The 139,812-nt window shown below is 32.5% G+C and overlaps 11 protein-coding genes and 2 non-coding genes across 20 annotated transcripts; 7 read left to right on the forward strand and 6 right to left on the reverse strand.

Annotated features, from left to right (window-relative positions):
- Nucleotides 1-10,888: 10,888 nt before the first annotated feature.
- On the reverse strand, nt 10,889-13,648 carry LOC113866059 (probable disease resistance protein RXW24L). Its single transcript, XM_027500949.1, has 2 exons — nt 13,068-13,648; nt 10,889-12,689 (listed from the first exon to the last, which is right to left on the reverse strand). The coding sequence occupies exons 1-2, from the start codon at nt 13,646-13,648 to the stop codon at nt 10,889-10,891; spliced, it is 2,382 nt and encodes a 793-aa protein (XP_027356750.1).
- Nucleotides 13,649-16,340: 2,692 nt separating this feature from the next.
- LOC113865702 (growth-regulating factor 4-like) lies at nt 16,341-20,849 on the reverse strand. Its single transcript, XM_027500425.1, has 4 exons — nt 20,476-20,849; nt 19,479-19,833; nt 16,558-16,964; nt 16,341-16,477 (listed from the first exon to the last, which is right to left on the reverse strand). The coding sequence occupies exons 1-4, from the start codon at nt 20,681-20,683 to the stop codon at nt 16,470-16,472; spliced, it is 978 nt and encodes a 325-aa protein (XP_027356226.1). The 5' UTR covers nt 20,684-20,849; the 3' UTR covers nt 16,341-16,469.
- A 9,691-nt stretch (nt 20,850-30,540) lies between these two features.
- LOC113866420 lies at nt 30,541-30,632 on the reverse strand. The gene has a single exon (XR_003505059.1). It is a non-coding gene; the product is annotated as a small nucleolar RNA snoR117 (small nucleolar RNA).
- Nucleotides 30,633-32,302: 1,670 nt separating this feature from the next.
- LOC113864568 (pentatricopeptide repeat-containing protein At1g30610, chloroplastic) lies at nt 32,303-38,883 on the forward strand. Of its 2 annotated transcripts, none has more exons than XM_027498427.1 (9): nt 32,303-33,681; nt 33,970-34,161; nt 34,548-34,629; nt 34,736-34,927; nt 35,634-35,747; nt 36,281-36,371; nt 36,441-36,598; nt 37,280-37,711; nt 38,307-38,883. In XM_027498427.1, the coding sequence occupies exons 1-9, from the start codon at nt 32,558-32,560 to the stop codon at nt 38,712-38,714; spliced, it is 2,793 nt and encodes a 930-aa protein (XP_027354228.1). In that variant the 5' UTR covers nt 32,303-32,557; the 3' UTR covers nt 38,715-38,883. The 2 variants fall into 2 exon arrangements, with proteins under 2 accessions (XP_027354228.1, XP_027354230.1); XM_027498429.1 differs by having other exon boundaries at nt 34,736-34,912; nt 38,307-38,785.
- Nucleotides 38,884-40,886: 2,003 nt separating this feature from the next.
- Nucleotides 40,887-50,956, forward strand: LOC113866060 (origin of replication complex subunit 3). Its single transcript, XM_027500950.1, is given in 19 exon segments — nt 40,887-40,972; nt 41,738-41,956; nt 42,094-42,268; nt 42,442-42,615; nt 42,722-42,848; nt 43,155-43,428; nt 43,555-43,629; nt 44,203-44,270; nt 44,351-44,444; nt 45,237-45,375; nt 45,455-45,716; nt 46,241-46,310; nt 46,515-46,641; nt 46,976-46,979; nt 47,175-47,264; nt 47,962-48,037; nt 48,848-48,975; nt 49,688-49,864; nt 50,851-50,956. Coding segments are annotated over 19 exon segments (2,463 nt in total). The 5' UTR covers nt 40,887-40,894.
- Nucleotides 50,957-52,265: 1,309 nt separating this feature from the next.
- LOC113865002 (protein PARTING DANCERS) lies at nt 52,266-55,211 on the reverse strand. Its single transcript, XM_027499300.1, has 7 exons — nt 55,174-55,211; nt 54,992-55,068; nt 53,747-53,842; nt 53,562-53,656; nt 53,451-53,491; nt 53,268-53,351; nt 52,266-52,942 (listed from the first exon to the last, which is right to left on the reverse strand). Exons 4-7 carry the CDS (start codon nt 53,647-53,649, stop codon nt 52,793-52,795), a joined length of 363 nt encoding a protein of 120 aa, XP_027355101.1. The 5' UTR covers nt 53,650-53,656; nt 53,747-53,842; nt 54,992-55,068; nt 55,174-55,211; the 3' UTR covers nt 52,266-52,792.
- A 4,113-nt stretch (nt 55,212-59,324) lies between these two features.
- Nucleotides 59,325-60,664, forward strand: LOC113865404 (protein CDI-like). Of its 3 annotated transcripts, none has more exons than XM_027499912.1 (2): nt 59,325-59,595; nt 59,765-60,664. In XM_027499912.1, the coding sequence occupies exon 2, from the start codon at nt 59,791-59,793 to the stop codon at nt 60,505-60,507; it is 717 nt and encodes a 238-aa protein (XP_027355713.1). In that variant the 5' UTR covers nt 59,325-59,595; nt 59,765-59,790; the 3' UTR covers nt 60,508-60,664. The 3 variants fall into 3 exon arrangements, with proteins under 3 accessions (XP_027355713.1, XP_027355715.1, XP_027355716.1); XM_027499914.1 differs by having other exon boundaries at nt 59,325-59,573; XM_027499915.1 differs by having other exon boundaries at nt 59,325-59,541.
- A 3,377-nt stretch (nt 60,665-64,041) lies between these two features.
- LOC113866061 (leucine-rich repeat extensin-like protein 3) lies at nt 64,042-64,530 on the reverse strand. Its single transcript, XM_027500951.1, has one exon. It carries the CDS (start codon nt 64,528-64,530, stop codon nt 64,042-64,044), a length of 489 nt encoding a protein of 162 aa, XP_027356752.1.
- A 35,890-nt stretch (nt 64,531-100,420) lies between these two features.
- Nucleotides 100,421-100,525, forward strand: LOC113866414. The gene has a single exon (XR_003505053.1). It is a non-coding gene; the product is annotated as a small nucleolar RNA R71 (small nucleolar RNA).
- Nucleotides 100,526-108,401: 7,876 nt separating this feature from the next.
- Nucleotides 108,402-111,492, forward strand: LOC113864367 (probable tocopherol O-methyltransferase, chloroplastic). 3 transcript variants are annotated; one of them, XM_027497987.1, is made up of 6 exons: nt 108,402-108,946; nt 109,440-109,609; nt 109,787-109,891; nt 110,087-110,290; nt 110,454-110,556; nt 111,022-111,492. In XM_027497987.1, the coding sequence occupies exons 1-6, from the start codon at nt 108,574-108,576 to the stop codon at nt 111,123-111,125; spliced, it is 1,059 nt and encodes a 352-aa protein (XP_027353788.1). In that variant the 5' UTR covers nt 108,402-108,573; the 3' UTR covers nt 111,126-111,492. The 3 variants fall into 3 exon arrangements, with proteins under 3 accessions (XP_027353788.1, XP_027353789.1, XP_027353790.1); XM_027497988.1 differs by having other exon boundaries at nt 108,436-108,946; nt 109,799-109,891; nt 111,022-111,462; XM_027497989.1 differs by lacking the exon at nt 109,440-109,609 and having other exon boundaries at nt 108,436-108,946; nt 109,782-109,891; nt 111,022-111,462.
- A 7,606-nt stretch (nt 111,493-119,098) lies between these two features.
- On the forward strand, nt 119,099-123,253 carry LOC113864369 (probable tocopherol O-methyltransferase, chloroplastic). The gene is made up of 6 exons (XM_027497993.1): nt 119,099-119,309; nt 119,386-119,555; nt 121,275-121,379; nt 121,575-121,778; nt 121,942-122,044; nt 123,150-123,253. The coding sequence occupies exons 1-6, from the start codon at nt 119,099-119,101 to the stop codon at nt 123,251-123,253; spliced, it is 897 nt and encodes a 298-aa protein (XP_027353794.1).
- A 4,056-nt stretch (nt 123,254-127,309) lies between these two features.
- On the forward strand, nt 127,310-130,816 carry LOC113864368. Of its 2 annotated transcripts, none has more exons than XM_027497991.1 (4): nt 127,310-127,498; nt 128,106-128,340; nt 128,525-128,629; nt 129,630-130,816. In XM_027497991.1, the coding sequence occupies exons 2-4, from the start codon at nt 128,157-128,159 to the stop codon at nt 130,367-130,369; spliced, it is 1,029 nt and encodes a 342-aa protein (XP_027353792.1). In that variant the 5' UTR covers nt 127,310-127,498; nt 128,106-128,156; the 3' UTR covers nt 130,370-130,816. The 2 variants fall into 2 exon arrangements, with proteins under 2 accessions (XP_027353792.1, XP_027353793.1); XM_027497992.1 differs by lacking the exon at nt 127,310-127,498 and adding an exon at nt 127,935-127,955.
- A 1,663-nt stretch (nt 130,817-132,479) lies between these two features.
- LOC113865326 (probable basic-leucine zipper transcription factor R) lies at nt 132,480-137,554 on the reverse strand. Of its 2 annotated transcripts, XM_027499792.1 has the most exons (3): nt 137,173-137,484; nt 136,764-137,133; nt 132,708-133,509 (listed from the first exon to the last, which is right to left on the reverse strand). In XM_027499792.1, the coding sequence occupies exons 1-3, from the start codon at nt 137,258-137,260 to the stop codon at nt 132,867-132,869; spliced, it is 1,101 nt and encodes a 366-aa protein (XP_027355593.1). In that variant the 5' UTR covers nt 137,261-137,484; the 3' UTR covers nt 132,708-132,866. The 2 variants fall into 2 exon arrangements, with proteins under 2 accessions (XP_027355592.1, XP_027355593.1); XM_027499791.1 differs by having other exon boundaries at nt 132,480-133,509; nt 136,764-137,554.
- Nucleotides 137,555-139,812: the final 2,258 nt, after the last annotated feature.

Raw genomic sequence — 139,812 nt, forward strand, 5'->3', positions numbered from 1 at the left:
TTGAGACTTTTTCAACTCAAAATTAGCTGCAAAGCCAATTATTCTCTGAACAAATAGCTGCACTCACCTAACAAATCAGTAACTTACAAGCTGCACCAACACAGAACACTCCACTTGTGTGTGACTTTTGTGGAGGAAATCATGTAAACGGAGCTTGTGATAGGAATAATTCTGAATCTTAAGAGCAAGTCAACTATATAGGGAATTTTCAGAGACAACAATCTTCATTTCCCTTGGTTTTCAGTTCTCTAACAATAGAAACCAGCAGCAACATAGTTGGAATAACCAAAATTCCAATTGGAAAAATTTTCACTCTGCTATTTCATTTTCAAATGCAAGTCTAGCAGCACAACAACCTTATTTGCAAGGGAATCCAGCCAACCAACTTCAAAAAAATTCAGAGGTTTTCTAAACCACTGAATGAAAGGCTGAATGAAATGGAAGAAACCATGTTGTAATTCATGAAAGTAACACAAACAAGCTTCAAGAATCAAGAATCTTCCATGAAGAAGCTGGAAACACAGATTGGACAGCTAGCTGAGCAACTGTCCAACAGAGAAGATGGGAGATTCCCTAGCAACACAGTTATAATTCATGAAGTAGTCTTAGTTTTGCAATCTTTTGGTTTTAATTCGTAATGCAATATTGAACTGAATTTGGCCTAAGGAATTAGGGAGATTTGGTTGAATATTAGGACCAATGAGTTGAGGAATCAAGCTTTGGTTATTGTAAAGAGAAATCAGTTGTCAATCAATCAAATGCTTGAATGTTCAGAGGCAGAACTGAATTGATATTGATATTCTAGTGAAATAAATTCCTAACTTTCCTCCATTCGTGATTCATTCTAATAGTACAAGTTAACATTCAGTTTTTAACAATTTCTCATTTCCTTAATTTTGAATTTTACTTTCTTGCATATTGAAATCTGTTCAATGAATTGTTTGGTGCAAATGGTTATTATCTTGAGAATTGGTGATTAAAAATAAGATCCTAGAGGACAATACTTGAGACTCAATCTGATTTCCACATTTTATAACTTGCTACAACTACCTAGTACATTTGCTAGTAGTGAAATTACACCATTTAAGTGCTGTAATAAAAAGCGTGTAACAGCGCCTCCCCCTTCCCCTTCCTCATTTTTTCATAACTCTCTCTCTCTCTCTAGGAGCTCAGTGTTTTGGCCTTTGTGAGTGATTAGGGCATTCATTTAAAAGATTTTTTACATCATTGTATTTCTGGTACGATACTTTAACTTTTAATCGGTTTAGTTTTTTAATTTTTTATGTTTTTTAGAGACTTAAAATTTCTAAGATAGAGTTGTAGGATTGAAGATTGTATGACTGAGGGGAAGGGCATAGAGGTCCTTCTCTGAACCTGATTATTGTGTATTGTGGGATTGTTTGTGTTTGTGGAGTTTGTAGAATATGCATGTTGTGGAGTTACAAGGGGATGTGCTCTAGAACGGTTTAGGATTGTGATGTGTTTATGTTTGATGTATCGATTAATATATTGTTATATAATATATTAGTTATGTGATGAAATTTTGATTTTTGTAAAAAAGTTGTAAACAAATGTAAGGAAATTGACATGTATTAGGGGAGATTCTGCCAAAATTTATATTAAAATTCAGTGAAACCTATAATAGAAGGTTGGTACCACATTGTATATTTGTATTAGGTTTATATAGTTCTTGAGGAAGATGTTTCTCAGAAATCGTCAGTGGATATATGATAGGTTGCACCCAAGTCGGGGGGAATAAAAGCTGAATTCTTTGAGGGTGTAGAGGAATTCATACGTATCTGTTGTAATTCGCAGCAATTCATCACCAACCAAAAAGTTAGGTGTCCATGTTCTAAGTACAAGTGTAGAAAGTTTTTGGATATTGATTCAATTAGATATGATTTGTATAAGTTTGGATTTAAACATGATTATTGGATATGGACTGAGCATGGGGATTCAAATATATTGCAATCAGGTGAGGATGTAGGTAATATAAGTTGGAAAGAAAGCAACAGTCGTTATCAAGAAATAGTTTATGATGTTGTTGGTCCTTAATTTGGAATTTTTCGTGATTTTGAAGCTAAACAAGAACCTAATGGAGAGGCTGCAAAGTTTTATAATGTTTTAGAAGCAGCAAACAAGCCTTTATGGGATGGGTGTGTGCATTCAGAGTTATCTTCAGTAGTAAGAATGTTAAGCATAAAGTCAGAAGGCAATCAAAGTCAGAGTTCATTTGATCAATGGGCTACATTAATTAGTGAGCTTAGTCCCTAACCTGACTCTATCCCAAAGGACTTTTACCAAGCAAAAAAAATAGTTTCCAAACTTGGATTAAAAGAAGTCAAAATTTATTGTTGTTTGAAAGGCTACATGTTGTATTACAAAGATGATGCTGTTTTGACCAATTACAAATTCTGTGGAGAGCCTAGGTTTAAACTAAGAAGAGGTGGTAGAAGTGGTAAACATAAAGATGTACCGCAAACTAGAATGCATTATTTGCCTTTGATTCCTAGGCTAAAAAGGTTGTATGCATCTATGAGTTCAACTTCTTACATGACGTGGCATGCTGAAAATAAAAGGAGTGATGGGATAATGACTCATCCATCTCATGGTGAGGCTTGGCAACATTTTGATCAAGTGTATCCTGAGTTTGCATCTGATCCTAGAAATGTAAAGTTAGGGTTATGTGCTGATGGGTTCGCTCCAAACAATCAATTTAATAAACCATATTCCTGTTGGCCTATTGTGGCTACACCTTTTAATCTTCTTCTAGAAATGAACATGAAAAATCCATATTTATTCTTGACTTGTATAATTTCTGGTCCAGAAAATTCAAAGGCTAAAATTGATGTATACATTCAACCTTTGATTGATGAGTTGAAAGAGTTATGGTGTGAGGGTGTAGTAATTTATGACCTATCAAAGAAGCAAAATTTTATCAATGAAGGCAGTATTGATGTAGACGATAAATGATTTTCCTGCTTATGGAATGTTGTCTGGATGGATGACTCAAGGGAAGTTAGCATGTCCAATTTGTATGGAGGATACAAAGGCATTTACTTTAAAACATGGAGGAAAAAATTCATGGTTTGATTGCCATAGGAGATTTTTAGATATGGAACATTCTTATAGGCGTCAAGTCTACAAATTTAGGAAAGCAACTGTTGAGAATAAGGACCCTCCTGTCCATTTAAGTGGTCATCAAGTATGGGATAGAGTTAGACACTTGCCAAAAACAACAAAAGTAGGAAAATCCATTAGGTTTCCTGGTTATAAGATGACACATAATTGGACCAAACAAAGTATATTCTAGGAGCTCTCATATTGGAAGGATAACTTAGTTCATCATTGTTTAAATGTGATGCATGTGAGAAAAATGTATTTGACAATATCATGAATATTGTAATAGACATTGATCGAACTAAAGATAATGTAAAGGCAAGGCAAGATTTAGAAGAATATTGTAGGCGTCCAGAATTGAAGTTAGAATAACTTGCAGATGGTCAATGGTCAAAGCCAAAGGGAAGTTACACTCTGACTTTACCACAAAGGCAAGATGCGTGTAAGTGGGTGAAGGACATAAAAATGCCTGACAGTTACGCTTCAAACCTCGGTCGTTGTGTGAATGTTGAACAAGAAAGATTTTTTGGGATGAAAAGTCATGATTGCCACATATTAATGAAGTGTCTTCTACCTGCTGCATTTAGGGAAATACCAGACCATGTTTGGAAGCCATTGACTGAGTTAAGTGAGTACTTTAGGGACCTGTGTTCACCTACTCTTAGGGTTGAAGATCTATTAGTTATGGAGAAAAATATTCCTATGATTTTGTGCAAATTAGAGAGAATATTTCCCCCTGGTTTCTTTGACTCCATGGAGCACTTGCCTATAGACTTAGCGTATGAAGCACATGTATGTGGACCAGTACAATACAGGTGGATGTATCCGTTTGAACGAGAAATTGGAGGGTTCAAAAGAACTGTGAAAAATAGAGCTCAAGTGGAAGGATTTATATGTCAGGCATATATATCAAAGGAGACATCAAATTTTTTTCACATACTATTTTGAACCTCATGTTCAATCTAGGAGAACTCGAGTTGGTCAAAATGATGATGTGGGAGAAAGTAGTAATGAGCCAATTCTATCTATATTCAACCAAGCAGGTCGTGTATCTGGGAAATGTGAAGAACGATAGATCTTAGGTGATGAATCAGAGGCTGTACACTTGCACATCTTATTAAATTGTGATGAAGTTCAACCATTCAGAACGTAAGTGACTTATGATTGCTTTAATGACTTTTTTCAATCATGATGATTCAAATCTAATAATTGATGTTGCAATGTTTACAGATATTTTGAACAATTATATGGTCACGAATCCCCTAATCAATTTTCATCACGGTTCAAAAGTTATGTACGTCATGAAATTTTCCTAACATTTTAGTTTATCGAATTTTGAATATTATTCTGTATTCAATCAATTGACATATTTAATGGTATGTGTAGGTGCGTGATCCTAGTAATGGTATCACAGATCTTGACCTATATAACTTATCCCGAGGTCCAAAAAATAAAGCATATTGTTGGCCAATTTACTTTGTTCATGGGTATAAATTCCATACCATTAAATCATGTAAAGGGAGAAAAACAGATAATAGTGGAGTTAGTGTGAGAGGGAATTCAAGTGATGGTGACTGTGATTGATATGGAAAACTTTATGAAATAGTTGAGCTTGAATATGCTGGTGAAACCATAAAAAGGATTGTTTTATTTAAGTGCGAATGATTTTATCCAACATGCCCAACAGAGACACGTAAACATAACCATTACAATATAATTTAGATTAACCATACCAAAAGATATAGAAGCTTTGACCCCTTCATCATTGCACAAAATGCAAGACAAGTATATTTCTTATCTTACCCTGGAAAATATAATAAAAGTTGGAGGATTGTAATAAAACTAAACCAAGGGGTCAAATTGAAAATGATGAACTACATGATGAAGATACATATCAAATTGATGACTCAATCCCTTCACGTGTAGTGATAAACACTGTTGTCCCTCCAAATTTATCTTCTCCTTTGAATGAAATTGAAATAATTGACCCTCCTACCCAAGTTTTGAGAAATAATGAATTGGATGACATAACTGAAGATAAGGAGGAAAGATTTATGGTTGAACTTTCATCGACTGATGATGAAGGTAGTCTTGAACTATCAGAGTAAATGAGGTAAATTAAGTAAGTTTGTCAATTTAATATGTTTCCATGATTATTTATTGTGTTATCACAAATATTAATTATATTTTATAGCGATTATAGTATTTGTCACTAAACATATATTGTATTTGATTCAGATATGACAGGTAAAGGTAAAAAGGGTGTTACTCAGCGTCCTGATCGTGGCAACACTTCTTCACCCAGGACTCCCACTTCGACCTCCACACTAGCTATAGTGCAGACTTCCCAAGTTAGGGGGTAGGAGGAAATTATCATGGTGCCCAATCCAAGGTATATTGCTCCTCCCTCTCCAGTATAGCGAGCTTCACACTCTGCACTGTCTACTACACAGGCTATACAGTCACTTACTACATAGGGCACAAGAGAGGGATCCACTACTGTCCCAGCTGTAAGTGGGCAGCAGTCATCACAGACCCAGGCATCATGGAGATCGCTACAAACTTTGAGATGGGATGGGTCCACTTGGTAAGTTTCCTTCAAAATATGCCAAACATTGAGTATTTTATGTGAATGTTAGTCCTGATGTTTTATTTTATTGTGTTATCAGTTGGATACCACCACAGAAAGGTCTCCACCAGGTCACAGATACGATTAAGAAGATGTTTGATGCGCCTTACACAAGTTTTGCAAAGGTGCCGAAAGATACAAAGATGAAATGGTTCAAAGATTGGAAGGTAATAATAGTGTATTAATTTTAACTAAGTGTAATTACATATGACTGTTTGTACCTTCTCTAATGGAATTGTGTTTTTGTAGAGCAACTTCTCTATTCTCCCCAAGATGAAAAGATGATTTTCAAATCCTGGAAGAGTCGCACTACAAAGCGACTAAGATAGATGTACACTGAGGCTCGTCAAGACCCTTCTATTGGGGTACGGATGAGTTCAAAAGTCTCTCCGTAAAGAACAAGACAAACAGGGAATCTAATAAGGAGGTCACTGTATATTGGTGGGTCTACGACTTTGGCTGGCACTAAGGCGAACTTAGTATGTGATTTTAAAATTCAATTACTCTATCTATAATTTCATATTTGAGATTGTGATTTATTTCGAATTGAAGGAGAAGTCGTTGAAAAGGCCACCTACAATTGGAGAGTTGTTTAAGGAGACACACACTCGCAGGCAAGACAAAAATCTGTGGGTTGATACACGATCTCAGGCCACATATGTAAGTCATTAATATATTGATACTATATGTTATTATTAGTGATTTATTAAATAGTTCTCCAAACTAATATCTAATTATCTGAACTGAACTATAGGATGATTATGTTCAAAGGCTTGAGGAGACATTTTCTCAGAATCCAGAGTCACTAGATGGGGATGCTATGTGGTCACAGATAGTGGGTAGCCTTTATAAAGGTCACATTTATGGCATGGGGGGCCGCTTTGCAGACTCCATGTCCCCTGCATCTGTCACTGGAGATACCCCTTCTCTTGCACCTGAGGAAGTGGAGGACATGGTCCGCACTCAGGTCCATGCCCTCAATGAAGAACTCCAGAAGCAGGATGAGGAGATGTGGAAGAGCAAGGAAAGTACATAGAAGAAGAAGTGGGCAAAGAAAATGGAGAAGAAGATAGAAAAGAAGGTGGCATCGAGAATGCAAAGGGAGGTTCAGCAGCAGATGAAGCAACAGCATATGCAGATGCAGCAAATGCATGCTTATTTTGAGTTCATGAGAGCAAGCATCTCCACACCTCTTCCTCCTCCTCTACCAGCTCCAGCATCACCAGTTTTCACCTCCATGCATCATTCCTCTTCCGACTCCTCATCTACTGATGATGATGCTCCTTCGGTTGATGATCATATAGATTATTCATGATGAATACTTGTATTTTATTTTTAAATGTATTTATTTGGATGCTTTTGTCTTCCTTTGTAATAACATTTAAATTTTATATTTTATAAATCATTTTTAAATGTTTATATGCCTAATTTATAGTTGTTATTATGTTTATAAATTGTGATAATCAAGAACAATCAGAAATAACTATCTATATAAATAAAAAATACTAATAATAGTAAAATATATTACAGACGGATTTTTTCGTCTGTAACTCATAAACGGATTTTTCCGTCTGTAGATTTTTTTGTCTGTAAGTTACAGACAGCTGTTTCCGTCTGTAATTTATAGATGAATTTTGAAATCCGTCTGTAATTCTTTACCGACAACGATATCACAAACGGTTTATGTCCGTCTCTAAATCCTTCTATAATTTCAAAAATCATCTGTAATGATTTAAAAATCTGTCTGTATATACAGACTTTTTAGTAGTGGTACTCGTACCCTAGTTTTTGAAAAAGTAGCATATCCCCGTACCTGTATCGTACCCATATCCATCCAACGTAGTCCCTCTTATTATTCAACCCTTGATATGGGACATATATCACAGTTTCTCCACTTAGTCAACAAATTAGCAAGAAAAGGACAAAATCCCCTTCTTCCGACTCAAAAAAACTATAAATATTTTTTAGTGACAAATTAACTAAGAAATTTAGATTCATTCTAGAATAGAAAAAAGATTAGATTCGAATAGAATAAATAGAGAGATAGGATATAAGTGGGTAGCGGGAATCTAACCCGCATCGTTAGCTTGGAAGGCTAGGGGTTATAGTCGACGTTGATTCATCGTTATGATTTAACGTCTCTAATTCAAAGTCGAACGTGAAACATTTGTTTCATTCGGCTCCTTTATGGAAGAAATTAAGAGATGGAAGACATGAAAAAAAAAATTGACCCATAACATCTATGTCAACCTTTTTGTTTTGTAGAAATACATGTGAAACACCTTGCTTTTTAGATGATCCCTATAGAATAGGAGTATTATAACAATCTGTGTGTGTGTTTTTTTTTTTTTCTAGTTATTTTGTTCTCTATTTCTATTTGAGAGAATCTTTAGGAAAAGAATAAAATTTCCGTAGAGCTAAAAAAATATGTTGATGTCTCTAGTAAACTAAAAAAATCGTTTAACAGCTATTTTGTTTCAATCTCTACAATACAAAAAAAATGAAAGATTTAGTTACGATTAGAAATAAGTTTTCTATATCTTTCTCCATGGATCCTTTACGCATACTCAAAAAATTCAGATTATTGATCCAATTCCAAAAACGTTCTATGGTTCCTTCCTCAGTCCCTCCCACATTCTGTGGTGTGAAGTGGCAAATTGAGCGAAATGTCGCACCAATTCCAATGTCCCCAACAATATCTCAAGCGCTCACCGTTCCATTATTTCTGTTATTCTTCATCCTCCCCAAATACAACATGCGTCTACTTCGTATATTCATATCCCGTTAGCCATCTTTCTATTCAAAATATCAACCTTTTTGCCATTCTTTAAATGCAATGACTTGCAATTAATGCAGTTGTCTCAAATGTAAGAAATTTTTGGTAGAGGATGTGTGAAGTTAAGAATCCCTACATATGGCTATTGCAATTTATAGGCCTCTTGGCCCTTATTGTTATGTGCCTATGGATGTCCTTACAACCCAAGAGCCCCTCCTACACTGATGTGCTCCTCTCCATAGAACGGTCCTCTAACTCGAATTTAGGGTACAATGAGATTTACTTCAAGGGTATGGTAAAGCACCTGAAGTCGGGAGTGAGTAGGCCTCTGTTGAAGGATGGTGTGCATGAGGATTATGTGTACTAAAAGTTGGGGTGAAAGACGGAAAAGTTGTAATCAAGAGCGAAGGATTTGAGGGATGAGTCAATGCTTTTCCTTTTCTTCTTTGTTAGATTTGAGTGAATTGTTGTATCCTCCTCCATTGATGGGTTTCTTTCTACTGGGAAGTTAGTTTTCATATTAACTTAGTGTTTTATTTAAATCCCTAGATGGAGGTAGTGATGAGGCGTGGGGAGGAAAAAAGGGTTGGGATTAGGGTGGAGCGGTTACGGAAAGTGAAGAGGGAGAGAAGGGGTAAGAAAATAAAAAAGAGAAAAGAGAATGAGATTTATTTGCAAATATAAAAAATATAATTAAGAATTTATTTGTAAATATTAATTTTAAATAATAATAAAATTTAAAAAATTAACATGGCATACCATATGGATAATGATTGAAGCTCAACATTTAACAGAAGAAGGGTTAATGTCAGGAATCAATTCCTAAATTACCAACTTTAGGCTAACAAAGATATCTGCAAGGACTAATAACAAAATAACTCATATTTATAGGGATCAAAAACATAATTAAGTCATAAAATTAAATATGCATAAAAATATTGAATTAAGACTTAAAACTCATATTTTTAATAATTTTTAATTAATAAATAAAAGTATGTTAAAAAAATACGTTAAAGAGTGCCTAATTAAGATTTCTTTAATCATAAATTGTCATAATTATTTTAAAAAACATATTTACAGCTATTTAAAAAGGTTTTAATTAAAAGATACGGATAGTATAAAAATGTTTTACATTACTATTTAAGTATTGTTATTGTTATATTATTAATAATTATTAACTTTTAATAATTAGTTTAAAATTATATTTATTGTATATTCTAATTACTTGAAACGATTACAGTAGTAATATATTGAAATTAAAATATTTTTAATTAATTGATAATATAAAAAAATATTAATAATATATCAAAATTAAATTTAAACAATCACTTTTTTTCATGAAATATATCTCCTCCTTGTCAAAGAATAGAGAATAACACAAATTAAAATTTTATAAATTCATAATATATATTCGTAGTATAATTTAAGATTAAACTTATTTTTTATATTATTCTTTTATCGTAATCTTTTTTTATTATATTTAGTATCAACTAATGAGAATGTGGTACTTTAACGAGAATGTTTTAAATTTTCGTGTTTTCAATCTCAAACTGTTATTTATTTTTTGTATTTTTAATAGAATTTTAATATTTATTATAATTAATATATTTTTTAAATTATTAATCACATTAACAGTTTTTTTTTTCACTCACATCACATATTATTTTTTCTGTGCTAGCGGTTATTAAATGAATGGTATTTCCTTTCGTACTCCTAAGTTTGAGGAGGAAAGTAATATTATTATTTTAATTAATTTATAATTTATTTTATTGAAAGAAATTTTTTAATATTTATTTATTATAGAAAGGTTCTTAAAAAAATAAATTTTAAATTAAAAGATCATTTAATAACAATGCATAAATACATTTAAAATAAGTAAATATATTTTTTAAAATATTTTAAATATAAAATTAATTCATAATTTTAGGGAGAACATTAAATTACTTCTTAACAGTCAATGTACCGTAAGTTTTACCTAAATTATTAGTGAGATAATGTGAGAAATATAAAATAAAGTGTGACTATTTAATTATGCAAATTTTAATTATTTTTTTACTCATTTTATGAACATATTGAATATTATTCTAACTTCGTTACTATTTACCTAGAAAGAAAAGAGTTTTAAAAAAAATACTGTAAGAATTAATTGTTAAATTTATTATTTTACTCTATATACTGATAAAAAAAATAACGATGTTGTTTTAAATTTTCAAATAAACAGATAAATAAGAACAACTATTTTTCTAAATTAACAAAATAAGAGCTAAAATAATATCTTACGAGGTAAATCATTCTATAATAAAATAACGTTCATAACTAAAATAATATCTTACAAGTTATTACAAGTTATTAAACTAGTTAGCTTAGTGAATCACAATCTCCGTTCCATTGTTGTGTTCCAAATTTCGAAGTAGACGAGTCATTGCTTCTGAAGGTCGAGTAACCTTCACTTTTCTTAAGGCAGTTAAAGAACAGAGTTCAATGGGAAGATCATACAAACTATCACACTCATCGATGACTAGGCTTTGGAGGCATGGCATTGCATCATTGGATAATCTCCAATTTCGGACTTCCAACTTTCTCATTTGAAACAATTGTAGTTGTGGAAACATGCCAGCATCGCAATTAAGGTCAAAGGAATCCCAAAATCCAAATACTCCTCCAGATAGTTTCAAAATTCGGAGCTTGGTGAGATTTCCCAAAACATGCATCCCGTCATCGTTCATGTAAGTAATACCTATTAATGTTAATTTGGTGATGTTTGGAGGAAATGCAACTGCACACGTAGGAAGATCAAAGACATTGGAAATTTTTAATGTTGTCAATTGACTCAACAACTTTAGGCTTTGTAACAGTTCCTGCGGCTTAAAACCGGTATCCCGTTCCATGCTACCATGTTGTGAAGGATCTGAACTTGTCAAATCCTTCGCTTGAAGGCTAATCTTAAGCTTACTCAGATGTCCTAACTGTTGTAAGCTTTGCAATAGTTTGGACAATTTAACCTTGTGGTTTGAGGAGATTTGTAACCCCAAATTTTTAAGATTGGGGAGCCTTCCTTTCTCTATCAAAGACGCTGCTTTTTGGTTGAGTCTAATAGCAGAGATGGTTTGGAGATTCCACATAACTTCATCTGATCCTGAACAACGCCCACTTAAGATGATGGGCCCATTTGTATACAAATGCCTTAAATGCTTAAGCTTCCACATTTCACAAGGGAAAGAAATCGGGATACGTAATATCCAATTTCCCAAGTCTAAAGTTTGCAGATTCCGAAGGTTAAGTATAGAAGCTGGAATGATTCTAACAAACTTTGAGTCTATTCTCAAGTACCTTAAGTGGATTAAGTCCCCTAAGTTGGAAGGGATACTTCTGCAGCAGTTCATTCCAAGATCGAATACTCGAACCAATGTGAAGCCTTTGAAAAGCCATTTTCTTTCCCTAGGTGTAAAATAATGGAATGAGCCAAAGCAGACCAAAGAACGGACACACGAATGGTCGTTGTTGCTTGAAGAAATGTAGTGATCCATGCTACAGTGGATGGACAGTCTACGAGGTTTTGTTGAAATTAGAATGTTATTATCCGTGCAAACTTCAAAACCCTTGTCTTCTTTGCTCTCAGATATGCAAAGATCCCGTAGAAGGTCGTGGATGCGACATGTTTTGACACCTCCACTAGTCTTCACTCGTGCTACTTGGATCAAACTACGATCAATGAGCTCATACAAGTAGTCTTCCGCAACATCATCAAGATCTCTACTTCCAGTTTCTTGTATAAATCCTTCAGCCACCCACCTTTCCAGCAGTGGCCTAACAGGGATTTCAAAGTCTTCAGGGAATATCGAAAGATACAAGAAGCATGGCTTTAATCTTCTTGGCAAGTTGTCGTAGCTGAGTTTGAGAACTATGTCTTTGACTTGGGTCTCGTCCTGTGTAAGATACCAGTTGACATGGCCAACCACTTTGGACCATTCTCTGTATGACTTTTCCTTGTTGGCTAGTAGCCCTGCCAATACAACAATTGAGAGTGGCAAACCACGACAACTTTGAACTATCTGTTTGCCTAGAGGCTCTAGTTCAAAAGGGTACTCTTCTCCCTTAAAAACTTTCTTGCAGAAGAGCTCCCAACTTTCTTCTTCACTAAGAAATCGGAGGCAATAAGGAGGATCATGGCCAGTGTGTGAGGCCACCTCTTTCAAACGACTAGTGATCAATATTCTGCTGCCTCGATTTTCATCAGGAAAAGCCTCTTGTATCTCATCCCAATCTTGCTTTTTCCACAAGTCATCGAGGACAAGCAAATACTTTTTCCTCTTCAAGCATTCTCTCACCATTTCCTTTAGCTCATCCTCACTCAAACTAGAAATGTCTCGAGGGTGTCTCTTACCCTTCTTGTTGCTTTTATACTCATTTTCAGGCATGAAATGCTTTATAAGGCCAAGCAAAAGCTCCCTAGCTCTACACTCATTTGAGACATAAACCCACGCGCGACAACTAAAGAATCGTTTTACCTCGTTGCTGTTATAGACCTTTCGAGCAAGAGTGGTCTTGCCCAACCCTCCCATGCCAATGATGGAGACAACGTTACGTCGCGAACCACCTTGCACAAGGCGCTTGATGATTACCTTAGAGTCGTGAACAAAACCCACTACATCTTCCTCTTCCACTTTTCTTCTTCGCTTGTGCAATGAAAGTGCCCTTTCCTTCTCTTCTTCTCTTATGGTTTGATCACTCTCTTGGAAGTCGTTGTATTTGGTCTTGTTCTCGCATATCTGGTTGATGGTGTTTTTTATCTTGTCTACTTTCTGGGCTACATTGCGGAGCAACCTTGAGTGGTCAACGCCGTGGAGCATCCTCCCCACCATGCTTCTCCTTTGGTGCATGGCGACTTTGGAAACAAATGTGTCGATGACATCCTCAGCTACGTGGGCAACATCTCTGATTTGGTTGACCACTTTTTGTTCCATCTCCGTCTTGCTATTTGAGGTTTTGAGAAACGCGTTGATCATTTCGAGCTCGATGTGGAGGGACTTGATTCTGTCCTCTACGCCACACAGCAAACTTGCTTCTTGTGCCACCAGCTGGGACAAGTGTTCTAAAACAAAGGAAACCACGCTATCAGCCATTGCTGCAGGGATGTGTGTGTGTGTGTGAATGGATTTGTGCTTAGAAACTGGCGTTTAGGGTTGGTGATAGTGAGGAGGGATCATTGGTAAAGCCATGAGAGTTTTTTTTTTACCTTAAAATGTAATGCATTAAAAACTATATAATAATATAAATATTATATTTTATTAATAAAATGTTATTATTTATTAATTTTTGGATTGGAGCCGGCAATCACATAGGATGGAATCGAAAATAGCAAGGAAGCTTCAAAGAAATAATCACACTAAAACATCATAAATGTTATTTTAACACCACTTTGGATGTCTACATCATACGGCCAGTATTTTTGGGTGTTAAAATATTTTATTTTTATTTTATGTTATTTTTTACTATATTATTATTACTTAAATTCTTTTATACATAAAATAATTTTTAAAAAATATTTTAAAACAAAAAAAATACTGATATAAGATGGGAATACTGATATAAACCCCCATCTTAGACGTAATTTAGCACTGCTGCTAAAACACTCACCCACACATTCCTTGCACCTTCCGCTAGTGTGGGCAGGTCTTCTGTATACCCTTTTTTGCATTGACTCTGCGTCAACCATAAAGCTCAGTTGCACCTTCTGCTAGTTTGCCTTATCTATACCTTTTTTTTTTTTTTTTGTCTTCGAAGTTTCCTAAATTCTTTGATTAAAAAATATGGTTTCTTAGGAAATTCTCAAGTAACGCTATAGGATTTATTGTTGACTTTTTTTATGTATTTTTGAACTTTAACTACTTAAGTTTAAAACGAATAAATTTTAAGAAAAAATTGGTTTGAACTAAAAAGTTTAGTCTCTTAATTTATTAAGGGAGCTGGTTGATGCAAAATTTATATATTTAGTGAAATTTATGACACAACTTGATTGATTATATTAAGAGAAAAAAAATAATTAATACAAAAATGCTAGCAACATATTTTTTTACAGTTGGCTAAAATTTATTAAAAATTTAAAAAGTATGAAAAAGAAATATTAATTTAAAAGTGAGACTAATATAATTTTTATAATTAAATTTTATTCAATGATAAAAGTGTATTATAAAAAGTATATTACTAACGTTATTTTAATTGATATAGATAAAATGTCACACACTTATCACAAATGTACTATATAAAAAAAATGATGATTTGAATTTTTGTCATTGATATTATAAAAAAAAGTGTATTAAACTGGGAGTGTATTGCTAACATTTCTCAAATAATTAATATACTTAAAAAGTTACGCAAATTAATTCAAGGTCGATCCAACAATTGAAGCCAAATGGTGAAATCTAATCCCACCATAGATAACCGATTGCGGTCACGAAATTTAGTGCACCCTCTCAACATTGGACAGGCACCGTAGTGCCAAAATCACCTCGATCACAATACTCCAACACGAACAAATACCCCAGCTATCAGTGCCACATTAGGCACGGATACTCCAACGAGGCCAAAGACCTACATGATTAGACCATGCAGGTAAGCAAATATTTACAAGGTTTGTCTTAGCCGTCAGCATAAATCATGCGTCAAACCATCAATTATCAGAGTTTAGCCACAAAAATCTCGTGAAAAATGTCCTATCCTATCAAGAAAATTTCTGACACACAGTATTAGTCCAAGGACTAAATGCAGTGTCATGATGGGGGGACCAAAACTCAAGAAAATCAACGCCTATTCAAGGAAGAGAGCACAAGTGCACAACGACGCAGTGTAGTTTGGACTAAAAAATTTAGTATCTTAATTTATTGGAGAAGTCTGCTACAAAAATTGAGTATATATTTAGGGAGAATTTTACTTTTGGAGGAGAGTCATAGCTTCTCCGTATTATTAAAGTGCTATGTCCTTGGCAATGCCATTGAGCATCCTTCTCCTTTGGTGCATGGTGACTTTGGCAACCAATGTCTCAATGACATCCTCGTGGCCTGGGCGACATCTCTGATTTGTTTAACCACTTTTTGTTCCATCTCCTTCTTGCTCTTTTAGGTTTTAGGAACCAGCTTGGACAAGTGTTCTAAAACAAAAGAAACCACGGTATCGATGATTATTACAGGGATATGCTTAGAAACTGACTTTTTGAGTTGGTATTTCGTTGCACCTTCCGCTAGTGTAGTCCAGTTCGTTTATTTTATTTTTATTTCTATTTTTGCATTGACTCTGCGACAACCATATAATTCAGTTGCAGTTGCATCTTCCACTTCTGGATTACCCATATCTTTTTGTTTGCGTCTTCGAAGTTTCCTAAATTTCTTGATTGAAATAAAAGGCCTCTTAGGAAATTCTCACACAACCTTTATGGGAAGGGAATCCCTTTATGTATAAAGGAATTTATAGTTCCGCAACTGCAAGTAACGTCTTCCAAACCTTTGCCCTTCCTCCAAAATGATATTTTTGCTTACAATTGTATCCAGGATGAAATATCGTCCGTCACGTTTGTTCCTATCCTTGTGTTCTTTCTGATACATTGTGTCCCTATAATGCAGTGTGTAAAAAAAAGGAGTTTCCGCGTTTCACCTATACCCACCCAAATCAACGAAAAAGCCTAAGGGGTGCAATAATTCATGAACAAAACCAGTAACTTTATTCAGCACAAATGAAATCAGGACAAAGTATTTATGTTCATTCATTAGATACAAAACCAAGAATGTTCCGAGGTTCTACAAATACCCACCCCACCAGATAAGTAGATTGTTCTGTAAAGTTGTACACAGCTCAGCTTGAATGAAAATACACAAACATTCCACCACAAATATCCTGCTAGACTTGTTTGGTCCTCCATAAAATTCCACTGAAAATCCTGAAGGACTGCTCTTAGTTATCTGCAAAAAGTATAATTACAGGATTCAGCTAATTGATGTTTACAAGCTGAAACTTTACCTGAATTGAATCTCATTCTCACCATGTGGAGATTGAGAGTTTGTTGCAGAGAAGTCAGAAGATGACATAGGAATGGATATCGAGAGTTGAGTTGTGGAGAAGGCTGTTTGGTTGGATCTCTCATCTTCCAGACCAGACCATGACTCTCTGCTATTAGGCCATTCGTTAAAGAAAGGTCGAAGAGACTGGCCCTCCTGCTTCACATGTTCTCCTGACCCATATTCACTGGATAAAAATGAATGCTGGGGATAATCACTCTGCAACATGGAATTACTACTTGATTTTGATGTAGAGAAAGAGGCAATACTTGTTGACATCAAGGGCCATGTGCTTTCCAGCTGTGACTCCATTTGGAGAACCTTGTTGCTTCCTGAAGCTTCAGAAAAGATGCTATGTTCACCACCCTCAGATTTAAGTCCTTGAAGATACCTGTTAAATTCAAGTAAAATTACCCACAGTTCAAGGGTAAGGAATAACGACATTGCTAACATTCTAGAGTCATATTTAATGAACTTTGTCACTAAAATGGAACAAAGTGCCTTATTGGCAAGATTCATAGTACAAATCAAACAATCACGATGATGATTATATGACATCAACAATAAAAAAAATTGAAGTAGGCAAGAAGCAGTAAACTAAACAAGGTCAACAATGCTATCCTAGCTACAAATGTACTGTTATTGAATGAAATTAAAGCTTTTGAGGTTTCATTATTTAGAATAAACTCGCCACATTGGAATATATGTGGTGAAAGCAATGATGCATTAAAGTTCAAACTTCTCAAGAGTGCTATGACATCTCTGATGTCAATCAGTGACTGGAGTATCCCAAACAATTTTGGATAGACCGCTATAGTCAAAAGTTAGAATAAATTCTAAGGCTTTTCTTTTGTCCCGTTTCCCCCACAAACCTGTCAGCAGAGCTTTATCAATTTGATATTTAACTGTAATGTCATATAAATATTCTGAGGAATATAATTTTTTTGTCTTATAATTATAATCTGCAGCTCATCATAAAAGAACAAAGTAATATGGTGGGTTTTTTTGCCAAAATAAAGCAAATTTAGGAACAATTTACCAAAATAGGATATCTAAGAAACATATTCTCTATCTAGTGTTTCTTTTTGCCACATCACTCTAAGTATCGCACTTGTAGGATGCGATACTGAATTTTTTATATCTAAGAAACATATTCTCTATCTAGTGTTTCTTTTTGCCACATCACTCTAAGTATCGCACTTGTAGAATGCGATACTGAATTTTTTAATAAAAAAAATAAGTATCACCTCCTGCTAAGGCAATACTAACTTTGCGTATGCGCCAAAAATAATAGCTTATAAACCCCTTAGTCCACGGTTCACTTTCTAAAATTATGATACACCTTTTTGAAAACCAGACACCAATCATCAAATAAAGTCTCAAACTTTTCTCTCTCCTCCCTCTTCCCACGCCTACTACAACTGCTGCTCAATTTTGTGGCGCACGCTAAGCCTTCATCTTCTCATCATGCCAACAGCTAGCTTTCTCTGTCCCACTGTTTGAACTTTCTTGGGCACTCTTCGACTCCTCCTCTATCCCTTCCATTTATATCATTTTCTTCCCCTTGTTTACAACCATACCCATCAAACAATTCATGTAAAGTTTCCAATTCTTTTACCTTCTTCCCCTTCTCCACCTTCATGGGTCTTTCTCCAATTTCCCTCACAAAGCTTTGTATGAGTTTTCACTATTTTGGGTCATTCTAGGTTCCCCAAAGGCCTCACCTTTAGGGCTATAAAAGCTTCATTTTGAATATATGGTTACATATTTTGACTTGTTTTGTGAGAGATTTCTTAAAAAATAAGCTATTATTTTTTGTTTTTGATGCACCTGTGTAGAGTTAGTATAGCCTCCTGCAGACGCAATACTTTTTTTTTATTATTAAAATTAAGTATTGCACCTGCATACTTGTTTTTCTCTTTTTATAAGTGCCATACTTAGAGTGACATGACAAACAACCTGAGACAAGAAATATGTTTCTTAGATATCCTATTTTGGTAAATTGTTTCAAAATTTGGCCTATTTTGGCAAAAAATAGCCAAATATGGCATTATGGCACAGAACAAAATTCACAGCTATATTTAACAGTGCATGAAGAAAAAGTGCCAGATACCCAAACAAGTATTGAAGGAAATGCAACCTTTCTATCCAAAGGAAAATTAGAAGCCATAAAGTCAGTGTGCACCTTTCTCATCATCCCCATGTGACAGATATTGGAGATGGATGGCAGAGCACATTATTAGCATGCTAAAATGTTTCTCAACATTTCACTAAAAAAAAAGCTTCACGGTGCAATTCACATTTCAGGAATAAATCAACACAAAAAAACGAAAAACAGAATGCAATTAAAGGATCATCTCTTTTCTCACATCTTGTCAAAGTACCCAACAAGCTGTAATTTGGAGACGATTATGATTCATTAAGGTCACCTAGTTCTAGTTCCTATCTCACATATCAGAGCATCACCCAACACTAGAAACAAGAACGTAAAACAGCAACCAGACATAAACAAAACAAGAGTTTGGGATTTAATGAAGGACTAGAATTCCCCACCCCTTCAACATTGAAAAAATACAGAGGCCGAAGCAAAGCAAGGTAGCCAACAGCTCTATTCTTTCTTTTTACAACATAAAAAAAGATGTAGATACTTCTGCGTTGCATAGCATTCTCACTATCCACATAACAGAAATTTATCCTCACAGTAATTAAGGGGAAAATTTTGCAGCAAATTCAGATGAAAATATTAAAACTCAAGAACATCAAGAAGTAAATGCAATTCCATTAAATATGCCAAGCAATGTAACTTCATTCTTATTTAAAGATAGATTTTCTGTTCTATTTTTAGAAGCAGAAGTATTTTCCAAATTCCAAGCAAACAACTGGTGCAAAATAAGGATTTTTATACCTGTATTCTTTATTTGGAATCCCATAGGGAATGGAATCTAGGTGATAATTGGAATGGTCAGTTCCAGAATCAGTACCCTGGAGATTACCAAAGGCATTTGTGGGAAGATTCTGGAAGCTTCCCGTTCCACTGCTGGCACCAGTGACAGTCAGTGATGTCACAGTTGAAGATGACTGTGTCATAGTTTGTGATTCCACAGGCTTTCTTGAACGGTTGCGGCCACGGTGCATGTGGCGCTCGCAGTACTTGGAGTCTGGGTAGGCTTCCTTGGAGCACCTCCACTTTTTCCCATCAGTCCTCCTGCATCGTCCTGGCTCTGGGTCCACCTTCTTCCCATAAAAGGAACAATAACTCACTGAAAATTACATGCAAAGTTAGTTAAGCACCACAGCTACTTTACCACTAACATTCCAAACACACCTCAGGCCTTAACGAATACGAGAAGAGACATACATTCATTAGGCCACAATAAAGGCAAAAGAAAAGTATACATAGCCAATGGATTAAAAAGTTCAGAACTGAACAGCAATACTATTAAGCATAGAAAGCTAGAGAAAAGGAAAAATTACAAATCTATGTCTCTCTCAATAATCTCAACCACAAAGGCAAAACCAAATCTGCATGAAAATATGCAGAAAATGATTGCAAATCCATTTAGATAGTGTTTTTAATTGCAGAAAATTAAAAGAAAACCCTCAAAAAATGGAGAGATAAATTCTCTTGACAATACATCCAACAAGCTTCACATATCCCTACCATAGGCTCATTGGTTCTTTCAGTGACAAAGGATTTTATCAATAAGCACTCTTTAGGGTTGAAAGAAAAGCATTGCTGTTACTTTACCAAAAATGTCATCTTTACTAGCGGCTACAGGGGGGAGCAAAAAATACTTAATATTTAGGAAATAGGTAAACATTACTAAAACTAGTTCCTATTTCCTAATACACAGAAATAGAAAGGCAGAAAGAAAAGAAATCGAGGGGATTTGAGAACTCACAAGTGGGATGGTGAAAAAATCCCGGTGAAATAGAGTCGAAGCTCTTCTGAATGGGAAGCACAAGATCAGGAGGCACAGGAAGACCCGCAACCATGTACTTGAAGATCAAAGCTTGGTGCTCCAGTTCCTGCCACTGAGACACTGTGAAAGGTGACCTGCTATAACTATTACTGAAACCCATCATCATCCCTCCACCACTGCTATTCATGTTTTCCACTACTTGTACTACTCTTAGTCCTACCAATCATACAACACTCTTCTTCACCATCAAAATCAAACATAGTCAGACCCAAGACATAAGATCACACTCAGATCGAACTTTGTCGGAACATTTCGGTTTCCTCTGTTTCTTTCTTTGTGACACAATGCCGTCTGGATTGTGTCTGGATGGCGATGCTCAAGTTAAAGTAAACCGGCATTCAATGTTCAACACATCCCTAAGTATTCACTGCTTCTAATTTCATCTCTTAGGAGTATTTATTTATTTAGTTAGTTACGACTTTATATGACTTCTTCATGTTTGTGTGTTTGACTATCTTTTTATAAATATTTAATAAATAGTATTTTTTTTTAAATTCATTAATATTTGAAAAATAAATAGATAATAGCATTAAATGAATTAAATTGAAACAATGTTTCTATATGGTAAAATAAATTGCACAAACTTTATATGAATTGGTGAAATTAATTTTAAAAAATAAAAAATTGTAAATTTATAGAAAGTAATGAAATAATGATATTTTGCACAGCATCTGTCACATTTCCTGTGATTTAGTATTTTATTAATTAAAATATAAAATTAAAGTGAATAATTAAATCACTATCTTTTATAAAGTATATTTTCTTTATTTTATATTATTTATTTTTAAGGAATATATTCTTTTAAAAAATATTAATTACACATATTATTATAATAAAATAATTCTCTTTGAATTAGCAAAAAAATTAATTCTCTAGGGTAAATTTATTTGTATTAAAAGATTTAAAATATGATTATGAAACTATTTAAATATTTAAACAAGATATTAAGAAAAAATATTGTTGGAAAAATTCCTAAATCCTAAATTTTTAAAATAATAAATATTCTCAAACAAAAATAAAATATTAAAAAAGAGGAAGAGAGTAATATTTTCCTCATTTTTTAAGGCTTGCTTTCATTTACTCGGATGCTCTACTTTATTATGCTACCCTTTAACGGACAGCAACAACACGTGATGGGCTGGAGTAACGCTGGGCCCAGTGGCCCAAAGCACCAAGTGACAGAGATATTTTTGAATTGGCCACCGCTGAAGGAAACCATCCACTAGTTGCCGGAATGCAGGTAACATTCGATGTGGGGCTCATAGTTATTGAGATTGGCAAAAACAAAATCGTAAATGACCAAAATGTGGTCCACAACAACGCAAATGCGTGCAATTCCAGTTTTAGGCTTCTCGGTTTTGTATCATTGCCTATGTACCCTGTAACTGTAGCTGCAGGCACTGTATTATCGTGGATGAATGAGTGAACCAACGGACGAACTCAACTAACTTTCCATAACTCATGGTCAAGGATGGTTTAATTATTCAAATTTCATTGGTTGGTAACCCATACTTCATCATTCATGGACCACACCTGTAGACCCTCTATTGAATTGAACTTAGCCCCTTTATCGTTCTTTGTGTTTGTGTGTTTGGCTTCAGTTGTCTTGGAAGGGACATGCTTTACAAACAGATCCTACAACATCCACTGATACCATTCATCAAGAAATGTACATTGCCTTTACATGTATTTGCCAAAGAGGCGACAGGGGATGAAAATAAGTCATCTAATATGACTAGTTTCTGCCTTTTGTGGTCTCCCTAATGTTACAAAACACAATACAGAACATGAAGGTAAAATGCGAACATGTTCAAGCCATGTTGCACCATAGCTTCCTCGCATATGAAAACAAAAATCTCAAGTTTATGCAGGTTTGAAGGGGGTTTTGCAAGGCTGCCTAAACTTATAAATACACAATGATTTAGTTTATCGTTCAAATATTAATTTATACACTTTTTAATTAAAAAATATATGGTTGAAATATATTTTATCCTAACATTTATATTAAATTTTACTTAAATTTAAATCAAAACACTCGAAGTCAATAGACAATACAATTTACAGAATATATTTTTGCCCCAACTTTAATCATTTTGACTTTTTGAGTGTTGATTTTAAGTTTCTTGTGCTTATCTTGGATCTATTCCACGTGTAGGTTCTTGCTGGTATTTTTTTTACTATTTGTTCTAATAAATATTAAGAGGTGCATAATAAAATTTAAATACAACAAAATAATAAAAAGAAACACATAATAATGGTTTGCGCCATTTCATCTCTAACTTTTTAATCATTGTCTGTTACTAAAGAATTTCTATTCACCAACAACAGAGAATAAACAAGGAAACACCTCCATCAATCTTGTCTTAGACCACTTTTCTATTCAAAATCGAGTTGCATTTCCTATATCAATTTGTCTAACAGTACACGCATCAAACCATCCACCTACTTGTTGCATACCTAAAACAAATCCTTCCACCACCAAGAGGCTTGTACATCCACAAAATCAGACTTTAGAATATTAATAAATGGTTCATACCTCACACATAAAATAGTAGCCCACATAAAGTCGAGATTTGATAGGCCCTACTACACTCATTTATCCCACAAATTGCAATTAAATATTCTCAAATCCTTCATCCCGCAAATCTCCCTCCTTCTTTAGTTTGTAAATTAATGACCATTTGACCCATTAAATTTTGTATTTATCCTTAACTCCACTCCACAAAAAATTCTATTGTGTGCTTATAAACTCCTTAAGTACAACATTTGAAAATTTTCAAAATGATAGATAGTGCAAAGGTATACTATTAAGCACCTCATTTATCAAAGTAACCTGGCCACCAAAGAGATAAACTTATATTTTCAAGATGCAAGTTTACCTCTAAGAATTTTGAGTATCCTAGTTCAAGCCCCATGTCTCCTTGGATTATCTCCCATCTTCAAGCGAGTTGTTCCTCGCTCAAGCGAGAGCGCGCAGGGCTGACGGGTATTTAAAAGATTTTCAGTATGGAAATTTCATTTCATTTCAAAACTCACATTCTTCTATCATTTTATCTGAACTCTCTCTTTCCTATTATAGAAAAAAAGTTTTAAAAACTTTGAAACTACATCAGAGCTTGAACTTCTCGTTTTTACTTCTATCTTCTCTGTTTCATCTTTACTCAAAGAATACTCTTTTCTGTAAGGTGTAGAACTATCTTAGTCCGTGAACTATCCTTTTCTCATTTTCTTCACCAAATTTGTCTTTTAAGGTAAGGAGAGCTCTATCTTGTTACTAAGAAAGTGGTGTATTTGTGTTCATGAAAATGTTGTGATGAAATATTTGATTTTTAAGTATATGTAGGATGAGAACATGTTTTTGTTATGTGTGAAGCATGTGTGTGGTGTTTGATGATGTGTATAGTTCTTATTTTGTGTGTATATGCACGTATGTTATGGACTGAGTCTGAGAGTGACCTACTCTCGACAATAATTAATTGATGTATGAAGTACTAATGAACTAGAATAAAATAGAGAAATGAGATAGGAAATATGAAAAAAGAAATGAAATGAGAAAGGAATACGATAAGGATGAGTATGGATAGTTCAGAGGTACATTGGGTAGTGGATGCTCTTCTTGAGTTGCACAAAACATATGAGAGTAGAAACACCACAAGCCTCACACTCATTTTCTTACTGATACTCCTAACCATGCTTTTGTTAAAAAGGGTCAGGTTGACATACGTATCCGTGTAGCTGCGACTATCCAGGAACTATCTATGCTAAGGAAGACCTCGAGGGATTCCAGGGACAGTGAAAGTGTGAGATGAAAGTTTTAAGTATTAATAGACATAAAATAGAACAAGTTAAATAATTGATAATCTTGTTATATGATGATTTGTAGTATTTTCTTATTTGTATCATTGATTTAATTGTGTATGCATGCTTGATAATAAAAATAGAGACTCATCATTACACAAAGTATGACAATACACCCTATGGAATACTTGAATTATGATAAAACTCTGACAGTATTTGCATTACCTTCTCTTTAAGCAAACCCCAAAAATTTTTAAAGAAAGTAAACTTAAATTCATTCGAACTTAGGCTTTTATTCTCATCACAACCCATGATCATATTACTCACTTCACCTATGGAAAATAGCGCTTCCAAAACTTGACTCTTACCCTCCCTAATAATTGACATATTAATATTCCAAGGTAAGTCTCTTCCACTCTTGCTTGCAAAATGATCTTTAAAATAAGAATAATTTATGTTACATCCTTTAACCACCCACCCTCTATATATAGTGATAGAATTTGATTTCAATTCCACCTACCTTTAATACAAGCATGAAAATAACTTGTATTAAAATCTCTTTCCACCCCTTACTTCTTTCTTGTCTTTTGTGCCAAGAAGCGTTGTTTTTGCCTTCTTTCCTTCCACATCTTCGCCACTAGTTCCTCTTGACACCTTACTTCCTCTTGCTCAAGACCCTGACTCTCACTTTCCGTATCTAAGTCAAGTAAGTCACTTGTAAGCCTTCTTGTATTATTATCAAGATCACCATAAATATTTTTATTTCATTTTTTCAATGCAACTTTGCCACTAATTCCTTCTGACACCTTACTTCCTCTTACTCAAGACCCTAATTCTCACTTTTCATATCTAAGTCATGTAAGTCACTTATAAGCTTTCTTATATTATTATTAAGATCACATGTAAGTCACTTTTCTTATACTCAAGACCTATGCCCCAACCAACAATTATTGGATTTAAATGGTTTAGGGCCCTACTCCACCATCCCGTGTTTCAGAATAATCGGACTATGATCTGACACATCTCTTAGTATCACTTGTACAAGTTCCTCACCCTACATTTGTCACTAGTCTTCATGGGTAAGAACTTTATCTAATCTGCTCATAACACTACCATCACTTCTAATCCACGTGGACCTCCCCCCTCTACCAGAGGCAAATCAATGAGTTCCATCTACTATAAAATTTTTAAACTCCTCCATCTCCTTTGTCTCTGCCTATGAAACTCCACTCTTTTGCTCTTCCTTACTACGTGTAGATAACATTAAAATCACCAACAACACATCATAACTTTCTACCAAATCCTCGTTTTGATAAGCAAATCATCCCACAACTTATGCTTCTCAATTAAACAATGGGGAAAATAGACATTGATAATTTTATATTTCACCCACTGCACACTCCATTCCAAACATACTCTAGCAAATCCTTGCCCACAAAAAGGAGTAAAGTAACATACCTTTTGCATAATTTCATAAAGAAAGAACTTCACCACTTCTATCCACAGCTGGCCATGACACTCAATCAAATTTCGGATCCCCCTATAACTATTGACACAGGCTTCTATCACAAATTTCTATTTTGGTCTCCTAAATCGCAACAAAATCTAGCCCCTCCTGTTGGACCAACTCGACAACTCTCTTCTTTTTAATAGGTCCACCTAGACCCTAATATTGAAAGATCTTGTCTTTATTGTACAACCCTCGTTCTCCTCTAAAATATCGATTACTTCCACATCATATAACCTCAGGCACTTCAAGTTTATTGTCATACATGACCAACCCCAAATTCTTTTTCCAGACTTCATAACCGTTTCTCCAATCCCATTTCCATAGCTTCTACCCCCCACTGAACCCCCAAACCCGAACTGTCTGATTCTAACTTTTTAGTGTCACCATCTTTCTGCATGGAGCTTTGCTGTGATGCTAGTTAGGAAGCTTCACAAACAAAGTCCCAAAAATTTTGACAATTAGAGGTTTCACTATGCAAAAAATGTGAAATGTTCTTACCCCTCGAAATAGACTCATTGACTCCTTTCTTCTTCGAGTTTCCAAAGCAATCTTCACATTAGTCTTTTCCTTGTAATTATAATGTGTCATATTTGAATACTTACATCATACAATAATTTTACCTAACATGTTTGATCAATGAATATAACATTTAAATTATTTTATATTATCTTTATGATTATATATATTAACTTCCACATATTTTAAACATTGTCAGTTTGTTATCCAAAAATTAATATTATATTTTAAAAATATATTATATATTCAAATAAAATAATATGATAAAGTAATCATTTGTTTTATTTTTATATAAATTTTATAAAAATAATATATTTGTTAAAAACTTTTAACATAATAGTTATATTGATTAATTTAACAATTAGTAAAAAGTTATCAAGTTATACAAGTGTTTAAGTTTGATATTTTATGTCAACGAAGTTAATAAATATTTATTAACATCAAGTGTTAAATTTAAATATTAATATTGCTTAATAATTTTATACAATATAAGTGTGACTAATCTAAACAATGAACTTTTATATTTTTTTATAATTATTTATATTAAATTTTACATAATTTAGATATTTATAAATATATTATTTAAAATTTAATATTTATTTATATTTTAAAAACATATGATCCATTAAAATAAAATAATACAAGTACTTTTTTTTATAAAATTTTATAATATTAATTTAATTAATAAGAATTTTCAAACTAATAATTGTATTAATTAATTTTATACTTTATAAAAATATTAAATTGTGTAAATATTTAAGATTAACATATGCAACTATAAAGATATTTTTTCATTTAGGTAGATTAATTAAACAAATTGATTTAAGGATAAATTTTAGAGTTTTTTGTGAGAGTAAGAAAAAACTTTCACTTTTACCACTACTTATTCAAAGAGACTACTTTCAAGTATTTAACATGATTCATTAGTATTCTCAATATTTAATGTAATATTAGCATTTTGTTAGTATCTAATTAAAAAATAAAATGTCCAAAAAATCAAAGACTAAAGTGCAATTTCAAATAATTCAAAATTTATAATGCTTAATCCTATCTATCTTAGGAACTAAAACAAGATCAAAAACTAAAATAAAAATTTATATATTTTTAGTTTGTAAAAAAATAATTTATTAAAAAATGTAAATAAACAAATTATTAATTTTTCCTTTTAAATAACTATTATGAACTCACATTTAATAGTCAACAATGAGTATGATTTATTTTTATTTTTTTACTAACTTTTATTCAACAAGGTTCAAGTCAATCGAAATTGAGTGTATTTTTTTATTCTCTAAATAACTATAATGGGAGGGTTTTTTTTTCTCTAAATAACTATCTTCAACCTAAGAATAGGGATGACAATGGGTAGGGTACTACAGTACCCATTCCCATAACCGCGTTTTAAAAAAATATTCGTACTCGGCCCCATACCCGCGTGGGTATGAACATTGATTCTCGTACCCGTACCCTCTGTGTACTCGCATACCTGTCTTGTACTCATTACCCGCACTTGTTTGAGAAAAAAATATTTATAAAGAAAAATATGTTTATATAACTTCACATAAGTAGCATAATAATGCAAAAATTCAATATATAGTTGCCGACAAAGGTACAAACATAGATAACAAACAAATATTCAAAGATCATAAATATTAAATGTATCTTAATACAATAATTTTCTAAACTAAAATTCTTAGAAACAATAAGCAAAACTAAACACACAAGTTATTTGTCAGTGATAATCCTATCTTGTGTGAGATTTGATTGATTGGTAATGTCAGAGCGACAACGAAATAGATCTGTACAATGGTTGTTCCTTCGTGTAGTATCACTTAATAACTTTTTGTGACGGCATTGACAACTAATTCTAATGAATAACGTTTCATAATTGTTAAGTTTTAGTGAGATAGACATTGAGAATGAGAATAGAGTTAGAGTAAATAAGTTCAATACTAACAACAGAAAGTGGATACATAAAATATTTTTTTTAACTTTTGAATTTGAAATTGTAAGAAAAATAATAGATTTAATTAAAATAATATAATATATATATATATATATATATATATTAATACTAGTATTTTTTAACTCATATACTATACAAAAGTATTTTATCAAAAATATAAATTTTTGAAAAATTATTTTAGTGAATTAAATATTTATAATGTATATAAATTTTAAAAGAAAGAATTTGAATAAAAGATAAATAATTACAATAAAATTTATAATAAAGAAATATACGTGTATATTAAAAAATTATACTTTTTTATCTGAAAAAAATTAACAAATAAAAATTAACATTAATTTTTTATATTTATATCTTTTCAAAAACTTATTTGAATGTGAATAAATAGTAAAAATAATATTATTTAGATTCAATATATTATAGTTGTACTTGTAATACATATGTTGCATAGAAAAATATTATTTTCAATTAAAATATAAAAAATAAAATTTAAACATTATTAATAAATAATAAGTTTACAGTAATAGTAGATGATTGTAAAATTTATAAAATATTGATAATATATTTATTATTTATCATTCACTTTATAATTTAAACATCAATATGATTTTATTAACAAAAATATTTATATAAAAAATATTTTATGTGTATCATATATAAATAATATTTTAAAAAAAGTCAATCTCATATTAATTATGTAATAATTAAATGATATAAAATAGTAAATAATTTTTTTATTAAAAATATAAATCAAAATAAATTTTTTGATTTACTTTATTATTAAATATATTTTTATATTAATCTTATATAACTTCACATAAATAATATAATAATACAAAATTTAATAGATAATTATAAAATAAAGTTCAAGTATATATATATATATATATACGAGTATGGAGCGAAGTAAGTACTTAAATATCCATATCCTCACACATCATCATTAAAATTTGTGAGTTTTTATCCATACTCATACTCATATAATGAATAAATACTCTATTTATTATGGATAAATTTACCTTATTTATCATGAATAAATTTTACAGGTATCGATACTTTACTCTAACATTTATTCAACATTTTTCACCATTGAAAATAAAAAAAATTGTAAAATAAAATAAAATTGACATTGACAAGTGCGAAGGTTAACTTATCCAATTAAATAAATTTTAAAAATTTTCACATCTAATTTTAACAAGTATAAAAAATTAAATATTAATAAAATTAATTATTTATTTTAGTTAAAATTTAATATTATATATATATATATATATTATTTTCCATTTAAATTATATTATTTTGATTTTTTAATTAGGCCAATCACTTGTCCATACGGTTGCTGCTAAACTCTGGGTCTTATGGCACAGTTTAAGTCATTAAAATTACGTCTTCGATAAGCTATCATCTATAAATGGATCAAAACACCATAAAGATACTGTTCATGTTTTTACTAAGTTTGCAATTACAAATTAATATTCTATAACGTAAGCTTTTGTGTTTTATTTTATCTATTTTTCTTATAAATTTATAAAGTAGAATAAGAATATTGAAATAGAATCCTTAGATAATCTTATCAACTGTATTTGAGATATAATAAACTTATTTCTAGCATAATTTTCAAATGAAAAAGCTTTATTTAATAGTTATTAATCGCAGTTATAAAAACTGTTAACAGCAATTTTTAAATAATAAAAAACTTGGTACGATATGTTAAATATTTCTTAAGGACTTGATAATTATATAATATATATATATATATATATATATATAGAAAATTTAAAGCTGATAACAATTCAATTCCTTTTATATTAAAAATAACGACTGCAAGGTGTTCAGAATTGGGTTTTCTGATAGAAAAAAAAAAACTGTATGAACATACGACTCATGAGTCTAAAGAGACACACGAAAACGTCTTAGTCCCAAATTTTTATCGGCAACGTACAGCACTGAAATCGCTATGGAATAAGCAAAACAGAGACTCTAATTTGTTGCCTTTTCATTCGCAAACAAGCATTATATTTCAATAACAAATTAAATAATAAAATGATAAACAGAAGAGAAAACAAAAAAAAGACCACTCAACGTAGAAGAGCATTGTAATTTGATGATATATATAATAATGCCATCGTTCCAAATCAACAGCAAAAATAAGAATATTTTTCATTTTCAATTAGCTAAGAAGGCAAGAAGTAAAAGAAGGCCTCAGATTAAAAAAATGAGTATTCGTCAGAGACATTATAAAGAAAATGTCTCAGATGGTACGGACAAATTGATCATGCATCATAGGCCAGAGAGGAAAACGATAACGCACACAAAGACTACTGATGATGAAACTAAACGCTCAATGATATAAGCTCAAATGGAGGAGAAGAACAGAGAGCCAAGTAGAGTAACTTGTTACGGAGGAAGCTTGCAGTCTTGCGATTAAATAGGCGAAAATGAAATGAAACCCTAATCTTCTTTTCTTGTGAAGTTACGACTGTATCCTTCCTTTTTTGTTTTTCTTAAATTTCCAGGCCCACGTTCTTGGCCCAAATTATATACACATATAAAATATTTGTAAACTATTAATATAAAATAAAAGTTTAATTCATTTAAGTTACTCAATATAATTATAACATTGATTTTATTACTAAAATTAATCGAAATAATAAATTGTTTTCTTTTTGTAAATAAGAAAATAGGTTTATTACTCTTCTTGTAAATAATAAGCTAAAAGTTATATTTAGTAAAATAATGTATAATCTATATTGTGATTTGTAGTTAAAAGTTTATACTTAAATAAATTATTTAAAAAATAAATTGTATAATTTAAAATAATATATAATATTAAAATTAAATATGATTTATTTTAATATATCTTCTTAATAAGAATGATATTATTGATTTAAATAATAAGTTAAAATTTATTAATTTTAATATGTTATATCAATAAAAAATTATATGAACTTATTTAAATAATTTATTTATTTTTAAAGTATTATTTATTTACTTAATTTATTTTTATTTAACAAAGTTGATTATTAATCAATAATTAATAAAATTTTGAAAAAATAATAAAAAAGAAAATACTGTAAATATTAAGAAAATAAAATAAAAATAATATAATTAAAATTTAAATTGTGTAAATAATAAGTTACTTTTTAAAATATGAAATATAAAATTATAATAAAATATTGGTAATTGACTTTAAAAAGTTATAAGTTCATTTTATTTTATATTTGTAAAATAATTTAATTAATTCATTGACCAAGTCGATAAAATATAAATTATATATACATAAATTTAGTATTGAATAATTTATTTACTTTTAAGAAATAGTATTTTTAAAATATTTAAAATTAATATATAAAATGAATTTTTATTTAGTATTGAATAATTTATTTTTTAAAAATAAAAATATATGAAACAAATTTTTATTAATTTTAATTAAATTTCAATAATATTGAATTTTAATATGTTTTGTACACAAATATTTTTTTAAAATAATTCTTATACATATATTATTTTCAATTTAAATCCTAGTCTGATCCATAAAAAATAAAATAAACAATTTTACAGTTAAGAATAATTTATTTTATTTAAAATTTATTATATCTTTTTTAAATCAAAAGAGTTTGATATATTTTTTATATGAGTTTTATTAATTTTAATTTTTAAAGTAAAGAATAAGGAACTAATCATAATAAAATTTTATTAAAAAGATAAATATTTATTATATTTTTATAATTTTAATATAATAAATGTATATTTTTTTATAAAAAAAATTTATTTGTGAACATTTAAACTCAACTTTAAAGTTGAGATTAACAAAAAAAAAATTATATATAAAATGATATTTACTTTTTATTTTATATAAATAAATGATAAATAACAGTAAAATTACTAATAAAGTTAATAATTTAATTAAAAAGACGTTAATCCTCTTTTATTTTAAGATACTTAGATTTATGGGTACCAAGCACCTTCGTATGATACACCAGCTCGTTCGTTTAGTAACATTATCAGAAAAATCGTGACCAAAGTTTACATACGCGTACCAATTGGCCCAAGAAGTGCATCATTTCATGATAATTTTAGAGAGCGTGCTGGTTTCCCAATGGGACTCAAGTGGGTTCCGCGAATGAAGCAGTTACATATGACCTTGTCTCTCGTAAGTCCTTAACGCTGTACTGTTTCTTATTTTTTTCAACTTGAGAAACGCTAACACTGAGATGGGAGTTATTGGCTTTGAAATTAATGGCAATTCTGCTTCTGCATATGTTTTGCATTATGGCGCCAATTCGTTTTCTTCCTATGCGGTTCCTATTTCTTTGAAACCATTTTTTGGTTATGCTTTGAACACGAGGGTTGCAAAGAAGTTTCGGGTCTCTCATGTTCGAAAGCTCAATTGTGGGCCAGTTGTTGTTTCACTGAATAGTGGCTCTAATGCTGGGTTGATTAGTGAGGGGTTGGAATTTAAGCCATCTTTCGACGAATATTTGAAGGCTATGGAATCTGCCAAAACTGTTAGGGGCAAGAAGCATGCTTCTACTACTCAAAAACAGAAGGCGGTGGAAAAAGGTGTTGAAGGGAATTACAATAAAAAATCTACTAGGGTTGGAGAGAAAATTGATAGAAAAGATGGGTTTGAAGGTGCTAAAGATGACGGGGCATTAAGAGCTGATGAACTAGTTGTGTACAAAGAAGGCTCCTCCACTAGTAGTGGTAAGGTCAGAGGAATATCAAATAAAGGATTTCAAAATGAATATGATGGGAAACAAAGCAACCTTGATGTAAAGGCTAAGCAGAGAAACGGGGCAAAGGTAAGACAAGCTGGCTGGTTGAAACACCAGAGTCATAGTTTAGAATGGGAATCTGATGGCTGCAGTGGGATTAAGAATCAAGACCAAAGTGGAAGTGGAAGTGGAAGGATAAGCAAGAACACAGTTAGGTCTAATTTGGATGATAGGGGTGGGAATGTCATAGAGAGGGAAGTGTCTCATCATTTATATTCTTCAAAAATGTCAGAAAATAAAGTTGTTAGTTTCAGACAGAGGGATTACAACACACAGGGAAAAACCCCTAGCGGAGACAAAATTGTGGCTAACCAAAAAGCAATGGATAGAGTACATGGTAGAAAACATACTGAAAGTGGAAGTTTGATGAATATAAATGTACAGTCAAAAGTCAAATTGAATGGAAGCCGCAAGCGTTTCATTGATAGGGGTTATAATTCTGACAGCGTGGAGGTGGACCGAGCAGCATTCAAGAATCTAGAGGACCCTGACAATGTTATCAAAAAGTTGCAATTTTCACATACAGTGATGGAGGAGAGAATCCAAAAGCTAGCCAAATCGTATGGAGTCTATTCTTTCTTCCATGCTTTTGGGACACCTAGAGTTTTTTTTTCCTGCGTCTATAGATTGCTTTCTTCTTAAATTCCTTTGACAGACATTGATTTTCTTAAATAGATATCACAGATATATGGCTGGCAAATGATGCCTCATGTCAACATTTTTCTTTCCTTCCTGCCTTAAGTTGATAATCCAATGGCTATTCTCAATGTGTAATTTTAGTTAGTTTTTTTTTTTTTTACTATTTTAGTCATGATAAAGTGTTTGTTCTTGATCATTTTCTCAAACAGGTTGAATGGTGCAGATATCAATCTACCTGAATGGATGTTTTCTAAGATGATGAGAAGTGCAAGGCTCAAATTTTGTGACTATTCTATAACAAGGGTTATAATCATCTTGGGGACACTTGGAAACTGGCGGCGAGTGATACAGGTCATTGAATGGCTTCAAAAGCGTGAACGTTTCAAGTCCCATAAGCTAAGGTACTTTAATGACCTATGGTACTTAGTACGATTGCTTGAATGACAAGTGATAATCACCCGTATAGATATCTTTAAATGATATTAATCAACCCAACCATTGAAATATGCATAATTATCTTGTTTATCTTTCATGTCAAATTGTAGAAATTTTAAGAAGAGATATATGTGATCAAATTGTGGGTTTAGTTGTTTGTTTGAAACCTATATTATACTTTGATTTTGACATGTATTGGAGGAGAAAACTACCTTTGATTGATTTGAATTTTCGTAAACATGCACTTCCAGTCTAGTGGCAGATTCCCAAAATATTTTTAAAGTTCTATCTCTGGTTAGTCAATGGCCTTTTTCCCTATAAGTAGCCATTAATGCGCAGTATTTGACATTAGGCATATATACACTGCTGCTCTTGATGCACTTGGAAAGTCAAGGAGGCCTGTAGAGGCACTAAATGTATTTCATGCTATGCAGGTAATGCATGTAATCCATGCAATATGATCATTTTTACTGAAACATGTTAATTAACATGATGTGGGAATATGGACAACTTCACTAACACTCTTTCCTTTGCTTCCAGCAACACATGTCCACTTATCCTGATTTAGTAGCGTATCATAGTATTGCTGTTACTCTTGGACAAGCAGGATACATGAAGGAACTCTTTGATGTGATTGATATTATGCAATCACCACCTAAGAAGAAGTTCAAAACAGGGATTTTTGAGAACTGGGACCCAAGACTGGAACCAGATATTGTAATTTATCATGCAGTAAGTTGTTTAAATAAATTAGTTTTAAGAGGTTTTAAGAGGGTTATGAGATAGTTGTTCTACTCATATATTTGGATTTGGAGGCCACTTCTGAATTGAGATAGATGGCTTTGGGCTGGGGTCTGACATTTCATCAGTTTTAATGTGCAAGATAAAGTCCAAAAATATCCTTATGGTTAAATTTATTTGTTATAATGCAATGTTTTCTATAGTTAAAGGGAGAATAGATATTTTAACAATATGAAAAAACCAATTTTATGCAGCTACATCTTTGTTGGTCTTGAAATACTAGTTTTTATTACCAATAAAAAATACTTTTTTTTTGTTCAATGGTTCTTTTTTAAATGAATTTTCATTTTTCTTCTTATCTTTGGGTTGCCATAAGAATGCCCCAAATCAATTTTGTTATTCAAAGTTGTATAGGAGATCAATTCTTTACTTGAATGAGTCATTCTGATAAAAGGCGTCATGGTTGCATATTTTTTGCATGCATAACTTTATGATTTTCTGGAGCATTTATCTATCCTTTATCTACACTATTGTGATTGGATTTCTTATACTTCATACTTGGTGTTGGTTAAACAACTCTTTTGCTTCTCTGCCTTAATGTTTGAAAATAGTTTTCTTTTTTACATTTAAGAGCTTTAGTTGCCCAATTTCATAATTCAGGCTTGATTCAGTATTTATATATTAATTGGGAATGCAGGTCCTTAATGCTTGTGTTAAGCGGAAACAGTGGGAAGGGGCCTTTTGGGTTTTACAGCAGTTAAAGAAGCAAAGCCAACTACCTTCTGCTGCAACTTATGGCCTAGTTATGGAGGTAATAGTTGCCTCTTTTATTATTGATAGGACATTTGAATATTTTACATGTGTCTTGGTAAACAAAACGTTTTAATCAACCTGAGAAGTAAAATTGGATGGTCTTGTTATACTTTTTTTTAATTTAAGAATATTGAAATTCTATTAGAAATATAGAGTACAATGAAGTAGGATACAATATCGCCAAGAACAACAGATCAAACGCAGCATAGAAGAGAAAATATTACATCAACTTAAGAGTAGCTCACTTGCTATACCCTTGGATTTGGAGGAAGTGTTTAATTTTTATTGTGTGGCTGATTGGGAAGAGATGTGATTTTCAATTTTTGCTTCAAAAAAATAGAATAATATATTCCATTAAATTTGATATCTGTACTGGATTTTGGACAAGGTTCTTGCTCCTATTTGAATTGAATTATGCTGAAATTGGAAAACTTTGATTCCATAAAAAAGCACAAATCTACAGAATCATTCGTGTGTATATATGGATGATGGCTTGCACTTAATTCATGAATTTGTGTAATGTTTGAACAGGTGATGTTTTCCTGTGGCAAGTACAACTTGGTGCATGAATTTTTCAGAAAACTTCAGAAGTCTTCCCTTCCCAATTCATTGACATATCGAGGTATTCTCATTTATTTCATATCTATGTCAATTACTTAACTTTGTTATAATCTTGACATTCCTGTTACAGTTCTTGTAAATACACTATGGAAAGAGGGAAAAACGGATGAGGCTATATTGGCTGTCCAAGAGATGGAAAGACGTGGAATTGTAGGTTCTGCTTCTCTTTATTATGATCTAGCTCGATGCCTATGTGCAGCTGGAAGAAGTCACGAGGCACTAAAGCAGGTGCTTTTTTGTTATTCCTATTTTCTCTGTCTGTTACCTTGTAATAGGGTAGGGAGGGAGTAGTAATGGTGATTTCATTTCATTTTCTTTGAGAAAGTGTAAGTGCATTAATAGGTTGATGATGTATTGTTAAATCGTTGCATTTAGGCCAAGTAACTTGCAACTTTTACCTCAAAGCCAGAGAGCTTTTAAAGTCTCAAAAGAACAAAGTATAAGTGTAATTTTGAGAAAGTTTTATGGGAAATGCCGAGAATTTCCTTTATATATTATGCAATGGTTGAAATGGAAGGGTAACAAACTTGCAGTTGGTGAGTGTAGGATAAACTGTGCTACAGCCCCACTTGACTAAGTAACTGTTATGGCATTGTGCACATCCATAGAATTTCTGTAACTCTTCCAACATGCTTAATTGCTTATACCAACCAACACACTCCAAACAGAAAGAATTGTCAGAATGATGGCCATGGTATTTGCACCTCAGGGAAATGTAAAAAAATTCTCTTAAGTTGACCTGAATTGATTGTACTAACATTGTTATCTGTTAATTCTGTGTTGAATAAATTCTTTGGGTTCATTAAGAAGCATCCTGGTGGTTATGAAAATAAGTTAGTTTTAGTATACAAGGATATTTATGTACTTTAAAAGGCTTGATTATCGAAGTTATTACTCATCTTTTGACAGATTGACAAGATATGTAAGGTTGCAAATAAACCACTTGTAGTGACATACACTGGCTTGATGCAAGCAAGTCTAGACTCTGGAAACATTCAAGATGGGGCTTATATTTTTGAGAAAATGAAGGAAATTTGTGCTCCAAATCTGGTTACTTGTAACATAATGCTGAAAGCTTACCTGGAACATGGAATGTTTCAAGAAGCCAAAGCGCTGTTTGAGCAGATGTCAGAAAGCACAAATCATCTGAGGGGAAATACTGATTACAAAATGCTGGTGATACCTGATACATACACATTCAACACCATGTTAGATGCATGCGTTGCAGAGAAGAGGTGGGATTATTTTGATTATGTGTATCAACGGATGCTGTTCCATGGTTACCACTTTAATCCAAAACGTCATCTTCGAATGATATTGGAGGCTTCCAGAGCTGGAAAGGTGATCTTATTCTTTTTGTACATATTAGTTTATGAATGATCCTTTTTGCAATCATGTGAAGAGCATTGTACTTTTGGGCATGGGGTAATTTAGGACATATACTTAGTAAGGTAGTAGTAAATATGATGAAAAGCTTGCTTGGTAAGGCAATCAAGAGGAAGAAAATATAATGGATTTTACATTTTCTCCCTATCCTCTTCAAAAATTTCTCTCTCGTTGTTAGTTTGAATGAGGTGAACTATAAGAATCTAATTGAAATAAATGTTTCATTTAGGGATGTAGTGAATGACCCTACATATATCTATATCTATCTGTATGCATGTATATGTTAAGTTCCTTATTCACTTACATGTTTGTGTTGCTGCCCTGTATTTGTACATGCCATGCCTGGTTCAAAATCTCTGTGCACCATGTCAGCTTGTAGTTGAATTTGTACATTACATATGTTTTGAAATTGTCCCGGTGTATAGCTTGCAACTGTTACAAAATCTTAGTTCTAGGTCTAGCTTTCTTGTTGATACAAACGATATAGAGTGAGAGATGTTAACTAATGAGGAAATCTGAGATCATTTCATTAACTTATGGAACTTTCTAGGAAGGGCCTTTGGAGATAACATGGAAGCACTTGAATGAAACAGACCGAATTCCACCAGCTCCTCTGATCAAGGAGAGGTTCTGTTTGAAGCTTGAGAAAGATGACTATGTTGCTGCTCTCACATGTATAACCAGTAATCCCCCAAATGACTTGCAGCAGTTTTCCAAGTCATCTTGGTTGAATCTTTTCAAAGAAAATTCTCACCGGTTTCAGAAGGATACACTTACTAGACTAATGAATGAGGCCAGCAATATAGTTTCCAATATTAGTTCCCCTAATCCAACACTGGAGTATTTATTGAAGTCATGCAAAGAAATTTTCTTCGCCACTATTAGTGCAGCTGACAGGGATTCAGTGGAAAATGTATTTGCAGTAGACAGTAAATTGATAGCAGCCAACTCTAGATGAACATTTCTATGCACAATTTTGTAATGTATACTCAACCAAATCCAATGAAAGCCGTCTATTAGATGCATTTCATGCAAGTTTACGCGGGAAATACTCCCCCAAATCTCACCCAAACTTTTGCTTTTCGGTTAATGGATTGTAGATAATAATATGTTCTTCTTGTTACTTTATTATTCATGATCAAAAAACCATTTTTAGTTTTCAAAAAAATTTCCCCCATAATTTAAAAATGCTTATGAATTGATTGCTTGTACACAGTATCTTCAGGAGGAAATCTGTATTAATTAATAATTATTGTCCTCACTTATCAGTGAAGTAGAATTGCTAAACGTCAAAATTCTTTTGAGAACATGAGCTAAAGTTTGTGGTATAAAGATAGATGCCTTAGCCAAATCTAGGGATTATTAGAAATGGAATTTTGGGGAGTAATATTTGATTTGGTGAACTTTGGGAACGGACATGTTAGTTAGACATTTTCAAATCTCGAAAAAGAAAACGATGGAATACTGAAGTGGGAATGAAAAATTTAAATGTGGCAAGGAGTATTAGAAGTCTTACAAAAATTTGATTAATAACTTCTAGGTCGAAATGGTAAAGTAGAAGAGTCCACTAAAAGTCTGTCAAAAAATGGGACAATTTATCCTATCCTGATTTTTAAAGCAGATTAAATATTATAGTCCAACCTGTTTAAAGGTGAAAGACAATTTTTTTTAAAATGAAGTTTGAGGACATAAAAAGAATTTAAAATCAATTTATATTTGTGAAAAATATGTAAAAATATTCAAATAACATTTTTATAACAATAACTCATATATAAATATATATTTTATTTATAAACTTTAAAAGGTGAGTTTTATGGATTGATTTGCTTTGTCATTGATCACATTTTGACGGGTCGTCCGTCAGGTATATTATCCTTAGTTTAACTTTTCTGTTTTTTTGGATTGTAACTCATTGGGCTTTATCTATTTAGCTACTTCCAATCAATTGCTTCTTCATAACATGTCTTTTTAAACTTATATAACTTTTTATCAATTACTTACAATTTTAAATTTTTATGATCTATTTTTTTTTTCATAAAATACACATTTTCCAAAATCTAAAGAACTTTGTATAATTGTATGTCCTATAAGCTAGTCATATCCTCATCAACAATTAATGTTATTATTGTTTTTTAAAAGATTTCATAGCCTAATCCTAAAAAGCTTTCACATTATATATATATATATATATATTGGAGGAAAAAAAATGACACGCTCTAAATTATTAATTTTTACCATAAAATATCATAGAAAAATCATGTCATAAGCTCTGAAATTTTCTTTCATTCATGTTCACTCTTTTTTACTCTATTGAGCTGATAACCAAAAGATTTTTCGAAGTCCTCTTAAATTTGTTACCAACTATATAATTAAAAATTTAATTTCATTTTATGTTTATTGTTTTATATTCCTTCACCTCTCTTTTTATCAGAATTTTACTTATTTCACATTAAGTATTATTTATAAAAAAAATATTAATGTTGAATCCACGTAATTGTAGAAAAAAAAAAACTCACATTTGTTTAAATGTATTTATAATATTTAAGCTAAACTAAAATATAGAATTTATCTATGCAAAAAAATGTGTATGCTTGTTTTAAAAATGATTTGCTGCTTTAGTCACATTAATAATATTTATTTAAAATTTTAAATGCACTAACATGTAACTTAATCATATCTGGTTATATGAATAAAAAAAATTTAATTTTTATAATAAATATAAATTATACTTATAATGTATTTTAATTAGCTTGACTGTAATTTTTTTTTTACTAATGCAGCAATTTTTTTTTACTAATAATTTATTAAAAATAAACTCATTTTTGATACCTGAATCTAATATTTTGAAAACAACATACGCTATTCCATTTTTAGTCCTACAAGAAATAGAATGATAGAATCCCACCGAAAACAAATGCGTTGTTTTTTTTTTTTTTCCCATAACACAAAAATAGTTGGTAAACTAAAGCGGGAGCTGTGACTGTGGAGCTTTATTTTCCGTAATTACCCTTGTGATTTCCCGCCATAACTGAGCGCTGCTCGATCTCTTTTTCTTGGCACATAGCCGCTGCACTCTCTCTCTCTCTCTCTCTCCGTGCTCGCGCGTGTGTCCCGTAGCAGATTTCAGATTTTCATCGGATGGCACCTTCTTCTCCGAGTGTTGCTGATTCGCTGCATCCGTCAACAACACCCGAAGTCGTAGAGAATGATCTTCAGGTTCTCTCTTTTCCTCTTACCTTTCTTCATAGCTTTGATTATTAGATCCTCACAAACTCTCTGTGATTATGTATGTACCTTGACGATTTGCCGTTGTCCAGTTTAACACTGTTTTACTTTACTAATTTCGAATATTACTTCACTCTGAATGGCCTTTGATTGGTATCGACATGTTCGTTAGCTTCCAGTTCTCATTGATGCTTAATGTCCTTTGGTATATCTTGTAGATGAATGGCGTGTGCTTTTGCCTTTGATATTATCTTATTAATCTTGGTTTTAACTGCTCCAGTTAGGTATATTGACTCGTGATTTTATTTCTAGCTAGACAAATAAGGCCATGGCATGTCGCGTCTTCGTCCATTCGAGTGCTAACTAGGCTTTCCATTTTTTTTCATTCCAGTATTTGGTTGGCATTTGAAGTTGAATCTGTTGTTTTGATTCTAAATGAATACCAGTAATTTGATCAATTTCAAATGATCGAGAAATGTCCAGAAATGCCTATATAATAATTGTTTAATAATAATTCATTTCTGTAAAGAATACAAGCAAATAATTTGAATCTAGCCTCTATAAAAACATTGCTATGGGCCATTGTCTTCAATCCATTGCAGTACTGCTAGTTTACCGGGGTTCATTTTTTTAATTTTTGTGATCAGAAAAGAACAAGTGTGACATGTAGCTGTTGGTTTTATTCTTAGCTTGATTTACCTTTTAGCTACTACAGGCAGAGTGCTGATTTAATCCTCATTTGGTTTCTTTCTGTAGCCATTCTTCGTTCTTCATAAAGCTTCATCCCAAAGAAAAGATAGGACATCAACAGGACAGGGAAAATTGCGCAAGAGAAATGAGTTATCTTCATCATCACCACAAAGTGTAAAGAAACTGGAAGGAAGTATGACTGAAGAATGCGATGGCCATTTATTTCAGCAACTGCAGATTGGAGCTTTTGACAATGTTTGGACAAAAATTGAATCTACAATTGAGGTCCTCTATTTACCTTCCCCTCAAATCTTGTAACTTACTGCCATTGGTTTCGCTGTATGTTCCAGCGAATTTTTATCATTCTTTACCCTGGAATAATGCAGCAAGAAAATTAGTGATGAGTCTTCTTTCTACTTCAGGATGTTTTAAGAGATCTCAATGCTAGTGTATTTAATGATATACAACAGTGGGTTCTGGAGTGCTACAACGCAACTAGATTGCTTGGAGAACCTACTATTGCTGAAGCAACTCGCTCTTTTCCTGTTCTAAATAATACTACTGTTGGGCAGCTGTTCACTGCATTAGTTATTACCAGTAAGTGTTTTTGTTCACATTTCTGGTAAATCCTCTGAATGCTTTTGGTCATCAATTCCATAAGCATGTGGATTGCTTGTTGCTTTTGGTCATCATACTCTAGTATGAGTAGTGAAAGCAACATTTATATTTCTAAAACGAAAAAAATCCTGAGATTGAATTATGATTGGCAGGAAACATAGAGTTCGTTGATGATATATTTACATTTGAAGAACTCAGCCATTTCTTGAAATCCCATGGATGCCATGTGGGTATGCTTTCATCAATGGAGTTTTCAATAAAAATTGGGATTGCTGGTTGCTTGAAAGCTTTATTGCATGAGTTTCTTGGCGGAGCTATCGATGTGGGTGCTTCTGTCAGTTTTGTATTTGCGTATAATTGAATTGATTAATTCTATCTACTTCTACTGTCTCCTTTACTTTTTCCTTTCTTAATGCTTTTGTGAGCAGTCAGCTGATATATCAATCTTAGCATCGTGGTATAGAGAACAAGACAACTACAGTAAACCACTGGTGGTGATCATTAATGATTTGGAGAGATGTTGCGGATCAGTCTTAACTGATTTTATCCTGATGTTGAGGTATGTTTAAGTATCTTCTGTAAGAATAATGCTTAAAGACTTTATTTGGATCTTCTATTGCAAGGATGAGGCCTAACCATGTATTCACCGCAACTACTAAAGCTTTTTCCCATTAGGTGATGCCAGCTACATGAATTAGACAATACTATTTTGTTTTGTCCAAAACCATTGAGGCCTCGCTGTGTATATTCCTTGTATATTTTTTATCGCATTTGGAGATTGTGAAGTTTGTTTATTTTAATGTGTAATGGTGAATCTTACTTAATGATGTGAATTGACTTTAATCTCTTCATCTTTTTCTATCAGTGAATGGGTTGTCAAGGTGCCAATCATCTTAATATTTGGAGTTGCAACAACGGTGGATACCCCAAGAAATATAATGCCATTTCATGCTCTTGAGCGGTTGTGCCCCTCTAGGTTCATGCTTGGAACACCAGCAGAGAGAATGGATGCAATTGTTGAGGCTGTTCTTGTCAAACATTGCACCACGTTCAGTATTGGTCATAAAGTGGCACTCTTCCTGAGAAATTACTTCATCAACCAGGATGGGACAGTAACATCTTTTATTAGAGCTTTGAAGGTTAATACTGCAATTTTTGGATCACTGACTGACTGTTATCTGTATCTTCATTTTTTGGATTACTCACACAGTGACCGGGTACATGACCTAGGCTTTTGCATGTCATTTTTTTTCTATATCTTTCAGGCAGCTTGCTTATTACATTTCTCTATGGAACCTCTGAGTCTCATACATGGGGGAACACTTGCTGAAGAACAGAGAGTCTGTCTTAAACTCTTCTAATATTTGAATTATCTTTCCTTTGAGTTTGCTCTTACAAATCTGGTTTATTTCATACTTATTTTTATTTAGCTTTTGGCTCTAGAGTTTTGATTACGTACTGTAGGGTCATTTAGCCCCCTGTTGGTCTAAATTTTTTTTCAGTTGGTAGTGTTTGATCCATGCTCTCGTAACTCAAATTTAGACATTTCAGCATATGGGCGTGGGTATCTGTACTACATCCAATTTTCAAACTGCTGGGTGTGTTCTTGTTATGGAGTATAAGAGCAGCATAAACATCACTATCTCCTCAATTACTCCATTGATTAAATGTAATCAAGCTATAAATAAGGGATTAAGTAGACAGTGGACAGTCTATACATGCAGTGTTCTCTCACAAATACTTTGTTTCAATGATATTGATCGGAATGTATACTTGCTTCTGCTCCGACCAATGCCAATGTTTGTGTTAAATGATGTGTCATCATAAACTTGCCCAGAAATTATTTGTCTATCTTACCATGTTATTCCTTTTTCTTATTATCATTTTAATGTTGGTTATAAATGGGTTGTCAGGAGGGAAAATCTGCATTATCACCAGAGACTATTTTGAAATACATAGATGAACTTCCATCGTATGCAAGGTATTATAGTTTACGAATTTTCTAGTTCTAATTTAGATTTGCTTGACAATGAGTTCATCCCTTGGTTAAAATTAATCTAGGAATCAAATGGTTGATCATCAGACTAAAAAGAGCGTGGCGAAAGGTTTGTCAGAGCTTATGACAGTGCAGAAGCGATGGAGCACTACCGTTCTCGTAAGATTTAGGAACTGCTTTTAGATCCTGTGCACCCACCGTCCATTCTTATCAGTCAAATTTGCATTGCTTTATTGATTATCTTTCGTATGATAATTGATCAATTGATGACAGTAGAAACCTAAACAATCTAATAAGTAGCTTATCGGTACATCAAAGTTACTACAGAAAATTTTCAAACTCGGTAGGAAAGGAAGTTTTAATACGGGTGTTAAATCGATAATGGAATTCATGTACGCGACCATAATACTAACCTAGGGATGAAACTTATTTTCAGAGTCGTGTATGATATTTAACTGCTAAAATGATGTAAGAAAACTTAAAAGGGGCACATGCCACTGAAAGATGAGGACCGCAGTTTCCTTCCATTAAAAGAGCTGAATTTTCTTAGTCTTCGATGATGAGGTTGCCAGGATGCAAGTCAAAGTGACAAACTACTGCTTTTTAATCAAGTGTGATTATTGCTAGTGCAGTAAGACGGGCAGTTTTAGATAGGAATGATGGCTGTTTGGGTGCTGTGAGTAGCATCTGCGGGCTTAGTGCTAGGGTTTAATGGGTTAGGGCAAATTGAAGGAAGAATTAACTAGGGTTTAGATGAGGTAAGCCTCAAATCTGGTCAAACACTCTAACAGCTTTTAGTAAAGGTTATGGACAACTATTGTCTTCCCAAAACAAAAACTAAACCATAATACGGAGATTATTTTATCTTTATTTCTTCTTTCTCGCTATCGAAGCATGGTGTCCATATATTCATTATGTGATGATCTTGAATTTCATATTTGCATGTTCGAGGTTTTCTGTGTTTCTTTTCCTTTTGATGTTGGTTATTTTTTTTCCTCTTGGTTATCCCCTTTTACGGTGGATGAGAATTGGGAAGTCTATTATGTTCGCCTTGCATTTAGCTATGCTGCGATACCTGTGAATTTCATCTGTAGATAAAAAATTGGAAAATATTTTGTATTCATTGTGATTTGCCTAAACTTTTCCTAATGAAATTGTTTGGTGATTAGTTGTTGACGTGGCTAAGTTGGAGTTCATGATCCTGATTTTTCCTTTGGTTCAGTGTCTATATGAAGCTGGAAAATATAGCAGAGTGCGATTGCTGGATTTGTTTTGTGAAGCTCTCAATCAAGATTTGTATCCGTTAAGGGATTCTGATTGTCATGTGGGGGATGAAAAAGATCGTGGTTTGTCCTCGACAAAGGATCCCTGTCAACAATACTCTATCATGCAAAACGGGGGTTTTATTTGCCAGATAGTACGCAAAGTGAGGTTGGGAATATGGTGCTTGTCTTCTTTTAGAAAAGCTTGATGTAGAAAAACTTTTGCTCTTAGGAGCACATTTAAGCAGAAAAGGAGGAAGGATAGATAGGGAAGCCATGAAATCTGTAAAATCTTTTTGTGATTAAAGATGACGTCCAAAGCACCCGTTTACCTCTCTATATTGGCAATACCGGGTAACGAAGTATTGTATTTCCTGAATCTAATAGGAAGAAAACTATTGACTTTGAAAAATAATTCTAGTAGGATACTAAATGATGTAACCAAAAATTATGATGACATCACAAAAGCCATATTGATGATTATTTAGATTAATTTGAAAAATTCCTTCCTTCTTTATTTGTCTATTGAGACACTTTTCAGTGACCTTTACCATCAACTTGTTAACTATGTCTATTACGGTAATGCGGGCACTGTGTATACTTATAATAACTTTGCTGATTTAATCGCTTAACACAGTCCTTTATTTTGTTATACTTCAAATATGTATGGACTTTTGATTAGAAATTGTGCAGGGATCTCCCCACAGGAATGCTACATCAGTTGATTGAGAATTGGGGAAAACTTACTGCAGATATTTCAGAGGTATGTTTAAACTTGAATATATGCTTGCTGGTAATGTAAATTTTTCTGAATTAATATTTTTTCCCCTTCTTGTCGAGACCATGTTTGGAGTAATTGGATCCAATTACTAAATATGGGAATCTTAAATGATGAAATTACTTATGTTCTCATTTTAATAATGATTGCCAACAGAAGGTCAGCAAACTAAGTGTACCCTTTTTGCAGATTCATGAGAAATTAAAAGCGTTGCAATCTTCAGTAATATGCGAAGATGGAAAGAGTTCCCGCAAGAGTTCCAAGGACATTTCCAAGTAACATTTTTACTCTCTCTTTTTTTTTAATTTATTTCCTTGTAGATCATAATTTAAATGTAGATATTATTTACCGGGCTGTGGAGATGGGGATGGACAATTTTTTTTGGTAAACAAGGGTGGAAATATGTTATTCAAAAGAAGCGAGCCCTTGGACTAGGAGATGGATTCCTTATTAATGATGTTTTGGTACCTTTACCTGACGAGCCACTAATTTTTCTTCACATTTTAACACAATTTTTTTTATTCTCTCTTTTATTGAAGGGTGAAATTCATATATTAATAGAAAGAGTGAAAGTTACATGATTTAAACAATCTACTTAACAATTAATTAAAGATGAAGTCATTATTCGTATTTTATGGAATAATGTACAGATTGGTATTAAATTAAAGCTTTTCTAAACATCTAAGGTAAAAATTGATGTATCAAGGGATATCCATTGTTATCTACTTCACTTGCAACTTCTTTTCTTATAATGAAGTCTTTTTTCAATTAAAAGAAATGCATGTGTGATTGTGATTGGTTTTGTAGGCTTTTTAATTTGGTAACTAATGCACCAATTTATATTTTTAGGAGATATGCATCCAGTATTTCAGTAAACATCGACAAGGACGCAAGAATGTTAAATTCGCAAGCTATTGCATTTTTAGATTGTCTGGTTAGGTAAGATTTATTTTTTGTAACTGCTTTTTTCATTTTAACTATTTATGCTTATTGATGGTGGAAGACTCGATATTGGCAGTGTTTTATAGTAAATCTATATTATTGTCCAACACTAGGCTTATGTGAACGCTGCAAGAGATATGACTGGAAGGCATATGTCACTTTCACAAGGGGCTTGAATTTTTATCTTCAATAACTCAAAAAGCAGTTGGCTCAATTTGTTGGTTTGCCTACACTAAGCATTGTCCCACATCCCTTTTTATTTGTTTTTACTAAACAAATTTAATTAAAACAAGACAATAGTTTTATCAATGTCTTGGGTCAGAGAACTGTTGATACATGATCAGCTTTCCCATCAATCATGCAAGATTCTACCATATTAATATTTATCTTTTGAAGCTGATATCTCTACTCTAACTCAACTTGATGATATTTATAATCACCAAGCCTCTAGCCATATTATTAACATGAAAATAATCAAGAATCAAACACAATCAGATAACTTCTAGTAGATCGTGTTTTATTGCTGACATTATTTATGGTGCTAACACGAAGAGCTTGTCTTATTGCTTCCTTCGCTGCATTGCTTTGCATAGAAGTATAGTAGAAAAACACTTTTATCGTTAGGCACTTAAACTGTCATTTCCTCATTGCCGGTATTTAAGTATTGTTACTGGTCATTGTTTTCATGGAACAGAGATTTTTTGAAGCCCATTGAAGGCATGCCTTTCCATGAAATTTTCTGCTTCAAGAATATTGAGAAGCTTCAATTGGTAAGGCACCCATAGATTATCTTTTCCACTGGATGGATATTTTACTTTACAAACCGAATCACCCTTGGGTTTAAGTTGCAGCTTGATATTACTTTTAGACACTGCCAGTTTATACATAACTTGCTAACATATGAAAATAACTACAGTTCATTACCCCTTTCTCTTGTTTCACTACTTCCCAATTCTTAGATCCTACTTATGCTTAAACTAAGACTAGGCTATTAATCCTTAATTTGTTTGTTCAGAAATGCAGCTTTGGTAAAATTTGCTGATAATCTGGATAAAATGCTAAAATAAATCTTAAAACCATAAAAACCTGAATGGGTGTGTCTTTGTTATAGATTGATGTTTTGGATAACTCTGCTCTTTTGGGGAAAACTGAATAACTGTATATGATATTTTCAGATAAAGAAGTAAATGAGAATTTTGCATGTTCTCCAACGAATTAGATGACCAAAGCTTTTCACTGTTTCCACCGTTCCATGCTCATGAGCTTCCCTTTGTTGAGATTCCTTAGCTTGACTTAAAACACTGACTAAATTTCATTTCTCTTTGGCATGGTCAGTGTATCATGAATGAGATGGAGGTGCAGTGTGTCTTTCTGTTATCAATTTTTGGAAATAGGCATATTTGGTTCAGATCGTTATTTATATAAACTGCAAATAATAGGATTCCATTCCTGTATCCATTCTGTTATATGTGAGATTTCTATAATGCAACTACGTTGCATGAAGATTAAGACACTAGATTCAAAATTATTTGCAATATTTTTTCTTCTGCAGTTTTAATTATCTTCCTTGTTCATTGTAGGTTTTAATTGGAGATCCAAGAAGAAGAATTCAAGTTGATCTGTTGGAGGTCCATAAGATTTTAAGGTGTGGTTGCTGTAGCAAGAGTGGCAGTGCCCTATTGCCATCGAGGCATGATTCCTCAATTATGTAAGTATATCTAGTGAAGTGCTTGCTTACAGCATACCAATTCTTGCAACTTTTCGATGATGTTCTCCTTTACCTTTTTTCCAGGTAGCTATTTCCATCTTTTTAATAGGTTAACTAAAATTTGGTTGGACTTGTATTTTGTACTACTGGACTTGGACTTGTCATAAATTCATTAGTATAAATACATGTACAAGGAGCCTAACTATAATTAGGTAGTGCCATTCATTGTTTCTCTTACTCAGCTTCTCTTTACAGTACATATAAATATCACTCAACTCATCAATAGGTATTTGTAGAGTACAAAGATGGGGAAGAGAGAAGGCATAGTACGGTAGATTGTTATTGCCCTAACCTTGGTATAGGGAAATCTCCCCTCTTAACTTTTGTATACCCGAGCAAAGGATCTCTTCGTTTTAAATTCCAAAGGTCGTTACTTTTCTTTCTTGGGAGGGTGGGAGTCCAAGAATTCCCAAGTTCAACCAATCTTGTTCCTTATGCTATTGACTTTATAAATCTCTTCAAACGCCTAGCTTAGTATTTGGCAATTGACATTAAGTCAACATGCGGCCTTGTAGATATACTTAAATCTCCGACGTAAATAGTAGTCTTTAATCGCAGTGGAGCTCTGAAATTTTTCTTTCATTTAGCTTTAGCGTTTCTACTCGAAGGTTTGATTTGATGTAAATATATCTCTATCTTTATATTTTTACAGGTATTCTCTGGCTCAAGAGCATGGAGATCTTATCAATCTTCATGACTGGTTCGAGTCTTTTAGAACAATTGTTCTTCAACATAAAAATAAACGGAAACAAAAATCAAAGCAGTCCCCCCAACCAAAGAAGAGAAAAGATATAAACGGATCTGCAGACCAAAACGAAGCATCAATCCAGTATCCTTTATAATTTCCATTTCACACGGTATCTTTGATAGCATGAGGTATATCAGCTTAAATGCATTGCAAGATGTGCAAGTTAGGATTTATAAAGTTATAATGTCACTAGTGTCATTTATTATTGCACACGCATGCATTTTAACTTGGAAAATATAATGGAACGTTTTCTAATAAAAAAAAACTAAATGACACGGGGCCATTTGAAATAATGGAACATTTTAACTTGATTGCCACCGGTATATGCTGCCACTCAGCATTCTAATTTGTTCAAGATTTCTTCACAATTATGGGGTACATTTTTTCGTACTATTATTTTAAGAAAAAGTCCATTTACCCCCTCTTACTTAAGGTCTGTGTACTTCGATCCTTTAAACTTATAAAAATGTGCCGCAATACTTTGTAGCTCTAAATTTTATGCTTAACTGTTTTAATCCTTTGATGTCATTTTCCATTAGACATAAATGGAAATTGTCACGTTCAAATCATGTGACCAGTATTTGTTGCGAAGTTCTTAACGGGAATAGTTCAACTTACCAATCTCTAAATTAGGCTCAAGTGCACTTTGGTCTTAAAACTTAATGTGACAATTTCTGTGAATGTTTGATGAAAAATTATAATAAAAAATGTTTATGCCTAATGTTAGACTAAGGAACCTAGTGTACATTTTATTGGTCTTTAAATGATTTTAGCTTGTAGGCCAACTATGGTATGCTTAATGTTTTTTGGTTTTGTTATTTTCAGCCTTTAGGCTTAGTTTAAGGATTTATAAATAATTTTTTAATGAAAAATACATTTACTGTATTAGAATTATAAAAGTATAATCAATATTCATCTTTTTAATAAAATTTTATTATTTATGAATGCTTAAATTAATAAAATCCAATATTTGTGTATTTGCATATTTCCCATTTCAATCTCCCAGTTGCAGTGATTTGAATGCACTTTATTGATCTCGGTCAGTCCTTAATCTTGGTTTGTCATAGAGCACGCTTTTGTAGGGCAGTTACAGAGCTGCAGATCACTGGACTGGTTAGAATGCCCAGCAAGAGGCGCCCTGATTTTGCTCAAAGAGTTGCATTTGGTCTTTGAATGTGGATTCACTGGTTTACTAATTTTCTTCTTGAAATGTCATAACTTTATTTTTTTATTATCTAATTATTCATGGTCTAATATGCTGATTTGTTAATCGATATACCTAATTCAAAGGAAAAAGAAAGATAAACTATCTACCTGTCATAGGATGCTTATTACATTTTTTTAAAAAAAATTCCCAATATATTTTTATAATAATTTTGCCTCTATATATTAAAATAATTTTTTTATTTTTAAATGAGTGGATTTAATAGATATTTTAAGAGTATTTTGCATGTTTTTTTCATTATATTATATAACAATTCTCTGTATTGAGTGTTTAAAATTTTCAATTTAAGTTTAATTTAAAGTTTTAAATTAATTTAAAAAAAATTATCTCTTTAAATTAGTCTTATTTAATATAATATACTATAATATAATTTATTATTAATAAAAATATTTACTATTTCAAAAATTGTATACCATGAATTTTTATTAAAAATTATTAATTTAATAATACTTATGCAATGCATGAAAAATTATTATTTGTTTTAAATAGGATTGTGTTTGTAATGGTTTAGTTTGCTTCTGCTTACCGGCGTTTTATTTCGGGGTTGAAGAGAAAGTGTCAAATCAATTGAATTATACCGATTTGGTGAAAAACAAGTGATTTAGTTTAGATCTTTGGATTTTGGCAACCTATATATACTTTTAAAACTTTAGTAAAGAATATGAAAATTTCAAAAATTTGTTTTAACTAATACATAATTTTGTAATAAAAATTCAATAATGTCCTTGAAATTAAATACCAGATGACTTTACGGTTAGTGACACTAGCATAAGCATTAATATGTTGCATTAATGTATGAACATGAAACATCCCTGTTTTCTTATTTTAAGTGTAGAAAAAAAAAGGAAAAAGATTGAGTACCGGTTGTTGAAATTGAGAAAAAGAAAAGGTTAAAAAACAAAGCTATGATATGATGAGAAAAACAATCTTTAACACACGAGAATTTAGAAAGTAATTAATTTGAAATTTTGAAAACATAAAAACAAGTTTTAAATAAAGTAAAATCATTTTACATGAAAAAAATTACAAAAAAAATAAATATATATTCATATTTAAGAATTAAAAAATATGATTTGATAATATAAAGCTATTGATTAATCAATATCATTTACATTCACATTTAACTGCATGCTGAGGAGGTAGAGGGCGGATGATTAATCAAATAAGCATGTAATATAAAATGAATTTATAGAGACTAACAAGAGCATAGGTAGCATCCATCATCATAGGAGTTCCACTCTGATCAACCGTATATGGTAAATGGATGCAGAAGGACTGGACCGCAGTTCTTCTGCACACCCCAGCGGAAGGGAACGGATGTATGGATTACCTCACCAACAGGGGTTTAAAGGAACACCTTGGGATGCGTATGTTCTTTTGTTGGCTTCCTTATCCCATGACGTTAACGATGATGCCGTTGATTAGTTGTTTTATGAGTGAAATATCATTTTAAGTACTGTTTATAACTAATAAACAGACAAACGTTATGAGTGCTTCGGTTAAGCTTCCGTCTGATCAGTAACCATTTATACTTCAAACCAAGATCTAAGAGCCAAAAACTGCTATAGTCATCAGTGAAGAGAAAACAATATTGTGTTTTATTTTTCATGATGATTGTCAGTCGATAAAAATGGAATTGCGAGAACTAGTTTATACAGAAGTTAACAAGATAATGGAATTAACCGAGATCCCGTAAAGGAAGTTAACAAGATAAAACAGTGCAAAGAGCTGCTTGTTTCATTTGGGCAAAGAACTCCAACCTGGATTCTGTTGTTATTCTGCCATCAGTTGAACTTTGGACGCAAGTAAAACTTTGGGTCCCTGAGAAACCTTGAAACCATCTCTGCCTTGTCCGTAGAAAGATCTGTGTTCTCTAGAATTTGCTCTTTTGATGCCTTGGCTATTGCTTGGACTGAACCAATAGCTTGACTAAGCTGAATTGAGCGATCACAATAACAAAATAACTCAAGCTATATGCATGGCTACCATGGTTTCGCACGTGACAAAATTATTATAATGTGGTATACTATCTCAATAACTAGACGAGTAGCACAAACACAAGTCTAATATAGCATCAAATTCAAAAATTTGTCACGAGTGTAGTTATCAGTAAATGCACAAAATGTATAAGGCTGGTATGCCTTAACGAGTTTTAAACGTCTATATAATCAAGAATCCTGGGCTTTAGCAACATTGGGTGGAGGTATGTAAAAATTGGAAAACTAAATTGAAGAGTTGCCTCATAATAGAGGAATTTACCGCATTTGCATCGTGATTGTCGATGCCTGGGATGGATGTAACCACCTTAAGGTAAAAATTCATTCCTTGTACTAGTTGTTTCCTCTTCAAAACCGTAACAAAATTCGTACATCAATATGTTAGTTTCATTTCTTAATGGACTCTTAGCATAACGTTGTGTGAATGTAGAATCAATCAACTGACCTCAGCTTTCAATTTTTCTCCAATTTTCTCCTGCTTGTATACTGCAATTAGTTGGAGGATGAGAAAAATAAATTGGAACAACACATTATAGTTTGAAGTTTCTGGTTCTACCTCCAGAAGAATGAGCTATTTTTACCATCTTTTCAAACCCCATCTCTAAGTCCTGCACTGGAACAAATGTAGGCTTGCCAATCACCATCCCGAATCTGCACGTATCCATATCCATGATCCTTGTTTCGTTATTCAAGTCATACATAACAAACTACATCAATCAGAACGCAAGTAACAAAACTCACTTGAAATATGACTGAATAAATGAATCAATATGCTCTCTTGCTGGGAGTGTGATAACAACATAAAAACGTGCAAATTGTGTCTTTAGTTTCTGAACTCTGCATGGGAAAAATTTGAATCAGACAGAAAACTAGTAACTCTTTTCTCAGTAGAACCACTCAAACATAACCCCAGACAATGACTCTAGAAAAGCAGCGTAGTTACTTGCAGAAGATTGGAGCCACATTGTTGCAGTCCCAGTTTGTCATAAAAATGAAGGCTACAGACAAACCCCCACAATTGAAAATAAAGTCCTACAAGGAAATTCCTCAAATTTCAGTGCTGAACCAATATTTGAAAGGAACAAAAGAAGGAACAGGAAAAGAAAAACCAAAGAACAGGCAATTACTGGGGCGATTGGGACAAAATTAAGGCGAAAAGAATTTTCACTGAGAAAAGTGGAGATAAAATTGATGAAGGACGGATGCTGGTCCTCTTTCCATGCATTTCTCATCAAACAGACTCCACCTGTGCCTACAACAGTACGTAATAGTGGCCTAATTCAAAATAAGTTAAGAAGAGAATGCATTTTGTAGTGATTATAAATTTAAACATGCAACAGAGTTCTACATCTAGCACCGTCATCTTGAGTACATGGTTAAATCAGCACATGTAAAAGCCAACGCGTTAAGATAAAGATCAGAGGCATTGCTGCAAAGTTTCCACGATAAACGGTTGGTTTTAGGAGGAGAATCCAGATTCCACTCACTATACCTGATCCTAGGATCAATCTGATGACAATAACTCTCTTTGCAACAATATTACTAAAGCATGCTCAAAGGCCTCAAACTTAATTATCCTTTTGTCAAATCCTTACTTAAAAACAAGAATATCATATTGAAAGAATGAAAATCGAAATCTAACAAGGAATCAAAGCAACAGATCCCTCTCCATCATAAACGAAATTACAAAATGATTTTAAAATACTGCTCTACCGATAGAGGACTAAAGTTTTTTCGACTAATTCATGTTGCTTCTTTCTTTTTCCTTAAATAAAAACCAGATCTCTAGGTAAAAATGGAGTTACAATAGCACGAACCTTTTCTCCAAGTTAGTTTAGCAAACTCATAGTATTACAGTGTCGGAAAGCATGAGATCAATTTTGCGCCACTAATAAATAGGACTTACGATTTTAACAAACAGAATCGAAACTGAAATTAAAATTGTGATTAACCAATCTGTTTCGCTTAATTAAGAACCATCGGTACCGGAGAATGCGGCATGCGACGGAGTTGGAGCTGATGAATCTCTTAGGAATATATCCATGAGTAAATTGCAGAGAGAACTGTGAACGGAGAAGAATAAGCGTTTAGTTTTGTTTTCGAAGCGCGTTTCCTTTCTCTCTCGCGAATACAAATTGCGAATGAAAGCGATCAGAAGAAGGTCATACCTTCAGCACACGCAGGCTGCTGCTAAGGCGGCGCTTGGCGGTTATGGCAGTGTGGCAGAGGAAGGTGTTTCCCGCCAAGTATCAACGAGTTTATATACTCATGCTTCTTTTTTTTTTTCCTTTCAGATTTAACTTAATTTTCAAGTGTAATTTTTGAAATAAAAATAAAAATGTTCAGAACTATGAATAACTAGAGAAGTCCATTTTAGAGGAGTAATAAACATATTTCAGAAATTAAATTGATTTGTGACCATCGTGAATGATTTTTTACGTCATTAATTATTTTATTATAGGATTTAATTTTAATATATTATTATGTAAAAAAATTTATGCCATTAATTAATTAAAAATTATCATAAATAATTTTTAAATTAATTATTATAAAAGTTAACAAATTTGTATGAGATAATGATTCATTCATACCTTAAATATATTTAAATTAAAATGATATTGTGATATATATATATATATATATATAATTTTATTTTTCTTACACAGATATATTTAATGAACTAAAATATTGATTTTATTAATATATTAAAGTGGAGACTAAAAATATAGTAGAGACTATAACTTAAATGTGTCTAATATTTATTTATGAATGTTTTATACAATATCTAGAATACTAATATTTTGAATCTATCACAAGTTTTATGTCTCAACTCCTACCAATAAGTTAGACGTTATTTCTAAACAAATTATAGTTAGTGCACATGAAGAAGGTAACGATGAAGAGGGAGAAGCATATGCGACCATCGTTCCTAACCAAGAGGTAGAATGAAAAGTAATGACGATAACTTTGAAGGAGATTATAGAAATGATTACGAAGATGTGAATGTGAATGATGATATAGATGATAAGAGCTTCAATTTATGAAATCTAGTGATTGGCCAACATTCATTTGGGAAGCCATCATTCATATGTGCTTTAGATCTAATACTATGCAAGCACCTAAATTTTCAAAGCATGCTAACTTAGGTATATAACGTTATATTATATTTATACCACATATTTATATTTAGCCCTTTTAATGAGTTTTTGTTTCTTCTTGTGCTTGATTGGTCATTGTGAGATAGATGGAAATTTATATGTTGGAATGTAATTTTATGACAAAGAAGCTATTATACGAATAATTAAGCATTACAATATATCAAAAGGAGTGAACTATAAAGTCTTTGAGTCTGAACTAAATATATTTTATTATAAATGTGTTAGATATGACATATATTGTGGATGACTTCTTCATATTATTTTCAAGAAAAATAAATATTTTTAGGAAATTAAAAGTATAACTAGCCATGTTAAGATTTTTGCAAACATACCAACCTTCCGTTTTAGTAAAGAAGTATGCATTGTCGTGTCCACCTAAATATATTTATAATTTCTATTATCCTACTTAAAACTCTTAACGCAAAGTTATTTGCACAAGTATTCATGGGTAATAATTTTAGAAATTAAGAATTAAAATTAATTACGATATAAAAAAATTAGGATTTGAGCTTGGATTAGATTTCATCATTCATCTTCTTCCATATTTTGATGAATAAATACCTATAAATTATTTTATAGACATTGATGTACTCTTTTCATATTTCCTTATACTGATTCCTCAAATACGAGGTTCTTAAGAATATTCAATGAATAACGATATCACATCACAATATACTGAGTGAGTTTCATTCAGTTCGATCTTAAATTAAAATACTATCAATTAAAATAGAATCAAGCATTAAAAACACTAATATTTATAAAATGAATAACTATATATAAATTATCAAAATATTTAAGAGTAGAAGATTACATCCAATCTCAAAGGGAGTCTAGCTACTCATGATAGCCACTACACAAAGAAATATGTATGAAATTTTTAATATATTCAGGATTTTCTGATTCCTGTCGTACTAGTTTCATTAACATCAACTATCTTTCTATGATCTTTTAAAAGATTTATGACAAAATTGTAGACAAAAGTGTTTAGAAAGTGCCATTAGTTTTTTGAAAAGCAAGGCATGAAGGCCATAAGGCCCTAAAGACTTAAAATTGTCAATACTGAATAAGGCAGTCTTAACCTCCTCAATAAAAACCTTCAAAAAAAATATAGCCTTATTAGAATCTCTCATAGGAAGAAAGGAGGTTTGAGTGTATATATTAAAGTTCTGAGGACTACAATCAAAGTACAAGTTTTTAAAATAATTTAGGGCTAAAAATTTACATGAGTCAAACTCTCAATTATGATTACCATCCTTCAATGTTTCAATTAGATTTTTATGCCTTCTACCCATGGCAACTCTATGAAAGAACTTAGTTCTATAATGGTGGTACCAAATAGACTCCTCTTGATCAAGGATAAGTTGGTAATCTTTCCATAAAATTTTCATGAAGTTAATGAAAAAGGGATTATTATCATAACCCATTTTCTAGAAATACCCTCAATTTTGTTGAGTAAGTGCTTTTTCTTTTAGAAAATATTACTAAAAATAATTTTATTTCAGTATGAGATATTATTCTTAAAAGTAGTTACATTTTTTGTCTCTGTATTTGATATCAGCCAAGAGTTCTTAACTTGATTATAAAAATCAAAATGAGGAAGCTAATGGGTAGGGTATTTAAAAACCTTATTATTCTGATTAAAGGACTTATTATTATTCCTTATTTTAAGTTAAAGACCAAAGTGATTAGATTTTACTAGAGTAATATGAATAACAAAGCTATTAAGAAAGAAGAAACACCAATAATAATTAGCAATAGCCCTATCCAAGCTCCCTTTATGATTTCTCCTATGTCAAGTAAAATGATTGCCTTTATAACTCAAATCCAATAGTTCACATTAGAACATACAGTTAGCCAACTTATTGATATGAATAGGATTAGAAAGTTTATTCCCAACTTTTTCTTATTCATAAAGGATAGAATTAAAGTCTTCAGACAAACACTAAGAATACTTAATAGAGGAGTTCAGTTTAATTAATTCCTTCTAATAATCAACCATGATACTCTGTTGAGGGCTTAGCATAGACATATTATAAAACTCAATCTTCATTCATAGACTCTAATTTTCAAGTAAATAAAAAACTTAGATTTAACAACCAAAAAGAGTATTGAGATTTTATTATTATTACAAAGACACCATATAACATTATTTTTTTACCCCCATTAAAATTTATTTTCTTTACAACAGTATCATTTTTTACTAAACTAATTCATTTAAAAATTACTATAATACTTAATTTAATAACTACTATCAAATAACATATCTTATTAATAAACGTATTACTTAATAATAATCACTATTTATTACTTTTATTTTTTTTAACAAATTGTTTACCACTCAAATAAATTATTACTAAATAAAATTTAATATCAATAAAATTTAAACTACAATACACCATGTTCCAATAATTTACATTAATTTAAAAAATTAATAAAAATAATTACTTACATTTTGAGTATATACTTAGTTTAAAATGTGCTTTATAAATTTATAGTTACATCACGAATAATATTGATCAAATTTCTAAAGCATAATATTTTTATAAAATAAAATCTAACTTTTTTATTTTATTTTATTGCTAAATTTGTACCTTTTTCACTCTCTTCTCTAGTATCCTTCTTTACAACATTTATTCCTGGTGAACTCTTCCCTCAATGACTCACTGTCCGCGCATGATACTAACTACCTGAGGTCTTATTTATAGTCCAAAAAATGGTCAATGGCTGAGTTTTTCAGACCTAGAACAGCTCTCTTCCTTTCTTAACTTTCACATGACTCTATTGTGCGTAATAAGAGTCGCGAGTGACGATTCTTTAGGTATCCAAATTCATGTGACTCGACGTGCAGTGTATTAAGCATAACCTTGAGGACCCAAATAGTATCGGGCAGTTTTTTAAAATTCATATATACGTATGTCATAAATCTCGTATTAGTGTAATTATATAATTAAACATCATATTTAAATTAATAATCCTTAAAATTTCTTTTTGTTTTTCATTTTTCTTTCTTCGCAAAATCATCCTATCCAATACAGTGTTAATAATCAAAATCTAACTGACACATATAGATAAAATGCTTCATTAATCATTTGGTTAACACTTTCCTTCTTTCTTTTTCCTTTTTCTATTTATAAATCCACGCATCACAATTCACAGCTAAATACTCGCTACAACGCTCAAATATTTCCCTCTCTTTCTCTCCAATCCGCGTCGTTGAAATTGTTGAACTCCAAAGAAACACAAACTTTCTTTCCTTTTCTTCCTTATTTTGACAATAGGAAACGCCACCTTAACTTGTCTGCTTCAGGATCTGCTTTCCAAGTTTCTGCAGCTATCGCCATCAACATTTAGTTCCACCTCTTTGCTCTGCAACCCAAAGTCCGTTTATCTGTCTTCTTCCCTTGGATTTGGTTTACTAATTCTCCTTTGAAAGTGGATTGCTCTAATGACTTGAGATTTTCATTTCCTTGTTCATTTTTTTCTTTATTTTTGTACCTAAAAAAATTCTTTTTTTTTCTCCGAAAACAAATTGGTATTGTCATTTTGAAATTTGATCTCATTAAGGATTAAGCATTTCATTTGTTTTGTTGGGTTGGAACAGGGAGGCACATTAATTTGTCTGCTGAGATGAGTTTGAGCACTGGCGGAATCCACACACCGTGTAGCAGTGTAAGGGATGCAATGAAGCCCTTCAGAATCTTCGTGGGGTATGATCCACGTGAAGACATTGCCTTTGAGGTTTGCCGCCACTCCATATTGAAGAAGTCTTCAATCCCTGTTGAGATCATACCAATCAAGCAATCAGATCTAAGAAAAAATTGCTTGTATTGGCGCGAAAAGAACCAATTAGAGAGCACAGAGTTCTCCTTTTCAAGATTCTTAACTCCTTACTTAGCCAACTACGAGGGTTGGGCAATGTTTGTGGACTGTGATTTCTTGTACTTAGCAGATATTAAGGAGCTGAGAGACATGGTTGATGACAAGTATGCTGTCATGTGTGTTCAACATGAATATGCCCCAAAGGAGACCACAAAGATGGATGGAGCAGTGCAAACTGTGTACCCAAGAAAGAATTGGTCTTCAATGGTGTTGTATAATTGTGGGCATCCCAAGAACCGTGTTTTGATTCCAGACATTGTTAACACACAGACTGGTGTATTTCTTCATAGGTTTCAATGGCTTGAGGATAATGAAATTGGGTCCATCCCATTTGTTTGGAACTTTCTTGAGGGGCATAACAAGGTTGTGAAGAATGACCCGAGTACTTTCCCCAAGGCCATCCATTATACACGTGGGGGACCATGGTTTGAAGCTTGGAAGAACTGTGAATTTGCTGATCTCTAGCTGAATGAAAGGGAAGAGTACCTGAATGAACCCAAAAAGGTGATTGCAAATTAGATCGGAAAACATCAGCTGGTGCAATAATATATTCGGAGACTTTAGTCCTTAATAAGTCAATTATGGCCATGTATCATTCTTCATTTCAAATTGCTCGTGCAGGTTCCGTAACTGATGATGCAAGTTATGAGAGTTGGCGAATAATGGATATACAGTTAGTATTCTTTGCGGTATTAAATACATAGGCATTTCAGATCAAACGCCCTTCATGAAGTATTTTGTTTTACATATGTATACATCCATTGAGTAACCATAAATAATAAATAAAGATAACTAGTATTGCGTATTGACTGTTTTAACGTAAAAGAAAATTTGATATTGTATGTAATATTGCATATACTTATTTTAATATTTTACCTTTTTTTAACGTAAAAGAAAATTCTGTCTATGCATGTAAAAAGTACATTTCTATACTTTTTTTTAAAATGGTTTTTTTGTTTTCCCAGATTTTGAATTTGAAGAACATTTTTTTTATGATTTTATTAATTACATTCTTTAAGACTAATCTTAAACATTTCAAGATAATAAGATTTCATTAAAAACATTAATTAATGCTTAATATATTTATATATTTTAAATATCACAAATACTATTATAAAAAAAATCACAAATACATTCTGATTTATAAAATTTTGTTTTTTTTAATTAACATTTTCCTTTTTTACTTTTAATTTGTGGTAGTTACAAAGTCACGCGGGCCTCTGCCCGATGCATATGGGAGAAAATATTTTAATGTTAACAGGTGGGGGTTTACTTTTTAAACTGTTGCTTTAAGCTGTTTGTACCCTATATATATATATATATATATATATATATATATATATATATTTATTTATTTATTTATTTATTTATTTTTCTTTTCAAAATTACCCCTTAAACAATTTAAAAATTTAACCTCCCTGGCCGTTCGCTCTCTCACAAAAACTGAAGCAAAAAAGCAATAGCATTAACAAAATGTAGATTAAAATTGTGATTAAAAGCATAGTGCTAGTGTGGTGTGTGCAGCGATGAGTAATAATCTAAAATATAATATGGATAAATTTATAGAAGTCTAGTGGTTGAAGATGAAGATGTACCACGGACTCCTTACACGAAAATGAAGGTTTTGAAAAAGCAACGTTGAAGACCATTCTTGATCAAAACTATTTTTTGAAAATATAGTCTGAAAGGAGTCTAAATTTTAATTTATTTATGAATGGATAGTTTAAAAATACAGAACAAGAAAAAGTATTGTTTGCGGTGAAAATTGCAATTAAAACAAATAAACTTAGTAACAATCTGGGATTGAATTTTAAATCTTATTTTAAGTATGTTCTTAATGCAATGGTGAAATCAACGTTGTAAAGTAAAGTATCAAGTAAGAATAGTAGTAGAACAATGAAGCAGTATTAAACTAAATGTAAAAAGATTATAGAAACAAACTGAACATAAATTGAATTGCAAAAATGTAACGTACAACTTCTGCTACAAATACTAAGAATTGTTAATCTCTTAGTTGCCAGTGTCTGACTTAATGCAAAACTTCAACATGCAGAGATTTAAGTGTTGGTGTCTAGTGCCAAAAAATTCCCCCTGTAATGTAAAGTTAGGTGTTATTTATAGATAAATAAATCTCAACTGCTCTCCTCCTTTTGCGGAGCCTCTTAGTAACTGCCTTCTATGCGTGCTTTTCCTCAACCACTGCCGCCTATGTTTGTGCTTTTTTCTATAACTGCTCATGATCGTGTCTTCTCTATAACTGTTGCCGCCCACGATCAGCTTCAACTGATGATAACCACGGGTAACTACTGATTTACAATTGTTGGTAATTGCTTCAAGCCTTACAGTTTTTGACATGTTTCTTCACCTTTTGAATTTTGCCCTGTCACTTGGACTTAGCAACATAAGTTGTCAAAGATTCTCTTTTTCGAATGGTTCTAGATGTTTTCAATTTTAGACTAAAAAAATCTTCAAAACTCCTCGAAATGTGACCCCCTTCTTGACAACAAATGGAGCTCTTTTACCTGCTTTTATGGAAGTGTGTTGAAGGGTAACTTCTTCAACAAATATTGAAATTATGAGGTCTCTGTTGGTCCATAATAGATCAAAATGTAGAGATCCACTAATTTTAGTAAAAAAATGTGTCTGCCCATGGTCTTCGAGATGAGCTATTCTTTTCTCTAAAAGGCATAGTCTATTTTTCTACCACAAAGTCTAATAACCTTTGTAACTTAGGAAAAATTTCTTTTTGGCTGCGAACTTCCTCGAAACATAGGAACTCACGAGTGTTGATTTTAGTCGAAGAGATGCACTCTTCGAGGTGGTTCATGACAAACCCGATATAACTCCTTCTATTTATCATCTACCAAAGGCTCTAGTGATGAGGTTTTATAACTTAGGAAAAATTTTCTTTCCCCAAACATATGCCCCCCAAAATATTAGTTTATCCATTTATGATATTTTAATATTTTAATTTTAAAAGGGGGGACGTTTTCACAATTTCAAATTTCCTAAACCTCCCTCCATTTTTTTGGTGTCTCTGCCACTTATCTAGTAATTAATAGACACATTATCTGATGTTAGCACATTTAATGTGACCTGTACAGAGCAGTTACATAAAAATGGCCATTAATGATACATGCGCTGATCTATGCAGGTATTGAGGTATTTTTCAATCGAAATGCCGCTCCATAATGACCCACTATCTCCACGTCTTCCCACAAAATTCAATAGGTTTTGGACTTGGGCTTTTTCTTGTAGGCTTCTGAACCAGTATATAAGGCAAAGTTACCTTATCATTTTTTACACTTTCACTTTTTCCTTCTTATTCTCTCAGAGCTTTGTGATTTTGTTTGAGGTTGTTCTCTCTTCATTTATGTCGAAATCCTTTCTTCCTTCCTTTCATATTTCCTTTTCTCAAAATAGGTTCCAAGTCTAGGGTTCCTTTTGTGACGTCCTAAGGTCACGAACTAAGTACAATGAATATATCTAAAGACATGGTATTTAATCATCATGTCACACACATATGAACGTATATACTAGTTAACGTGCATAACCAAGTTTAATACAATTATTTATGTATACATATATATAAAAGTGCCTATATCCATCTTACATACAAAGCACACATACACATAATACGATATCTAAATACGAGACGTATACACGCAAATACATAATTTAAATAGTCAATAAAGGTAGAAAAACGATTAGTAATTAAAAATACTAGATGTGATTTAAACACTTGAAGGTGTCACCATGTCACATTTTAGATAAGTTCGTTAGCCATTTATAGTCATTCACGTAGTATAACCAAAGAACTAAATGAAAGTCTACAATACTAACAACACCTAGGGCTCATCACTAAAGTAAGTTTGCAAAAAGAGTAAAAGGACTACTATGCCCATGTCCCTTCCCAAAACAGCCCTATCATACAAAAGAAAAGGCATATACATATATATAAAACACTATTAGTCTAGAGGAGTGTATTCCTCTGAAGGATCAAAGTTCAGTGGACAATGCAACATCTAGGTCAGAAGGCAGACTGAGTAGGTCTTCATCTACATCTTCTAACCAACCAGGAGTAGGTGGGGGTATAGGGGAGAGTGGAGACAACACCGGGGGTGAGGGACTACGGTGTGAAGGACCAGCCTCATTGATGGGAGAAAGTTTGTGGGGTGGAGTAGGTGGACGAGGTTGAACGGTGGACTTAATGACATGGATATCCATGCACTTGGGCTCCACAGGAGGAGGAGAGGATGGTCGAGGTGTATGAGCATCAGGGGCCACATCTGGAACAGGTACAGGAGCAGGGACATCAATGTCCCTGGGGGCTGACACAATCATAAGAGTGATGAGAGGAAAAGGTATGGAGGTAGCATATAATGGCAAAGGAAAAATAATCTCTACAGGCAGATCAGTGGTACAACGGGGTTCCCAACCCACCTCTGGTAAACAATATGTTGGCATCATCATATAGCCACAGGTCATTCGCAGTCGTCATCTTGACCATTTCAAATCCCATCTGCATACAACACACACAATACACCAAACAAACAAACACACACCACAAGAAGAGATGAAACAGAAAGAGAAAAGGGTGAGTTTATCATTCCAAATCAAGTACATACCACACATACATACATGTAAACAGGGTACTACGTCTCATATGCTAATATTTCCAATTATACATTATCATCATATTTTAAAATATAATTGAGGGGTACTCACGTATTTATGGATGGAATGATGCATGTTGCAAGTAGGTTGTGAGAGTTTGTCTTTGCTTTATTTTTCTTTGATTGTGATGCAATGCATGGGGATCCTATATTCTTCTTTTCCTTCTAATTACCTCCCACCTTAAGGTGATCGGAGGACTCCATTCCCTACTTTCACATCCAGTACATTTGGAACTTATAACATTTAACCAATTTCACACTTCAAGAGTGTCATTCAGGAATGGGCCTACTGCGATCTTAGTAACAGGTGTTCATGTCAGGTTTGACAAGAGTTTACTGGTGACGTGACCCGGTCACAGTGAGCTACTTTGCGCCATTGGGTCATCTCCCCCTTTACCACTCCTAAGGTTCATCATTGAACCTAACACAAGTGTCTCACAACTGTGCCGACTGTAGTCTTAATTTCACCTTCTTCTTAATAAGTATGATGCATGATCTCTTTATAGTTACTCTGTAACATCCCCAATTTCGATTAGCATGGCAGGGATTGTTGGTTATTAATTAGTAACTCTTTGCTTGATTTTTTGTGCTCTAGTTTAGTTCTTGCTACGAATCAAGATGTTTCCCAATAACTAAGCAAGAAATTTTTTATTTGGCTTATAAATTTTTGTAATTGACTGCCCACTCATATTATGTCCCTTGCTTGCATAATTATTTCTCCTAGGATATGTTTATTTATTTTCGTATATGCATACCTATAAAATTGTGAGATGAATTACCTAGAACAACTCTAGGATAGTACGATAAATTTTGGAAGAAAAAAAAAGGATAACCATTGATTTGGATGGATGGGCCCCGCCCTACTGATCACTTGAGTAATATTACTATGAATTGTTATTGCCAAATGTTAGCCTCTGTTTTATTTTAATTGGTTATGTGGCATTGTTATTTTATTTAATGATTTTAAGAGAATTATTCATGTGACCCTTACCCTCCCTAACCTCTTACCCAAATTACCCACTTGACTTTGCTCCAGATATGCATAGGTCTTTCCCATAATATTATACACCCTAGGTTCATTATTCAATGAGGCATTATGACACCATATTCCACGTGTGAGCAAAGGGAATTTGGAGAGGTACCTTGATGACATTCGTATACCCTCCCTCTTAAATAGAGCAACCGAAATTTTGTTTAATGCATATGGGGAAGAGAGAGAATCGGTTTTAATGGCTAGAATCCTGACCATAATGATTGCACTTAATGCAATATTCGAATTCCTAGTTACCCTAAATACATACAGCTGCCACCCATGAACCATTGCATTTTGATTGGCCATTATTTGGAAATTTCTCATTTATGGTGTAACCGAAAATGAAGCCCTAATCCTTTCCTCTCTCTTATTGATACTTGTTTAAAATTAAATTGGATTCGCATGAGTCCCTTCGTGTTCCCTACTCTCACGTGCACCAAATGGACCCTTAGGGTGAAATGCTCCCATTGAATTAGGGTTAAGTGTGGGAGAACTCAACAAACACCTTAATTCTTTGAAATTTTCCCTCCTAATTGGTACAGCCGAAATAAAAGCCTCCATTCTCCGTATTAAATGCATAATTTTGTTTTCATATGTGGGCTGACCCTTCACCTTAATTCAACATTTAAATTGCCCCTCACCTAAATTAATTACCATGAGGAAGTGAAGAGACGCTTGCCCCATTCCCTCCTTAAATAACCCAAACTGTGGCCAGCTTTTAATGGGCAAGCCAATCAACACAAAAACATCTCACCTGGAACATTTAATTCCCTTAAACCGTGCCCAACATTAATGTTATGCTCCCTCCATTTATTGGTTGTAATTATTATTTTGTGGAGACTCTTGCACTTGCACGGTCATGATGGAAGCATCACTCTTTCCTTAGCTCGCCCAAGGACTCGACCTTTCAAGTGCTTGGAATGCAGAAGGATTTGAATTTATTCTTTCCCCATAGGAACTCAAAACTGCCACCTGCCAATCAAGGGATTATGAGTCAACGTGAGAAGTTGTTACTTGGTGCATTTAAAACCCAAAAATCATGTCAATCATTAATTCCTTCCTTAATTTCATTTTATTAATTGCATATTCTTGTTTCTTGTTTTATGGCATTTACTACTCTTTATAGAGGCTTTTCACACGCCCACAATTGGGAGAGGAGGCGCCACCCTTGCCACGAAGTAGGCTAGAAGCCGCAACTCTTCAGCCTCGCAGAAACCAACTCACCATTCATGATCATTCTCCTCTAATGATTTATTGCTGGATAAGTGTGGAGCATTAAATGTTGCTTCTTTTCCCACCCCGAGCATTTAATGCTTTAATGGGACGTTTCACCTGCACCAGAGCACCAGGGAGCGTGACTGTTCCAAGGAGAAGGCAAAAAGTTGTGCCACTTCACTTAACCGAACCCTAAAACCTTCCCTCGTGCCGCGGTTGACCGCCAGCCCTTTTGGAAGATGAAAAGACCTAAACCTTACACTCACTATAAAAGAGTTTCCTTTTTTCTCACGCGCCCTTTTCCCTCTCTTTCATTCCAAAAAAAAATGCTCTTTACTTCATCACTTCTTCTCTCTTTCGACATTTTTTCACATTTACGCTAAACTTTCTACTCTCCTCCTCTCGTGAGCAACACGTTCCACCATTGCCCTCTCAAGGACCTTTCAACACCGCCTGCCCCTCTCTTTCAAACGGTTATGTCGCCACTAAGGACTCAAGCCGTAACCAAATTCTTGCAAGCGCCAAGGCCAAGTCTCACACTTTCTCTCTTTTTTCAAACCGAACAAGGTTAGGGGATTTCTTGATTGTGTGTGAATGAATGTGTATGTTCAAATATGTGCGATTGAGTATGATGTATATTTTTACTCTTACCTTCGTTTCCATTGATTGTTAAAGGTTGCATGCAAACAACTTTCTTTTCATCTCCTAGTTTCTTTGTTTGAATAATACCTAAAAATGGCATGTGGTAACTCGAGTGGGTGTGAATAAATGAAAATATTGTTTGCATGTTGTTGATGATTGAAAACCTTGCATGATTCTTGTTTGTTTGGCCTTCGCTAATGAATAAAGTTGATGACTTTTAACGAATACCTCATTGCATGATAAAATCTCTACATGGATCTTTATTTTCTTCTCGGTTCTCATTGACTGCCCTTCTTCTTTTTCGTTTTGATAAAGAAAATCGCTTACTTTCTTTCTTCCACACCCTTAAAAAATGGAAGACACGTATATGAAAAAAAGAACTCACCCTTTTTTTTCGATTTAATTTTGTTTAACCAAGTAGCCCCTTTTCTTAACCGTAAAGGAATTTTCTCATCACCTAACTATAGTTTTACAAAAAAATTTGTGGTAGAAATGAGTTTGCATGTGTAATTCAGCCTGCGGTTATTTTATGACTCTTTGGCGACATTTGTTCGTGAAGGTACATTTTTGACTTTGATATTTTAATGAAATCATTGTAACTATCTCCATCTTCCCTCTTTTTCTTTTATTCTTGGACCGTGAACGCATGACCGTGCTTCTCCTTGGATGTGCTAGCTTTATGAACGTGAGTTGATTATGTGATTTGTGACTTTTGAGAATTAAATGCGTGCTCCAAGAACGGTGAAATGAGGGTACAATCATGAAACTTTTATGTGCATGATAAGGAGGATGAAGAGTCAAGGTCAGAGTTAAGCACAACTGGGAGATGTGAGTGTTCAGGTTCGAGGGGAGAACCTTGGGGGTAGTGGAGGGGGGTTGCCCCAATGGTGCGGAATAGCTCACCGCGGCCGGGACACGTCATTGTCGAAACCTCTACTAATCTTGACGCGAGTAAGAATTACCGAGGATCGTGGCAGAACTTATTCCTGAGGAACCAAAATGGTAATACCGAGAAATGTCCTTGGAGTATTGTGGTCAATATGTGCTTGTAGGGAATAAGGGTCTCCGATCACCTTGACTGGAGGAATGATAGAAATTGAGGAAGTAGTGGTGTTCTAAGTTACATTGTGTGAATTGCATGATTAATGATTTTCTATGAATCTATTTGTGCTTCTTGGCTGTCTGGTAGGTCTTGAATTGAAACTAGGTGTTTACTGGAATTCCGATTTCGTTAATTTTATCAAGTTATTTTAATTATCTTACTGATTTGATTCCTGAATGATATTTGTTTTCGAGCTCACCCTTTCTATTTTTGTTTTGGTGTTGTGTTTCGTTTTTGCTGCTGTTGTTGTATTGCATGATTGCGTGACAGATGGACCCACTCCGAGCGAGGATTTGGGGAGAGGACTGCGGAGGGAAGGAGGGATGGATCTACGACCCAACAACATGCCGCCTCATGTACCAGGGGATGATCTCCATGACCATGGGACTTCTCGCTAAAGACAGATGGAAGCCAAATTGGAACGACCACATTTTTATTGATATCTCCGTACCCCTACCACCTGAACGGAGTATCATTATCCACTCACCTCCTCCTTCTCCATCGTCTCAAGAACCTCCTGCCAAACGACTTAAAACTTTTGTTGATAAAGGTAGACCATCATTGACCTTGACCCTGAACCTACTCCCTGTCTCAGCCCTGTTCCTGCACCTGCACCTGAGTGGAAAGATGTCGGAGTTGTTGAGTCTTCCATCAGGCCTGTACCTCGTCATTCTCTTAGCTTTCAGGCACCCCCTTCCGAGGAAGTTAGACCTTCCACCTGATGCCCTTCATCACCACCACCTACCATTGGTTGGATCGACAGCGACCCGGATGATTTGCCACCCTCTCCTGCCTTCAGCCCGTGAACAATACTTCTGATTCTGATGGAATGGAATCCGACCCTAGTGAGGATTTCGTTCCGTTAGAGTTTTATTTATAGAATGTTATTTTATTTTGTCATGGATGAACACTGCTCATAGGATTCAGATTATTTTCACTACTTTTGAGATACTAGACTTTGAGATTTTATCTTACCGTGGTTTTACCTTGGACATTTCGGCTGGATGTTTCATTTTTCTTTTATATATATATATATATATACTCCATTTTATTTCAACAACATGCGATGCGAAAACTGTCTATACTGTTATGAAATTATATCTAAGAACGTTTAGAATGTTTTAATAAAAATAATTGTTATATATATAAATATGTATATGTTACTAAGATGTTGGATTAATCAAATATGTGACATTATAATGAGAATACCTAATATGAGTGCTTTGCTGAATTTTTTTTTTATTTCTCTAATTTAATTTGAGTTGCACGATCTAAACTATGGTTTAAGTTAGAATGGGCAGTTGATTGTATTCTCTTGTAAAACGTATGGTAAATGATAAGTAGACCTGCTATGATGTAAAATTGCATGAGTTCTTGTACACGTTTATTTTAGGTATACCATTTTTATAGGAGCCTTGGATTTCAACGTATTAAGGTAGATTTTTGGTAGGAATTAGGTGTTACATACTCCATTTATCGTAATTTAATTTATAATTTTCTTATAGCAAATTCAACAAACATATCATATTTTGACCCTTAAGAATGTTATTCTTAGTTATATCTACTCTTATTTTATTCTTCATTTTTCATATCATAGGGTACAATTCCTCATCACTTTTATTTCAAGGTTTAGTTCTAGGGGAGTTTTATCACTAAACTTCTTCTTTGGAAATGAATCCCCTTACAATGATTCCCTCTGTCTTTCTCTAAATACATTACCGTACGACAAGTTGTCACCCTTCTAAAGAGAAGTTAATTTGACTAGCAAGTGTACTAGTGTTGATGTAGCAAGTTATAAAATTGAAAGAACTGTGTTAGAGTCCCAAGTATCATCCTCAGGGAATACAAGTACTCAATTATCACTTCATAAGACCATAATTAGTTGAGCTTCACAAATTTCAAATGGACTTTGGAATTCAAATTGACAAATATTGAATCTAGAAGTAAAATAGAACAATTAACATGCAAATGTGTGATTAACAGGTGTGGAAAACATAGCTAAGGAGTTGTTTCACCAAAACTTCAATGTTGAATCAATAAAGTTCTGAACTTGCAAGTAATTGGAAAGAATGACAATAAGTTTAACGTTATATTATTCAGAGGTTAATTCCTTAACTCAATGAACCTAACATTCAATCAAATCACTCTCATTCCTTAGATCTGGTTCAATTCAATGTTGCTTAAAGTGTAAGAAACCAAAAGATTGCAAGATCAAGTTCTCTTATCCCTAAGAAAGCTATAATCCTGGTAATTGATTTAGATCTGAGAAACAAATCCAATTTTCATTGATAAGAGTTTCTCTGTAATTAGTTAATCAAATTTTCATTCAATCACTATGTAAAGTGCAGAATCAATCACTCAATCCATTCTAAAACTCAAAATTCAGATCCATAATTGATTCAACACATTCGTTTTGGATCCACAATCCCTAACTATGAAGAATTTACGCAACCATTACAATAGAGAAAGAAAAAGAAAGAGAAGAGGAGAATGAATGCAGAAGAGTCATCTTCAATCTGATTCCTCTAGGTTGAAGCTCGATGTTCATTCCCACTCTCTCTCTCAGACTTTCTCCACACCAGAAAACTAAGTGGAAATGAAGAATGAACAAAAGATCCAAAGATCTGAGCATTTCTTCAATTTATAGATTTCCTGCCATGAGCACGTTACTACTCTTCTTCACAAGAGTAGCCACACAGAGGCTTATCTGGTATTCTCTAAGACTGGAACGATCACTTTCCTGAATAAAAGTGGCACCGCTGGAAGTCAAGTTGTGCGCGTGTTCACTTTCATGAGTAAAAGTGGCTACGCGCAACTTGTCTTGCTACATGCCTCTCTGGAACAATCACTCTTGTTGGCGAGAGTGATAACGCACTACTCGCTAAGACTGAGGCTTCTCTGGAACATCCATTTTCACCAGTGAAAGTGATAACGCACTATTCTACTGTGATTGGAGTTCCTCTGAAACGCTCACTTTCACCAGTGAAAGTGACAACATGCTCTTTGTTGAGTTTGAAGCTTGTCTGTAACGTTCACTTTCACCAGCAAAAGTGACAACGCACATTTGTAACAGTCACTGTTGTGGATAAGAGTGATTACGAACATATTTCACTTCTCATTTAAGCTCTGGAACAATCACTTTCACCAGAAATAGTGATCACGCCTAGCTCAAACTCCATTAAACCTTATTCCTTGCATCCAGTTTTGCTACTTTTCTTCTATCTTTCCATTGATCTTCCATCTTCATGAACTTTGCTCAGATTTTCCTACAAAAACATTATTGAATTATTAATTTCTACACAGAAAATTCATAAATGCTAAAATAACAATGAATGTAAAAGAAAACCTTAACCATTCTATTTTTATGAGTTTTTCTACTTTTTTCAACATATTTTCTTTATCAAATGGATTAAAGCTACAGTAAAATATTAGTCAAAATGTGGATTCATCACAAGTATTCTATTATTTCCTTTTCATACTAAAGTATATAGGATTTAATTATCTATATACATCTAAAATTTCACTCTCCAGGCTAATTTCCCCAAATATTATTCTCGTTATATCTTATGCATTAATTCGTCCTACATTTTTGAAAAAGGTACTAGTTGCCACTATATCTTCGAAGATACTAACCTGGGGTATTAGTAAGAGTATTTGGGTACACTTACCTCTTGGTACCCTAACATTTCTATTTCTTGCCATATCACATTAGAAATTTTGAATGTTTCATGTTCTAACACCTACTAATATGATATTTTGAGTACGGAGTAATAGGAATAAAGTGTCTAAAAGTCATGATTCTTATCCCGGCCTATTATCAAATACGTTATCACGCCATCTCATTAACTCAAAACAATGAACTCTTTATTCTCATACACGAAACATAGAATGTGCAGTACCTACTCCCCTAATCACTCACATTATAAATTTAAAACTGTGCTTAAGCATTAAATTTCACAACCAAGAAATCAGAAATTTTGTAAAACACCTTTTCTTTACTTTGTTTTTTTTTTTTAAAAGTTCACACCCATATAACTCTCATGTGCGGCAATTCAAATCTCTTTCTATTAAATCACATGTCTTACTAAGTCATATACTAGGTCACCCTGCACTTAATTTTTCTTGTATTGCTCCCCCTCATGCCTAACATACAGTCCACACAACATTTTAATACTAAACACCAGTCACGCGTGAGGTACGCACAAAGTAGTTTAAATCTAATTTCCATCAAGTTCCATATAAATATAATTATGCAGTACTCTCATCTACTGTTTAATACAATCATTCAACCGACACCTACACTAGGCGGTCATCCTATGTTAAGTATTCACACAAGGTAAAAGGGTTGTAAGTTCATAATCTCATTTCAAGCATTCCATATTAGGTGATTGTTACATGCAAGCAGAAATTCAGCATTAGATCCAATAATATGGACTCCTCCTTGCTTGGTGGTGAGAGTCTCATGGGGAAAGGAAGAACGACAACTTGAATGTCACAGTCCTTGTTGTTGTCCTTGAATTAGTCCTTCTAGTAAGGTAAACTAAATTGCAGAAAAAAGAAGGGTGAAAAGGGAGAGTAAGGGGACAAAAGCCTAAATTTAGCGTGCTTTTGAGGTAGGAATCTGAGAGCTAGTAATATAGATTATTCCTTGAATATCTGCAGAAAATATTCAATTGCTCCTTTTCTTTTGTTTGCTTCATTTCGGTGGCATACATCTTAGGGAGATTTTAAGTGCATTAACGTTTGATGTGACAAAACTGAGGGGCAATTCAGTTGCATTTCCAAAGCCACTAGAATGGCATGGATGATGAGGATACTTCCTTGCCATGAGCTGTAAGAAAGAGGTGTAGTTATTGGTCTTTTCATGCAGGATTTAATACATTGTGCAGCGGCAAAGAAGGAGACGTCATAAGGGTAGGTAAGTGAGGTCCATTAATTGCTAAATCTGGATGTTATAATGTTGAAATCAACATTGAAAAATCTGCGCTACATGTATTCTTGTACATGGTTAAAGACTGTTTGAGATGAGATGTAAATGGAAGTGGATCCCATGTGTAGTTTCCAATGGGATGCCACATTAGTTTTCAGCATGCAGAGATTAGGTAAGAAGTGAACCTTCTTTGCCATTTTGTAGCAATGTATACGTGAAAGGAATTAAGGGACAGCTTGGCACATTAGAGATTAAATTCCAAAATTTAGTGAATGAGGAAATGGACGTGGGGACTTGAAGACAATTATATCACCTTCCCTTTTATGCAGTTTGGGAGTAATTGCCAAGACTGTAGTTGTTTCCTCAAAGATAGGAGAGAAAAATTGGATGATATGTTGAGCCACATAGGTACTTATATCATTTACTTGTCGGATTCATATCAAGAAGAAAGGGAAAAATCAGAAAAGGGCTTTATGTGGATGTGTGTGACAATCACGTCGTAATAGTTTTAAACAAAACTAGATTCCTCAAATAATTATGCAATATAGGAAGTAAACCTAGGTCATCTCACAAGAACACAAATAATTATGCAATATTGGGGGGTTTTGTAATTTTTAAGAAATTAAACAGAAATGTAAATTGGCAATAGAGAATTAAATTAAACCTAGAGAACGCAGTAAAACAAAATAAATTGAAATTGAATTAAATAAACGAATTTAACCAGAAAATAAATTATCCAGAAAACAAATTAAATCCAAATAACGAAAATGGAAACGAAAACGAATCAAGGGAAAACCAACGCAGATAAAAACAATTAAAATGAACATGAATTGAACCCAGAAATTAAAGATGAATTAAAGGCAAAACGAAAGCAATTAAATAAAATCAATTTAAATAAAGACGAATCAACAAAAACAAAAATGAAAGTGAATTGAAAGAAAAATAAAAGCAGATTAAAATGACACAAATTAAAATGAAGAATCACAGACACAAACAAGGATTATTCTATCGAATTTGGCTAAACCTTAAATGCAAAAGAAACCAATAAATCAATCTTACACTTAAGAATATAAATCAAATTCAATCGAATTATGCATGCACAAATCTTAATCAAGAATTGCGAGAAGGTGAAAAGACAAACTTGAAGCGATCAATCGGTCTCACAATCCATGCTTGAGATGAGATGACTTGAGATTCAACCTATGAGAAAAGAAAAATTGACAGTCTAGCAAAATTTAAAATTACATTTGTTGCATAATCCGAAAAGAGGCAAGTAAACGTAACGAAAAAGGTTTTCTCTCAAAAGCAGGAAAAAGTCTTACAAAATCCAAAATTATGGAAAAAGAGGTCACAAAGTCAACCTTTTGACCCTTATATATACTGTTCTTAAATGAAAATGGTAATAAATGAGCCAAGGCTGCCGGAAGTAATTATAATAAAAGCCCTAAATAAAAAAATCTAAATATAAAAGGTATGATTTAAGTTTGAACTTCAAAAATTAATAAAAAAAACTCTGAACTCCAAACAGCAGATCTATATGTCCAAATTGAAGCCCAGGAAGTCAGGAATCCATTGCAAAAAGAATTAGCCAAAAAAGACATCTTTAGAAAAAGTTATGGCCGAAATAGTGGACAAGGTCAGACAAGAGAAAAATTGAAATATGAAGTAAAGATAACAAGTATTCATGAAAACTCCAATTTAATGCAAGAAATGCAAAAACATGCTAAATGAAATAAATAAATAAAGAAAAGGTATTTTGGAAGATAAAATAAGGCTATAAATGTGAGTATAAAATATGAATCATTAGTGTGTGCATCAAAATTTTAATCAAATGACTCTGACTATATTGAGACATAAAATGAATACTAAAAGAAATGGTTAAGATAAATAAAATTCTAAACTTTAACATAAAAAAATAAAAATAAGTTTTCAGAATGTTACAACACTCCTCTTCTTCAAGAAATTTCGTTTGTAGCACTTCAAATCACCTTAACCAAAGGGATTTCTCTGTTTTGGAGTCTTTTTAATTTTGTGATCAATGATCCGAAAAGGCGTGACTTCAAAGGTTAAGTTCTCTTTCATGGCAACTTGATTTGATTTGATTGTGAAGGTTGGACAAATTTGGAGGCAAGGCTATTTGGTAAGCCAAATTTCCCACCTTTTTAAGTATCTGATAAGGGCCAATAAACTTTAGATTAAGTTTTCGGGGCTTCAAAATTCTTCCAATTTCTGTTGTTGGGGTGACGCGGAGAAACACCTGATCTTCTTCTTCAAACTCTAGAGGCTTCATCTGCTTGTCATAATAACTCTTCTGTCAGTCCTGAGAGGATTTCATTTTCTCACGTATCATTCTAATATTACTGGGAAACATTTTTCCTCGAGAAATCGATAATATTTTTCCTTCTTCCTTAATCTCCAAACTATCTCATCCCAGCTATCCCCCTTTTCTTCTCAAAAAATTGGATCAATTTAGTTCAAGAGACCTTTCCTCTCGAAGACTCCAAGTGATCAAGTTGAAAGCTTAATGAATTGGAAGCAATTTCTTAGCTGCCAACTCCTCTTTAGTAGCTTCACTTTAAGGCCAATTCAAGTAGTTACTTGTCAGCCAAATTTAGTGGCTTGACAATTTATCCAGAACTAATTCAGGCCTTCTACTATGCTTCAAGGGTCTAATCAAAATGCTTTAGATGCAGCTCAAACAAGTATTGATAAGCTGAACAAGGCCGTAAGCTTTTTTAGAAAGCAAGGGCTAGAGCTCTCTTCTATAGAATTTGAGCCCTCCTTTTACTACACCCAAACCTTCCAAGATTGGTGATCTAGCTACTACCAACAATAGAACATTTTTGTCAAAGAATGCTATAGGAAGATGACATATGCTTTTTCTATGTTATAGAAAGGAAATTCGAAAGCCAAGTCGAGAGATACACATATTCGAGAAATCCAATCTTTTGAGAGATTTTGTAAAGTTATTTATTTATTTCAACAAATATCTCACACCATTTTACGAGGCTACAAAGTCTTTAGAAAAGAAAATAAAAGAAAAAGTGAACAAATATCGAGACTATCATTCCTTTTGAACACATTTTAGAAGAGACTATTTTCAAAAGATTTTGCCTGAGTTTTCCACCTCTACCAAATTGTAATTTTGCCTTAGCCTTACCAATAATATATCCCAAATGGGTAGATTTACCCTTGACACTTTTAGATGACTTGGCCCTTCCTCGAAATAGAGTAACAACTTCAAGGTGTTTTTTAAATACATATTTTTCTTGGTGTTTTCGTATTTTCAAGGTATTTATGTTTTATAGCTCAACCAACAGAACCATTTGTTCATAGTTGTGATAGAGAAAATTGGGAAGATGACAAACCTCCTAAGAAGAAGGCAAAAACTTCTCAAAATGGCCCTCCGTCTGCTTCTCAGCCATCCTTTAAGACTTCTAAGGTAAAATTTTTGAGATCCATCTTATAGCTTATGTACTTATTTTCTTTCTTTCCGGTCAAAGCACCCGTAAAAATAAGGGTTCCCATTGAAATGGCTACCCCAACACTTCAGCAGTCAGCACATCCTTCTGCGAAGGTACTCCATTTATTTATTACTTTACTTTGACCTTTGCATGCCTTTTTTTCGAGAAAAATTACATGATTTATGTTTGGCGCCAAGGGTCAATTTCCCGCCAAAAGCTTAGCAATGAAAAGTCCAAAGTAGCTCAAGCCAAAAGCTTAAGAGAACCGCTCAAACTTTGAGTTTAGGGACCTTGAGTTTGGGTTCCTCCTAGAATCCAGAGTAAACTCCACTAGTAAGGGTCCAAAACTTCTCGTATTGTTCTTTCACAATTGGATTTTCTAACTTTTTTCCAGGTACCTTCCTGTGCTTAACCGATATTGCTTCTATCCCTCCCTTCCCAATGGTTGACATTGAGAACTTGCATTTTGGGGGTTAACCTTTACCAGAGAAGGTGCCAAATTTTGTTGAAGTGCCCTAGGGACATGCTCTAGAGATGACTCTTCCTGAAGTTCCGTCCTTTATAGAGATCAACTTGGACAACTTCAACCTAATAGTGGAGAAAGATCTAGAGGGGGCTCTTGACAAACTTTTGGCTGGGTCTTTTACATTTTCTTCATCAAAAACCCATTTAGGGACGTATTCTGAGGTCTCTAAACCCACTGAATCAGCTGAGAAATTGCTCAAAGAGCTTAGGGCCTTGGTCTTTGAAAAGCCTCTAATGAAGAATTTGCTTACTCATAAAGCCTTGGTTGCAAGGATCAAGGAGTTGATATCTTCATTGAAGGAACAAATCTCTCTTTTTCCCAAGGGTCTTTAACAATTTGAGGAGGTCTTTGTCAATTCTCTAGCTATCATGGATCAAATTACTGTTGTCAAAATTTGTAATTTATTTGAGCTGTCACATATATTGGCTTAATGTGGTTTTTCATTTCCCTGGTCGGCTTCTCAAAAGTAGCTGATAATTTCGCAGGAAATCTGTCTTCTATCATCTGGTTCGTCGTCAACATAAAAGTCTTCTTCATTCCCTTCGCCAATACGCTTAGCATATGCAGCAGGTAATACAGACACAACCCTGAATATGTCTTCGAGGTTATCATCAAATCCATACTCAAATATGTCTATTTCTAACTAGTTATCTGGGTCATATTCTATCATGGGACTATTCATCCTTAGTCCTTTTTTCTTAATGTGTGCTTTTCATTGAATCAATTTGGCTTGGGCCCTACCTGAAGTTCATTGTATGTTTCCCATGGCACTTTCTTGAGCCTAATATTCATCTTTCCTGTTCCTTTGAGCCCTTCACCACTGGTCTTAGTCATAGGGACCTTGTAATAAGGCCTTCTTTCCTAGAAATAGTTCCCCAGTGGGTTATAGAACCCAGGTTGGACAAAGACCTTAGGTTGTGAGAAAACATTAAGTTAAGGCAAAGTCCTTGGGTTGAAGGTCTGCCCATCTTGACCACTTGCCACTTTGGTCGACTCAGGGCCGGTTGCAGTACATTCCAAACCCATTTGTTACACGGAACACTTTGAGAGGGCATGAAGGTTCTGGCATTTTCTCCTGCACCTAATCTATGAGCCATTTAGGAATCCCGTATAGTTATAGAAGTGTTTTGAGTATGGAACTTTTTGTTCTTAGTGATCACCTAGTTGATAGTCTCCTAGTAATGCTTCCTTATCTCAGATTCCTCGAAAGCCTTAGCTATTGCTTTGTCAAAGATGGCACCACAGCTCGGCACAACATGACTTCACTATCAACCATTTTTTCTTGAGTTAAGAACTCTAACAACGTATCTCTAGCTTTCGGGAAAATTTCAATATTTTCCTTCTCAAAATTCTCCAAGGTCTCATCAAGAGCCCCCTTTTTCTCGAACTTATCTACAGTCAGGTCAAACAGGTCTTTTTCTTCGTCAACAACAACTATCAATGTGTCAAAGGATTCCACAAAGTTGGCCTCAATTTGTATAGGGTCAAAGTCAATCTTCATAGACATTTTTGACTTCTACTCGAATATCAATCTTCCTTACTTACTAGCGTTTTGAATCAGATCCCTAAAATGAATGCAATTACTAGTCCAATGACCATAAACATGATGAAATTTACAATATTTTTTACCCTTTCTTTGTTCTATAGTTGGGATCTTATGATCATCAAACAACACAATTTGTCCATCTTTCAAAAAAATGTCGACAATGTGATCGGCATTAGTAACATCGAATGCATAACTTTTGTTAGGTCGAGTCTTATCTTTATTCTCAAATAGTTTAAGTGATTGGCAAACATACAGAGGTCCAAAAGTATTAAGTAGGAATAGTAGGAGAATAGTGAAGTAGTACTAAACTGAATGTAAAAAGATTACTTATGATTGATAATTTTCACATTTTGCATAAAGATTTGTTGTCAACCTTTATCAAAATATGCAGAAAAATTTGTAGTATCTAGGGTGCAAATCTAGGTTGTCTCCGATGACTTTAGTTTGTAACATACATTGAACATGTTGTAAACATTTACTATGAAAGCAATTAAAACAAGGAGGTTTTGTGTGATTCCAATTTTAATGTAAAGGCAAGTGATGAAATTAATGAATCCAATCAATAAAATGTGCAATCCTTGGTTTGTTCATGTAATTCTATCCCTATCCCTCTCAAGATTCAATAAATTTTCTCTTCCTCTGAATTAGGGTAACTCAAAAAGCATGAATTAACCTTAAAGTCCCATATGAATTAAGCAATTTACATGGGCTCCAACCCTTTTCCCTAAGATTACGCAACCTTAGAAATTAACTTAGGATTAAGCAAACCAAGTTAAGAATTTCATTAAAATGAATTAGGGTTAATTAAGCAATGTCCCCCTCATTCAAACATTAATTCAATTCAAAGAGTTGGGGAAAATAAATTCATGAAGGAAAGAGAATTATATTGACATTCATACCCAGGAATTCAAGAATACATGAACTCACTAAGGATTACAAGAAAGTTTAACCCTCCATGAGGATGGGTCTTACAAAATTAAGATGAAAGATAAAGGAATTTAATGACATCAATGCAAGAATTAAAGAAAAGTGAAGGGAAATTGCAAATCAAACCCTAAGATTACCCTTGGCTGTCACCTAAGGGTCCCAAGCTCTACAAAATGCTCCCAAAATGGCAGAAGAATCTAATATTATGCAAAGGATCCGTACCCTAATTTCTAAAAATCTATATATACTAAGTCTGATATGGCCCCATAGTGATTACTCTGTAAACAATAGTGTTTACGCGCAGCAACTTTAGATTTTTCCCTTTCTAAAGTGATCACTCTTACTTCTGAGAGTGTTTACGCGCAGTCACTTTGAGTCTGGAGCTTTCTGGAGTGATCACTCTCACTTCTGAGAGTGTTTACGCCCAGGCACTTTGAGTTTGGAGCTTTCTAGAGTGATCACTCTCACTTCTTAGAGTGTTTACGCGCAAGGCACTTCCTTCTGGGCGTTTCTGGAGTGATTACTCTCACTTTTGAGAGTGTTTACGCGTAGGGACTTGGGGTCTGGAGCTTCTAGAGTGATCACTTTGGTATCTGAAAGTGGTTACTCTGGCCTATCCCTTGAAATCAGCTCCCTGGAGTGATCACTCTGGTATCTGAGAGTGGTTACTCTCAGTTCATATTTTTCCAAAGAGCCAAAAATTCATGAAATTTGTCTAGAATTTCCTACACAATTATTCAAACGATCAAAATTGCAAAATATATTCACAAAAATTAATGGAAATAAGACAAAAATTAAGAAAGCTATTGTTTTTTTTACCTAAATGAGATTTTAATATTATTTACAATATCTAAGTCTTTTTTATCTCTATTAAAACTTTATAAAAACCAAACAAAATATTTATAAAGTGTGGATGCATCAATTATATAAACAAACCAAACCTGAATTGAATTATAGAAAATAAATTGTAGAAATGTAACGTACAACTTTTGCTAAGAACACCAAAAATTGTCAATCTCCTAGTTGCCGATGTCTAGCTTGGTGCATAACTTCAGCGTGCAAAGAATTTAGGTCCTATTGTCTGGTGCCAAAAAGTCCCCCCATAATGTAAAGTCTGGTGTTATTTATAGATAGATGAATCTCAACTACTCTCCTCTTTTCACAAATGACTCTTGGTAACTGCCTTCTGTGCGTGCCTTTTGTCACAAAATTGGAGAACTAACTAGCAAGTGTACTAGGTAGTTGTAGCAAATAATAAAATTTAGAAATCAATATGAGTCCCAAGTATCGTCCTCAGGGATTAGGTCTATCAATTACCACTTCACAAATCAATAACTAGTTGAGCCAAATGAATTTGGCATTTTTTGAATCATTTAACAAAAAAAAAAAAAAACAATAAAGTGCAGAAACCTGAAAAATACAGCAAAACAGAATAAGAATTTTTTATTAAAATGCTATATGGAAAATAGTTAGAAATCACTGCACCAGATTTTCTATTGCAATGTAATAATGTTCTGGACTCTTAACAATTCTAATTGATTGATAATCAATTTCACTTCTTTAATCAAAGAATAGTTCCTTGCCTCATTGAGTGGCTACTTTTAGCACTTAGAGTGGACACTCTCTTCTGTGCGTGGCTACTCTCAGCACTTAGAGTACACACTCTTTGCGTGTAGCTACTCTCAACACTTAGAGTGGACACTCTCTTTGATCTTCATGGATTTTTCTCTTCAAAGTGTTAACTCTATGCACCCAAAGTGGCTACGCCCAACACATAACACTTGACTTTTCATCTTTTAAGCTCATTTCTTCTACTTCCTTCAGTTCAATCTTCAACTCAAGCTTCTGTACAAAGTTAAGTCTTTTTAAGCAAAATTGTCCAGAATTGGAATAAAATCTAAAATTCTAAACTATTTACATAATTATGAATATTAATACAATTTTTATGGTATTTTCAAGTTTATTTACTATTTAACTCCTTATTTACTAACAAAAACTAGGCTAAAAATATAGTAAATTTTGGATTTATCACTTTTCCTCAGCTACTGCTGCCCATGATCATGCTTTTCTCCATAACTGCTCATGACTCCCCCATACTTATTTATTTGCTTGTCCTCAAGCAAAGTGCTGGTTAAGAGAATAACATAATAACCTAAAACATAATACCATACAAGGAACCTGAGATAAAGGAGATAAAGAGAGCAACAAAAGTAATATCACTGAGCATAAGCAATCAAAATGATTCTCGATTAGAATCTTATATTTCCATACTTTTCACTCAAACATCAAACTAAGGTACTCTACTTTCATCTCTCACTAAGGGTAAAATGAGATATCACTCAGTTCTCCTAAAGAAAAGTGTACTACCATAGGCTTGACTATAAACTGACTCTCCACTAAATAAATTAAATGCAAGCTAAAATTATGAGGTCTTTTCAGGTTATAATGTGGCCAAGGAATTATAATAATTGACGTGAGATAAATGAAAGGAAGGGGATATACAAAGGGGTAATAAACTATAAAAATTATAAATATCCCCTAAGTTTACAAATGAAGCTCTTGGAGTAGTTTTTATATTTTTGTATATAAAAATAATAGAAAGTTCAAAGTCTTTCCTAAATACATAGTTGTTTAGATTTTATAAATTTTTTGTGTAAAAAGTAATGATTTAATCATATTTTTCTAGGAAATTCTGAGCTAAGTTCATAAGATTGGAAGATCAAGGAAAAGATAGAAGAAAAGTAGCAAAAATTGGAAGCAAAGAACAAGGTCTGATGAAGCACAAGCTGGGCGTGATCACTTTTCCTGGCAAAAGTGATTGTTCCAGAGCCTAACATGGAAGGATGACATGTGCGTTATCACTATTGCTGATGATAGTGATTGTTTCAGAGAGTGCTCTATCATAGCAAATATACGCGTGATTACTTTTGTTCACTAAAGCGATCGTTCCAGAGAAGCCTCTAGGAAAGCAAGTTGCGCATTATCACTTTTGTTCACAAAAGTGATTATTCCAGGGAACCTTCCATCACTGTAAGTTGCATGTGTCTCCTATTGTTTACAAAAGTAAACACGCACAGACCACAAACCTCTACGTTGTTACTTTTATGAAAAATAGTGATTGTTTTAGTCATGAAGATTATCAGAAAGGCCTCTGCGAGGCTACTATATTGAAAAATAGTGACTACGCTAGAAAGGCAGGAATTCTATAAATACGAATTAGCTCAGATATGTTGGGATCTTTTGTTCATTTTTACTTTCCATTTATTTTCTGGTGTTAAGAGAGTCTGAGAGAGAGATTGGGGACGAACACCAAGGTTCAAATCTTGAGGAATCAGATTGAAGATTGGCTTAAAGATGCTTCTTCGTTCATCTTCTTCTTCTCTTTCTTTCTCTTTTCATTTTGTAATGGAGTTCTAAACTCTTTGTAGTTAAGGATTTATAGATCTGAAATCAAAGTGTTAAATTGATTTTGAATCTGAACTTTGAGTGCTAGATTGGATTGAGTAATTGATTATGCTTTTCAAGTAGTTATTGAATGGAAATTTGATTAACTAATCACAGAGAAGCTTTTATCAATGGAAGTTGAATTTCTTTCTCAAATCTGAATCAATTACCAAGATTATTGATTTCCTAGGGATAAGACATGATAACCTTGCAATCTTTTGGTTTCTAATACTTAATGCAATATTTAATTGAACCAGATCTAAGGAATTAGAATGATTAAATTGAATGTTAGATTCATTGAGTTAAGGAATTAACTTTTGATTAACACATTGTGAAACTGATTGTCATTCAATCCAAATGCTTGAAAGTTCAGAACTTGATTGAATTAACATTGAAGTTTTGGTGAAGTAAAACCCTAACTACGTTTCATACATCTGTTTCCATATAGAAATTCGTATCTTTTGCTCAGCTGCAATTTATGCATTCTTTACTAGTTTATTTGCTTTCAAACATTACAACTTCCTAATGAATTGCTTTAGGCTCAACTAATGATGGACTTGTGAAGTGATATTTGAGAATTCTATTCCCTGAGGATGATATTTGGGACTCAAACATAGTTCTAAAAATTTTATAATTTGCTACAATAACACTAGTTCACTTGCTAGTCAAAATTATTTCTGTTAAGAAGGTGACATGACCCCAACCTTGACAATTGTAGCAGTACATATTCTTCTTGCTCCATGGCTTTTTAGCACCTTTCTCTATTAAGCCTTTTTTATCTATCGATTCTCCATAATTCTGATCACAATTATCTTGATCAGAATTTCTTTTGTACTTCTTACCCTGATTGCTCCACTTGCCTTTGTCCTTTTTGACACTTCCACCTGTAGCATTCTTCTTATTACCATGAGCAAACAGTGCCTGTACTGCTTCCTTTTCTGTAATTCTTTCATTTAGCCTTTATTCATGTCCTTCAAGAGTGTATTGCAATTCTTTCAGAGTCAATTCTTCTAAATCCTTTGACTTTTCTCTAGCCAAACTATATGATCAAACCGAAAATGTAAGGTTCTAAGTACCTCCTCCACCATAGATTCCTCCTTCAAAGCATCTCCACAGGTACTCATCTGGTTTGTGAGGATTTGCACATGACCAAAATATTCAGAAACACCCTATTTCTCATTCATCTTTTGTCACGACCACTTTTTATCAGGAATCGAGAATATTATTTCTACACCACTTACTTATTTAAGATAGATAAATAATGGAGAATATAAGTATAAAATTCACTTCTCATTCAAAATAAAACAAAGTTCCTTACAATAAATATCCAACAGAATAACATAATATTACATTTAGTTTATAATACTCAAAATACACAAGATTATACTACATAATTCTCTCTATATGAGGTCTCAAAATATAAGGAAAAGGATTTTCATACAAAATTACTCGACTCCAACCTTCTAATTCTCCACTGACCCCTCAACTTATGAAGTAGACATAACACCTGCTACATTTGCTCACGTACCACCGTATAATCATCCCAGTACACACGCAAGGGTGAGCTTACAAAAGAGACATCATATATATATATATATATATATATATATATATATATATAGAGAGAGAGAGCAAAATATTACTCACAGCAGTAGTCTCATGCATTTCCAACCCATCTAATGCACAACATGAAAATGATTCCCACTGGTTTTATAGCCTAATTAATCTAGAAGGAACCAAGCCGGTCCAAGAGCGACCCATTCCGGTATCTAAATCCAGACAGCACAGCACAACACAACTTAGCATGCTCAATCGTTACACGTCAACCCACCTAAACGTGTAACTTGGTTTTATAATGATGCAAGGCATATATCTCAGCATGATGTAGCATAGACAAAATCATATTCTCAATAGCTCAGCTAAAACAATTCATAATATTTCAATCAAATCTTAACTTTTAAATCAATTAACAATAGTTACAGCATAGAAAATAGCTTTTATCCAAGAGATTTGACATAATCATCTCAAAACTTCTTGTAATAACATAACAAATCGTTCTAAACATCGTTTGATAGTTAAAGAAAGCTCCCATTACCCTCGAACAATGATTCACACCAAATCTATCAAATATTACTTGTTTTAAGGCAAGATCTACTGAAGATTTAGCTCTATAACGAAGTTTCTACTAAAATATCATCAACTATCTATAAGAAAGAGAAGAAGAAGAGAAACAAATGATAAATCTAACTTCAAACTTATAGAAAATTACTTCAAATCCTTCAGAACAGATGTAGAATCTCAGATCTGGTGAGAAATCTAAGTTTATGAGGGTTTAGTATGAGAGAAAATGGTGGTATATGGCCTTGGGTCTCTCTTGAACCTTTGAGAACGAAAAGAAATGAAAATTTTGTGCAAGGCCCCCTATTTACAGGCAAAATTTTGAAAAAGAAAATTTAAGACTGTTCACATCAGAGTTTCTATTCACATCGCCTTGCTGTTTATGCTGGATTTACTGTTCACTTTTTTTTTAATACTTTTAAAAATAATTTCAAACTCCATCTAAATCTAAATCTATTCCAATACCAAATAATCCTTCAATTAACATTTAACAAGTACAAAACATTACAAGTTACTCAATAATAAATTTACAGGCCTAACATCTTTAACATCTCATATTGCCTTCTTAAATTTTGCAATCTAATTTTCTTCAACTTCTTAGATCCATCAGAAGACAGCAAGAATTTTCCATGCTTGCTTTGCAGATTTTGCAGATGCAGTCTTCTCGAATTAACAGCATCTACACATTGATGGATGAGGAAAAATGCCTTTTAATCACGTTTCTTGGCCTCCTTGAACAATTTTCTCTTGAGCATCTAAAGCAGAATTTTTTGGGTCTTAAATCCCTGATTGGACAATGTCAAGAACATCTTGCATTTGAAAAATCACTAGCATTTGAATGCACCATTTGTCGTAGTTCTTCCCATCAAAGATTGGCATGTGCGCCAAAAAGCCACTGTTCCCATTCATCGATGCCATTGTTGCAGCAGAAACACGTTCCAAGATCCACGAACCTAATGCTCCTGATACCACTGTTCGATCTTGATCCCTTAGAACTTCAATAACGTAGCTCACAAGGAATAGAAAAAGAAAAAATGAATGACAGATCAGGGAAAAGAGACAAGAGCTTATGTTTAAATGGAATGCTAGAAAAATATATATATTCCATATAGGTATTAACCTTTTTATACATGTACAAGACTTGGTTATTCAAATGAATAACCAGCTAATAAACTTACAAGACTTTTTACTCCAAACAATTACAGCTAATACATGTTTTATTTGTCTGAGTTATACTGAACAGAGGTGTATTCGTCTTAACGAAGGAAGGTACACCACCATGTCACACAACTCAACTCATGGAAAGAATATTCTTTTTTATCTCTTTTTCAATGCTAATCGATCTACAATTTTGCATGACATGCTTGATTTAGACTTTACCAACTTGTCAATTTTGAAAAACCAACCAAATAGTTTTGGTTTAAACTAGTTTGATTATATTTTTTTTCTTTCAATTGAATCAATGAACCGTGAATCAGTATTCTTATCAGGTGAATGACTGATTTAATTTTAAACACATTGTTCAAAATGCTAAATTAGTTGGTTCGCCAAGCCAATTTGATGAATTCAGTATGTAAGCACTGGATGAGATATTTGCAAAGTTTGGTTTTAAGCGGTATGCAATGTTCTTTTCAATAAACCCCCAATATACTCCTTGAGTTTGTACGAATTAAATATTTTAGTTCTTAAAATTTGTAAAACCTTATCTTAGTTCATGATGCAAATAACAAAAATATAAGGCGACAGTGGGTCTCCTTGTCTAATACCCCTTGAAGGACTGAAAGAAACAGTCCTACTGCTATTCCAGTTTAAGAACATGGAACAAGTAGATATACATTGATTAATTACATCAGCTAGATAATTATTAATGCCAATTTTCTGAAAAGTCTCTATAATAAAGGACCACTTGTTGTTTGCAATCTAAACACTAGCAAGTGCACTAGTATTGTAGCAAGTAATGAGTAATTTTTAAGAACAGGATATCGTCTCCACAGGGAATTTAGATTTCAAGTATCAATTTACAAAATTGTAACCATTTGAGCCATACAAATTTGGGAGAAGAGTTGTAACATACAAAAGCAATAAACCAAAGCAATTAAGAGTAAAGAAGAACTTGCAGAAAAACAGATCAATGAATGCAATGTGAGATTAGAAATGGATTGAAAGGTAGTTAGGAATTTACTTCATAAGAATGTCAATATTAATTCAATTATGCTTTTGAACATTCAAGAACTTGGTTAATTAACAATCAGTTTCGCATTTTAATAGCCAAAGGTTAATCCCTTAACTCATTGACCCTAACAAGTAACTAAACCACCCTAATCCCTTAGGTGAAGTTCAATTTCATGTTGTATTAAGACTTGGATTGTTAGGATTACAGAATTAAGTGTACTTATCCCTAAGAAACCCCTAATTTTGGTTGTTCATTCAGATCAGAGAATCAAATCCAATTCCCATTGGCAAATGTTCCTCTAAGGTTAATCAAATGAATTCTCATTCAAAGATTATGCAAAAGTGCAGAATTAACAACTCAATTAATCCAAATACTTGAAATTCAGAAGCAAGAATCAAATCAATACATCAATTTGAGTTCCATAAACTCCTAACTACAAGAAACTACTCAGACATAGGAGAAGAGAAAGAAGAAGAAGAAGAAGAAGAAAAACTCCAAGAAGCCATAGCCGAGAGCTCCAATCTGATTCCTCTTTGTGGAAGCTTCGAGACTTGACCCCAATCTTCTCTCTCAATCCCTCTCAACGACAATCTAACAAAAAAATGAAAAAACAAAACTGAATTCCCGAAAATCTGAGCGCTTCTAGTATTATAGAGATTCCCAGATTTGCGCATTATCACTTTCCTAAAAAATAGTAGCTATGTAGGAGGTTAGTTGGTTGCGCGTTAACACTTTTATGAGAAAAAGTGGCCACGCGCAACTTTGCTGAATTGAGAGCTCTCTGGAACTATTACTCTTACTGATAAAAGTGTCACCGTAGAGCTCAAGTAGTTGCGCGTTATCACTCTTATGAATAAAAGTGATTACGCGCAATTCGCCAAGTTGAAGGCTCTCTAGAATGCTAACTTTTAATGATAAAAGTGATAACGTTGAGCATGCTGAGTCTAAGGCTTCTCTGTAACTCTCACTTTTCCTGGCAAAAGTGGTAATGCTCAGGCTTCACTTCTTCTTTGAGCTCTTAAGTGATCACTTTCACTGACAATAGTGATCACGCCCTGCCTGCATTTCCTTGTTCTTGTGTTTTGGAGTCCAGACTTGCTACTTTCCTCTTCCTTTTCATCAAGCCTCCATTTACATGATCCTTGCTCGAATTGTTCCTTTTAAAAACAAGATTAAAGACTTAATTTCTAAGCAAAAATTTCACAATTGCTAAAATAACTACAAATTGCAAGAAAACTTCAAATCATTCTCTTTTTCTGAGTTTTTCAGCTTTCTTCATATATTTTTCTTATCAAATGAGTTAGAATTATGCTAAAATATCAGTAAAAATATGGATTCATCACCACATAAGCTTGTCATTGGCTTTCTCCAAGTCCAATTTAATGATCATATAATTATTCCTTCCTTTAAGTTTAGAAAAAGAATAAACTAATTCTTGCAATACCAGAACATTATCAATGCCCTGCCTCTCAGGGACAAAGCTAGTTTGATTATTAAAAATCAAATGGGAAAGGGGATCTCTAATTCTATTAGCAATTATCTTAGTTACTATTTTATAACTCACATTGCAAAGGGAAATCAGAATTCTATTAGGAATTATCTTGGTTTTTATTTTATTATTAAAAATCACTCTTTATTTAGTCACATGATGCAATGCATGGGGATCCCAGTCACTCTAAACATCATCATCATAATTACAATTTCTTTCTTTTAACGTCAGAGGCTGTCGAAGGACTCCACTCCCTACTCCACATCATATCACAGCACAAGTTTCATTAAAAAAAAACAAGTGTCGACAACCCACGCTTCAAGAGCGTTCTTTCAGGAATGGACCTACCACGACCCTGGTAATGCTTGCTCACGTCAGGATTAGTGAAGGTTTGCTGGCGATGTGTCCCGGTCATGGTAGCTACTCCGTGCCATTGGGGCAACCCCCCTCACTACCCCCAAGGTTCTCCCTAGAACCTGAACACCCCACATACTGCAATTGTGCCAAACTGTAGCGTCGATGACTTTCTCAACTCATGTCATGATGCATAAACAAACAATAACAATTATAGAAAATAAGTAGTGTAGAATTACGCAGAAAAATAACAAGTAGTTTAGAGGATAAAATTACAGGAACATATTTCCCACATTTTCAATATGCATAAAATCCCTTGCATTTCTAAAAAGAAAAAAAAATACAATCTTTCTGTAGATAGGAACAATTTAAAAAAGTTGTACAATAAGTAGAGAACACATAGACGATTTCGCATGCAGTCTTTGGAATTTATCATGCATTAGGTTTATAGTTTATAATTTTTACAAGGTGATAAGGTTCATATATTTATTTAGATGTGACACACTACAGGACACTAAAATAACACACGATCTAGGCACCAAAGGATAATGTATTCATAAAATCAACCTTCATCGAGGGTAACAAAATTCTCAATGTCAACAATACTCCAATTAGATCCATTTACAAAAACCAAAGCCTCTACCGAGGAAGAAAAGAAGCAGAATTGCATGCAATCAAATCAAACACTCACCAGAACACTTCCTCGTTCATTAATTCATTCAAGGAATGAAAGAAAATAAAGAAGAACTCCATGCATGCACACACATCATTGATTTAAACAAGGTAATCAACCCAAACATACACACAGTTACATCACCACAGTCACAGAGCAAGTCATTTTCACACAGATTGATCAACAAGTTTTAACGGAACTTCACACACCATTCAAAAATCCACCAGAGCACCCCTCTATACACCCTTCCCAACTCATTTATCAATAGAAAGAAAAATTAATGTTTTCTGAACATAGCAGGGAAGTCAAGTAGAGGAAATAGAGGCAGGAAATACAATGATTATAATATGCAATAAGATTTTCATCATAATCGGTCATCATGCAAGCAAATCAAAGCATACTTTAGTCAACAAATGATTCAAAAATTCGTGCTTTAATCTCCAAGGCTAAACCGAAAAGAAAAATAAGATGGATTCAAGAAAAACAACATGGATTACGGTTTCGTTTAGTAGCATCCATCACAACCAGCAAAGAAAGCATATTCACATAGGTAACATGAAAATAAAAATCATCAGTGACATGCAATGAACTTTATCCACAATCGCACCCATGCAAGCATCTAAGCATCATTCAATAGTTAGGTTTGATCAGAATATTAGGGGATGAAGAGAAAATCATCATGCAGGTAGTTTTTAATGGCATCTATGAGTGGAGCAAGGAGGAAAAAGAACATGCAACAAACAATAACACACATTCAAGCACAAACACATGGACCCCCTTACCTCGAACACAGTTGCATGCAAAAGTCACAGGTTAGTGCAGTGTGTATAAGCTTCCCTTTATCAAGTTCACAGTTTTCTCTTCTTCGAATATGGCAAAAGCATAGTAGATCGTTGAGTTCGTGGTTCTTGTTCTGGAAGAAAAGTCCAAAGGATATACCTTGAGCATGCCAAAGATTTGAAGGGAAAAGGAGTTCTAAGATCTTTTTAGAAGTGTTATAGTAACGATTTGAGCAACAAGGGCTTGTGTGCAACTATCAATTTCTCAAAACATAGGGTGAAAGAGGGAGGTACGGTGGTTGCCTCTCTCTTGGTTTCGGTTTCTTTCTTTTTCTCCAAACAAAGGAAGAGTGTTCGTAGGAGAGAGTGAAAATGTGGTTACCTATCTACAAAAAAAAAGGCTAAGTTCTTTCATATATGCATATATATATATATATATATATGGCAGTAAACAGAGAGGCCATTACATTTAATCCTCATCGTTTCACTCCCTTGCATTAGGTGTTAGCCTCCTTTCAACAGCCACATGTCAATACAAGAGACAACGACCTATCCCTTCATTAAATGCGTCTTTAGTGTCTCTCTCCTTCCACTATAGTACTTCACATGCCAAGTCATCTTCCACTACAAGTCCTTACACCCTTTGTACTTTACTAAGACAACTAATGCCATATAAGAATTTCAATCATTTAAATGCTCTTTGAGGATTTAATACGAGTCCAGTTAAGAAGAATGATAATAATCGAATGTGGTATTAAATGAAGAAACCTATGGAAGTGGATTGGTCACCACACATTAGGCATTCCCTAAGACATATAAATGCAAGCAGTTGGTTATAACTACACTTAATTAATAGAGAATAATCATGTCCCCCTCTCTCGAGTCTCACTCAAAAGTTAATGCAGTAAGTGAGAGTCATAATGAGAAGAGGTTTTAATGAGATAATGAACAAAGCATGTAAGGGAGATTAATTAAAGGATTATAGTGTATAGGGAGATGAAAAGAAAACGCCCATTGTACTCTAGAAAGGCAAGGACCATGTGAAAGTAAAATAGCCACTTAACAAAGTTTCCTTCTTTATGGAAGTGATTAAAAGTCATTAATATGGTATCTAGGATGAAGGAAGTGAATTATGGTCTTGTCTCTTGGAATTTTGATGTGTGTTTCTTCGGCACTAATGGAAAGGGAAATTTTTGAATCATATTTTAAAGATGAAATGGTTGAGGGAAGCGTGTTCTAAGGGACAGGCATGCATGCATTATGATTGGTTAAGAAAAAGGTGAAATTAATAAGGGCAGCTAGCATTAAAAACCCACTAAGGCTATGTCTCCTACTTTCTCTCTCTTCCAAACTCGAGTGTCTCTTTATATTCTCAAAGTCATCACACACTTGTTTCTCTCTCCCAGAGTAATGGCATGGAGATGAAAGGGTGTCACTAAAATGACATTAAATGAGAATAATAGTGTTTAATGGAGGTTCTATTAATGAGTTTCTCTCTCCTCTCTCTTCATAACTCGAGTTAGTGAGTCATTAAACATCCTTAATGGCTAGTGTTAAGGTGTCTTGAGCCACATTAATTAAGAAATAAATAAGTTCTAATGGCAATGCTAGTGGAATATTTAGAGGCAAAGAATCTCAAAAGTCTTCAAGGAAGATAAAAGGGCACACGTGTACAACACTCACAAAAGACATTAAGAAACATAATTAATGAGACAACGATGCATTTATGATGCATCAAGTCCAATATTCTCTCTCTATGCTAATGTCTTTTCATTTTCCAAAGCCACTACGCTCAATGTTTGCACAGCCAACTAGATATGAAGTTTGAAATAACGAGAAAGGCTTTAATGCTCATAAATGACTGGTTGGACATGAAGAGTTGTCTACAATCTCTACTAACCTCTTGGTTTCATGTCCTAACAAAATTACGCAATTTGTTAGGCTCTAATCACTTATCCCAAAGTTACGCAACCTTAGAATTAAACCTAGGATTAAGCAATCCCTAGTTTAGAATCTCCTTAAAATGAATTAGGGTTAATTAAGCAATATCTCCCTCATTCATCATTAATTCAATTCAAGAGACAAGGAAGAAGTAATTCATGAGAAGAAAGGAATTATATTATCATTAAAATCAAGGAACTCAAGAATCCATGTGAACTCACCAGGGATTACACAAAATTTAGCCCTCTCCATAGAAATGGGGGTCAAAAATGAAAGTTAGAAATGCAGAAAACTCATTAACATTACTGTAAAAGCAAGAGAAATGAGAAACCAAACCCTAGGTTGGACCCTTGGCTGTCACTTTAAGCTTTGAAAGTGATCACTTTGGTCCCTTTGCTGGAAGTGGCTTGCTGTAGTTGTCACTATCAATTTTGAAAGTAGTTACTTTCACCTCAAATTCCTCAAAATCCAATAATTCTTCAAAATAAGCTTGGGGATTCCTGTCACATTATTCAAATGATCAAAACATGTAAAATAAACTATCTAAATCAATGTAAATTAACCAAAAACTAAGAAACCTATATTATTTAGCCTAATTGGAATATTCATCTTATTTACACTATCTAAGTCTATTCTTTTCTATAAAAAGTAATAAATGATGTATAAAAATTTAGTAAAATGTGGATTCATCACAACCCCAAACTTAAACTCTTGCTTGTCCTCAAGCAAACCAAAATTCAAGGACTAAAGTAAAAAGGCCTGGACTTATCCAAAAAAATTTCTCAAAATTTTTCTGTTCCAATTTTTCAACTCTAATATTCACTTTCTCCATTTCAAAATCATGGAGTCATTCAACAAAGAAAGCACACTCATATCAATTAATTTTATGCAAAGTCCTATACAAGTGAAATAAAAATTCAACAAGGTTCATCATACTTCACACAATGCAAAGAAAGTATCTAGCTCACAAGGCGGTGTTTCACTCTTCACTCGTCAGTGTTTCAAGCTAGGTATTTTCTCTCAATACATGCAAATTGCTCTACCCTACCATATGCTTGCCCATATTCTCAATCTCCTTTGCCTTAATACAATGATTTACCTATCAAAAGGACTTGGTTGGTCACAAATAGGGATAGGTAAGGTTCAATTTGATCAAGAAGGGTCAAAAGCTCAAGTGGGTTTTCAAGATAAGGGAATACTCTTGAGTGAATGAATACATCAATTAGAATGAAATGCATTAAATGAGGTAGCCTAAGAGGTTTAAGCATTTTTATTTTTATTTTATTTTTTTTCACCTTGTTTTTCATCATTTTTCATTATGTGAAGATCTCTTCAATCTCTTGGACCTTGCTTCATTTTATTTTCTTTCCTTTTTCATTCTATCTTTTATGATTTCTTGGACTTTGGCAACCACTCTTCTTCTTCTTTTTTCTTTGACATGTATTTTAACATGTATGATGTTCACCACCCTAAACTTGAGAGGTTGCTTGTCCTCAAGCAACTACTATCAAAATCAACACCTCAAACTTAGTATTTGCATTCACTCTTGATGTTACTCAAAAGAAATACGTTTTTGATGGAAGAAAAAATGTTTGGCAGACTAAGTTTGACAAAAGAAAAGGATGTAATATATGAAGGTGCAAGGGTGGGCAATGGTGAGTGGGTGTGTGTAAAGGAGGCCTCAATCATCTAGATAAAAATTGCATAATGCATATTCAATTAAGAAACAGGGCAAGTTCTAAAAGATAGATGCAAAATTACATGGAATATACACACAGAAAGGAAATTAGGGCCTCAATTCTCTACCATGGTAAAAATGGTGATAACGACTTAACATCATGTGAGGATAATTCACCTTGCAAGAAAAGATATTCAGCATGGCATAGAGAAAAAATTATTTACAAAAGTAGAGTGTGTTCATGAATTGAATGAAAATTGCAGTAAGAGTCTAGAATTGGAATTACAAAATTGGATTCAATGAAAAAGAAAAAGAACAAAGATATATTTTTGTATTTTGATGTATAAATGTGCAGAGAAAATGAGGTTAAGAGTTATGAAATAGAGGCAAAGAACTTCACCCCTCCTTTCATGAATGATACTGCCTCAACTCATGGGCAAAAAAAATGATGCTCCTCTTGATGGAACTGAGGGCATTCTCTGCACAAAGAGACAATAAATTCAGCACCAACAGAACAAAATAACTCAAACTTAGATAATATATATATATATATATATATAGCATAAAAGAGTTAAGTTGTTGTTCAGAGTAGAAGCAATAAAGGAAAATTAAAGGCAGGGAAAATAAATGGAAAAGTGTACTAATTACAGGGGAATTAGCTGAAAAATATATGTATAATGAAAGGGAAGGTTAAATAGATAACAGAAATAGAAATTTAAAGCTAAATTGCATCCTCATCAGAGCTGGAGGAGAGGTCATCATCAGCTGCATCAGTATCAGTGTCCTCATCATCTTGCTTGTCTGCTGCTTCTGGTGGACTTGGTACTGGCTCACCTTCAGAGCTGTTATTTTCCTCTTCCTCCTCCTCTTCCGCTGTAGGTGTGAAAGGCGAAAGATCATTCTGAACTGTTGCTCGAAATAAGGAGCTGAGAAGGTAGGGGCATAGTAGATCTGGTCAGCAGTCATCCCCATCTTCTTCCCTATGTTAAGTAACATGGTCTCTGTGAGGGTCAAAGCAGCCTTCTGACTAGCATGTATAGCATCTTGTCGCAGAGCTATTTCCTTCAGCTGGTCCTTCATTTTAGAAAGGAGGCCTTTCTTCCCTGTAGCTTGGTGAGGCATCTCTGGGGCTGAGCTTTTCTTAGCTTTAAACAACTCCTTCACCATAGCTGTGGTGATGCAGGGAGCTGCTCTGATTTTCTGCTGATACTCCCCAAAGTCAACTCCAGCATCCTGGCAGAGCATAGTAATGATGGAGGGAAAACCCATGGAGTCCTTCTTCCTGGCTAGGATCTCCATGATGGCATTGCTAATAACATCGCCAACATGGATGGGCATCCCTGTCATGATGGCATAAACTAGCTCTGCCCTCTTCACTGCCAGGGTAAATGAGTGCATGATTGGCATGAAGGAGCTAAGGATGAAGATGCTCCAGACTTTGGTAGGTGGAAAGAGGTGCTTTGTAGTTTGATTCTTGGGCTGGAGCTTTATGTCAAATTCCCAGTTCTCTCCAGCCTTGCATATTGCTTGAAGGATTGGCTTGTAGTCATTCTCCTCTAAGTAGCTAAAAGTAGTGTAGTCCAGCTGTCCAGGCCTCTTTTTAGGAAGAAGAATGTTGAGGATTCTCTGGATGTTGGCAGGATTGAAGTCTATCACCTTGCATCTGACCATGGAGTGCCTGTAGGGGAAATCATCTCCCTTAACCCTGAAGGCATTGGCATAGAACTCCTGGGTGATGTCCTTCCACCCATGCCCAGCATATGTAGTGAACAAATCCCACCCCCTTTTCTGGATTTCCTGTTCAAATTGGGGGTAGGTCCCTTTTTGCAGGTCAAAATTCCTGTCTTGCACAATGTGTCGCCTGAGAATATTGGCTTTGAAGAAATTCTCGTGAGCCAGGGACCTAAATCTGGGATCATGTGCAGGCTGAGGCCTAGATAAGGAAGCAACAGCTGTCTTGGTCCTCTTGGCCCTCGGTGCATTCTTTCTAGGAGTGTTTGCCATTAATCTGCACAAAGAAAAGGGATAAATGAGTGATAGTGCAGAATTAACCATGTAGCAAGAATTTCACACCATTTGAAAATGAAAGAGAGAAAATACAAGCAATATATAGCACTGTTGCAGAAGAAAGTAGCTACTATGATGAATGAAAGTAGTTACTTTGGCAATAAAGCATGGCGGAATGCAGAGGTAATATGTGTGCATAATTCCACAGCAAATGTGCATGAATCAGAGAAAATTTGGGGCAAATCAGACTAGTTCTGCATACAAAAGTAACTACTATGCTAGTTGATAGTAACTACTTTGACAGTGAAAGAGCAAACAGTTAAGCACATGCAGAGTGATCACTATGAAGTGAATTATGCCAGTTTTTTTTTTTTTTTTGCAATATTGAAATGATAAAAGTGACGACTATGTGTTAGCAGGTAGCTACTATGACAGCAAAAATAGTTTCAAAATGAAATCCATAATTCATATTGGTAAAATGCAGAAAAACACATGTCATATAGTGAATCAAGGTCTGCAAAAGAGGTTCATTTGATGGTTTGAAAAATTTAAACACAATGTGCATTTAGATTTAATCAAATGAATTCCCAACTTCTGAATCAAGCTGTGACATGTAAAATGCAGAGGCTGTGACAAGTACAGGATGAATTTCACTAGATCAGCTAAGGTAAAAAGCATGTGCAGCAATATGGGTCTAATTTCAAATCAAATTTCAGAATTCAGAGCAAGCAGGGGGTGAAAATGTAATCACATGGTAGTGCAATTGAATCAGATCAGCAATGAGTGTATGAAATGAGCAGAACACTATATTCACAGAGAGTAGTTACTATGATGAATGAAAGTAACTACTCCAAAGCAAAAACACTTCAAATTCACAAAGGAAAAATGCAAATTGATTTCTAATCATGAGAATTGGAATTTCAATGCATAGAAATCACATTCTAGACTAAAACGAACCAAGGGGAAGCAGAATTTCAGCATTACATACAGAGTAATCACTACGAATTATGAAAGTAGCTACCCTAGGGTTCAAGCATGACAATTTGTATACATAGAATCAAAGTAATCACCCTACTAACTTAAAATCATGTAATTATCCCTGCAGAAACTGATTCTAACCAGTAATTTCAACTAAAATTAGTTCTAATAAAAAATCTCCAATTGAAAAATGAAGAACCCTAACGCAGAGAGTGAGGAAAAGGAAATTACCTAGATTTGAGTTCAAATGCAGTGCAAAAGTGCAGGGAATTGATGTTCAAATGCAAGGAATTTAATTCGAGAGAGTGGGTGCTCAGGAAATTGGAAGAAGAGTGAAAAATTTCTCAGAAATGAAGAGTGAAAGTGAACGTGAAAGGGGTCCTATTTATATAAAAATGTTGGGCGCGGTTACTCTCAATAATCATAGTAGCCACGCGCAAGGGTCTTAGCAAAAATGGGGTGCGCGTGGTTACTATGAACTTTCATAGTAATCACTCCAAAGGCGCCTTTCCCAGCTATTTCAAAAGAGGTTGCGCGTGGTTACTATGAACTTTCATAGTAACTATGCACATCAAATGTTCAAAAATTGGTTTCTGCAGTGGTTACTATGAAAGTTCAAAGTGACCACTACAGAGGTACCCTTCATGTGTATTTTCCTAGAGTGTTGTGCGTGGCTACTATGAACTTTCATAGTAGTTACGCGTAGACCAATGAATTTAAAAGCCTTCAAAGTGGTCACTATGAAAATTGAAAGTGAGAACTACAGAGAGCAAAGTCACATACCTTGGTGAAAAGTGACCACTATGGCTTGGGAAAGTGATTACCTTCATGGCAAACCTCAAAATTCTTTCTAAAGTGAATGCTTGGTGCCATGGAAATGAGTATTCCTCCCTCTCTACTTGAACTTCCATGAATATATGCACAAATTGAGTCCAAATATAACAATTTTTCCTCTACAAAAATTATGAACAAATCATCAATCAAATAATGAGTCAAGTGTTGAACAAAATGTTTAGGCGGCATGAACTAAGCAACATGACTAGTAACACAGCTCAAATGAAAGAATGCTTATTGAAATTAAAAGAGAACTAGAAAGTGCTATAAAAACTGTGAGTTGCCTTTCACAAAGCGCTTCTTTAACGTCACTAGCTTGACGTTTGATGGAGCTCTCACTCCAAAATAACTAAAGAATCAAGAACAGCTGGAGGTTGCTCTAGGAAAACTTCCCCCACATCAGCCTCAAGTGTAGGATTCCCATGGAAAGGCTTTAGGCGATGGCCATTCACTTTAAAAACCTTGTTTGTGGATTCACTTTTTACCTCCACTGCTCCATAGGGAGAAATGGAAGTCACAATAAAAGGTCCGATCCACCTAGATCTGAGTTTTCCAGGCATGAGCTTCAAACGGGAATTGAACAGCAAAACTTTTTGACCTATTAAAAACTCTTTCCTTGGCATACTTTGGGATTTGCTTAATAGCATCTAACAAGGGGATATTGACTTCAACCTTTCTAAAAGTATCCAGAATTTCTTTATCAACCTCTTCTTGCTTCTTGCTAGGATGAACCATTCTTTGAGGGAAGGGAATAGGAATGGACCTCTCCTCTTTGTCTACCACTTTTGGTTGACATGGTGTGGTCATAGGTGCAGGCTGCTCTTGGCTCTCAACCTCTCCTCCTTCATCTTCTGCAGCTAGAATGCAACTAGGATCCTTCTCCTTAGGCATTTCTGGCTCTTGCATCACCTTACCAGATCTCAAGGTAATGGCACTCACATTCTTTGGGTTTGTTACCGTTTGTGCAGAAAGATTGCCTAAACCTTGAGATTGAAGTTGATTTAGGGATGAAGTAAGTTGACCAATTTGATTCTTCAAGGTCTTAATACTTGCTTGAGTCTGTTGTTGGAAAGCCTGACTCTGTTGCTGGAAATTGAGATTATTCATAGTGAGTTGCTTCACAAGGTCTTCCAAGGATGACTCACACTTTTGAGGTGCAGGAGTTAGTGAAGAAGATGCTTGATGGTGCGGCTAAGATGAAGATGATGGATGGTGATGTTGCTAGGCTGAATATGGCTTACTTTGTCCAGCTTGATGCAGTTAGAAATGGTTGTTGGTTGGTTGGCTAGAGCTTTGATGTTGTGCATTTCCTCCCCACCTTAAGTTAAGATGGTTCCTTCAACCGGGATTATATCTATTAGAAGATAAATCCCAGCTTTGTTGTTGCTGCGGCTGCTGAAAAGGAAATTTATTAGCATAAATATTAGCAGCATAAGCTAGAGGATTACCTTCCGAAGATTCAGTTTCTTGCAATGTGGGGCAACTATCAGTGAAGTGATCCGTAAATGAACAAATCCCACAAAGCATGGCTGGAATGGATAGAGGTAGAGGTGTATATGCAGCAGAATTTTTTTGGATGGATGTCAACTGTTTTACCATAGAAGCCAACTCATCTAGCTTATGCTTCAGCTTGTTTGAATCTGAAGTTTGAATTTCATTAACACTCCTGGAGATGATGGAATTTTGCCTTGTAGCAAACTGTTGAGAGTTAGCTGCCATATTCTCAATGAGGTTTCTAGCGGCAGCGGGAGTCTTGTCAACTAGGGCTCTCCCACTAGCTGCGTCGATCATGCTCCTATCCATTGGGTGTAAGCCCTCATAGAAGTATTGGATTAGGAGCTGGTCACTTATCTGATGATGGGGGCAGCTAGCACAAAGTCTCTTGGAACGCTCCTAATATTCATACAAACTTTCCCTCTCCAGTTGCCTAATACCACATATTTCCTTTCTTATTGAGGTAGCCCTTGAGACAGAGAAAAATTTTTCCAGGAACAATCTCTTGAGAGTGTCCCAACTTGTAATAGAGCCAGGTGGAAGATAATACATCCAATCTTTAGCCAAATCCATAAGAGAGAATGGAAAAGCCTTTAATTGCACATGCTCTTTAGGCACACCTTGTGGTCTCATTGTAAAGCAAACAATATGAAATTCCTTTAGGTATTTATGTGGATCTTCACCTGCAAGACCATGAAATTTAGGCAAAAGATGGATTAGGCCAGTTTTAAGAACAAAAGGGGCATCCACATCCGGGTATTGGATACACAAAGTCTGATAAGTCACATCCAGCGCGGCAAGCTCCTTAAGTGTCAGGTCATTTTCTGCCATTTCTAAAGGTTCAGAATTTAAAGAATGTAAAAAAGAATATATGGAAGATGGTTCCTTAGTATGTGCAGAGTTTTGTCTATTAAGGTTCCTAAGATTCCTATGGAATGTCCTATCAATTTCAGTATCTGGAGGATATAAATCTCTCAGATTTGATCTGGTCACTCATTAGGAATTAGCTATGGAAAATTGAAAAGAAGTAAACTAATGAAGCAGTAAAAATGCAGAAAAATTCAGATGACAATTATGCAGAAAAACTAACATCTAAGTGCAATAAAATAAAGCATTAACACCAAACAGCAAAAACAGAAAGAAATTGCAAACTATGGAACGAAAATATGCAACACACAAACACAAGTTCTGTAGAATTATGCAGCAGAAACTGGGTAATTGCAGCAAACAAAAATGCAGTGCAACAAACTAAAATGCAGAAATCAGAATTCACAAAGTGCAGAAAACAACAATTGGTTGTACCTAAATGCAAGATATCTCTACTTATCTATAAAACTACAACTATACTAAATATTCACAATGCAAAAGTTAAAAGAGAATTCACTAAATATGCAGAAAACGAAAATGAAAATCGAGCAAATAACATGTTTATGAAAAATCAACACCAATGCTCCCCGGCAACGGCGCCAATTTGATGATGGGTTTTTCCTTGAGGTGTTTAAAAGATTTGTCGTAAATACTCATCAAAATTTAAACAAATTAATGTAGTATTAGGGTTACCCTAGATTATCTCCCGTGAACATTGGCTATTAATCTTCATTAAACATGTTGAAGGCATTAATTGAACAAACAATTAAAATAGGGGGTTTTGTGGTTTCAAATCAAAATAAAGAACAATGAGCAAACAAGTTTAATTAATTCAAATAATAGAAAACAGCAATCCTTAGTTCATCCACAAAGATTTTATCCTCATTCCACTTAAGATTTAACATTCATCCTCTCTCCCATGAATTAGGTTAATTTAACAAGCGAAAATCAACCTTATGGTCCTAACGAAATTACGCGATTTGCTAGGCTCTAATCCCTCATCCCAAAGTTACGCAACCTTAGAATTAAACCTAGGATTAAACAATCCCTAGTTTAGAATCTCCTTAAAATGAATTAGGGTTAATTAAGCAATATCTCCCTCATTCACCATTAATTCAATTCAAGAGACAAGGAAGAAGTAATTCATGAGAAGAAAGGAATTATATTATCATTAAAATCAAGGAACTCAAGAATCCATGTGAACTCACCAAGGATTACACAAAATTTAGCCCTCCATAGCAATAGGGGTCAAAAACGAAAGTTAAAAATGCAGAAAACTCATTAACATTACTGTAAAAGCAAGAGAAATGAGAAACCAAACCCTAGGTTGGACCCTTGGCTGTCACCCAAGGTTTCCCTAAGCTCTAGAAAATCATCCTAATTAAGTAAAAAAGAGAAAAGGTTCAAAAAGTGTAAGAACTCTACCCTAATTTGGTAAAAATCTATTTATACTAAAGCTGGCACCACCCAAAGTAATTACTTTCATTCTTTCGTAGTAAACACGCGCAACATCAGTTGGATTTTTCCTCTCTGGAGTGATTACTATGAATATTCATAGTAACCACGTGCAACACTGGGACATTTTGGACTCTCTGGAGTTGTCACTATGAACTTTGATAGTAACTACGCGCAGCACCTTCAATTATGCATGCTCTAGAGTGACCACTATGAATATTCATAGTAACCACGCGCAGGTTTAGTGGATTCTGGGTTGCTGTAGTTGTCACTTTAAGCTTTGAAAGTGATCACTTTGGTCCCTTTGTTGGAAGTGACTTGCTATAGTTGTCACTATCAATTTTGAAAGTAGTTACTTTCACCTCAAATTTCTCAAAATCCAATAATTCTTCAAAATAAGCTTGGAGATTCCTGCCACATTATTCAAATGATCAAAACATGTAAAATAAACTATCTAAATCAATATAAATTAACCAAAAACTAAGAAACCTATATTATTTAGCCTAATTGGAATATTCATCTTATTTATACTATCTAAGTCTATTCTTTTCTATAAAAAGTAATAAATAATGTATAAAAATTTAGTAAAATGTGGATTCAGCATATCCCTTTAAACAGAGTCAATATGTCAAAGGTGGTCAAAATAGACTTTTAGTCTTCACATTCCATATGTTGCATCTCTAGGAAAGGTAATAAAAGAAAAGGGAAGAACAACTCATGCACACATGGAAGGTAAAATATATTGATTGCAAGTTCATATGTCTACAACAAGTAAATTAAACAGAATAATTTTCAGCAGAGCAAAAATTCAAACAACAGAGTGTCAAAGACTTAAAAATCAATTCTAATATATGACAACACATCAAAATAGTAGGTGGAAATATAACATAAGAGAACAAAGGAAAAAAAAATTTCCTCAATTTCTAAAGTAGCGCACACTCGCAGACTAAGGTTTAGAAACTAAATAAAATTTTGAGGATTTTACAAAACTCAATTTATTCAAATAACTAGATAATGATAAAAAAAAACTCAATCTTTGCAAGATGACAAATAATTTTAAGTGTTTTTGCTTTCGATATAGAATATCTCAAAGGCACCTCCAACTCTCTTCCTAACTACCTTACCCGTGAATATTTACAGGATAAGTAAGATGCCTAGAAAGGAATATAACTGTTGATTATTTATAATTGTGTTCTTATGAATCTGGACTTTAAATTTCTTTTAAAATTCTGTAACCATGGTTTATAGGCTGGACAGCTGACAGGCCCCTGGATGACTGGACTATTCCAGAAACCCTCAAGATACATTATATGTTCTTGAAGAACACTCTAAAAAAAATAGTTTTGATTATATTATTAAAACTGTTGAAAACAATATCCTTTTAGGAAAAGACTTAGGAGAAGAATTTCATCTCATGTCCAAATCCTCCATCAATGAACACAAGCGTAAATACAAGTACCTCCACATAGGATGTGTCCAAGTTGTCATTAAACCTCTCATAGACACAGGTATAGATGTTGCTATCCTTATGTATCTTAGAGATGCTCGCCATAATGATTTCAATGACTCCCTTATAGGTACAGTTGAAACTAGTCTTGGCCAAGGACCAATTTATTTCAATTGTTTTCCAAACAAAATAGTGAGTCTTTTAGATGAACAAATCCTTGACTCTCTGTTCCTTAATATATGCTTTCATGGTTTAAACATGAAAGAGGGATCTATTCCCGCTGCATTAATCTATAAGATTCAGTACAAAGCTATGAACTCTTGTGCTTCTAGAGTCCTTCTCAAATCTCAAAGAGGTGAGACTACTTTGTTTATCACTGATATTCAAAACTGTTTTTCTTGGAGTGTTCTTCAGGAACATATAATGTATCCTGAGGGATTTCTGGAATAGTCCAGTCATCCATACTTTGGTTGATCTCTTCAAAGCGAACTTCTTCGTCGAAGAGGTTATGTTTTGGTGTGATTTCAGGAGACTGTTTCTCCTGATCATTAAAGAGAGTGTTTTTGGTTGGAGAGGAGGAGGAGGAGCTAGAACCATATATGTACGTATCACTGGATTTGAAGTTGTTTTTTATTTTTTTGATATTTTGAAGTTGAGGCAGATTTACTGAATATTGTTGCAGGATTGCATTTGGACCCTTATTATTTAATAATTATATTTAGACTGTTAAATATTATTAAGGCCCAAATTCGGCCACTTAATTTACCCTAATCAGAACTTATAAATAGACTAATAAGGTTCTAAATTAGTGGTGTGTGCAATTAAAATTAAACACTTTGAGCTTTTGAAATTTAGCCAAAATAAGAATCCTTGTTTTTACTTTCTCTCAAATTCTCTCGTTTTCTTCTCATTCTTGCGTGGGTTAAGTGCTTCGATGGAAGGCTAAACTTCACATTCAATCCACGGAATCTAAACATTGTAATTCCGATTAGAGTTATGGGCCAAATTGTTTTGAGTTTGTTCGCTTTTTCTCTAACCTCAGGTTTGTATATTGTGATTGTGATTAACTTTTCTATTGTTAGAATTTAAATTAGGATTCGATTGATATTCTAATTTGATAATTAATTCGGGTCAAGTTAAATGATAATTTGATTTAATTCATGATCTAGTGCAATTACGTTATTTGATTGAATTAATAATTGAATTAGGTAAACGTTCAAACTCGAATTAAAATCTTTACATTGTGTGATAATCGGAGTTACACGTATTTAGTATTCTTTGGATTGATATTTCTTAATTTGTTTCTACCCAATTTTAATTTGTTCGTAATTTAATTTAATAAATTCACAGTTTTTAAACCCCTAAAATTTACTCATATTATTTTTAAAGAACCTAAAATTGAATTTAACTGAAGATGTATCTCTAGGAATCAACCTAGGTTGAGGTCTATACTGCAAAATCCTTATTGAAACTTAGTTGTTTTGATAGCGACTCAGCATCGTCTATCAAGCACCATTGCTCGTAATCCTCTAGAGATATTCTAATTTCAGAACATAAATCTTTGGTCTTGTCATTATCTAAGTTGGAATCTTCGCTCTCTGGGGAAATATTAAGCTCCTCTATAACAGATTTAACAATTTCCTCATCACCTAAGACCATATTTATTTCTTTTGAAACAAGAACTTTATCCTTATACAACATGCAAATCGGAGAGCTAGGGTTAGAAGGAACCTAATTTGGAGGAAAAGAACAGTGAGGATATTCCTGCATACAATTATTTGACTCTTTATGAGTAATCGCGGCTTCCATTTTGACCTTCTTCTTACTTTGAAGTAGTAGATCTACCTCTTCTATGGATCTTTTCTCCACTTCCACCCTTGCCATGAAGACTTCTTGTTGAAGCCAATAGGACTGAGGGCAACAGCCCTAGTAAAATCTGTTGCACGTCTCTAAAAGTACTCCTATAGATGGAGCAGCGCTACGAGAAAAGGAAATCAGGTTAAGGAAACCTAGCAAAAAGGAGCAAATGATCCTTCTCTCTACAATTCAAGAAAAGCTATCTTGAAGCGTATCTTAAGGTCTTAGTATCAACGGTTTTTAAGGTACTCCAGGCAATTCTTATTTTTAACATATAATTAGTCTCTAAAAAATTTCATATCAATTTTATCATGGACAAAATTATTAGTAACTCAATCCCAAAACCATCAACTCAAACAAATATAAAATAAAAGTGCTTTGCACTTATAATCTTAAGAGACTACATGGTTATAAGTTTTTAATTTTTCAAGAATAAAAATGTCTTTTTATTTTATTTGGTTAGGACGGATTAAGTATTTCCTAGCGTAAATAATATATATTAAGCTAAATACATTATATTTAAACATACATAGTAACACATCTAACACTTAAAAATATTTAATGTAAAAGAAAAATTATTATATAGACCAAGTCACAAATATTAAATAATTTTATGTTTTTATTTTCGAAAATACTTTTTATCAAATATGGGTTCATTTTTATTATCCCAATTAGTGTTGTAACGAACAGTGATGATTAGAATTTGCTGAGATAAAAAGAAAAAAAAAAATACTGTAAGTTCGACGGGTGAGGCAAAAGGTTGTGACGTGTACGGCAAAAGTTTCTGAAACATTCTTCATAGTAACACGGGGATAGGGACTTAGGGTAGAAACGACAGCAGAGAAAGCAACAACGGGTCTTCCTTAATTTTATGAAATAATTTGTATTTATATTTATATTTATTAAATTTTGAAGCACTCTTAGCATTTCTCGGAAATGAATGACAAGAAGCTGGAAAAGTATGTACTGAGAAGGAATCAGAAAAAAAAAAAGCAAGGATAGTTTTCCTTCATATGGCGACGTGGCCGTTTGTGAGTGGTGACGAGGAGCCCAATCATCGTCTTCATTCGATAAGTTGCGTATTTCTAGTGGTCAATTGGGATTGGTACTGAAGCAGAAGGAGGATTTTCTGTTTCGCTTCTTAGATTCGAAAAATCCAGAAATCCCTCGGAGGATTTTATTTTTATTTTTATATGGTATTAAAAAATAATATATACTTAAATATAAGATTTTAAAATTATAAAAATAAAAAAGTTATAATACAAATATATATATATATATAATCAAAAATTGTTATTGATAATTTTTCTAAAAATTGTTAAAAATTAAAATGTTAAAAATTAAAATATTAAAAATTATCAATAATTCAAACCGACTAATACATATAAAAAAATTATTAATAACGATTTTTTGAAAACTTTTCCTATTATCAGAAAAGAATAAAATAAAATAATAATAAAAATTAAGATATAATAATTTTGTAGGATAAAAAATATATTTAACTATACTTTATAAATAATATAATTAAAATATTAATAATATTATAAGAATTATTAACTTTATAATAATTAATTCAAATATGATACTAATAATATAACTTAATTAGTATTTTTTTTAGCTCAATAATTAGTATTTTTCTAATGTATATTTACCCACGATAAAAATATAAAAATACTAAATACATGTTTTTATAATAAGTTAAAATATTTGATAAAATTTATTTAATACTTATAAAAAATCATTTAAATAATTAATAATATAACAATTTTACATACCCAAAAATCAACTGAAGTTAAACTTTATAATATTACTAAAAAAATTAATTAATTAATAATATTAAAAATTTACACACCAATAAATTTGTCAAAGATAATTAGTTAAAGGAATAAATATTTACTTTAATATTTGAAAATGTATATTATTTATCAAATCAATCTTTAAAATTTAAAATTTAAAATGTCATTCTTCTTATACTCTTAAGAGTGGTTAATTATTTTAGTTTTTATTATTAAAAATTAAAATATAATAAAAACATTAAATTAAGTGATACGTTATAGTTTATTCTAAATATAAAATAATTTTTGCAATTCAGATCTCTGTTCCTTTTGCCTTTCCATATTTTTGAACATCAATATTTTTCATCTTATTTGTCTTTCTCTTTGAAAACTTATCTATCTTCTTCTTTTTTTACCTTACTACTAAGATCTAGATCTACTTGTTACACTGTCAATGCAACAACTTCTCTTGTCATAGACATCAAATCAACTCAAACGAACCAGATATAAATTAGTTTTCAGATGTAAGGGAAGCAAACTTTAGATTTGGATCTCTAATGTGATAGCAAGTTTGGATAAATGTCATTAAGTAGAGAGGATTTCTTTTGCTTTTCATCTACGGTGCTCACCACTTTTAGCTTGTCATTCATCTCAAATGTCATTACAACTGCCACATGAGATGGATAAATTTCCAAAAGAAAAACAAAAGAAATGAAAATTAAAGCTAAAAAATCTCAAAAAGTTAAAAGTAAAAGTGAATTATTTTTTAAAGATTTTTAAAATGTTATTAATTTATATGTATTGACAAATTATTATTCAATTTTAATATTTTTTAATAATAAAAGCTAAATCTATTGGGATTTATTAATATTAAGTATTAATATTTAAAATTTTATTTTTGAGGAATAAAGATAAAGAAAAATTTTTCATTCTGCACACGACACTCTCCATGTTGGGCAGCATATAAATCCACAAAATGGAGTCACATCCACAGAAATGTTTTGAAATGTTGAGCCGTGTAAGGCAACAGATTCTATTGATAACAAGACTCAAGTTTTGCTATTTATAGTTGCTTGACCACCCGTGTCCGTGACTGGGGAGGAAAAAATGGCTATGGGGACAACCAACCCACCAATGTCATGCATCCACACGTTTCGTACCCAATCCCCACAGCTCCCGATCAAGAATATGACTTTCTCCAGAATCCGGGTCGGACCCGGGTATCGGACTTCCATTCGAGTATCAGCAGCAAGTTCTGGGATGAAGGAGATGGTATTGGAGCAGCACCGGAAGGAAGAAAAGCAACTGCAGATGGGAATCGCTGAGTTCTACGACGAGTCGTCTGCCATATGGGAAGATATTTGGGGTGACCATATGCACCACGGGTTTTACGACCCGGATTCGACCGTTTCCGTTTCGGATCATCGCGCTGCTCAGATCCGAATGATCGAAGAGTCGCTTCGTTTTGCCGGCGTTTCTGGTACTACTTTTATACCAACTACTACTACTACTACTCTGCTTTCTACCCTTCTTATTGACTGTCTTTGCAATTATTAAATATTAATACATTCAGATTCACTAAAATTGTATTAGACTTCAGAACATCTAATTGAATCGATTGTGTGAGAACTTCCTCAACAAAATGATTTCAGTTATAAATTAAAAGAATTATGTTTAGAGAATTTCGGATGCGTTTATAGGTACTGTCAAGAGATGTTAAGTAATAATAATCGTTTTCATTTGGATTTGGAATTCAAGTTATGCTTTTTCTTTTTATTTTTGTGAATGGTTTGGCTGCTGAATACTGTCTACTAGCCTGTTTCTGAGTGCTCACAGTCAGAGGACCCTACCTAATGGCTCAACAGTATCATCGACGTTAAATAATGACAATAATAATTGTAATATTCTTGTTCTTGTTACTTTTAGTGATTTGAAACTGGCTATTGACCAGTACTTTGTTTCTGAGTGTTCAGAGGACACTGCCAAATGGCCCAAGAGTATAGTTGACGTTGGGTGTGGCATAGGGGGAAGCTCAAGATACATGGCCAAGAAATTTGGCGCAAGGAGCGTAGGCATCACTCTAAGTCCTGTTCAAGCTGAACGAGCAAATGCTCTTGCTGCTGTTCAAGGATTGGCTGACAGGGTATTTGTATTGTCGCCATATTTTTTGTTTATCTTATTTTACACACTTAATGCATGCTGTACAAAATTGTCAAAGAATATTACTGTATTTCTCACCAAGCGTCTTAATAACTACAATTTATTAACATGTAGCTAATATAAATATATAATATTTTCCTTTATGTTTCTTCAAGTGCAGGTTTCCTTTCAGGTTGCGGACGCTCTAGAGCAACCATTCCCCGATGGGCAATTTGATTTGGTGTGGTCCATGGAGAGTGGAGAGCATATGCCTGACAAAGCAAAGGTTTCAATTACTCTTCCTATAATTAATAGTATTACTTGTGATATTGGATTGGACTCATTTATTTCTGACACCAGATTAGCCATTATTGCCTTATTGCCTTTGCATTGATTATACACTTGAATGTTTTTGTCTCTCCTCTTCTTTGTGCTGGAAATTAATCTCATCTGAGTTTCCCGCTTCATACACTACTGACAGTTTGTTGGAGAGTTAGCTCGGGTAGCAGCACCAGGTGGAACCATAATAATAGTAACATGGTGCCACAGGGATCTTGGCCCTGCTGAAGATTCCTTACATCCGTGGGAGAAAGATCTTTTGAAGAGGATATGCGATGCTTATTACCTTCCAGCATGGTCCTCAACTTCTGATTATATCAGATTGCTCCAATCCCTGTCACTTCAGGTACTCAATGCCTTGGTGCAATCTTCAGAATTCAGATTACTAAGTTTTTTCTTCCACAATTTGAAAACTTGCATGTCTTCTACTCATCATAAACACAATCACTAAGTACACAGTTCAAGTGTGTTTCTATTTTAACATGTAAATTTTCTTTCTTGCTTTTTAGGATATTAAGACAGCAGATTGGTCTCCCTTTGTGGCTCCTTTTTGGCCAGCAGTGATACGCTCAGCATTGACATGGAAGGGTCTCACTTCACTCTTTCGTAGTGGTAAGCTCGACACCTGTTATCATGCCGCTGATAATTATTTCCATACTCAATAACCCTTACATCTAATAACATAGTTGATGATAATTAAGGTTGAAAAATGGTAGGTTACCTACATTCCTTCCATTTTCACTTCTATCAAATATTCCTTTCATGTTGACTAGGCTCCATAGTGAACCGATCAAGCACGCATGAAAAAATGTTCAAAGGAAGATATGTAAATATGTGAAAGAAAAGTATGCTTAAATTATTCTACTCTTTAGAGCAAAGAAAAAGACTCGTTTTTCTTTTAAAAAAAAAAAACTTTATTATGCACGAATTTTTTTTTTGAACAATTAAATATTTGCTGCCAAGGCGGATTTTGGATTTCCTTGCAGAATTTATTGACTTGTCCTTGTTATAATTTTGTCCCGAACTTGAAACTTCTTGCTAAACTTGTTGATTTGTGTTTTGTTACTTTTTGGACAGGACTAAAAACCATAAAAGGTGCTCTGGCTATGCCATTGATGATAGAGGGATTCAAGAAGGATCTAATTAAATTTGCCATCATTACGTGTCGAAAGCCTAAATAAGTGAAGGCAGGCTTATTTTTATAGAATGAAACAGGTTTCCAGCATATCATTTATTCTGATAGTTCAGAAACAAGAGAAAAAGAAATTAAAGGGGTTGGGATTTACCGATATCTTCCTTTTCGTTTATGTTCTAAAATATTTCTGACATAAGCATAGAATCGAATAAATCAAGATAAAATTAAAAAGAAATTATCAAGATACGGACTTGGGCCATGTGGAATCCTTTTGAGCATGAGGGGTGAAATTGAATGGAAGGTCTTGCTTAGCCTTCATTTGAACAAAAAAGACAATAATACCTCATTACATGTTTTATTTTATTTTGAATCGAGACTGTTATTCCATCACGATCAAAATTTTAGCCTTCAGTCTTCTTATCGTTTATAAGTAGAGTTAGGAAATTGATATGTTAAAAAATGCTGTTCTCCCCTACTTGGTTGTGGATTACTCCCTTCTTTTCCTGTCATATGTTTCCCCGTATTATGATGTGCCCACACTATGCTCAACAGTTCTTTGTTACATGACTCGAGTATTTTCTTTTTCTTTCCTTTTTGGATTGTCTACTTGTGAATTAAACTCATGCCATCTGGTGGGAAAACACAAGACTAACCACTTTGACGGTCACCCAAAAAGGAAATTTCTTTTATTCATGGCATCTGTTTTTTGGAGTCTTCTGACAATTTAATTGTAGAATATATTAAAAAAATTTCAAAATATTAATTTTAGAATTGAAATTTGGAGGGGCTGTATAAAATAAAGTCCTGAAAAAGGAGAGAAATCGATACGAACCTGTGGTTGCTGTCTGGCTTGTCCTTCGCCTGTTTGTTGATAAAACAAAGTAAAGCCTTGTGGATGGAGGATGGTCAACAATCCCTTGGTTGATATTGATTAGGCCGTCTTTTGTCTATAAGAAAGAACAGAATGTCTGTAGAACAAAAACACATTTCTCATTAACTATTGTTTATAGAATTTTGTTTTACGTTATGTTTAAAATTTTGAAAACAAAAATATTAGTTTTGATTTATAAATTGAATTTTTTTACAATTATTAAAAAGATTATGATAAAAAAAATCTTAATTTATAACATAAATTAAAATAATATGTAAAGGAAAATAAATAACCTGTGAACACAAAACAAATAAATTTAAACTTATTTATTCAGTTTATTTAAATAATTTATATGGTAATTTAATTCACTTATAACTCTATCTATTCCTTGTGATTATGAGTTATGTGGAATTGCGTTATTTGTGTTAGTAAATTATTATATAAATGAGTATTGATAAGTTTGTATTTTGACATATTTTTCTACCATGTTCATAGGCACTTATTATTGATTTGAATGTATTTTTACACTAATTATCTCGTTAAGTGTTGTAGATGACATGTATGAAGATTCAAAGGACTTATGGACATTTTAGGCACAATTTCAAGAGAATTAGGCCACTAAAAATAATGCATGCCCAATCTCCAGTTATCAACACGTTCATGCTTAACTATCATGCACGACCAATCTTCTCTTATTAGCAAGTCCATGTTTTGTTAACATGCACAGCCATGATGCGATTAGGCACGCCTATGTTTCCAGTATAAACACAATCATGCATCCAACTGGCATGGTCGTGCTCACCCATGCAAATCACACACTCAACATGATTTAGGGGCTTAAAACCCTATAAAAGAAGGCCTCGGGGTAGCAACTCATAATAAAAAAATTTACACCACTTCTGAGTTTCTATTTAACTCCCTCATCTCTTATGCATGGGATCTCTAGCACATTTTTGGGTGATTTGAAACTTCAAGCAATCAGACTTGAAGAACAGAATCTTCTTTCTAGTTTGTTTTTCATCTTTGTTTATGGGTATATTTACACTTGCTTTAGTTTCTTTCTTCAGCATGAATAACTAAATCCATAACTAGGACTATGAGAACCCTTCTTCATTACTTTATGAAATTTTGATGATTAAATTTAGGTTTGATTTCCGTTTGTGATTAGTGTTTATCTTACTGTGCTTTATTATGTGTTGTGAATTAGCTATTTGTAACATAACTCTAATTAATTACGTTGTCAGGCAACTGTACCTCGATTAATTAATGGATCTGAAAGATAAAATGAGACAAAGGATTAGGTGGATCAAATCAATCTTTATCTTCCAATCGTTATTAGATTATCAAGTTTATAAGTTTTTCATGTTTTTTCTAACTGATGTTTTGTATGACCATTGAAGATGTTAATTTAGAGAAAAGAATATTAATATTGCATGACCATTGGATATTAATAGTAATTGTATAAATGATTGGTAGTTACAAAGAAATCAAATCTATAGTTAATTAAAAAAAAAAACATAAATGATTGAATGAGTAAACCCCTATGCTCTAGGTTCTTTCTCTATAATTTCTACTAAAGACGTGCATTGTAATACTTTTGAGATCTGGTGATAATTATTTTTAAATCTTGAATTATAATGTTTAATTTTACATTATTAATAATTGAAAATCAATCATTGACTCATTGTTCTTGTGAGACAACAATTTTAGAATTTATTTTAAAATTTTTTATTAATTTTTGACAAGTACATTTGTCCATCGAACAAGTATGTAAATAAATTTTGGGATAATGTTTTTCACGAGCCATTGTCTAAGGTAAAAAAAAGTGAAAAGAAAAGAGATACAAATAAAAAAAGACAAAAAATATAATGAATGATACGATAAAAAAAGACAAAAGAAAAAAAGACAAAAGAAAGTATAAAATTTATGCAAAATGAATTTAAAAATATAAATTAAAAATATTGAAAAAGAAAAAATATAATGAATGAGACAATAAAAAAGGTAAAAAAAAAGTATAAAATTTAACAAAATAAATTTAAAAAATATAAATTAAAAATGTTGAATTAAATAAATTGACAAAATTGAAAATTTCTAACTTCTCATCACATGTTAGTTTTTAATGTAAAAATATAATTGCGATTAATTTTAATGTAAAACATGTTAATTTAAAATTTTCTAACTTTTCATCATAAAACTAAAAGATAATTATATTTGACTACACATATCTTCAATGTAACGAGACTAATTTATTTAGTGTGAACTTTTTCTATATGCAAGGTATAACTTTATGATCCTATTAAAATATATATATATATATATATAACATTTAAGTTAATTATCTATTAGTACTTGTTTAATGTACGAAATTGAATATAAAATTAGACATTAAAATTGAAATTGAGTTTCAAAATTTTAATTATTATGTTTGAATGTCTATTTGGAATTAGAATTATAATTTTATGGATTAATTCTGTGGAACAATTATATGACAACTAAATAAATTGGCTTGAAAGTTGAATTCTTAATATCATAATCACAAATTCACTTTCACGTATCGTTCTTCTTCATTTCCGTGGTTCCTATTTTTTCTCAAGTACTTTCTTCCTCTCCCTTTTCTTTTATTTTCTTTTTGTCTTATGTAGTTTTCTTCCTCTTCCTATGCTCTCTTATTTTTCTATATTATTTTCTCCTTTTAACTTAACTTTTATGTTGATTATCAATACCACTTTTTTCTTATGTTCTCTTATTTTTTTCTCTATTCTCTTCTTCTTCGTTTGACTTTGATTATTAATAAAAGTGATTTTTCTCTATTTCTTTTCCTCTTGTTTTTCCTTTTCTTCTTTTACATCTTTTTCTTTCATTCTACTTTTTTACATTTCTTAAATGTTTAATATTTTACATTACTGTATAGTATTGCTATTATGCACTTTCTACACTTGTAGCAAACTGCATTGTATTGTTTTTATGCACTTGATGCAAATTATATTGTTTATGTTAATTGTATGATAAATTATTTGATATTTTTCTTGAATTATTAGATGTCAGAAAAAATTTTATAAATTAATTCAAGAACTATGAAGAGTACAAGAGAAAAAAAAAACTAGGGCTAAATGTGACAGTTATTACAATGGCTACAATAGCTTTATAGTATAAACAAACAAATATACATAGAAAGCCAATAAAGGAGAGTGATAAAGATACAAAAAGAAGTATACTTTTGAGGGGATTATATCATGGGACTGATAAAAATTACTATAATCAATTACGTCTTACTAAATAAATTTATTTTTTTTTAGTTTTGCAACATTTACGTACGAAAAAGGAAAACTACATGATACTTGTCATGTAAGCGTAGAAGAATCCATTAAAACGTTTTTATTTATTTTAACTCATGATCTCAAAATAAGAGTTCTGAGAGACACTTATATTCATTTCATAAAGACTATTAGTAGATGTTTTGGTGAAGTTCTAACAACAATTATTGGTCTAACCAAAGAATATATCAAATACTCACCCCCTACAAACGAAGCTATAGAACATGACAAGTGAAAGTAGTTTTTAATAAGATCTATGCTAATTAGATTAAATAGTTTGAGAACAACATAAAATAGGAAATAAAGTACCTAATAGATGGAAACCAGTTGTGTACTCTACAATTATAAATGGCATAAGAGAACAATGCGATTTTTAATCACTAAGGACAATGTTGTGTCTCACCTTAAAACTTAGGATAAACATTGTTCTATCATTGCTAGTATGCTTGGCAGCATTGGCTTTGGTTGGGATTGGCAACGCAACATGGTGAAGGTTGACAGTGATCAAGTTTAGGAAGACTATATCAAGGTACAGGCTCGGTTTTGAGGGTAGTTTAAAGGTACGATCTCTTAGGGCCTAAGCTTAAAAGAGGACCCAAAGTAAAAATCGTGTCCTACTTTTACTTAAAAAAAAATTCAGCTCTTATAGTTTGCAATTGGAAAAAATAGAAAAAACAAAAAAGACATTCTAATTCCTCGCATCTCACTTGCTATAAACGTTCAACTCATTAACTTTTGAAAACTCAAAAATTCATTTAATTACAAAATTTTACCATTCTTAACATTAAAACTCATGAAAAATTTTAGTTTTCTCCAAAAAATTTAAACAGTTATTGAGTTTGTCAAATCTTCATATTATTATCTAAATGTTTTAATCACTTATAGAATTTATTTTACGGTCCCGGAGATTATATCATGAACTGAAAGAAGTTTTTTAGAGTTAAAGTTAATCAAAACCTACTTAAAGTCATCAATGTCACAAGATACGTTGAATGGTCTCACAATTTTATCAATTGATAAAGAATTTTTAAAAAACATTAATGGTAATGTTATCATTAATAATTTTACATCTCAGAATGCTTGTAGAACCTATTTTTTTATGATTTTTTGCATTTTTGTAGTTAATTATAATATAGGAGTTGTTTGAATGAAAAAAAAAATTTTATATAATTTTATTAGAAAAAATTATAGCCACTTAAAAAATGTATTATTTTAATAAAATTATTAATATATAATTTTATTTTGTTTATTACATTTTATAATTTTTTTAAGGAGCCCTAATTTCCTATTTTGTCTAGGGTCTCAAAAAGGTCAAGAACAATCTTGTCAATGTATCATGAACTTAAGCTTAGTCTCTCTTTTATTTTCCAATTTTTTATACTAATATATTTATTGAATTAATATTATTTGGTATTATTTATTTTCAATCTCATCCAGAAGTAAGTAGTTACAGATACAAAGAAATTGAAAATTAGAAAGATTTAGCAATTATTTGTGACAAGATCGTGCTACAGGAGAAGGTGCTAAGACTAGTGTTGAAGCCAAGAAAGATATTAAATAGGAACATAATAAAAATAATGTTGATGCAAATATTTTGAGGACCCATTATGTAATATGCGTGAATTTACACTACATGTAACTAAGCAATCAAATCTTTTAAAAAAAGAGAAATTGCTCTAATAATCCCTTTTTATCTGTTGTTTCTCATGTGGCTGACACTGTCAACAAGACTTATTTATCTTATACTATTAAGGTAAGTGTTGAAGAAATCTTCACTAAACTTTTAAGAGTAACATACTTAGAAGAATTAGAATTGCTCCAAGCTTATAATATTTTGATGGGTGATTCAAGGAAGTATGAGTCGTTTAAAGATATTCCTAATGCACTTAGGAAATCTTGAATCTTTATACAAATCAAGAAATGATCAATTTGACAATATGTCTAATTTTACTCTCTTTATTGTCTTTTTTTTTTTAATAAATATTATATACTTTTGAGTTTATATTTTATGTTTTAAGGATGATATTTTTAATTTATTTTAAATTTTGATAATTAAATTATATCTATGAGTATTCATATATTTTCATCAAATTTATAATATAATATTAAATTTTAATGATAAATTAATATAAAAAATAAATTTATTATATCATAATTTTAAAAAAAAATTATTTATTATTTAATTATATCATTTTTAACAAATTATTTAATAATTATTTTTGTATTTTTAATTAACACGTTATTTTTTAAAAAATTATTAAATAAAATTTTAATGCAAAATTAAATTATTTTTTAAAAATTTAAATTTTACATTTATACTGTAAAATTTGATTTTAACTTAGAATTTTAATTTTATATTCTAAATTTTAATTATTTAAATACGTTAAACGTAGAAATATTATTTTAAAGCAATTCTAATTATGATAGAATTAGAATTAAAATTTCAGTTTGAACTCCAATTCTAATTTCATGCATCATATGATCCCTTGGTATAATTATGATTAATTTAAACACAGAGATTCTAATTGCATTTAATAGATTGATATTTTTTTAATTAAAATTAACTTTTCTAATCAACATTGTTCTCTTTAACCAAAAAATATATTTCCCCCTCTGGTTCCTTTCTTCTTTTCCAAACAAACGATGAAGCAAATGAGTCCTTACGTTAGAAGTGAAAACAAGAACACAGCGAAGCAACGATAGGTGTTCCTTCTTTTTTGTGGCATGACACCTGTGAATGGGGAAACACAGCCATGGACCACTAAACTTATGTAGCTTGACGAGTTATGTGGAGCCCAACCATGGTTCCATCGTTGTCATGCATCTACACGTTTTTCATATCCCAAGCTTGACTTGAGCACCACCTATAGATAAGGGTTTTAACCAGGAGCCGGCCAAGGTTAACAAAGTTGGAGAAAATTCAAATATTTAGAGTAGTACTAAATTTGTAGCAAAATTCTACAAAAATCGAGTTTAAATCTCAACAAATTCTAATATAAATTGTCATCAACCATAATATTAGATCATAGTCAATTTAAATATGATTATCTTAATTTAGAAAAAAAAAAGTTATACAAATTTTCAGTAAGAGTTACAAAATAGAGTGTAATGTAATGCAAATTTTTTTAAAAGAAGTATTGTAATAAAAAGTTATTACAAAAAATATTATGACTAATTTATTAACGGACTGTAGATTTATACAGCTAGTATTTTTAAGTAGTCTTATTAAAGAATTATATATTAATATGCTTCATTATTTATATAAAAGAGTTTTATTAATTTTAACCTTAAAGTTGAGTTTAAACATCTACAAATAAAAAATTATTATAAAAAAATATATAATTATTATATTGAAGTTATAAAAATATAATAAATATTTTTATTTTTAATAAAATTTTATTATTCTTAAGTGTTTATTCTGAGTCTTAAGAGTTGAACTTACCAAAATCTTTATATAAATAATGTTTGATTTTGCGTTAAAATTTATATAAATATACATTTATTTTAACTTGAACGGTATTAATTATAATATCTGAAGTAAATTCCCATGTAAAGCTTTCTAACTTATTTCGAGAGAAACAGAAGTACACAGTGGGATAAGCTAGCTAGCTACTTAATTAAATGCAGACCTTCGAAACTAACAAAAATAATTGAGGATGAGTTAGTTTAATCACATGCATGAGTTAGTTGATGGGCATTCGGGGTTTAGTCCTGGTGATGATATATATGGATATATACGGGTTATAAAGTTTAATTTTCTTACTATTTTGTTCAAGAATTGTCTATAAAACGCTTCATGGATACCGCTGTTAGCTATGCCAATCAACTGAAGTGATGGCATTGGAGCAACAGGAGAAGAGGGAGAAGCAACTGCAGAGGGGAATCGCGGAGTTCTACGACGAGTCGTCTAGGATATGGGAGGACATTTGGGGTGATCATATGCACCATGGCTTTTACGACCCTAATTCGACCGTTTCTGCTTCGGATCACCGAGATGCTCAGATCCGAATGATCGAGGAGTCCCTTCGTTTTGCTGCTCTTTCTGGTATTGTTTTTACCATCTGTTATATTTTCTGAGTTATTTTAAAAATATAATATTATAATTTATTTCTGAAACTCAGAGGAGGGTGACACATGGCCCAAGAGTATAGTTGATGTTGGGTGTGGCATAGGGGGCAGCACGAGATACCTGGCCAAAAAGTATGGGGCAAAGAGCGTAGGCATCACTCTGAGTCCTGTTCAAGCTGAAAGAGCTAATGCTATTGCTGCTGCTCAAGGATTCTCTGACAAGGTCTTTCTCTTACACATTTTATGCATGCCGCCCAAAATTCTTTTATATTACCTCAAAGTTATAATAAATTTGTAGTCTCTATCTCTAAGTTACTTCAAAATTTATATTTAAAAGTTTATAGTAATTAACTAATTGAATTATAATTGTTAGATAAAATTAATTGTATATTTATCTAAGAAATATTATTATAGATTCTTTTCCTTATTTATTTATTATCGATTTTTTAATTAAATAATTACATATTTATTTTATCATAAATCAATTAATAAATAAGGGAGGTGGTGGAGTAAAGGAGACTTTTTGTAAGAATAAGATTATTGTGATGGTAAATTATTTAAAAGGTTAAAAATAAAATAAAATGAACTAGTAATTAATTTTTAGAAACTTAACCTTACTTTAGACAATTTTTAAGCTTTTATTTCTTGTTTCACCAACCAACTCTACTATTTTATCAACCAATGGCTCGTTTGCATGGAATGAAATGCAGTGGGCTGAAATAAATATATAAAGACTGAAACATGAAAAGTTTTGTTCACTTCCTTCATTTGGAATTAAAGAGTGAAATTCAATAATTTCAGTGGAGCCCACCATTTTTATTTCCGGCCTTCAAAGCCGTGAAATGCAAATATGAGCTGCAAAATTTCACAATAGATAAAAGACGAATGATATAAAATATTTATTATTAACTAAAATTTATTAAAAATTAAAACAATATAAAATATAAATATAAATTTAAAAGTGAATCATACATTATTTTTTAAAATTTTTAATAAATTTTAATTAATCATAAAAAATATGCTAGAAATGTGTTATTAGTATTATTTAAAATAATAAAAAAATCCAGTGTATTTCAAAAGTCAAACAAAACTTTTTAAGAGTAGATTATTTTTGTAGTATTTTAAGTATATTATTATTATTATCATTTATATTTCAATCTAACCTCATTATATTTTATTCTTATATATTTCATTCCACTTTGTATCATTTATCTCAATTTCATTTTTTAAAAGCATAAATCATTAAGCTAAAAGCTCCAAATATACTCATAGACGTAATCTCATCCAAATTTTATATCGACGAAATTCATCCTCATGTATAAAATATAGAATAAGACAAACATATAACAGCAACTTTTAGAGCTCATTTTAAATATCCAAAAGTAATAAAATAATAACACAAAAAATATTTATTATATTTTTGTGTTTTTAATGTAATGGATATTTATTTAAATAACAAAAGAAATGAAGTTGAAGAATTATTTATACACTTTGACTAACATTAATCTTTAGAATTAATTTCAAGCATCCAATAATAATAAAAACAACTAAAAAAGCATTTATTATATTTTATATAATGAATATTTTCCTTTTTTAATAAAAATTTCTGTTTTAAAATGTTTTAAATAATCCTTTAATAAAACCACTATTAGCTGATCTTGACTACAATACCTTTATTTAAACTTTACCTATTTTGTTTGTTGCTCTTTATTAAAAAAAATACTATTTAATAGATAAAAAAAAGTGATTTTTAAGTGATTAATTAAAAATATGATCTGTATTATTAAATAAGGGTGAAGTTAAAAAAATTAAATGAACCTTAGATTTCTAAAATTACCAAAATTTGGAACATATATAAATATAGAAAACAATAAAAGAAAAGAAAAGAAAAGGAGTGAAGGGAGTGTACAAATCACACGCTTTCATGTATCTGCAAGTGCAGGTTTCCTTTCTAGTGGCTGACGCTGTAGAGCAACCATTCCCCGATGGGCAATTTGATTTAGTGTGGTCCATGGAGAGTGGAGAGCATATGCCTAACAAAGCAAAGGTTTCAATAACTCTTCCAATAATTAATAGTATTACTTGTGATATTGAATTGGACTCAATTATTTCTGACACCAGATTAGCCATTATTGCCTTATTGCCTTTGCATTGATTATACACTTGAATGTTTTTGTTTATCCTCTTCTTTGTGCTGGAAATTAATCTCATCTGAGTTTCCCGCTTCATACACTACTGACAGTTTGTTGGAGAGTTAGCTCGGGTAGCAGCACCAGGTGGAACCATAATAATAGTAACATGGTGCCACAGGGATCTTGGCCCTGCTGAAGATTCCTTACATCCGTGGGAGAAAGATCTTTTGAAGAGGATATGCGATGCTTATTACCTTCCAGCATGGTCTTCAACTTCTGATTATGTCAGACTGCTCCAATCCCTGTCACTTCAGGTACTCAATGCCTTGGTGCAATCTTCAGAATTCAGATTACTAAGTTTTTTCTTCCACAATTTGAAAACTTGCCTGTCTTCTACTCATCACGAACACAATCACTAAGTACACAGTTCAAGTGTGTTTCTATTTTAACATGTAAGTTTTCTTTCTTGCTTTTTAGGATATTAAGACAGCAGATTGGTCTCCCTTTGTTGCTCCTTTTTGGCCAGCAGTGATACGCTCAGCATTGACATGGAAGGGTCTCACTTCACTCTTTCGCAGCGGTGAAGTTCAACATTAATTCATATTGCATTTATAAACAAAACTACTTTCATCTCCTATCGCAAATCTTATTTCATTGATAATTATTTCCATACTCAGTAACCTTTGTGGTTAGCTAGGAAAATAATTGGTTTGTTCAGTTAATGAACTAGATTAAAATATGTACCACTTGAATGACATTTACCTGAAAATGCTTATTGGAATATAAATGACTCAATTTAATTTCTTGATGAGAAGTGAAAATGGAAGGAGATTCCAGAAAGTTTACCCTTAACTTTGGCTAGGCTCCTTAATAAAAAAGCATAGAAAAATGCCTATTTACCTATAAATAAAAAAACTCAGGTTCGTCTCTGATGCAGTATTGAGAAGATTTTAGGATTGTTACTAGTGAGGTCTTGAAAGTTCGGAAATTTTATAACTAACCAGCGAGAAAGACAAATACAAAAAATTGCTAGTTCAATTGATAGAATATTTACCATTGGTAATTAAAATAAAAATAGGCATTGAAAATGTAATGCCAAATTTGAAAAATATAAAAAATTAATTTAATTGATAAATTTTTATTGCCTTAATTATATTTCCGGTCATTATAAATTAATTTTTTTCATTGACTCAACTTTAAAAAAATATATGTGATAGACTATTAATCAGCTACATTCATGAAGGCAACTACCAAAATTTTAAAAAAATATACACAAATAAAAAAAATGGAGGTACTAAAATAAAATGCTATAAAAATAAGAATATATTTAAGTTTATTGGTGACTTCTAGATTTTTCAATATCCCATCGTCTTTAATATTGATAGACTAAATTTGATTATTAATTAAAGAAAATAAATAAAGCAAAATTTTCTTTGAATAAATAGGTAATGAAAGAGGGAAAAAATCAATTTGATTTGAAAATATGTACTGAAAAATAAAAAAAAGTCATGTAATTGTTTGAAAACAAACAAGGTTAAATGTTTTTTAACAATTGAAAATCATATATCTGCTGCCAAGGCAAACTTTGAATTTCCTTGCAGAATTTCTTGACTGTTTCTAACTATGTTGGCTTTGGGTAGGAACTTCTTGAACTTTTTTATTTGTGTTTTGTCTCTCTTATTCAGGACTAAAAACCGTAAAGGGAGCTTTGGCTATGCCATTGATGATAAAAGGATACAAGAAGGATCTAATTAAGTTTGCCATCATTACATGTCGAAAGCCTAAATAAAAGGAGGTGGGATTATTTTCATAGCATTGATATTTTTCTATATACTTTTTAAACTTCCTTTTTCTCTCCTTGTTGTAAAAGATGTTGGGATCGAGAAGATATTATGCAAATGTCGTTACTCTTATTTTATTAAATATTAAAATGAAACAGGTTTTCCATAGGTCATTTATTTTGATAGATTAAAAAAAAAAAAGGAATCCAAAAATCAAATGCCCCCAAAAAATTAAGATAGAGGTTTGGACCATGTTAAATCTTACCCTTTGTTTGAATATAATGTGAGAAAGAGAGAAAAAAAAATAGGAGGTGAGAAATAAAGTGAAAAAATGTAATAAATAGATGGGTTGAAATAAGAAAAAAAAATCTTTCTTTACTTGTTTGAATGAGTAAGAAAAAAGTGTATATATATATTAAAAATAATTATAAAAAAATTAGATATTTAATTTTTTATCATCATAGATTTTCTTAATTTATATTTTTCATATTTTTAATTATATAAATATTTTTTAATTATTTTATTCATAAAAAATCCTAAACTCTTTTCCTCTCATATCCCTCTCCCTTCTTGTGTGCTCTCTCTCAGTTTCTCTCTATGTAAGTTTTTCAAATGATAGAGCTAAAAAAAAATTACTTTTCTTTTTTTCTCTTTCATCGTTCAAAGAAATTGAAAATTCGTTTGAGCATGTTTGATTTCTTTTTTAAAAATATTTTTTTGTTTTTAAAAATATAATATAATACTTTATATTTTATTTTATTTTTAAAAAATAAATTAAACATACTTTATTTATTTTTAAAAGTAAAATAAATAAAATTCACAGGTTAATATAAATTTTATTTTTATTATTTTTAAAAACCAAAACAGAATAAAAAAGTCTTAAAAACATATTTATTTTTTAAAAAATAATTTTATATTTTTAAAAATAAAATACAGTACAAATTTATATTATATTTTATTTTTAAAAAAAACTGTTGTTAAAAAAAATCAAACATGTATTTTTTTCTCTTATTTTTATCCCGTCATGAGTTTGAGAGGGGTAAAATAAAAGAAAAGAAGTATGCTAATTCTAGCCTCCATTTGACCCGAAACGACAATAATACTTTCTATTTTATTTTATTTTATTTTAAATTTTATACCATCTTGATCAAAATTTTATTCTTTATTTTTTTTATTGTTATAATATAAAGGTTAGGATATCAATCATATTTTGCTAAAAAATGTTATCTTGCTGGTTGTAGTATTTTTTTTTTCTATTTAATTATTCTAAAATAAATATGTATACAGTGAGAAATTGAGTATTTATGAACTGTTAAAGTTATTTATATTTATAAAATATTTAAACTTAAATTAAAAGTGAATAAACTCTCACTTTATATGTATCTTAGATTTGTAAGAACTAAATCCATCCTATTCTTCATTCCCCCATATTAAAATGTTTTTATTATGCACAATGAAAATATTTTCCTTTTCTTTACCTTTGGATTGTTTATGTTATGACTATGTACAAGATTAAATCTCAAAACTAATTAACCACTTGGATGGTCACTCAACATTAATATATTTTCAAGTGAAGATTGTTCTATTATAAATTCACAGTATAATCAGATAAATATATTTATAAAATTGTATAGATATGGATATAAGTATATATATTATATAGTATCTATATTCATTTTTTTCTTTAACCAAATAAAAAATATACCATTCTTTATATTTGTTTTCTCTCTATTTCTTTCTCACCGAAACAAAACATTAATGATATAGTTTAATTTTTAACTTTTTTAAATGTTTTAGTTTCTATTGGTGTTATTAGACTAAAACTATATTTAAATATGAAAGATAAATAATTATAAAAATTTTGAGACTCCATACTAATAATGAGATAAAACAATTTAATTATTTATTTTAATTTGACTTATAATATGTAACTAACTATTGTTGTTGTATATTTTTTGGCAGACCTTTGGAAAGTCATAGCTGAGACTTGCAACTCCATGAATTAGCTTTGCTGAAAATTTGCTGTAGTGTTTTTTTTTTATGGAGTTTTAAATATATTTTTTACTTTAAATGAATAGTATTGTAATTTATAATATTAATTTGTCTTTAGTACCTTAACGCTCAAATTTATATTGCATTTGTGTTTTTTATACTTGTTATAAATTTGCAACGTATTGAATGTGTTTTTAATTAATACTATTTTTTTATAATAGTATTAATGTTTTATAAAAAATTTAAAAATAGAGTAAAGAGATCATATTTTAATTAACTAAATTATAAGTAATGAGAATGTGTATGATGACTTGGGACATTTGTTTAAGTCTGTTATGTAGATTAAAATTATTACCTCGTGATTATAAAAACATGTTAGATAATTTTTTAAAATATGAGTATAAAACAGACATTATAATACCTTGGCCAAAGTGTATCCATCCCTGCCTAAATTAGATAAGACAAGTTGCTGCTGTTTGCTTACTTGGCCTCAAGTTTGTGTCAATTACGATGAAACTAACCTTAATCTTCTTGTCGCGGAATATTTTGGACGGACAATCAGAGAAGTTGGATGGTCAACAATCTATTGGATAATAATGATTTGGCCACCCTTATTAGTGATAAACTTTCTGTGAAGCTCGTTGATTGAAAAACTTATCTATATTGCGATCCCTTGCTTGTGCTTTGTGCCAGATCTTTCCCTTTCATCTAATAATATTTTTTCATGCACGTTTGCATCTATTATTCCTCAGTTAGAAGTTGATTTTGGTTCCTACTCCAACTCCAATTACATAAATAAGGTTCGGTTAACACGGTTCTCAATTCTTAGGATTTTGGCAAAGTAACAATTTCAAAAGAGATTGAACAAACTGTTGCCAAGATTGTCCTAAAAAGGAGAAAGTCAAAGGAAAAAGTTCTCCTAGAGTTAAACCAGACTCACATCAGTAACGAATTAATATCCATGATAGGTGATGAAAGCACTTAACATTTCTGTATGAGAACAGAAAATTAATTAATTATGCATTGGAGAAAATAAGCACGATAATGGCTATTTAATGTAAAACTAAACATAAATGAGCAATTATGAAGTAATGAATTCCCTGTTTGCTCCGAAAGAAGGGAGAAAGACTAGCTAGGTACAGGTTGGAGAAATTAAAGTATGGTGATACAACTAAACTCCAGTTAGACAGAACAAAAACATAGGAATTTAAATCATATGCAAAGTGCTGCTGAGATGTATAAGACATTAATTTTTGGGGAAATGTTTTAATATTAAAATAGGACAATAGAAAGAGGGGAGTGGTATATGTCTTCCCAGGAAAGGTTGCACATCTTTGGATTTAACAAGTTTCTTATTTAATGGTACATTAATTCTTTATTAAGTTTGATGTAACAATTTTCAAATTTTTTTGTCAAGAAAAAACTATTAAAAAATTGTTTCGGGCCAGTGGTCTTATTATAGCCTAGTGAGGTTGGACTTGGACCCGTCATTCCTCAAATTCCCACCTAGATCCAGGGTCTCCTGCCTTAACAAAAAATAAAATGAATGGTTTTGATTCTGGGACAAATCCGAATGTCTTGTCCTGGAATCATAATATCCTTGATAGCCTAAGACTCTTTTTTTTATATATATGCATGTTTATCTCCTTCCTTTGGTTAGTTTAAGGATAAGTTGGGGGAAATATCTGTCAATATTTTTTTGTCTATATACATGAGTAATAAATTAATAATTGTACTCTAATTAATATATTTAAGGGATATAATAATTTATTAATAACTGGATTAAAAAAATATTTTACTAAGTACCTTTTAAATGTCAAAATGCAAAAGTTTTGAAAAAATTAACATGCACATGTATTGGGGTAGACTGACACTATTGTTTGATACATTAGTGACCAAATTTTGTGCATAGAATGATTTTAACAGAAAAGAAAAAGGGAAAAGAGGGTGTATAAGTATGTGTGTTGCACACCGAATAAAGTATGTTTTGTTGAGGTTGTTTGTAGCCTGGAAGCTATAACAATATTCTTCTTTTTTTTCGCATCTTTGTATTCATTTATCTCAATATTTTGTTTTCTTTTTTACCAGTCAAATATTTCTTTTTCCAACACACACACTCTCTCTCCCACCCTCTCCCACACTGTCTCTTGACTCAGTTCGTTAGCCGCACTTCCTCTATGCACAAAAACCCTTCCATTTTCGCTCCTTCCACTCTCACTCTGTTTTCATCGTTCACTGCCATGTGCTCTTAAACCTCCCGGGTACTCTCTCTCTCTCTCTCTCTCTCTCTCTCTCTCTGCCTTTTTCTTCTACCTTCCCTTCTCTTTGTCTTTTTTGTTTTTCTTCTCCGTTATCTATTTTCCTTTAAATATTGGGTTTTAGAAACGGCGCTGCTTTCTGATGAAGAGTTTCGAGATTGATTCAGTATGGGTGATGATAATGTTTGATCTAAGGCATGAAATAGGAGAAAAGGACGAGAAGGGGTTAAGAGTCGGAAATGGTTGAGATCTTTGAGGGGAAGTGCATGTTGTGCTTTTTGTGTTTTTATAACAGTTCCAACCAATGTGTCTGTGATTTTAATGTTAGCCTAAAATTAAAATCTGGTTTAAGTTGAACAGTTGTACTGAGTTTAATTGATTGACCAGAGAAGAAAACGGTGGGGATGGATATAGCCTCAAATAGGGGAAGAAGAATAAATATACATCACAAATATCGAAGGTAAGTTTGTGTTTTTTTTTATGCTGAATTTTGAAAGGTAATATAAAAATGAAATTTGTAAAGTTTCTATTGTGTGTGGTTGTGTGTGTATTGTTGGGCCTATAGATCTTTCAATGTGTGGTAATGAGACTTTGACAATTGTTTCTGCAGGTTCTTCCTGGACATCCCAGAACATTTGGTTCAGTTGTTTTAGCTCTTAAAATGAAACCACAAACCAATGGGGTGTCTAGAGCTCATAAAGCAAACAATACTCAAGTTGAAGGCCCTAACTGGCTTCTTATTGCCGCTGGTGCTTTGTTGAGTACATTATCAGTTCGCCTTGGTTACAAGTTGAAGCAGGCACTTGACTCAAAGCCGAAGCAGAGTGCTACAACTATCCAAAAAGGTCCTTATATACTGTTGGGGGGACAACAACCTCCCATTCGTATTTCCCCTCCCTTCTAATTAATTCTTCTTGACTGAAAAGGAAAATAAATGTAATAGTGAATAAGGTTCTGTAATTTGAATGGCATAGAAGTGTCCTTGGTCTATGGTGGATTCTAACTTTCATATTTTTTTTGTTACTTCAGGAAATGGAAAAGCACCCAACACAAGGAACTCTGCAGATTGCTTTATGCAGTCTAATGGATATTCCCAAACGCAAGACAATCTTGGATGCTTCAATTGCATTTCAGGTTTAATTTGTGCTTCAAAGATGTTTTTGGTATGCTGAGTTTTGATGATAGGTTGTTGTTTGTATGTGTTCTTGTACTTCTATAGAAATTTTCTTTTTCAGTCAAGAAAAATTTGTTTCTGAATTTCAAATTATGTTGAATATGTCTTAATGTTCGCTTATAGGATGTTATGCTGTTTTTTTTTTAGTATTTACAAAGATTGTTCACTGATTTCCTTATCTTAGTGTATTTCTTCTATCTGTAGTGTCTGTGGAGCTTCTTCCACTCATCTGCGTCCTTGATGGGTTATGATGTTTATTGTTCATCAAATATATTACTTGTCTCTTTCCTTTAGTTCTATTCACATCTTATATATTTAGTACCTGTGTCCAGTGCCCATTCTACATCATTAGCACTCCTATTGAATGACATTGTTAGATGTGCCAATAACATAAACAATTTCTACAAAAAGTTGGAGATGTACAAAATTGTGTGTAGATGCAACCTTTTATCTGTAGTCATAAGATAGGTTTGGAATGGAAACAGGAATATATAATTAAGTAGATGAGCTAAACTTCGTGAATCAAAGGTTAGCTCAGCAATCTAGGCGGCACTTGATATTTGATCTTTGTTGCCATAGAATAATTGCAGTTGTGGAGAATCTGGAGATAGAGAGACTTTTTATTTGGTATCGGCAGATATTCTTTTGTTTTCCAGCAAGGAGATGCAAACTTCACAAATAGCTCAGACATTTAAAGCAAACCTGGATTTACTTAATTTGTAACTTGTTGATGGGCTTCCTTTTGAAGTTGACTGCTGTCTGAGAAACGCTGTCAACTTTGTACATGAGTCATTCACAAGTAATTGGTGATTGTAGTTTGCAAATCTGATTCTGCATCCTCTATGATACTATTCCTCTATTTCCTTTCATTTATGGCGTAGCCTCAAATATTTGAGCTTCTTGTTCTGTTTCATGTTGTACATGTCCTAGATTTTTAATATGTCACAATGTTTTGGACAGGAACTGGAGGTACTATGGACCTAAAATGCCCACCAAATGGCCAGATTTTGAATGAATTTGACAGGGCTCTCCCTTTGGTGACTGTTCCTACTGCTGCCGAATTTAGCAAGGAAAATGGTGTAGTCTGGGCATGCTCTCCTGATCGTCTTGAATTGCCTTCAAAGCCATTCCATCATTCTAACTGCTCAGATTCACCATGTGTATCAGAATCTGGTTCTGATATTTTTAGTAAGCGCGAAGTCATACAGAAACTGCGGCAACAACTGAAGCGAAGAGATGATATGATACTAGAGATGCAAGATCAAATGGCTGAATTGCAAAATTCACTCAATGCCCAAATGGGGCTTTCTTCTCATTTGCAATTGCAGCTTGATGCTGCAAACAGGGACTTATTTGACTCTGAAAGAGAGATCCAAAGGCTAAGGAAAGCAATTGCAGATCACTGTGTTGGACATGTTCCCCGTGACAAATTATCCACAGTCACAGCTTGGTCCGCTGAAAGTAGAAATGGCCATTCAAATGGGCATCTTGATGTGGAGAATTATTCTGATACCCCTGAAAAAGTAAAGGATGATGAGGAGAGAATTGAGTTACTGAAAAGGCAAGTAGGAGAGTTAAAAGAGGTAATTGAAGGAAAAGAATACTTACTCCAGAGCTATAAAGAGCAAAAGGCAGAACTGTCTGTGAAGATCAGGGAATTGCAGCAGAGATTGGATTCTCAGCTGCCTAATATTTTGTAGGTGTCAAGTTTGTGAATACTTTGGTTTACATTTGACAAATCTTCACTGTCTTCCTCATTCTTTATTTTCTCTGTAATTACCCAAATATATTTCTAGTTTGTGCAATGTGTGCTGCGGAGGAATGAACGAGAGGACTGGGTATTCAATCAAAATGACAAGATGAATGCATTCGGTCTTAGAAAATATTACTCTTCTTTTTTCTTGATTATTATCTCAAGTATGGACTTGCCATTATATATGTCAAAATGACATTTTTCCTATCAATGGGTAGTTTCTTGCCGACTTGATCATGTTGGGGTAAGCTTTGAGTTGGTTGGCATTGACAGTCCATCGGTTGGACATATGGTGGTGGTGCCTACACAATAATTGTGACGCAGAAGTTAGCCTAACAACCAAAATAGAATGAGTGTTTAGAAAGAAATAGACACTTTATCCTTTGTTGAAACCAAGTCATACATACTTTTTTGTTTTGATATGTTAATATTGTGGATTAGTTTAAAGTTTATACATTCAAGTTAACCCGTGAAATGCGAGACACACTCCTTTCCCGAGAGGGGCCGTGTTAGGTATAATTTTCTTGTGGGGAAGAACACTGCTAGCCAAAGCACAAATTGTCTGTTAACAAAGAATTATTAAATTCAGACTCAATGCATTGATCACTAAGAAAAATTTGGTCAACATTGTTGGCATTGATTTATTAATTGTTTTATTTATTTATCGTTCTTCAAAATTTTTAATTCTACAAAATGAATTCTGCTGAGGTTAAGGACCATTTCCCTTTTTTCTACACGAATTGCTCAGAATTGTTAGAAATTAGTTACGTTCCAATTGGGCGTGGAGCGTAAAGGATGGGGAAGTACGACTATTGGAATAAGAATATAAAATAAAAATATAAAGCATTTAGTTTAAGAAAATAATTTTGAATTATGTCTTATTTTTATAAATAACCATAAAATTTACCTTTTTTATTCTCCCTACAAATCTTTGCTTTTAGCATATCTTTAAAAATCTTAAAAAATAAAGGACTGATAAAAATATATTTTTTCTTAAATCAAACATGTAAGTTAAAAAATGTGACATTTATCATGTTATATCTAAAATGTTATATTAACAAATAAATTATAATATAAATAGTAACAGTTTTTCTAATGTATGTAATATTTCACCTAATAAGAAGTTATATATAATATTTTTTATTGAAAATTATAAATTTTAATAATATTAATGCATTAAATTATATTAACTTTATAATAAAAATTTACTATATATAAATTTTTATCATTGTGTAGTATTGTACAAATTAAAATAGTAAATAAAATAAAATAACTTGTGTTTATTTTTGCATTACTTGTATATAGTAATAAAAAAATTAAGATAATGTTAAAATCCTGTAGCATAGATCAGTTAATAGCTGATGGGGTGAAACTTTTTTCTTTTATCCTACTGTTTTCAGGTAATCTGGACCAACCAATCCTAAATTGCAGCAATATCAGAACTTAACGAGGATTTCATATTACATCGCATTTAAGAATTATTGTAACTATTGTAACGTGTAACACAACATTCAGCTATCTAAATTTCCATCTTTCCTGCTTGAAAATCAGGACAAGAGCATTACACAAACTACTAAGATTCCTATGAACAGCATTACACAAACTACTAAGATTCCTATCAACCTGTACACGAGGCTGTTACATCCTATTTTATTAAGAAAAAGCAAGTTATCAGTAATCAAATCTCGAATTCTGCCCCACACGACCAATTTGTAATAATATACTTCCTCTACTTTTATATATCTGTTTAAAAGCAATAAAAGCATTTCTCACTCATTTATTTATATAAAAATTCAAAAAAATAATATTATTTTTCCACTAATATCTTCTTATCTGTATAAAATCATTATACTATTTAAACAAAAAATTAACAATTAATTTTTTTTAAAAATTCCATAAAATGATTAAATTTCTTAATTTATATAATCTCTTTAAACAAAATACAAATAAAAATACGCCTGAATAAGAGAGATGAGTACCATGAAAACAAGCTTTGACAATAGGAGCTAAGCTAGCGATTTTACGCCTGCTATCCTACAAGAAAATCGGCAACATAAAAAATACAGTTTGATTTTTTTATAATGACAGTTAAAATTTGACGGGGACCTGAAAAATCAGATGCCAAATCGATGAAACCAGAGTCTCCCAGACAACTAAAGATATACATTTGACTGAATTTGTATGCTTATATAACACTGTTTGGACCTAATGATCCAACCATGTGCACTACACTAGTCTAAGAGCATAAAATATTTATCAAATAACATTAGTTTTTCCTTCCGCCCATGTGAAATAGATTTTGATCGAGAAAGTAATCTTAAGATACTAACTTGAAGAGGTCGACGGTACCCAATTACCCAGGATAAAGATTTTTAAAATGGATATTGATTCCTTACACATAATTTGAACTCTCCCAAAAGGTTTTATTTAATCAGTGTCGAGAATCACCTAGCATTTAAATCGAACTCCCCAACTTCACGCCAGCCATCCTGGGTACCAGTGTCTCCATTTTCGGCTTCATCATTCAAGAAATCATCAGATGGCTCCTTCTCATCTCTCTGTGTATTATTTCCCCATCCATTCATCATCTCACCTGGGTTACCTCCCTGATCCTGCTCTCCCATGTCATGGCCAATCACAATGTCATTGCCTTGGGGCCCCAGTGCACTACCCCTTATAGGGGCTCTAGACATCATTTCAGCATGAGACTGTGAATCAGCCCGAGCCTGCTCAGCATGAAGCATTGCTGCCATCCGTAGTTTAGCCTCATGGGCTTCACGACCGGCCTTCTCCCTGGACTCTAATTCTGCTCTTAATTCCAACATAGCTCGTTTTTCCTCTTGGAGAAGTGCCTGCTCAATCATCAATCTCTCCTCTGACCGGAATTCCCCCAAACCTCTCTTTTGGGTTATTATGTTGAAGGCAAGTGCTTGTTTCTCAAAAGTTGCAGTGAACTCAGCAATTTTTGCAGCAATATTATTATCCCACTGCTGAGACCGTGAAAGCATCTGGCCAGTGGTGTCCGAATCAAGTATCCTATCATCCTCTTCTTCTTCATAGTCTGCCACAACATGATATGGCAATAATCTGCAGAAGAAAATTTTAGGGAATTTTGAAACATAAGAAATCCATGATCAAGCAAATTTCATTTGACTTAAAAATCAGGAGGTTTATTTGGAACTTTTTTTTAGGATGGGGGCACCAGAATTGTTCTTGTTTTTCAATGACAGTGAAAATACTACTTACAGGCTGAAAAAGCTTTCAAATAAGAAATATAATGTTTAGATTAGTATTAGCATATTTCAATAACATACAATCATGACCAAAAAGCATTCAAAGCTATGATACAATACACACACACACACACACACATATATATATAGCAAGTAATAGGAAGTTGTACAGCACTGATTGTTGTTTTAACATATCAAACCATAAAAAAACTAAATTGTGAACATCAACAAATGAAATCATTAACATGTATTTTTATTTTCATTTTGGTAACGTTATCCTGAATGTCATATCAAGCACTTCAAGGCCCCCACTGAAAACATTTGGTCAGATTTACTAAAAGGTAAAACAGCACACATTTGCAATATACTAATAAACTAGCTGAGTTCCAGGTTGATTTCTACATTGCACAAATCAACTGTCCGTCTGGCTTCTGTTGATTGAAGTAATTTAGCAAAATCAATTGCCACATGATAGAGCAAGGATTAAATTTGATAGAATCTAAATGTTATAGGTTCTGCAGAACTATATCTAAATAAATAAAATATGCAAACAGTAAATTTACAAATTATGAATAACAATTTAATAGTATAGTCCCAGACATATAAATAGATAAGTTTGATATGTTATTCAAAACACAGTCAATGACAAGGAAAGTGAAGTTGGGATAGTAGATAACAATATAACATGCTAAACAATTCTAAAAGCAGAGCAACAAAATATAACTGTCAAATATCAGAAGAACAAAGATTAATAAATATACAAGACCAAAAGAACAGATCAGAATTTAACTGGAAGTCAAATAAAAAGGAGAAAGCAACATGAGTGTGTTCTGCATTTGCATAGTGAATCCACATGAGAAGCAGGTTGTATAGAGAGAAATAGCAAGTGAATAGATAGAATCCATATTCAACCTAGAAAAACTGTTACCAATTAATATTTAGACATATATAACCTATTGGCACTATACGCATAGAACAAAAACATTAATTAGATTTTTGGCTGGCTTCAGCTTAAATGAAAGAAGGAAAGTAAAACCAAGCTGCATCAACCATGATCAACATTACATTCAGTATCTTTTTAATCCCAGCTAAAATTAAGGCGCACCACCCATAACATCTCACACTTTCCTTTTGTTACAAGAAATTAACATCACAAAGAAAAAGATAGCCAATTGGAAACCAATTCATAGAAAATAAACAGTTCTCTCAATTAATTTTGTACATTTTGGGTAGTGTCATGGTGAAATCTTATTCAGAAACACGCATTTGACACACAAAAGATGATTGCAAGCAAACTGAAGCCACCCTGTGATCAGTGTGAAACACCTAGCCACCAGCAGATGGCTACTGACAGCTAGAGATGGTCCAAACACTAATTAAATACAACTGGTTTGTTCTGCCCTTTAACTTCATGAAATGAGGCCATTACATACTGAACATTGTAAAACTCAAAGAAAAAAGGAAGGAAAAATAGGGTATAAAATATAGTTGAAATTTGAAAAGTTTGTTATAATGAAACAACTGAGGTTCACTTCTAAAATGTGCAGTAACATGAACCTCTCCAGTGGTTCAATGACACCAAATAAAGGCAGGGTAATGAAATTTAATACTTCTCCTTTTAACAAGCATATTCCATCTGATTCTTGAGGTAACTCCAAAATTCTACAAGTTAGAATGTGTTTGGTTCAACTTATTTTGAAATAAAATAATTGTTTGTTTTTGCCACCTACCTGTGAGAGAGCTTTTAAAATAAGCAATTGTTTCTCTAAAAATAAGCAATTCCAAACATGCACTTAATCTTTATTCGAGAGGACAACACAATCACCATTTACAACCCCTTCTCTAGTTTCACACAACAAAACAGACACATCACTAGTTTTAGTCTATCTATGACAGGACAAGAATATACATCACTAGTAATATACTTCTCATATTGAATTGAAATTATATTGTTTCATAAACATATCTGATCTCCTGGCTTTAGGAGGACAGACAAGAACTTTTGTAGGTGTTGCAGCAAGCAAAGCTCCACATGTTTATCTCTGTGTGAATGAAAGAGCATAGCTCATTTTGAATATTACTTACTTGAGAAGTTTCCCTAACATAGTCAACTCTAAACAATCCCAACATCATATGAGATATGACTAACAGCTTCTTTTGACAGCAAGAGCATTTTCTCTGACTTAATGTAAAAGTAAAAACAAATCAAAAGCAGGAAGGCTTGACAGATATAAGACTATGAATTAAGTTTCAGACAGAACTTCAGAATAAGACAGCCGCAATAAACAAGTGATTGCAAGGCCATCAACATATTTCCTGAGGTAAATCACACAAAAGGTCCCATCATTGAAAATGGCATGTTTGCAAAACATAAACTATACATCCATATAATAGCCTAAGGCTATTATCTCCCGTTTTTTAATGTCTTGTACAAAACACAGTGAACCTCTGTATTTATTGTTTACATGGGGCATGGACTGCTCATCTTCTTAAGTCTTTGTAAAATATTTTCAGCTATCAACAAGCAAATCCTACACAGCACTGGCACCCCAGAAAATTATGCGCTAAAGCTTCAATGACAACCCCAATCACGTAAATTTTCACTTGGAAAAGGTTTCATGATATGTCAGATAAATACTAGTCATTTGTCAGTGGCATGTGTGTGATCTTTCCTATTTTCAGGAAAAGACATTAATTAATTAAACAAGCATCTTCAACAACCACTTGCCACTCCTACAATTATGCTGGAAGTGGCCATATGTCACAAGATAATGCTTCTTCTCCCATCCTAATGTAATTAATATTATTGACTCTGAAAGCACATGTAAAACATGGAAAGTATCTGCATTCGGGGAAAAGAAGAGAGAGAATCTTATTTCTGTCTGTACTAAAGACTTAGCGCAACTGATCTCAAGGTATTCAGAAATATTGCAGGCAAATCACAGTTAAGGTTAAAAGTAACACAAATTATTAAAAAAAAAAAGAACATAAAACTGAAATTCAAGTAAAAAAGAAAAAAAAAAAAAAAAAAAACACCATCATTATTTCAACAGTGACCAAAACACGGAAAAGCATCAAGTTGAACAAGTGGGGAGTAAAAGAATGAACCTCTCGCAAGCATCCTCAAGAGAAGAGAAAGGACGCTTGAAATCCGGATGACAGACCCGCCATGCATCTTGGTATGCCATTTGGAGCTCCATCTGGTTCCCGGGTCGAATAATCTTCTGCTGCTGCTGCTGCTGCTGCGGTTGCTGCTGCGTTTGTTGGGGCTGCTGCTGCTGCTGCTGCTGCGGTAGATGGTTGGAATTAGGGTTCTGATGCAAATTGAGGAGGGGATTAGGGTTAGTGTTGGAGGCAGAGCTAGGGTTAGGGTTAGGGTTTTGTTGGAGATTGAGGGGTCTGATAGGACGCAAGTGAGCATCAATGTTGGAAGGGAAACGAGAAATGGCAGCAGCTTGCTGTTGTTGATGTTGCTGCTTCTGCAACTGCTGTAAGAGCAGAAAATGTTGTTGTTGCCGTTGCTGTAACAGAAGTTGCTGTTGTTGCTGTTGCTGCTGCTGCTGCTGCTGTTGCTGTTGCTGGTGCAATGCCTTTGCCTCCTCCATTCTCCCAAAATTTATAAAAAATTAAATAAAATTGTGATCTCTGATATGCGAATACGCTTTTTCTCTGTCTTTGAAATTTGAGGGTAGAGAGAGAAGAGAGTGTCTCTCTGTTGTGGAAAATCTACCTAAATTCCTCGTTTCATAATCTGAAATGGTGTTTTTGTTTCTTACACGGACACAATCCAATTCCCGTTATGTCAACACTCTCCCTGCGCGGAATGCAATGCAATGACCCCAGATGTCTATGGTTTTTCTCTTTCTTTTTTTATTTTTTCACGATGAACCACTCGGGTCGGACTCGTCAAATCAACAAAACCGGTTTTTTATCTTCGACCCAAATAATAATAATAATAATATCCAAATTATCGGTTGACCTTCAGTTAATTATTCTGTCTAATCTGTTTTATCAGTTCTTTAAAATATATTAATCTCACGTTATTATTGAAAATAAAATATCAAAAGTATAATAATGCTATATTAAATACCTTAATGCAATTAAATAGAACTAATTTTTTATTATGCATTTTTTTAAACTCCAAATTTTATCACACACGGCGAGTTATAGATATTTTAATTTACTAATCATTTTAGATTTTTCATATTCGTTCAATTTTTATCTTTAAATTCTGACTATATATTTTTAGATTTTACTCTTTTAAAATAAAAGAATATGTAAAATAAAAGAATAAAAAAAAATATCATTCATTTAGTATCATGTTATTCCTTTTCAAACCTAAAAATGATTTACTTATTTATTAATTTAATTTCTTAATCTTGAATTCATTTTTTTTCAAAAAAATTATGTGAATTCTATTTATAATTTAAGAATGTCATACTTTAAATTATCATTTTTATGATATGTATTTATATATTAACAAGTTTGAGATGTTCGTATATGATATAAAATACTTACTAAATTTGTTGAAATTCCAGCATAGGTTTACATTCATTAATTTATTTGAAATGGTTAAGATGTGACTTTCTTATTTTCCATCCTTATAATACAAAAGAAAGAAAACACACATTAAACGTCTTTTTCCTCTTGATATTAATTATGTGAACATTATTTAGTATTTGTTTTACGTCAGATTATTTAATGTCAACGAGAGGGAAAAGACGTAATTTTAAATGTAAATATGTAATATGCCACGCATAGAAGAGATTCATTCCCGAGTACCTAATTAATATTTGTTTTATATTTAATATATTTTAAGAATAAGATAAAAATAAACAAATTAAAAATGATACCTTTTTTATTTATTTACCACGCAGGTAGAAATAGGGAAAGAAAGGGCATAATTATTTGCAACGCTAAGATTTATTATAATTATATTTGTTACGTAAAATAATTTTCGAAAGTTTCATTCACAGTGTAACGAGACTTATTGTGTTAAATTTAAGACTATTCATTAGATGAGATTAATTTTATCAAGTCTTTATAATTTTTAAGTAGAAGGATAAATAAGTTGAGTTGAACTGAAAATTTAAAATTTAAATTTGACTTGTTAAAAAAATTATTTTGTTTATTTAAATGAGTTAGATTTAAAAACTGAATTTAACTTGATACAAAATTTTGAATTTTGAATTTGTCTTATTAGCTTTTTTATTTTTTTATAAATTTTTAAAAATATTAATTTTATAGTTACTGAATATTTTCATCCTAAAAAGTAAAGTAAAAATATAATAAAATCTAATTTTATATATGTGAAGATAATTTTAAGCTAAAAATATAAAAATAATAAAAATAACATATTTCTTTACAAAAATATAGTTACTTGTTTAAAATAGAATTTTTAAAAATTCAAATTAAGTAAATAATACACAACACAATAATAATAATTAAAATTATATTTTATTATTTAATAACTTTTTTATATAATTTAACCATAAAATTAATTTTTAAATTAAATATTAATTTTAAGCTTAATTTAAATTTATTTAATATTTTATTTATATATATCAAAATTACTGCATTATATACTTTTAAAATGTATGAAAATAAAGTAATAACAATCTTATAAATATTTAATTTTGATAAAATTTAATACAAATAATATAAATAATATATAATTATAATCCAACTGTTGAATTGATGAATATTGTTTTATATATTAAATAGTTAAACAATGTATCAATGAGTGTATTTTAATTTTTTTATTTAAATAAATTAAGTTATACGGATGTAAATTTTATTCACTTTATATTATTTAATAATTTTTATTAAATAACTTAATTTTAAAAATAATTAGTAGATTAAAAATTTTGATAACATAAATCATATATAAAAAAATTAGTATTGATTCAAAATTATTTAATATCTTATTTATATATATTAAAATTAAGGTAATATATGTTTTTGAAATTTATAAAAATAAAATCTTTTTAATAACAACCTTATAAAATATTTAATTTTGATAAAATTTAACATAAATAATATAAGTTATATATAATTTAAATTGACGATTAAATCAGTAAAAAATATTTTTTATATTAAGTTATTAAATAGTATATGAATGACTACATTTTATATTAGTTCAAAACTATTTAATACC

Source organism: Abrus precatorius, unplaced genomic scaffold (assembly GCF_003935025.1).
Source record: "Abrus precatorius isolate BTA unplaced genomic scaffold, Abrus_2018 Scaffold4, whole genome shotgun sequence".
In the NCBI taxonomy this organism is placed as follows: Eukaryota; Viridiplantae; Streptophyta; class Magnoliopsida; order Fabales; family Fabaceae; genus Abrus; species Abrus precatorius.

Coding starts and splice junctions, on each gene's coding strand:
- LOC113866059 (XM_027500949.1), bottom strand. CDS start 13,648: ATGGCTGATAGCGTGGTTTCCTTTGTTTTAGAACACTTGTCCCAGCTG. Junction 12,690..13,067: donor ATGGGAGGGTTGGGCAAGAC/CACTCTTGCTCG, acceptor CACTGGCCATGA/TCCTCCTTATTGCCTCCGAT.
- LOC113865702 (XM_027500425.1), bottom strand. CDS start 20,683: ATGAATAGCAGTGGTGGAGGGATGATGATGGGTTTCAGTAATAGTTAT. Junction 19,834..20,475: donor ATTTTTTCACCATCCCACTT/GTGAGTTCTCAA, acceptor TGTAATTTTCAG/TGAGTTATTGTTCCTTTTAT. Junction 16,965..19,478: donor ATTCCAAATAAAGAATACAG/GTATAAAAATCC, acceptor TGAATTTAACAG/GTATCTTCAAGGACTTAAAT.
- LOC113864568 (XM_027498427.1), top strand. CDS start 32,558: ATGGGAGTTATTGGCTTTGAAATTAATGGCAATTCTGCTTCTGCATAT. Junction 33,682..33,969: donor ATCCAAAAGCTAGCCAAATC/GTATGGAGTCTA, acceptor TTTCTCAAACAG/GTTGAATGGTGCAGATATCA. Junction 34,928..35,633: donor ATATTGTAATTTATCATGCA/GTAAGTTGTTTA, acceptor TTGGGAATGCAG/GTCCTTAATGCTTGTGTTAA.
- LOC113865002 (XM_027499300.1), bottom strand. CDS start 53,649: ATGGTGATTGGCAAGCCTACATTTGTTCCAGTGCAGGACTTAGAGATG. Junction 53,492..53,561: donor AATAGCTCATTCTTCTGGAG/GTAGAACCAGAA, acceptor AACTAATTGCAG/TATACAAGCAGGAGAAAATT. Junction 52,943..53,267: donor ACAATCACGATGCAAATGCG/GTAAATTCCTCT, acceptor CGCTCAATTCAG/CTTAGTCAAGCTATTGGTTC.
- LOC113865404 (XM_027499912.1), top strand. CDS start 59,791: ATGAGTTTGAGCACTGGCGGAATCCACACACCGTGTAGCAGTGTAAGG.
- LOC113866061 (XM_027500951.1), bottom strand. CDS start 64,530: ATGACCTGTGGCTATATGATGATGCCAACATATTGTTTACCAGAGGTG.
- LOC113864367 (XM_027497987.1), top strand. CDS start 108,574: ATGGCTATGGGGACAACCAACCCACCAATGTCATGCATCCACACGTTT. Junction 109,892..110,086: donor ATATGCCTGACAAAGCAAAG/GTTTCAATTACT, acceptor CACTACTGACAG/TTTGTTGGAGAGTTAGCTCG. Junction 110,557..111,021: donor CACTTCACTCTTTCGTAGTG/GTAAGCTCGACA, acceptor CTTTTTGGACAG/GACTAAAAACCATAAAAGGT.
- LOC113864369 (XM_027497993.1), top strand. CDS start 119,099: ATGGCATTGGAGCAACAGGAGAAGAGGGAGAAGCAACTGCAGAGGGGA. Junction 119,310..119,385: donor TCGTTTTGCTGCTCTTTCTG/GTATTGTTTTTA, acceptor TCTGAAACTCAG/AGGAGGGTGACACATGGCCC. Junction 119,556..121,274: donor CTCAAGGATTCTCTGACAAG/GTCTTTCTCTTA, acceptor CTGCAAGTGCAG/GTTTCCTTTCTAGTGGCTGA.
- LOC113864368 (XM_027497991.1), top strand. CDS start 128,157: ATGAAACCACAAACCAATGGGGTGTCTAGAGCTCATAAAGCAAACAAT. Junction 128,341..128,524: donor TGCTACAACTATCCAAAAAG/GTCCTTATATAC, acceptor TTGTTACTTCAG/GAAATGGAAAAGCACCCAAC. Junction 128,630..129,629: donor ATGCTTCAATTGCATTTCAG/GTTTAATTTGTG, acceptor TGTTTTGGACAG/GAACTGGAGGTACTATGGAC.
- LOC113865326 (XM_027499791.1), bottom strand. CDS start 137,260: ATGGAGGAGGCAAAGGCATTGCACCAGCAACAGCAACAGCAGCAGCAG. Junction 133,510..136,763: donor CTTGAGGATGCTTGCGAGAG/GTTCATTCTTTT, acceptor TTTCTTCTGCAG/ATTATTGCCATATCATGTTG.